The sequence below is a fragment of the Macaca nemestrina genome, chromosome 11, assembly GCF_043159975.1.
Source record: "Macaca nemestrina isolate mMacNem1 chromosome 11, mMacNem.hap1, whole genome shotgun sequence".
NCBI classification, from domain to species: domain Eukaryota; kingdom Metazoa; phylum Chordata; class Mammalia; order Primates; family Cercopithecidae; genus Macaca; species Macaca nemestrina.
In genome coordinates this window covers 73,798,320-73,942,498 of record NC_092135.1, presented here as the reverse complement: position 1 = coordinate 73,942,498, position 144,179 = coordinate 73,798,320, and the positions used below count along the sequence as shown (strand labels likewise).

The following is a 144,179-nucleotide window of genomic DNA, read 5'->3' as shown; positions in this document are numbered from 1 at the left end:
CTATCAATAGGAACATAAATTATCCTTGTCTATGACTACAAAACATTCTGTTATTTGGGTCTGGTAGACAGGAGCTTATGTATTTGCTTCAGTTCTCCTTTTGACTCCATGTATGTGGTACTTTCAGTGATATGATTTTCAGAACTTCTCTTGACGGTCTTTTGTAGTACAGTAGACACTCCCTGTGTTAGATATTTTCTTCAGAACTAAAAATCATGGTAACGTGATATTTGTTAATTTACTTATTTAATATGTTATTAACTAATACTATATACATTAAATCAGAAGTAAAAGTTTCTGTGTATCTATCCATGTATCTATCTGTCTGTCTTGGTATCAGGTAAATCAATGTGAGATTACATTTATAAGATACATGACTGAATAGTGCTTCAGTGTTAGAAACCAAGTTTACTTGGAAGATCAGTGAGGGGCATACATCCTTTTAAACTTTTCAATTTTTGAAACTATGTACCTGTATTACTGTTCCAAAAAAGAAAACAAAATAACTAACATCTTACCAAGCTAGAATGGGGGCAATAATATTCTGTTAGTTTTACCACATACGGTAAGATGCCTTATTTTAAAATGTATCTTGAAGAGTCAGAATTATAATATTACCCAATTCTCTCTCATTGCCTTTTTCTGGTAATGCTATTTGACTTTCAGCTACTATAACTTGACTATTTGTTATAAATATAACAAATCACCCATCTTATAAGAACATTATGATTAAGGTTAGGGAATCCTGAAACACATTCTTTAATGTTTTGGGAAAACACATAACATGTTAGAAAAATCCTTATTATGTGGGACTTAAGAAAATGTACTTAGGGGCCAGTTTCACAGTGGTCCTCTTAAAGAAGTTGACATTTCCCATATTGGAATGTGTAGAAAACAGGTGCATGGCTGCAGGGAAGTTTATTTTCCCATCCAACCTAATAAAACCACATATATCCACTTATGTTTTATTCATGAGAAAACACTGGAAATGTATATTATTGTTTATTTTAACTCAGGATAGTTTAAGACAAAATATAGAACCAATTATCCTGTGTTTCAGTGGAATTATAAAGGCAGAATGATATTAGCTACTTGATTTTTGTGCCAGAAGTTGAGATTTGTAAACTGGTGACATCTCAATTTTTTGAAGTGGCTGCCAGGCAGCCTTAGTAATGGCAGTCACATAATTCTTATTTGGCTATGTCTTCAAATTTATTAGTGGTTTTTAATGAAAATGTTTTATTGACTTCACTGATGAGATGATTTTGTAAGATAACTTCCCTCATCCTCCTTAGAGAATCTTGTATGGGTCTGAATGTTTAGCCAAGTATATCATAGCAATGGTTTATTTTTATTTAATGCTTACCATGTGCAAAACATTTTACATGAGTTATGTCATTCAATCCTTAAAAAATCCTTATAATGTAGGTATTAATATTATTTGTATTTTACTGGTAAGAAAACTGAGACTCAGAGAAGTGAAGAAACTTGCCCAAGGACCTGTTCATAAATGTCAGAAGTGGGATTGATTCAGGTCTGTCTGACTCGAAAATTTGACCTGTTTTTACCATGCCATTGTCAGACTGCGGATCTTACTTTTATAATTGATTAGTCAGACAATATTTTGTTAAAAATACAATAGGCCAGGCACGGTGGCTCACGCCTGTAATCCCAGCACTTTGGGAGGCCGAGATGGGCGGATCACGAGGTCAGGAGATCGAGACCACCCTGGCTAACACGGTGAAACCTCATCTCTACTAAAAATACAAAAATTAGCTGGGCGTGGTGGCGGGCGCCTGTAGTCCCAGCTACACGGGAGGCTGAGGCAGGAGAATGGCATGAACCCGAGAGGCGGAGCTTGCAGTGAGTGGAGATCACGCCACTGCACTTCAGCCTGGGCGACAGAGCCAGACTCTGTCTCAAAAAAACAAAACAAAACAAAACAATAATTTATTACAAATTAAGCACCTCTAAAGGCTTTAACATATCAGCCTTAATTCATAGCATTACCTAATAGATTACTTCTGGAGGTTAGTGTTGTTCCTGCTCATTATTAATTAAGTTTTATTATCTATAGTGTTTATTTTATTTATTTATTTATTTATTTTTTGAGATGGAGTCTTACTGTCACCTAGGCTGGAGTGCAGTGGCGTGATCTCGGCTCACTGCAGCCTCTGCCTCCCGGGTTCAAGCAATTCTCCTGCCTCAGCCTCCTGAGTAGCTAGGATTACAGGCATCTGCCACCACGCCTGGCTAATTTTTATATTTTTAGTTGAGATGGGGTTTCACTATGTTGATCAGGCTGGTCTTGAACTCCTGACCTCAGGTGACCCACCTGCCTCAGCCTCCCAAAGTGCTAGGATTACAGGCGTGAGCCACTGCACCTGGCCTCTTTTTGTATTTTTATAGTTTTATTATCTATAGTTCTTTTTCTATTTTTATAGATTGGACTGTAATCTGTACCTAAACTATATATAGTGATATTCCAGATCTTTAAAAATGACTTACATGATAAAGTGTGTCTCATTTGTAGTTTCTTGCTGCATTTTGTGAGAGCCATTGTCTTTATATCTTTTTTTTTTGTTTGGAGACGGGGTCTTACTCTGTCACCCAGGCTGGAGTGCAGTGGTGCAATCTTGGCTTACTGCAATCTCCACCTCCCAGGTTCAAGAGATTCTCCTGCCTCAGCCTCCGGATTAGCTGGGATTACAGGTGTGTGACACCACACCCGGGTAATTTTTGTATTTTTAGTGGAGACAGGGTTTGTGCTATGTTGCCCAGGCTCGCCTGGAACTCTTGACCTCGAGTGATCCACTCACCTGGCCTCCCGAAGTGCTGGGATTACAGTTGTGAGCCACTGGGCCAGGCCCCCAATTTCATCTTTATGTCTTTCTGTGGGGACGGGGGGAATGGAATGCCAGGAAATGCTTCTGTCTATAAGATACTTCTCATTTGAGAAGAATTAAAGTCTGAGTTTGTTTTCACAATAAAGTGATCAGCAATGTAGAGAAACTGCTTCTGCTGGAGGAAGTAAATGAAGACAGTAAAACACTAGCTAAGGTTTATGGCCATCATAATTTACTCTATTCTATATGCCCTGGACACTTCCATTTACATTTTCTGCTTCTTTATTTTCTACTTATTCATCTGTTGCTTTGTCACTGCTGTGTAGTTTCATGTATTCCTTTTTGTCATCTCAACAGTTTTATAATCCTTCCAGAGCAGGACGCCATCTTCAAGTTTTGTTTTGTTTAAATATGATCCTGAAGATTTCAGTATTATGAGGAAATCAGCACTCTATTAATGTTAACTGAAAGAATATTGAAATAATCATTCCTGTGCAAAGAGAAGAATTAACACAACTAATTAAAAAATAACATATTTTTAAGTCAAAGTAACAAGATAAAATACTTTTTAAATTCTAAAACCATGATGTGCTTTAAAATGTGTCCCTTCTCAAGAGAAAAAAAAAACAAAATAATTAAGCTATCAACAAACTCAGTTTTTCATGAATAAAATAATAAGAAATAAAAATATTTATTAAATTTTGTAAATATAAAGTCTCAGGCTGTGGGTAATAAGTATTTCATGAGAGTCAGATTCGGTTTTAGAGTGGAAATGAAGAGTACAGACATCTTATTGTCTTCATCCTGTGGCACAGAGCATCACAGTGGCTTCCTGAGTTGTTAGAGTGTTGGTTTGTGGGTGTGTTACTCAGGCTATTAGTCCTTCATTAGCAACCCAAGAACACTGATTTTACTATGCAGTTTGTCTGTACGTATTAGACTTATTTGTGATTATTTACAAACTATTTTTGAATCATTATTTGACTCTGAAAAATCCGGGCTAAACTTTTTTACTTGAGAGGAAACTAAGTCATTGAAAGAGTGAGTGAGGCCTGGTGCGGTGGCTCACGCCTGTAATTCCAGCACTTTGGGAGGCCGAGGTGGGTGAATCACTTGAACCCAGGAGTTAGAGACTAGCCTGACCAACATGACAAAACCCCGTCTCTACTAAAAGTACAAAAATTAGCCAAGCATGGTAGCTTGCCTCTGTAGTCCCAGCTACTTGGGAGACCAAGGTGAGAGGATTACTTGAGCCTGGGAGGTGGAGGTTGCAGTGAGCCGAGATTGTGCCACTACACTCCAGCCTGGACAACAGAACGAGACCCTGTCTAAAAGAAAAGAAAGAGTGGGTGACTTGCCTAAATCGTAGAACTGGGAGCAGAACTCTATCAGGTACAAGCTTATGTATCTCTTATTCTTTTATTATTTATATGCATTATGCTTGTAAAACATCTTCTAATGTTAATTTACAATGACTGAAAATTATCCAAGTAAGCCAAGTGTGGTGGTGCATGCCTGTAGTCCCAGCTACTCAAGAGGCTGAGGCCAGAGGATTGCTTAAGCTGAGGATTTCAAGGTCAGCCTCGGCAATATAGTGAGATCCCCATCTCTAAAACAATTTTAAAAAAAAAATTTTCCAAGTAGGAAGAAATTTGGCATTAGTACTAGATAGAAACAATTCAGGATAGAATTTCCACATGGCAGACAGATTTAAAAAATATTAACAACTGAAGGGAATTATTGTAAACAATACATAATGGTTACTCAAAATTTCCTAAAGTACAGATATAGCCTACTCTGATTTTAACAGTGAAGCTTACAAAAGGAAGTGGTGATGAATTTCTCTATAGAAGAAAGAAGATTCTGAATATGTTGGTATTCATTTTTTTCACTGAAGAAAGAAGACGAAGTAACCTGGTTGCAGGAATTTTACTTGCTCATTGAAAATATGGACATAATTATGATAATAAGATCACCATAAACATCCTTGGTCTCCTTTTTTTCCTGGAAGAGAAAATGATTCCTTACCTTAGACAATCTCTCTAGAACTTCCAGTAGCTCTTTTTCTCTGCTTAAATCTCACTGTTTCCCTCCCTGATCTTGGTTTTGGGATGCAAGATAAATTCCAGATGAAGCTAGCAATAACACACCTCTCAAGACCACAGAAAAGATGCATGGGTTCTATTGGTGGGTGTTTGATTTATAATTTAGATGTAATTTTCTGTTTTGGAAGATGACTGAAGTATAGTCTTCTGAAAAGGGCCCAGAATATTCTTGGCTCTTAGAGTGGCCTCCCACCCCATACCCCACCAAAGTACTTGCTGAGTTTCCTGAAGCTGGGATAGCAATTAGGACCATAAAAATGAAGTTCATTAATGAAAACTAATTGAAAATTAATTCACCATGACTCCAGGGAAGAACTTGCATTTAAAATGTGTTGTTAGTGAGCGAGTCTCTAATCATCAGAGCATGGCAAAATACTTCAGAATGACACACAGGTTAATGAGGTGGTGAAGCATCAGAAGAACAAAGTCTTGTACTATTAAAATAGCCACCAGGCTTAAAACTGCTATCCTGCCCCTCCCTTCTGGCTTCCCTTTCTGCCTCATTCTACCTTCCTGTTTTATTATCACTAGACAGAGCAGATGCCACTTTAGTATCCCTTCCCTCAGTAAATCCTTCCCAGAGAAGAAATTCTGCAATGATTCTCCAACTTTTTATTCCTAAATAGAAACGAACTTTGCAAATGCCAATTTATCTACTCTCCAAATCTTGAGGAATCTGCTTTTTTATCTTTTAAACTTTTTATTATGGAAAATTTTAAACATATGCAAAACAGAATGCTATAGTGAAACACTTTCACCTCACTTCAACAGTTACCTACCAGGAAAACCTATTTTAACTCATATTTTAGTAAGACCAAATATTTAGACTTGTAATATTTTCACAAGATAGATATTGTATCATGACCAGTTTGCTTTTCTTCTTTCTCATTCATCTAAAAAAATGTATTAAAGTTACTGTACATGCAAGATGGAATATAAGAGGGATGGGTCCTTTATTTTTTTAAAGTTTCACCTGTATCCCTTCTGAGAAACCATCTAGGATCCTTTTGAAGCCTCTTTATGTGCAGAGAGCTTCTAATAGTATGTTTACATGAATGGATTTAAAAACTTCTATCATTATAATTTTATTGTGTCTTTGGTCATTTCAAGCATAATTATTCTCTATAGAAATACCCATTTTCATTTTGCTTGTCATACAATTCCTAGTTATATCTGATATTACAAATATTGGTAAGGTGGTATGTGAGAGAATCTAATGAATCTCTACTTTTCCTCTTTATAGTATTATTTAATTGTTTTGAAAATAAGGAATTAAGGGAACAATTTTGATGACAAATATTTTTTCTCCATTTGGTTTCTACCAGAATCAATTTATATTTCCTTTATCATCAGTTCTTTTAGCAAATCTCATCCTTCAATTCTTCCAAAATTCACTATTCAGGAATACCATCTTCAATCTCAACTGAAAGAAGATAGTGAATAGATTATCTTTATGATTATCTTTTAGAAAGTTTTTAAAAAGCTGTTAAACATTATCAGGCTGTTCTGGAAATCTGTTCTACCTTCTTTCAAGGTGTAGAATTTAGACATACTTTCATTGTAGAGCAAGCCTCTTTGAAAATCCCTTCTCTCTTCATGTACTCCAATGTGTATGTGAGTTTCTCTCTCCAGTTCTTGTAAGTCATTTCAGAACAATTCTGCTTTAACATTTTTTCAAAAAATGTTCTCTTTTTAAGGAGTTTCTCACATATTACTCTGATTTTTTTTTCAGCTAAATTGCTGTATAAATATATACTTAGGGTATTTCTGTAATCTTATAATGTTTTGAGATGAGACATTTTAAAATGAAAAAAGAAAACCTCCAGAGTAAAAAGTTAAACAGCTGAAGGAAACACCTAGCACTCCCAGGTGAGTGAGAGATTCGTGTTCAGTTCTAAGTGTATATTTAGAAAATTAAGTCGCTAAAAAATGTTTTTGTGTAATTCAGTTTTTAAAATAAGATTTGATGTAATACTAGCATCCATAACCTTACTAGTACTGGAGCCAATTTCAAAGGAGAAATAGAGACACGAAAAAGACACATGAATTACTTTAATTTTGAGTATGTCTATTACATTTACCTGACATACTTGGTCAGATTTTTCCTCCCTTGACTGAATTTCTTCTGCACGTACAGTTACTACTGATTTTAAGAAATATTACACAGTCTATTTTGTTTTCCTCCCTTGTCCTGCTCTGGGCTATACAAGTATACCATACTTAGTAAAAAGAACAATGTGATGAGTTAACAGGAATTGGGAAACAGGAAAGGAGGTAGACTGTTTAACTGAAGAAATCCATTATGAAAGAGAAGTTCAGAATTTAGTTCAAGCAGCAGCATATAAAGTTGTCTTCTCCTTTACAGATATACGAGCATACATGCAGCACGTGTGGCATCTGAGCATTACCGAATGAAATACATGGACACAACATTTCTTGAATCTCTGCATGAGTTTTTATTTTCTAGAAGTTACACTCATTTTCTGTGCATCAAAGTCTTTGGCATTTGCCATTACTGGACATTTTAGGACATGAGCAAAATACGTGAATGACAGATTCAGAGAAAATATGGCTGTTTTTCCTTTATTATTAACAACCATTCAATTAAATATCTCTAATTTTTATTTTTAGATAACTTACAATGGAACTTATAGTTGAGACTTGATCTTGTAAAACTTTTTTTAACTGTTAAAAAAAAAAAGAATCCTTGGCTTAATTTAAGTTTGAGCATTTCAAAGCTGGTATTTGCAAACTCAGAAAAAAAGAGCTTTTCATTAATCCATGATTTTGGAAACAGTTACTTTAACCCGCAACCACATACAAATAGAAAAAATCCTAATGGGACTATTTTCTTACTAAGCCTGTAACAGTTTACATTCACCTAATGGCCTCGGGTTATGAGCAAACTACTCAATTAGAGAATTTAGGCTGGTTGCCCACATATTTTAGAGCAAATTATCCCTTCACAAATGCAGAACCCCCTATATAAAACGCCTAACCAGTATTTCCTGTAAAAAAATACTATTCCCTAAATTCCCACCTTGAACCTACTAAGAATTTCTCTTTTTGCTAGGGCAAAGATTTTATGGAAATATTTGTTTTTATATCACATACCTTACTGTTGGTCTTCCTGCTGGCTTGTGTTTTGACCTTCAAGCAGCTAAGAAATTATAATCAAAACACTTCTAATAAGATATTTCTTTTTAAAGTACTTTTGCTAAGTACTTAACCTGAGAACCTTAAGTTGGAAGGTGTAGAATCCTGCAAATTCTTTGATAACAGATCTTCTGCTTGGGGGGTTAAATGAATTTCATGGTTATCCTTAACACTTACTATTTCTTCTTAGGCCTCTTTCATTTAAAAGGGGGTCAGTGCTTCCAATCTATAAACACCCATTAAAAGTTCTCCACCCTTTTATACTTGGCTGCTGGTCTTAATTGTCTGCAGATGGGTGGATCACTGCATTTTTATTTCAAAGGTAGAGATTTGCAAAATGTAAACGAGCCTATTAAAAGTTCTAAATCAAGACTCTCAACATCCATTAAAAGGATCCATGTGTAAATAGGGACAGAACTCAATTGAAAAGTGTCTTTTTGTAACAAAAAATTTTCACTAACATCTAAGAAAAGTGTATGTCATCATCAATGCATTACAAATGTATTCAACACAAACAGTGCTTTGCTAGAGGGCTATTTAAAAATTTCATGCAAACTTTGAACTAAGAAAAAAATGTGTTTGCAAAACATTATTGTTTTATTTTATAACAGTTGATAGATAAGAGATGCAATGTAATTATCCTACATTATAAATTTTCATTGGGTTGAAAAGGAACAAAAGCTTTTGTTATATTTTACACAGCGGAATAAAAATTCAATACAATATAGACCTATAGTACTGACAAAAATATTTCATTGTATTTAACATAACATCTTACAATGTGATTATTTTCAGTTCACCTACTGAATTATTATTTTCTATGTTAGTCAAATTTCTTTTAAAAAATGAACTGCAATTCACAGGATTGCTTGCGACTAAGAACTGAACCCCAGGCTAGCTGTTCTTGGCACTGTGGTGTTCTGGTTTATCTTGCCTAAGGCACTGACAGTTTATCTCAGATTCTACAGTTTCTTCCATTCTTCTTCCACTAGCTTTTCCCCTCAGTCTCGCTTTTCATTAGCCCACCCTGATGGTTGACCACTTCTAATCCATAAATTAAGCAGACAGAAAGCACACAAAGGTGTGCTTCTTTTATCTTTGAAAATCAAACCCATCACAAAATTTAATTTGATTTTCTTGGGTCTAAAATAAAATATTCCAAGGAGCAAAAAATATTGCTAGAATCCCTGCTCTTAAAAACCAGCTTTATATACTCACCTTGCAGTGGAGGATACAAGGGAATTGCTTTGGCTTTATTCACTTTGGCTTTGAGCCCCATAATCTGTGCCCAGTAGTCAAATCAAGATTTGAACATCTGACAGCTGTATTTCCCTCATCCTTTCTCTAAATGCAATGCAGAATTAATTTAATTTTAGGGGAATGGTGTTTCCCCCTACACTCCAGTTTTAATACACAGATTATAGTGACAATATTTAAAAGCTGTTTTGATCTTTGAGATTGTATTTTCTTTCATTTTTTACTTAACTTTTCTGAGTGTGACGAAAAGGGAAGCAGAAGTTGGAAATCTAAATAGAAACAAAAAAACAATTTCAGCTATTCTCCTTGAGCTTGCAAAAATGCATTTACAAGCTCTCAACAAAATTTTACTTTTAAAAGCCATTTTAATATTTGTTATCTTTTACCAAGTAAAATAAGCTGATGCTTTTACATGTGGATCTTATTATGTGAATAGCCGTCTAAGCCTGCTATTGAACATAATCATATGAATTACGAACTGTGACTTTATTTCTTTTATAATCTTTGTAGTTCTTGCCATTACTTTTACATGTCTATGTCTGGCATTATGTAGCTTTGAAACTAGGCCAAAAATATTTATTGTCGTATATCTGGAGTTCTCATACTTTGTGGGTGAGTTTGGTTTCCAAGCTGGGCAAAACTTATTAGCAGATACAGTTTTTGGCATTCATTTGAAAAAAAATCTTAAGTAATTTTAGTACCCCCTGACGTATAACCTTTTGCACTCCTTGAAATGTGTATGGAGTTGAAATTTCAATGCTTGAGCTATCTCTTTTTCCAATTTTAAGTAATTCTTCATTTATAAAGTACAAAAAATGGAACAAAAAACAACAAAAAGAAAAAGAAAAAAATGAAATAAAAGAATGAATTTCACTGCAAACTGGAATATTTCGAAATATTCACATGGATGGTTTAGATAAAATATTTCTCTGACGTGCAAATCCCAGAGAACTGGGACAGGGTACCACTGATACAGTGCAGTGCTAGTAATTTGTGGTTGTATGAAGTAACAATAATGATGAAAAGCAAAATATGTATGCATAATTCTTTTACTAATCTCTTTGCAGCTTTACTTTTTTTTTTTTTTTTTTTTGATACAGTGTCTTGTTCTGTCTCCCAGGCTGGAGTGCAGGGGCACAAACATGGCTCACTGTAGCCTCAACCTCCAGGGCTCAAGCAATCCTCCTGCCTTAGCCTCTTGTTAGCTGGAACCACAGGCGTGTGCACCATGCTTGGCTAATTTTTAAATTTTTTGTATTTTGATTTTTTTGTAGAGACAGGATCTTACTTTGTTGCCCAGGCTGGTCTCAAACTCCTGGACTCAAGTGATCCTCCCATCCTCCCACCTTAGCCTCCCAAAGTGCTGGGGTTATAGGTATGAGCCACCAAACCTGGCCTAAATTCTAGTAAGAAGAGTGATAAAGATATTCAGTTCCTGCCATTGGTTTACATACCAGACTCCATCACTATATCGTTGTTCATTATGGTTCAGGCATAGCATAGTACTCTTCATGTAGTTCATTCTGAGTATACTTTTGTGTACATAGGGTAATAGGTTACATAGTGTAACCTATTAGCACTATTTAAGATGGTATTAAGGTATTGTTAAACTGTTAAATGTTATTTTCTAAAAGAAGGTAACATGACTGTCACACAAATATAAAACTAGCACATATCAAAAATCCTTTTTAATGCATAATTAATGAGGGAACCAGTAAGATGTTATAAGTAATTAAAAAAAGAATTCAAAGAACTACATACATAGGGGCAATAAGGAATGCTGAAAATTGATGCAAAATTGATCTATCCAGATAGCAATAATCAATTACATTATACTGGATAAAATCATTCGCATTTCTATGGACAAGAGTCATTTGTATTATCCATTTTCTATAATTTACAGGGTAGTAAGTAATAATACTTATACCACATACTTGGTAAAGATTATTTTGAGAATTAACATATGTTTTTTATGTTTAGTTATTCATTAATTTTTCTCAGCCAACAAATTCTTTCTGAATACCTACTATGTGTCAGGCACTGTATGTGCTGCTGGTGATCAAAAACAGCCCTCATAGATCTACAGTTTAGTGAGGGAGACAGACACTAATAAATGATCATAAAAATAAATGCGCAATTTTAACTGTGATTGGAGCCACAAAAAAGTCTACAGAGCTCTGAGAGAGTAAAATTTGAAAAAGGCAATCTCAATGCAAGTTAATTTTACTTTAAGTAGCATACATATTTCCTGATGTGTATGTTCATCAAAGGTGAGACTTTAAATTGGAAACCTATTTTAAAAAAATCTCTTACTGAATCAATTACTCATATAAACCAAATGATTCTGCAGCACAAAAATGAGTCTAATATTTACATATTTCAATCCTACTGTAAAAATATGTAACATAAAACTCTATATTAATTTATTAGTTAGGCTCATAGAAGGGAATCACAGTTGGTTAAAATTAGTAAAGTCAAAATTAAATCAGCTAATCTTTTGCCAATTACTCCACTCCCAGACTTCATTATGGTTATGCTGCCAATACCCTTGTGCAAAACAGTTACGTGGGATATATTTGCATCCTTCAGTGTTCTAGTTTTCAGAATCCATAATGTCGTGTGTGTGTGTGTGTGTGTGTGTGTGTTTTAAGAGAGGGCCTCTCTGTCACCCAGGCTGGAGTGCAGTGGCTCCATCTCACCTCACTGCAACCTCCATCTTCCAGGCTCAAGCAGTCCTCCCACCTCAGCCTCCCAAGTAGCTGGGACTAGAGGCATGCACTACCATGCCCAGCTATTTTTTTGTATTTTTAGTAGAGAAGGGGTTTCACCATGCTGTGCAGGCTGGTCTTGAACTCCTGGACTCAAGCAGTCTGCCTGCCTCAGCCTCCCAAAGTCCTGGGATTATAGGCATGAGCCAGCAAACCTGATGTTCTGTGTTCTGTAGTGCTCTGAGTCCATGCTGGGTTATACCATGCAGAGTATTACTGAGGACTTTTGTTGCCCATCTACTCCATTCACTTAACTTCATTCTCATCATTGTCAAATATCCAATTGGAAGATACTACATTTATGAAGCCTAATTTGATAACATGAAAAGCAGTCACATTCACTTAAAAAAAAAAACACAACAGTACAAACCATAAATTTATCATGTCTTCAAGACACTACAATGAAAACTCCTATCCCAGAGAAGGGTCTTTCAGAGACCGGGAACCAAATGAGTCGTCCAGATGAGTTGCTCATTTGCCATTTTCCTAGGCAGCTGGGTTATGCTCGAATTTCTCAGGCTTCCAGTTCTCCTGTGTGTAGATGAGATAAAACACTGCAAATGGTGGCTTCATGCAAAGGAAAGGCACCTGAGTATTAATGCGCAGCCTGTTGGGGATGCCCTTGTTGAAGTAGTGTGGGGAGGCTGGTGCCTGAGGGCCACGAGCTGTAGGTAACTGCATCTTGCATCTGCCTCAGATTTCCAAACTCGTGGCCCATTGTTGCAGTGGTGCTCATTCTCCACAGCTGCAGATCCACTGCATTCACTTTTTGAGCAGGTTGTAGATAACCACATTGCAAAAGGTAAGTTCGTGTATGTGAATTGACCCTTGCAAAACAATTAAAACACATATTTTAGAGTTTTCTTTTTTCCATAGTAGTGGCAACACATATGAGCTAAATTGTGGCAGGACGAGCTGTAGACAAAACCCCTCAGACACTAGGTTAAGAAGGAAGTGGTTTTATTTGGCCGGGAGCTTTGGCAGACTTGTGTCTCAAGAACCAAGCTCTCCAAAGAAAGAGTTCCTGGCCTTTTTAAGGGCTTACAACTCTAAGGGGTCCACATGACAGGGTCATGATAGATTGAGCAACCATGGGGTACGTGACTAGGTGAGGGTGGTGAGCAAGGCAAGTATTTCTCCATACCATTGTCTATGATCTATAGATAGCACAAGCGATTAGGGTACGGGTTTATCTTTTTTTGTTTAGATGGAGTCTCACTCTGTCACCCAGGCTGGAGTGCAGTGGCACCATCTTGGCTCACTGCAAGCTCCTCCTCCCGGGTTCACACCATTCTCCTGCCTCAGCCTCCCAAGTAGCTGGGACTATAGGTGCCCACCGGGTGGGGGTTAATCTTTAGCCTACAGGCCTGGCCAGTTGTGCCAATCAGTCTGTTATTTTTCAGTTTCTATTTCCTCCTTTCCTTTGGAGACAGGAGACAGTAAGAGAAATGGCCTCCTTCCTTATAAGTCATTCATACTTGTCCAAATACTCCTTTTGATAATATGTGGGAAGCCACTAAAAATGATCCAGCACCTTCTATCACACTTTAACCCTTTATCCTGTGCCTTAGATTGGGTTTCCTAGAAGCAGACCCTTAGATGAGGATTCATGTGTGATTTATCAGGAAAGTACTCCTGGGAGAAACCAATAAGGGAATGTGGAAAGCAGGACAGGACAGAGAAGACAGTCAAACAAGGATAGGTCTCAGGCTAACCCTCTAGAGGGCTGCTTCAGCCTGTGTCTGAAGGGGAGCTCCGAAAGGTAAGTTATGCCTATATTGTCCTGACTGGAGGGCAAGGGATCTGGTCTTTCATAGTTCTGTGCCAACCAGTCCACTTGGGGGCAATGTGGCATGGGGGAAAGTAAATTCCCAGGCATGTTCTGGTGTTGGCCAAGTGGGATCCAGTGTCTTCTGTAAAACAGTCTGGGGTTTGCTGTTGGATGCAGAAACATACAAATAGGTAAAAAGGGATCTTAAGATACTGGGGAGAAATATTGACAGTGTTTGCAACCCTCTGTCTGTTCCCCCTAAATACATTCTCTACTTCCTGGGCATGTGGTTAGATTACATGCATTTCCCAGCCTCCTTGCCAAGTGTGGCCATGAAATTGTGTTCTTTCTAGTGGAATGGGGTGGTAGTGCTGTGTGCCACCTCTAAATCTAGGGTAGCCTCATCCATTCTTTCTCCTCCCTGCTGGCTAAAACTCGGGGTGAATCAGCTTATAGTATAGAGCTTATGATAATGATCTTAGGAATGGTAATGCAGCATAATAGAAGGACTGGAGTCCACAAATGACTCCATAGAGCAGTTTTTTGATGATCCAGAACATTTACCTTGGACTGTTAAGTAAGAAAAACAAACTTCTTTTTCAAACAACTGCATTATTTTTGGGTCTCTATCATAGCAGCCTAGCATTTTTCTAGTTAATACAATATATTTTATTCTTATCAGAACATTATATGGTATTGTAGATCAAATTTTATAGTTTTTATTGTTTATTTCTCCTACTAGCATATATACTATGTGGGAGCAAGAGATTTGCCTATCCTTTTCAACATACTCAATAAGTACTTGTATTGTTCTACCTAACCCTATAATAATTAAAAATAAAACACATTACAATTTAAGAAGTTACTATAATGCCACATTAGAAGTGATATATAACAAATGGAAAGAGTTTAATTAAAATTAACCCAAACGATTAAGGAGATAATATACTGATGTGTTAAAAATGGAGAGGAGATAAATTATATACTCTTGAAAAAACAAGGCCGAAGGGCACCATGGTAACTGTTTTTGTGTATTGGCAAGGTGATTATAAAGAGGTTGCTGTTCAACCATTTTCCATGTCTGCAGAGGAAAAACTAGCAGGAAAGAGCTTAAACCGACCTGACAGTAATAGTGATTAAACATTAGAAAAGGCTCCAGAGTAATATTGTAGAATCTCTGTCCCTGGTGAATTTTAAGGACAAACCATCCGTCTTAGACATTTCAGGCAGACCCCTTGCAGGAAGAAAGAGGTCTGGATTAAATGACTCCTTAAGCTAGCTCCCTTTCAATTCCAGGAGTCTGTGCCACTATACAGGGGATCTGGCAGTGACATCTTTCACTCCATTAACTAGCCTGATTGTGGCATCTCTTATCAGTACCTTGAGAGAGTTATTTCTCTGGATGAGGCTGGTAGAGAGGAGAGTAGGGAGTAGGACTAACCTCCCAAAATAATGATATTAAAAAGTATATTTTGCACCTAGAACTCTAAGATACTATGTAATTTCTACACGCTCAACACACATTAACTGGAAAAGTCTTAAGACTTTAGTGCATTTCAATTGCTATGTTTTATTTAGTAAGATTAACTGCTATAGCAATGATGAAAAGACAGTAATTTAATGTCAACAGTGAAATTCCACAGAACAAAAAAAATTAGCATTGATATTCATTTATAGTATTTATTTACATTGGTGTTGCAATACTAGTAGCAATGTAATAATGCTATTTATGAATACTGTATTAAAATTTATACTATTACTATATTATTCAAAAATAATCATGTCCAAATATCCCTAAAGACAATCTTTTATTAGATGAATGATTTCCTAAGTCTTAGAAATTTATTTTTTTATTACTAAATACTATCACAGCTATTGTTTTAAAGGTCAACATTTTTTTATTGGTATATAACTATATATATATATTGCATTTTGACATGTTGTGAAAAACAATTATGGATTTACATATTTTGGGGAATTCCAACTTTATTTTATTATTTATTTATTTATTTATTTTGAGACAGAGTCTTGTTATGTCACTTAGGTTGGAGTGCAGTGGCACAATCTTGGCTCACTGAACCTCTGCCACCTGGGTTCAAGAGATTCTCCTGCCCCAGCCTCCCAAGTAGCTGGGATTATAGGCATGTGTCACCATGCTCGGCTAATTTTTATACATTTTTAGTACAGACGGGGTTTTGCCATGCTGGCCAGGCTGGTCTCAACCTCTTGACCTCAAATGATCTGCCCGCTTTGTCAACTTTATTAATAAATAACTTTAGTGATGCTTTACATGTTTGTTACCAGACCAAAGATAAATTTTTGAATTCTTCCAGAAAAGATGAAAAAAACTCTGCTTTTATATTCTAAGATGGTGCAGTGTTTTGTTTATCTATTTATTAATGATAGATTCTAAAAATTACAACTCAGTAGGAGGTTTTCTTTTTTATTGAGGGAGAATAATCTAGTCAGACTTAGAAAGAAATCACTGACTACTCTTTAAGTAATGAATCTTGATGGTAAATATTGCTCTAAAACATATAAAGTGATGATCAGCCTCATTCATAATTAGAAAAGTACAAGTTAAAACTATAACGAGACACTATTTTTTAAATCTATCAATTGTTAAAAATAAAAATTTTAATCATATACTGTGTTGTCCATGATAGGAAAAGACGTACATTCCTGGTGGGAATGTAATTTAGTACAACCTCTATGGAGGGCAATTTGGTGAGATCTACTAAAATTTTAATTGCATACATCCTTTAACCCAGAAATCTTCCTTCTAGAAATTCTTTGCTACAGATGTACATTGACACGCAAAGAAATGGCATGTGCACAGGTTATATACTGCTGCATTGTTTGTAGTAGCAAAAGACCAGAAACAACCTAAATGTCTATCAACAGAAGAACAGTTAAAGAATGCTACATCCTTTCAATTGAATATAATGAAGCCATTAAAGTGAATGAAAATAATTATTAAGATATATGGAGAATAGTGTATAGAATGAGCTACTCTCTGTGTTAACAAACAAACAAATATATACATGTATGCAAAAAATATATCTGAAAGGCTACTCAAGAACTGGTAACACTGGTTGCCTCCAGGGAAGGGAATCATGAGTCTTGAGGATGAGGTGGGATAAAAACTTAATTTTCATTCTGTACCCTTTTGCAACTTTGGAATTTTGTGTCATGCGTATATTACCCATTCAGAAAAAAGCCAATTAAAGAAGGGAAATATTGTCAATTGAATAACAACTAATTTACTCTCCTTTGAGGATTATTTACATTTAATATAAAATTATCTTCAATTTCAAAGTATAGAATTAAGACAATTCTGAAATTTTAGACTCTGTTCATACTTTCCATGTGAGTTTATTGTGGGTTATAATTATTTAAAGTAAGAAAACACACTTCAAAACATTAAAATATTGCCCTACAGAAATATTGTAAATTACATTATTTTCTCCTTCACCTTTACAGTATGAGGTCCCTGAAGCCAGAAACCCTGTACCCTGTCACCCAGAAGGATAGAAGAGGAAAAAACTACTTTAAAAAGTATTATTTTGGGCTGGATCCGGTGACTCATGCCTGTAATCCCAGCACTTTGGGAGGCCGAGGTGGGCAGGTCACTTGAGGTCAGGAGTTCAAGACCAGCCTGACCAACATGGCCAAACCCTGTCTCTACTAAAAATAAAAAAATTAGCCGGGCGTGGTGGTAGGCGCCTGTAATCCCAGCTACCTGGGAGGCTGAAGCAGGAGAATTCTTGAACTCCTGGGAGGTGGAAGTTGCAGTGAGCCGAGATCGTGCCACTGTACTCCAGCCTGGGTGACACAGTAATACTCTGTCTCAAAGAAATAAAAAATAATAAAACTAAAAATTAAAAATAAAAGTCAACATGCCCAGGATAAATCTAAAATTGACAAATAATGAATTAGAAAAATGTGACCATTTTTCAATGGAAAAGATGATCAACATGTGCTAACCTTGAGATGCCCCAGATGATGGAATTATCAACAACTTTAAAGCAGCTGGTATAACTGTGCTCCATGAAATAAAGGTAAACAACCTTGAAGTGAATGAAAAGTTCTCAAAAGAAAAATGGAAAAATGTTTAAAGGATTTAAAACTGTTTTCTTATTTTTTATTTTTTTGTTTGTTTTTATTGAGATGGAGTCTCACTCTGTTGCCCAGGCTGGCATGCAGTAGTGTCATCTCAGCTCACTGCAACCTCTGCCTCCTGGGTTCAAGTGATTCTCCTCCTCAGCCTCCTGAGTAGCTGGGATTACAGGTGCGAGCCACCACGCCCAGCTAATTTTTATATTTTTAGTGGAGGCGGTGTTTCACCATGATGGCCAGGCTGGTCTCGAACTCCTGACCTCAAGTGATCCACCCGTTTCAGCCTCCCAAAGTGTTAGGATTACAGGCATGAACCACCACGTCCAGCCTAAAACTGTTTATTATTTTTAAATAAAATTTGTTTATTCTAATAAATAATTTTTATATTTTTAGTGGAGGCGGTGTTTCACCATGATGGCCAGGCTGGTCTCGAACTCCTGACCTCAAGTGATCCACCCGTTTCAGCCTCCCAAAGTGTTAGGATTACAGGCATGAACCACCACGTCCAGCCTAAAACTGTTTATTATTTTTAAATAAAATTTGTTTATTCTAATAAATAATTTTTATATTTTTAGTGGAGGCGGTGTTTCACCATGATGGCCAGGCTGGTCTCGAACTCCTGACCTCAAGTGATCCACCCGTTTCAGCCTCCCAAAGTGTTAGGATTACAGGCATGAACCACCACGTCCAGCCTAAAACTGTTTATTATTTTTAAATAAAATTTGTTTATTCTAATAAATAAAATCATTTGAACAAGAAAAATGGCACTCTAATTAAACTTCATTTAAGCTGCATTTGAGAGCCTGCAAGACACTTTGGGGCAGCTTGGTTTAACTCTAGATTTACCTGTCTTCCTACTCTTCTTCTTCCTTCACCAGCATGCAAGTTATCTTCCTTCCTTGCCAGCCAGACAAGCAGATGGGAGAGGCAGGTGTGGCCTTCATTGTCAGCAGTTTTCTATCGTTTGATGTGAAAAGGGCAGCATAGTACTTTAAAGGTTGATCCAACCTCTTTGCATCTTACAAAATTAAACAGCTAAAATAAATAAAATAAGAAGGCAATTCTCATTGAATGTACAGTGCATATTGGTGGCACATGCCTCCACAAGATTTGTCTGCCTCCTTCTTCTGTTCTATCATTTCTTTGGAAGGCAGTGGATTTTTCTCTTACAATTCTGCCTTCTTCTATTTTGACATAAAATTTCTTGATCTCAGCCATGTCAGGTTTGTCAGACATGATATGTCTGACATACTATGTGTCATATGATCTGTCATGGAGGAAGTGGAGTGAGGCCCAGAGTGAGCAGAATCTAGTTTGTGCAGTGGCCACCACCTAGCTAGAAATTATTTTAAAAAAACCTGAATGAAAATTTTAGACCTAAAAAATAGCATACTCAAAAATTCACTGGATGGGCTCAATAGCAAATTGCAGATGACAGAGGAAGAGTTGGTGACCTTGAAGATAGATAATAGCATCTAATGTGAGAAACACATTATAGATTGAAAAATCAATAAGCAAATCCTCAGGAACCTGTGGGACAATATCAAAAGGCATATATAAACTATACCTCAATAAAACTGTAAAAAAGGGCCAGGCGTGGTGGCTCACGCCTGTAATCCCAGCACTTTGGGAGGCCAAGGCGGTTGGATCATGAGGTCAGGAGTTCGAGACCATCCTGGCTAACACGGTGAAACCCCATCTCTACCACAAATACAAAAAATTAGCCAGGCATGGTGGCGGGCGCCTGTAGTCACAGCTACTCGGGAGGCTGAGGCAGGAGAATGGCGTGAACCTGGGAGGCGCAGCTTGCAGTAAGCCAAGATTGTGCCACTGCACTCCAGCCTGGGCAACAAAGCAAGACTCCATCTCAAAAAACAAAAACAAAAAACAAAAACAAAAACAAAACAACAGTAAAAAAGTAGATATTATAAGACTGTATAAAAAAAGACAAACTAGATACTGTTTACAAGAAACCCACTTCAAGTATAAAGATACAGGATAGGTTTAAAGTAAAAGTATGAATAAAGATATACCACGCAATCACTAATCAAAACAAAGCTGGAGTAGCTATATTAATGTTAGGCAAAAGTCTTTAGAATAAAGAATACTATCAGGAATATAAAGAAACGTCACATGATGATAAATAGTGAATTCACCAAGAAGATATAACAATATTAAATGTGTTTATACCTAACAACAGAGCTTCAAAATACATAAAGCAAAACATGTTAGCAATAAATTTACAACTACACATGAAGACTTTAACATCCCCCTCCTAGTAACTCATAGAAGTTGACAGAATGTTACAAGGATATGAAAGACTGGAACAATACTTTTGAAATCAACTATATTTAATTGACATTTATAGAGTACTCCATCCAACAACATTAGTATACACATTCTTTTCAAATGTTGTATATGGAACATTTATCTAGAAAGACAATATTCTGGCCAATAAAACAAACTATAAATTTTTTTTTTTTTTTTGACACGGAGGCTTACCCTGTCGCCTAGGCTGGAGTACAGTGGCATGATCTCGGCTCACTGCAACCTCTGCCTCCCGGGTTCAAGTGATTTTCCTGCCTCAACCTCCTGAGTAGCTGGGATTACAGGTGTGTGCCACCACACCCAGCTAATTTTTGTGTTTTTAATAGAGACGGGGTTTGGCCATGTTGGCCAGACTGGTCTCAAACTCCTGACCTCAGATGGTCTGCACCTCGGCTTCCCAAAGTGCTGGGATTACAGGCATGAGCCACCACACCAGGCCACAACAAATTTTTAAAAAATAAAATAATATAAAACGTGACGTCAGATCATAAAATAATTAAATTAGAAACAAATCACAAAAAGATATTTGGAAAATCACCATATATTTGGATAGAACACACACAACACAATTTCTAAATACAGCATGCGTAAAAGAGAAAGTCACAAGGGAAATTAGAAAACATTTTGATTGAAGGAAAATAAAAATATAACATCAAAATATGGGGATGGAGCTAAAACAGTGATTAGTAAGAAATCTGTAGCATTAATTGCTAAGATTAGAGAATAAGAATGTCTCACATCAGTGATCAAAATTTCCACTTAAAAAATGAGAGAAGAGCAAGTTAAACCCAAAGCAAACAGATAGAAGGAAATGATGAAAAGCAAAAGTCAATGAAATTACAAGTAGAAAGCCGGGCGCGGTGGCTCAAGCCTGTAATCCCAGCACTTTGGGAAGCCAAGACGGGTGGATCACGAGGTCAGGAGGTTGAGACCATCCTGGCTAACACGGTGAAACCCTGTCTCTACTAAAAAATACAAAAAACTAGCCGGGCGTGGTGGCGGGCACCTGTAGTCCCAGCTACTTGGGAGGCTGAGGCAGGAGAATGGCATAAACCCAGGAGGCGGAGCTTGCAGTGAGCTGAGATCCGGCCATTGCACTCCAGCCTGGGTGACAGAGACTCCACCTGAAAAAAAAAAAAAAAAAAAAAAAAAAAAAAAAAAAAATTACAAGTAGAAAAATAATAGAGAAAAATCAATGAAATAAAAAGCTTGTGTTTTTTTTTTTTTTTTTTTTTTTAAAGACACACCTTTAGCCAGACTGAGAAAAAGAGAGAGAGAAGATATAAATCACCAATATCAAACATGAAAGTAGCAGGGCTGGGAGTGGAGGCTCATGCCTGTAATCCCAGCACTTTGGGAGGCCGGGGCAGGCAGATCACCTGAGGTCAGGAGCTCGAGAGCAGCCTGGCCAAAATGGTGAAATCCCATTTCTACTAAAAATACAAAAATTAGCTGGGTATGGTGGCACATGCCTGTAGTCACAGCTACTCGGGGAGCTGAGGCAGGAGAATCGTTTGAACCCAGGAGGCGGAGGTTGCAGTGAGCTGAGATTGCAAGATTGCACCACTGCCCTCCAGCCTGGGCAAAAGGAGGAGACTCTTTCTCAAAAAAAAAAAAAAAAAAAAAAAAAAAAAAAAAAAAAAAAAAGACAAAAAAAGAAAGTAGGAACATCATCACTGATCCTACTGACGCGACAGATATTAAAAAGCTAATAAGGGGCCGGGTGCGGTGGCTCACGCCTGTAATCCCAGCACTTTGGGAGGCTGAGATGGGTGGATCACGAGGTCAGGAGATCGAGAGCATCCTGGTTAACACGGTGAAACCCCGTCTCTACTAAAAAATACAAAAAACTAGCGGGGCGTGGTGGCGGGTGCCTGTAGTCCCAGCTACTCGGGAGGCTGAGGCAGGAGAATGGCGTAAACCCGGGAGGCGAAGCTTGCAATGAGAGCTGAGATCCGGCCGCTGCACTCCAGCCCGGGCAACAGAGCGAGACTCCGTCTCAAAAAAAAAAAACCTAATAAGGGGCCAGGCATGGTGGCTCATGCCTGTAATCCAGTACTTTGGGAGGCCGAGGTGGGCAGATCGCCTGAGGTAAGGAGTTCAAGACCAGTCTGGCCAACATGGCGAAACCCGTCTCTACTAAAAATACAAAAATTAGCTGGGCGTGGTGGCACACACCTGTAGTCCCAGCTACTCAGGAGGATGAGGCAGGAGGATCACTTGAACCTGGGAGGCAGAGGTTGCAGTGAGCTGAGATTGCGTCACTGCACTCCAGCCTGGGCAACAGAGGGAGACCCTGTATCAAGCAAAAAACAAAACAAAACAAAACAAACAAACAAAAGCTAATAAGGGAATATTGTGAACAACTCTATGCTAGTAAATTTGACAACTTAGATGAAAGAGATCAATTTCTTGAAATACATAAACTGTTAATGCTCACTCGAGAACTAAATCATCTGAATAGTTTTACATTTATTGAGTATTTTGAGTTTGCAGTTAAAAACTTTCCAACAATTAAACTAGTTTTGCTGGTAAGTTCTACCAAACACAAATACCAATACGTCACACTGTCTCCCAGAAAATACGAGGAGAGAACACTTTCCAACTCATTTACCAAAGACATTCCATAATAGGAAACTAGAGAGCCATATACCCATAAACATGGATGTGAAATCCTTAACAAAATACTAGTAAATTGAATCTAACAATATATAAAAAGTAGAGCATGTCATGACCACATAGAGTTTATTCCAGGAACACGAGGCTTGTTCAAGATTTGAAAGTCAATGTCATTCATTATAACAACTTAGTAAATAAGAAAAACCATATGATCTTAGTTGCAGAGAGAGCATTTGACAAGATTCAAAATCTATTCATGATAAATATTTTCCACAAACTAGAAAACCTCTTTATCCTGATAAAAAGATCTACATCTAATGTATTACAAGTGAAAGATTCAATGTTTTCTCCCTAAGACTCAGTTTAAGGCAAGGATATCTGCTTTCACCACTCCTTCTCAACATTATCCTGGAGATACTAGATAGTGCAGCAAGGCAAGAAATAAGATTTAAAAAAATACAGCTTGGAAAGGAAAAGATAAAACTCTCTGTTCAGACTATGTGATTTTAATATAAAAAACCCCAAGGAATCTATAAAAAGAGTCCTAGAATGAATTAATCATTTTAGAAAAGTAATAAAATAAAAGGTACAAAGATAAAAGTAATTTTTATTTCTAAATATTGCCAATAAATATTTGGGAATCAAAATTTAAAACAGTATAATTTATAATAGTACCAAAAATGAAATAATTAGTATAAATTTAAAATATAAAAATATGCAGGATCTATATGCTGGAAACTATAAAATAATGATAAAGGAAATCAAAGATCTAAATAAATGGAAATATTGTATCCATGGATAAGACAACTCAATGTTGCTAATAAGCCAATTTTTCTCAAAGTGATCAAGATCAATGCAACCCCAATAAAAATCCCAGCAAGATATTTTTCTAGAAATTGAGATTTAAAAGTTCATATAGAACTAGGTAGGTTAGCCAAAACAATTTTTAACAAGAATAAAGTTGGAGGACTCATACTACTTCATTTCAACACTTACTGCGAAGGTACAGTAGCCAAGATATTGTAGCAAAGGGCAAAAATAGAGAACATGGATCAATGGAAAGAAGAGTGAGTCTAGAAATAGACTCACGAATATACAGCCAATTGATTTTCTTTTTTTCCTGGGATGGAGTCTTGCTTTGTCTCCCAGGTTGGAGTGCAGTGGTGGCAATCTTGGCTCACTGCAACCTCCACTTCCCGGGTTCAAGCGATTCTCCTGTCTCAGCCTCCTTAGTAGCTGAGATTACAGGTGCGTGACACCATGCTCGGCTAATTTTTTATTTTTTATTTTTGTATTTTTAATAGAGACAGGGTTTCCCCATGTTAGCCAAGCTGATCTCAACCTCCAGACCTCGTGATCTACCTGCCTCGGCCTCCCAAAGTGCTGGGGTTACAGGCATGAACCACCGCGCCCAGCCAGCCAATTGATTTTTGACAAAGATGCAAAGGCAATTCAATGGAAAAAGGATAGTCTTTTCAACAGATGGTCCTGAAATAGTTTGACATCCATATGCAAACAAAATGAATGTTAACCCATACCTCATACCTTTAAAAAACCAACTCAAAATAACTATAAGACCTAAAAGCAAAATATTAAGGTATAAAACCTGTAGATTAAAACATAGGATAAATATTTGTGATCTTGGGTTAGGTAAGTATCTCTTAGATATGACACCAAAATTATAAATTTGCCTCATGAAAATTAAAAATTTTTACTGTTTGAAGACAATGTTAAATGAACAAATAGACAAACCACAGACCTGGAGAAAATATCTGAAAATTACATATCTAAAAATTAGTTAGTATTCAGAATATATAAAGAATGTTCAAAACCCTTTAATTAAGACAAATGATCCAATTTTCTTTTTTTAACTTATTTTTTAGAGACAGTGTCTTGTTCTGTTGCCCAGGCTAGACCACAGTAGTGATCACGGCTCACTGCAGCCTCAGCCTCTTGGGCTCCAGCAGTCCTCCCACCTTGGCCTCCCAAAATGTTAGGAGTACAAGCATGCACCACTGTGCCTAGCCAAATGATCCAATTAAAAATAGGCAAATTACTGGGACAGACAATTTTATGAATACAGCCTATTGGAGGAATAAAGAGAAGTCTGGTCCACAAAGGTGGAGTCTGGAGATGATACAGGCCTTGAATATACTGTACAGGAATTTGATCTTTATCTTGTAGGGAAATATTGGTTCTGATTTCAGTTTTGCTACAGCATTGGGCATTTTCTGTAATATATGTATGTATAAAGAAAACTAGTGCTTTTGAATATATCTTCTAAGGGGAAGTTACTTTCACACTATAACTCAAAAACATCAAACTTTTAAAGTTATTCACAATTCAGCAGTATACAGATCTACATGTGATTTTATTTGTATGTACATATGTTATAGACAGAATATAATACGGCTTGAACAAGAAGTTTGGTCTAGTGTCTATTATTTGAGAAAACTGTCTCTTAAGTTTTATAAGAAATGAGATGTATAGTTAGAATTTCCAGTTGTCTGTTTTCAGAGGTTTGTCAAATCAGTCCTACATTCTATAATTCATATATTGGTTCATGTCTCACAGTAGCCTGAGCCTTTTTCTCCACCTCTCCCTTCAGTTTTTCCTCTTTCATCATTCTTAGAACTCTCATTTCGCTCATCTCTTTTTCATTCTTTCTTCAAGCTTTTGCAAGATCTTTTTCCAAAAACCAGACATTTTCCTATTGTTTTTATAAGGCATCTTCTTGTACTCGGTCTTCCACTGGTGACCACTTTGTAAATCACCATGACTTAATATTTTTCCTGTTACCTACTGTCTGCACATGTTTTACTAAGCTCCTCAGGGCAGGAAATCTGTCTTCCATATTTTATGCTTTGTGAAATACCATGCACTCTTATGACTCCTATTAACAATAAATCTCAGTCTGAATTAGCTAAAGCTGTATCTTCCTTATTTTATATGTAAACTTTACATGCATACTAGGGAAGACTCAAGTTTCACCAGCTACCTGATTTGTCATGTGTATCATTTATTTTTTAGGAAGCATTAGGATGTCACCTTTTGGAGTTACTGAGCACCAAGCCAAGAATGTATATTTTTAACCTACTTAGCTAATATATATATATTTCCAGAATGAGAACTTCTTTTAATTGTAAGAAGGAAATATTCCTCTCTTTTTTGATAACTAGATTGAGCCCACATGGGGTGCTGAGACAGGTATACATGCCAGGATACCTTGTGTTCTAATTTTAAATCATGCCTTTCAGACACAAACAGTCTCTGGAATTATGCATTATTTATGACAATAGAAACCTTTAAAGTTAGACTTGAAAAATGTCAGTATCAAAATACATTCAATATTTGCAGTTACTTCACAGAGATCTAGACTTTATTTTCTCACTTTTTAAGTGGAATATGTGAACCACATTTAGCACACATTTACTTCAGGAGAGTGTGATGGATGAGTCCAAATCAGAAGTGAGCAAAGAGAGGCTGAGAAGCCATGCTGCTCATTCTGCTCTTACCCCATGCTCTTGGTTTTTGGTGTTATGTTTTTCCTCTATTTACTTCCTTCTTTTCCCAAGTACTATCTATCTTGTCTACCAAGCCCACTTTCAGGAGGTAGGTGATAGCAGCTCCAAGTGCCATCTGCCTTATATATACAGCATATGCATTTTTAGTCAAAATTCTAAAAGGTGAAACAATGTCAGCCACAGGATTTGAGTAGTGTGACCTTCATGGACTCATTCTACTTAAAGGCCTACCTGATGAGCTACCCAAAATATTTTCACCTAATAAGATATATATTCGTTTTCTTTTCCTCCCATAACATATTACTATAATTTACCAGCTTAAAATCACACTCATTTATTATCTCACAGTTCTGTAGGTCAGAAATCCAGGCACAGAGTGACTCAGCTAGCTCTCTGTGCTAGGTTTCACAAGGCTGCAATCAAGGTATTACTGCGTTCCTTTTTGGAGGCTCTAAGGGAGAATCTGTTTCCTGCTCATTAGGTGGTTGACAGAATTTAGTTCCATGCACTTGTAGGACTGAGCTCTCCATTGCTTGCTATCTGTCAGCCAGGAGCCAGGAGCCATTCTCAGCTTCTAGAAGCTACCTGCATTCCTTGGCCATTTTTTTCAAAGTCAGCAATGATGCACTAAGCCTTTCTTTTCTTTTCTTTTTTTTTTTTTTTTTTTTTGAGATGGAGTCTCGCTCTGTCACCCAGGCTGGAGTGCAGTGGTGCAATCTCAGCTCACTGCAACCTCTGCCTCCTGGGTTCAAGAGATCCTCCTGCTTCAACTTCCGAAGTTGAGACCACAGGCATGTGCCACTACGCCCAGCTGATTTTTGTATTTTTGGTGGAGACAGGGTTTCACCATGTTACCCAGTGGAGACAGGGTTTCACCATGTTACCCAGTGGAGACAGGGTTTCACCATGTTGCTGGTCTCAAACTCCTGAGCTCAAGCCATCTGCCCGCCTCAGCTTCCCAAAGTGCTGAGATTACAGGTGTGAGCCACCACGCGGTGGCATCGAGACTTTTTTATGATTTGAATGTCTATGATCTTTCTGCCTTATCTTTTCTCAGCTTTTCTTTTTTTGTCACATCTGACTGACTCCAGTTGAAGAAATTTCTCTTTTTATGAGGGCTCAAGTGGTTAGATTGGGCCAACCAGATATCCACAATAATTTCTCTACTTTAAGATCTATAACTTAATCACATCTGTACATTCTTAGCAGTTCCTAGATTAGTGTTCTACTGACTAGGGGTGGAAAACTTAGAGGGACTTTAGAATTCTGCCTCCTATAAGATACACAACCTATATAATGAAAATGATAGAATTTTTGGAAAACATATATGAGGACACTTGAACAAATGCAGACTACTGAAAGGAAAGGCTCATATAGAAGAATACTGTTTTCCCTCAAATTCATATACGAACAGAAATTTTAATAAAAATCCACATAGAGTTTTAGGGATTCTTGACAACTTGATTCCAAAAACAAGAGGAATAAATGAGTAAAAAAGACAATTGAATAGGAAAAAGAAAGTGTATTCCCCAACTCATTTTATGAAGGTAGCTAGCAAAATTTGATACCAAATTCAGAGACATTACCAAAAAGAAAAATTACAAGTCAGTCTTATTTGTGAGATCCCCTGAAATATTAAACAAAATGTTAGCATATTGAATCCAGCAATACACAAAAAAGATAATAGATCAATGAAAAGAATACCAAGGTCAGAAACAACTCCATACATATATGACTACTTGGTTCATGATCAAGATGGCACTGCAGGGTAGGGCAGAGAGGACCATCTTTCAACAAATGGTGCTAGTCTAATTTTCCACATGGAGGGGGTTAGGGAGCTATATATGCCTCCCTTTCTCCATATGTAAGAACATTAATTTCAGGTCTGCCTAAACCAAAATTTAAAAAGCAAAGCAATAACATTTTAGAAGACAATATAAAAGTCTTAATGACCTTAGGGTTGGAAAAGATTTCTTAAATAGGATACAGATATCATTAATCATAAGGGAAGAGTGATGAATTTTACTCCATTGACAACTTAGTTTCATCAAAAGACATTAAGACAGTGAAAGTACAAGCCACAAAGTGGGAACAACATTTGTAGCACATATAATCAATAAAACTTGTTTCAACATTATATAATGGATTAATAAAAAAATAAGAAAAATACGAACAACCCAATAGAAAAATGGGGAAAGACCTAAACAATTATACAATGCTCATATAAAAAGGGGCTATTCTTCATTAAAAATCAGGGAAACGCAAAATAGAGTCACAATAAAACGGCATTACACATTCATTAGAGTAATAAAAATTAAAATGTCTGACAATATCAAGTGTTGGTGAGGATGTAGTGCAACAGAAACTTTTGTATATTGTTGGTTATATAAATTGGTACAATCATTGTGGAAAATTTTGGCACGATCTTGTAAAACTGAATATATTAATATATACATTCTCTACAAACCATGAATTATATACCAAGGTAAAGGCTCCAGGGAAATCTGTGTTTATATGCTCCAGAATATATATAAATATATATATATTTACACCACACACACACGTACTTAAAGAGTACTTAAAGAGTATGTGTGTGTGTGTTTACACAAACTTTCACAGCAGCATTGCTTATAATAGCCTAAAGCTAGAAGTAGCCTATATGTCCATCAGCAGTAGAATAAATTATGATACACCAGTGCAATATAGTAACCTACAGCAATGAAAATGAATAAACTACAGCCATATCAACATGGGAAATCTTAAAGACATAGATTGATCAAAAAAGTTCATGTAAATGAAAAACTTACTCTGTGATTCCATTTACATAGAGATAAAAAATAATATTGCTTAAGGATGAGTAATTATGTAGTAAAACTAGAAAGAAAAACAAGAAAGTAAATATGGTAATAATCACGATGTGGCCATCTCTAGGCACTTGAAGGTTGTAAGGGAAGGAGCACATTGGGTCCTTTTGGAGTGTTGAATGTTCTACTTTGGCCCATATGGGTTAACATGAGTGTTTGTGTTATTGTGCTAAATAGTATACTTTAGTTTTAGAAACTTTTCTGTATGCTTGCCATCACCAACAAATCATTCTAATCATTTTTTTCTTCATACGTTCTGATTCTTCCTCTATTCAAAAACATCTACAGTGTCTCACAGAGACTTGTAATTGCTACAGCAAGACTACAAGGAGAACAAATAATTAAAGGGATTCAGAATAAGCTACCATGGCATGAAAGTTATTTTGAGCTGAAGGCACTTGAGTTCCCGAAATCCCTTATATGCCTAAAAGCAAAGTCTCCCCAAATAACTCAATTGTTATAAATCCCCTCCTGGGGAGCAACTCTTAATATTTTCTTCTCAGAGAGGAGACATCTGCACTACACCCAGACATTGCTACAAAACTATATCTTCCATCTATTCTCCTAAAAGTCCGTTTGTCTTTCCAAGAAGTGTTTTGTTTTCTCTCAATGCTTTGTCTCTCCCTCACTTCCTTTGAAGAAGTCATTTACTCTCCTAGAAAGGCCTCTCTGCCCTTCTTCGTCCCCTATTAAGATGATATATAAGCTCCAAATTCTAACCATCTAGGGTCACAGTTATTTGTGAATTTCTCTTTCTTTCTTGCTTGCTCTGTGTGTGTTTACATATGTAATTAAATGCTTTTTTTTTCTCTTGCTATCTTTGTTGTTTTAATTTGTAGGCCCCCAAAGAGGAAACATAAGAGAGCAGAGGAAAAGTTTTTCCTCCCTGACACAGCTCAGTCTTTAAAAACACTTCGAAAGTCCGTTCTCAGGAACAAAAAAGCCTTGTCAAGACTGAAACATAGCATTTGACCCAATTCCTCTCCCAACTCTGGCCACAGAGATTGGCTGAAAAACACCTAAACCAAGAGCAGAAAGACAGGGTGCTGGAAATAACATTGAAAAAGATTTGGGGGCCAGGAGGGAACAATGGGCCTTGATAGGAAAGGTGGAAAAAGAGAATATCTAAGTGGGCTGAGTCCCATTTCAGTGGACAGGGCAGGAGGCCTATTAGCTGTTATTATTACAGCTTGTGAGGGCTGCCTGCTGTCTAAATATGCATCACCCAGCAAGAGACATCCACTTTCTTCTGGGCTGCCCAGTGGGAAGCTCAGAACACCTCTGTCAAAGATGAAGGGTGAGGTTTTGGACCACTTGACATGGTACCATATTCCTTTTTCCATTCCTCACAACCCTTCTATCCCTAGAGATTTAATCTGCAGGGCCCGAGAATCTATATTTCAATAAGCACTGGGTGACTCTTATGCAGGTAGCCTCTGGCACTGGCATACCACTTCCCAGAGAAACTCAGCAATAAGAAGAATCTCCAGTGGCATTTGTTAAAAATTCACATTTCCAGGCCCCCTATACCAGACAAGTGAAATCAGAACCTCTAGGGGATGGGCCTGAGAATTTGAGTTTTTGATAAGGGACCCTGGTGACTCTCAGAGAAGTCTGGGAAACTGCTCTAGAGACTCACTTTTAAAATTCTGTTCTCAATATATTTATTTTTATTTATTTATTTATTTTTGAGACTGAGTTTTGCTCTTGTTGCCCAGGCTGGAGTGCAATGGTGCCATCTCGGCTCACTGCAACCCTCTGCCTCCTGGGTTCAAGTGCTTCTAAATATGTTTAAAAACAAAACATCTTATTTACAATAAAGATATCTGTATTTTGAAAAAATAAGTACCCTGCAGAAAATAACAAATTGCCAACGATAATATATATATTTTTTCTCCAGCCCAGTGCTGCAGACCTAAAGATCCAATGTTTACATCTTCCCTGGAAGTCACAAAAATATGTTAAACGCAACGCGTTCAAATTGAAATTACCCTCTTCCCCCAAACCTGGCTCTCTTCCAGTGTCCTCCATATCTCAATGATGGCATTATTATCCACCCACTGGGTCTGCTAGAAATTCTGAGTCATCTGACTCCTCCCTCTCCCTCAGTCCCCATCCCATCCCATGATATTTGAATCCATCACGAAGACCTCCCACTTTACTTCCTATTGTTCCATTTCCCCGACTTCTGTCCATCTCCTTGTTCCTACCCCAATCCACTTGGATGCCTACCAACACTAACACCACTCATAGATTTAATTAATCCAGTGTTGACTCTGCTTGTGTTCCCACACTGCAGCTGGAATGACCTTTTCAAAACACAGATCTGATCATGTCAAATACCCTCCCCCTCTCTTTTTAAGATTACAGTTCTTAATATGGCCAATAAGACTCTGCTTGGTCTGGTCTCCAGCTTCAAACTGGTGCACTTTCTCCCTGCAACCTACGCTCTAGCCACAATAGCCTCCTTTCAGTCCCTCAGGCTTGCAGTGTTCCCTCCTGACAAAAAGGCTTTACACATGATATTCCCTCTGTGTCCCACTCTCCCTTTTTCAGTTTCTCATCTTTCATGCTAGTGTGACTTCCTCAAAGAAGCCTTACCTAACCTCTCTGACCAGACCAATGAATGCCACTTATGTAAGTTCTCATAGCACCTAGATAAATTCAACCTATTTGTTAAACTAGACCATTTAAAACTCCATTGGTTAGAGCAATTTGTTTCCTTTCTCCAAGTATTCTCTGCTGTTCTTCTCTGTTGTTCTTTGGATTTCACTTCTTTAAACCGTATCCCAGAACAATTTCAGGGTTAGCAGGGGGTAACTCTTGACATTTGGACTCTGCTAAAGCAGCATCTTCACTGGCTTTCCCACATCCTCTCCGGCTGCTGTTTTCTTATCATTTTCCAATACTGTGAACATTAGCCTCTATCACAGCACTTATATAGTCTTAGTCTGCATTGTATTTTTTTTTTTTTTAAGGTTTCTCTCACTAGTGTCAGCTGCTTTAGGACAAATGGTTTATTTATCTCTGTATCCTCAGCACTTAACATGGGGCCTTGTCAATAAATATTTGGAACCACGCTGTAGCCTGAAGTCCAGCTACAATAGCGTGTATGTTGATTTCTCTGCTTGTAATGTCTTTCCCTCACTTTATTCGCTTGATGAACTCTTCTATAAAGGATATAAAGGAGGCAATGGTTTAGTGTTACCTTCAACAGTGTACATAATCTTTCTACATTTGTTTCCTCATTTGAAAAATGATACTATACTTAAAAGGTTGTTGGGAGGATTAAAAGAGTTAATGGTTAAATACTTATCTCCATTCTTTTGCCAGGTCAGATCTCTACTCTTGGTAGAGCAATTGCCTAGGGAATTTTATCTCAGGATTAGGTGTTTGGAATCTCGTGCATCCAACCGGCTCTTCCCTGTCCCCTCGCTACCTTTTTTTTTTTTTTTTAGAGGTGGGGTATCGCTTGGTAGCCCAGGCTGGAGTACAGACATTGATGGCTCAGTTGAAACCAGAGGACACATTATTGGCAAGTGGAAAGCCATTCTTCCCAGTCTTCTTAGGAAAGGAAATCTTTCTGAGGTGAGATGTATTTGTAAAACTGCACAGGATTTTAATACTTTGCAACAGCAAAGATTGAAAAACAAAATGGCTAAATTTCCATATCAAAACAGGTGAAATGTTTCTGTTCATTTTCTTCTACATTTGGAAAGTGCCTGATCCACAGTAACACACTAAGCTGTAGTTCCCTTCCCCTCAGCCTTTCAAGTGTACAGAACTGTAACTAAATATTTAGGCAATTAGGGCAAGCAAATTCCACAGTGAATTACGTGGTAGCCTCTAGTATAAATTTTCTTACCAACCAGACAATGTTCAGCTTCTTCTCTTGACAACCTGTTTGCATTGTCAAAGTTTAAATGTAACATATTAAAATTATTATACTCTTTAAAAATCATCGAAACTTTTTTTGTGTATGTAAATACAAAAAAATCATGAAAAATGTTTGCACATGGGGTAAAGCACATAAATGGGGTAAAGCATGATAAAAACCTTCGCTGAAGTTTCCCTGCTCACACATTACTGTGTGCACGTCTAGTATTTTTCTCATTCGGGTATCATGTTATTTGTCTTTTCCAGTTGAGAAGGAAACTTAATACCGTTTAGGCAGCGTTTCAAATCCGAGTCAAATACAGCCTGGGTGGTTTTTTGTGGGTCCACTTATCAGGACCTGTCAAGAGTGTTCTTGGGGTTAAGAGTTCTAAGATAGAAAACTCAGCTTATGCTGTTACCCGCAGGTTTTAAAGCAACATGATATGGCGTTTGAAGCTTACCTCACACCGGTGAGGTAAGCATCCAGTCATCAAATGACCCTTTTTGACGTCCATGACTGACAGGGACTCAAGCACTCCTGGGGGCCAGGCTGACTTTTCTCCACTGGCTTGGTTGGGAACTGGCTTCTTCGGAGCTGTGTACTCTTAACTTGCTCTGCTGCCGGCTGGCTGACAGCTGATGGGGGACTCCTCAGGACGGACTCCCTTCCAGATGCACCCATCTCCATCCTCAACTTCCCAACCTTTGTCCTCCCCACTCTTCGCTCGCGCGGCGGTCTGAGACCACCAGGACCAGTTTCAGTGGGTTTCCTTCTCCAGCGAGACGGCAGAACAGGCTTTAAAAGGAAAGCAGGCAGCGGAAGAGTAAGAAATAACTATATTCTAAGAGTAATAATAAATTGCAGTACATGACTGCCACACGACAACGGGCAGCCTACGCTGGCTGCGGAGGCCACAGACACAAGCTCCTAACCTCCCGCCCGACCCGCCCCAACAACTGCCAGCCCCGGGTAGGGTCACGTGACAGGGGAGTGGCGCGCGCCGGCCGCGGCGCCAATTGGCGAGCGGCGGGAGCGCGGGGTTTGATGGGAAGGAGTTGGCTGGGCCTGTCTCTCTGTCAGTGGCGGCCGCTGCTTGTTCTGGAGGCAGGCTGCGCGGTGGCGGCCGAGACTGGCGGGGGTGGACGCCCGGGCCGGGCTGCGCCCGCTTCTTGCAGGTAAAACGCTCAAGGCGAGGGCAGTTGGGGGGGCTCTGCAGTGGGGAGGCATGCTGAGCTGTGCCCCTGGGAAATAAGCTGCGGGTTCCCCGCTTGCCTCTCCTTGGTGCCCCCGCCTCCTGCCAAGTGGCCTAGAGCTCTGCGGCGGCTGCTGGTCAGGCTGCGCGATGGTGCGCGCTGACCCAGGCTCGCCGCCTTGTTCCCTGGATTTCCCAGCACACTGGCAGTGGTGGTGCTGGAGTCTCGAAAGCCTTTTTTTCCACTCTAGGGCTGGTAGTTTCTCCAGCTTGATTCTGGGAGATTCCAGGTAGTGACTGGCTTGAGCCCCAGCTCTTTGGCCCACCTGTGTCGAGCTTACCTCGACACAGGTGGGGCAAAGAGGTCAGAAGGTCCCAAACTAGCATTTCCTACGCTCAGCTATCCGCTTTGAGCGTTCTGTCCGCGTCTTCTTTTTCTGAGTTGTGTGGAGGCTCCAAGAGTTGGAAAGACCAGAAGGGACTGAAAACTGTCAGTGTCATGCTGCCGGGCTCTAGCGTGTGGGCGTGGAGTACGTGCTACTTAGAGAAGAGGCTCTCCAACCATTGTCCTTATTCCAGGGATGGTGGGCTGTGGGGCGGACGGGAAGGGCGAAGATGCATAGTATCAGAGGCGTGGCAGGAGGAGAAAAACAAATCTAAATTCCATCGGTTCATAGTTGCGGATTGAGAAAGAGTTGGAATTGGTCAACTCAGCTTTGCTGATGGTGCTCTCACAGTGCTAAGCAAGACCCGTGAGTCACTGAGTTTTCCATGTTCTGCTTTTCCCACTTGGCCTCCAGTGTGTGTTGCTTGGTGTCTACTGTTTTCTTGGGAGTCAGCATTGACAAAATGGACTCTATTCAACAACGGTTTGGTGGGTGTGAGTAAGCTTGGTTTCAGGAATATGTTCAAACTGGCAGGGAATGCTAATCTCTTTTCCTCAGCAGCCCCCAGAAGACCAAGTTGACTTTTAACACATTTTCTTAAACAGGAGTGGTGCGTTTAAAATTAAATTTTAAGGTTTTCTGTTATCTATTGAGATCAGCTCAGTAATGCTGTTAATAAACCTATATAGTGTTTATATAACATATAAACAAGAAAATACAAGAAAAGGAGGAGTTATATGGCTATTAAAAAGATATGATTTCATATAGAAATATTTATAATCAAATAGTAATTTTTTGGTGGTATTTAGTTCAGATGAAAATTGACTTACAATGAAAGCAAGCACTTAATCATTATATATTAAGAGGGTTTAATATATAATAGAGATGTACTTCTTTTCATTAATTTTTTTTTGAGGAGCAATAAATGTGGCTTGGGCTATTTCAGAATTGTCTTTTCAGTTAGAACATTTGAAAGTTAGAGTTCTAGAACAAATCACCTTTACTCTTCAATTGTATAGTACAGTATGTTATGGAGGTACTGTTGATGGTGATTAAATAGCTTATATTTAACTATGGAATTTGATAAACTTAAAACTTCCTTTGCTGTTTTCTTCAAAGGCCTACAAGATTATTTAATGGCAGAGTCTACAGAATTTTTTGCTCTATTTCTTATACTAGAGAAAATGAAAGCAATCTATTTTAGTAAAAATACAAACTGTGATATAATTTTCCAATTTTAGAATTATGAAATAAGTGCTTTCTTTATAAGAAGTTGGAAAGAAATGTGTTCCATATAAATACTAGGTGTGTTTTCTGGTAATAATAATGGCTACAATTGATTAAGCAGTTACTATGTGTTGTACACTGTGCCAAATGATACATAATTTCATTTAATTTATACAACAATTCTGTGAAGTGTAGATATTTTTACTATTTTGCAGATGCAATAACTGAGGCTTGGAGAGTTTAAGTAATCTGCCCAAGACTGCATAGCTAGTAAGTGATTGAGCCATATTTTGAATCTAGATCTATTTTATTACATTATTTTAATGTGTCTTGGAGTGAGGTGAAAATTTAAGAAAAACATTTCCCAAGATTTAAAATTCTGACACCCAAACCTGAGTGTTAATAGCCATTAGTAGAAAACATTCAAATAAGGTGGTCGACATTATTGTTCATTGAAAAACACATTTAGGTCGGATGGGGTTGCTCACGCCTGTAATCTCAGCACTTTGCGAGGCCAAGGCAGGCAGATCACTTGAGGTTATGAGTTCGAGACCAGCCAGGGCAACATGGTGAAACGCTGTCTCTACTAAAAACACAAAAATTAGCCGGGAGTGTTGGCATACACCTGTAATCCCAGCTACATGGGAGGCTGAGGCAGGAGAATCACTTGAACCCAGGTGGCAGTGGTTGCAGTGAGCTGAGATTATGCCACTGCACTCCAGCCTGGGCAACAGACAGAGTGAGACTCAGTCTCAACAAAAAGAAAAACACACTTAGATGCATCCATCTCTTAAGGTCATGACAGGTCCTGTTGTGGTATCAGACCAGAGTGGAAAGAAACGCTCTGTACATGTTCATGGGAGAGTTCTTGGAGAAAAGTCACTTGAGGTTGAACCATCTGTCCAATCCAGGACAAGTGAACTGATTTATGCCTCAGAAGGAAATGCAAGGGTTATTCGGTTCCCATATATTTTCCATGTATTTGAAAGAAAGGAGAGATGGATTAGAAAATAGCAACAACCACAGCAGTAAAAACAGTTTGTATTGAGCAATCACTGTGTGCCAAGCACTGTTGTAAATAGTTTAGAATACATTATGTCATTTAAGTCTTTCAACATTTAAGAGGGTCCTTAACTATCCTTCTTTTACTGATGAGGAAATTGAGTAGCAGATAGGTTAAGTAACTGATATGTCCAAAATTGCACAGTAAGTGGTGGGCCACAGGACTTGGAGTTAAGATACTTGCGTGGAAAGGAGAGAACCAGTGGTTGAATACAGAAGAGGTCTGAAATTAAAGGTATGGAGCAATATTTGATTTAATTGTTTACTTTTGTTATGTTTTCAGGTCTGTTAGAAAGTACCACTTATTACATGTGCATTACAGTAAATCAGTTCTTTTAATATTGGAATTTGATAGAAAAATTGCTAGTGCAGGTTGACCGTTTCTTTGATTATGAACCTGAAAGCCTGGATATGGCATTTAATGACTGTCACTCTAATATTGTTTTAGACTACAAATTTAACAGCATAATCCCTTGCTTCTGGGGTCTTAGAGGCTAAGATGTAGATTGTTTCATTAATACCAAAACAATTCTTTAAGCAAATAATTGTCAAAATTGGTATAGTGATATTATGCATGTATTTCATATTGTACTTACTTTAAAATTGATATGCAGTAAACAAGTAAAGGCTGTGCTTGCAGACTTCTAGTACCAGTTCTGTCCCTAGCTGGAGCTACATGATTTTGCAAATCATTTAACTTCTCTTTAATGCAGATTTAAACACTCAAATGTAATCAAATAAAGGAATTGGGTTACACGATACATTGTACTAATACTGTTTCGTGTGCTTATTAGACACTTTTCAAATCAATAGATTTGTTTACCAACTATTTGATAATGTCAGAGGTGCTTTCATATATTTTACATATAAATATTCCAATCTAATCTATACAAAGCAGACTTTATTTCTGATTTTGTGTTATTGGTAATAGCTGGGTGCTTAAAAAATCAAAACTAAAATACTATGTTTGGCTCTGCTGCTTACTGTCTTTGGGATATTACTTAGCACACTACTTCACTTCTCTTAGATTTCTCATTTTTAAAATGGAGGGATAGTAGTATCTAAATGCTAAAATTAATATAAAGCATTTGGGCTGGGCGTGGTGGCTCACGCCTATAATCCCCAGCACTTTGAGAGACCAAGGTGGGCAGATCACTTGAGGCCAGGAGTTGGAGACCAACCTGGCCAACAAGGTGAAATCCCTGTCTCTACCAAAAAAAAAAAAAAAATTAGCTGGTTGTGGTGGCGCGTGCCTGTAGTCCCAGCTACGCCTTTGGAGACTGAGGTGGGAGAATTGCTTTAACCCTGGAGATGGAGGTTGTAGTGAGCCAAGATCTCACCACTGCACTCCAGCCTGGGTGTCAGTGAGACTCTGTCTCAAAAAAAAAATGTATACACACACACACACACACACACACACACACAGCATTTGTTTTAGGGCCGCTAGAAATTAAGTACTTACTAAGTGTTTAACTGATACTGTTATTTGATATTGTTGTTGTCATTAGTTTCAAATATTAAAAATTCTGATCATAGTCTCAGTGTGTGATGGTTACAAACTTGACACTGAAGGATGTAATTCTACTTCAAAATATGTAGGTTGGTTGTGTACAGAACACTACTAGACACCATACACTAGTTCCAGAATAGTGGAATGATGTGTATTTTGAGAATAACAAGTGATTCATATGAATCTACTCCCTCCACCCACCTTTTTGGTAATTATTTTTAGCATCTCAAGAGGGTTTTTAGATTTACTTACTGTCATGATTCAGATAGAAATTTATAGTTTAATTCATGAAAGTTCCTGGATTTTCTACAACCACATTTTAGAAAATACTAAATGATTAATAACATTTAGCTTGCAACTTAAATATGACTTGAAACATTCATTATAGTTATAAACTTTAGAGTTTTTCAGGACAGATTATAGGTGTTTCTGTCCTTAAAAATTACTTTGTGAGTAAAAGTATTTTACGGTTAAGCTCTTTGTTACTTTTCTAAGAAACTCCAAGATAGCTATGCCTTATGCTAGTTATGGTATATAAATAATTTTGCGGAGTGAGTGTTCTTACTTGATACTGGTATTATTTTGTGTTTACATTTACAGTTAAAAAATGTGAGAAATACGACATAGGTAACCTTTTTGGGGGTGGAAAAGAAGTAGTTTTATACATTGGCAAGTATCTAACTGTAACCTGGTTAAAATATGTCAGTTTGAAATTATACTTTTAACTATTCAACTTAAAAGAATAAAAATTTACATAATCGTTGTCCAGTAAGTTGATTTAGAATATAATATTGTTGAGTCTGTTATAAAACATTTGAGAGTCATAGAAAAACAACTAAAAGAAGTGATTATAGAGCTAGCTGAATTGAAGGTCAACTAGCTTCAGGGACTTGTACACAATGTTAGGGAGAAATGTTTATTTGGGCATTGAACAGTAGTGTTTAGTAATAGAGGCTAGAAATCTGAAGATAAAGGGACTCTAGGCCATATTTCTTCTGAGCTATTGGACAAATCACTAAACCTCTTTTCACTTAGTTTTCTTATCAGTGAGATGGTAATACTAAAGACTATCCTATGAGAAAGTGGTGGTATTATTAACTGTAATTTAGAGAAAAGAAAATTAAGGCTCAGAATCATTAAGTGATTTGCTAAAGGTCACAGATAGCCTTGTAATCCTTATTTTCTTATTAATAACTTGGTTGCGGCTTTCTCTTATTACTTGTAAGGTTATATTCTAAACATTGTAAAACACTCCTACTCCAGATAACTAGTTTAGTTGGGAGACAGCTGGATGGTAGAAATGATTTTATTTAAGTATATAGTATGAAAGTAGTATGGTAAAACTTTGTTCCCAGAACAACATAGAGAACATATTTTAAAGAATAGAAAATAGCAAAGTGGTAAGAATATACATTTCTAAACTTCATTGTCATTTGAAAAGCTTTTCAAACTTTATTTTCACTTTTAAATCTGTTCTGGTTTTGAAGAATGGATTTTTAAAAGGTGGACTTGGCAGTGTGCGATGACTCACGCCTGTAATCCCAGCACTTTGGGAGGCCGAGGTGGGCAGATCACTTGAGGCCAGGAGTTCAAGACCAGCCTGGCCAACATAGCAAAACTCTGTCTCTATCAAGAATATAAAATTAGCCAGGTGTAGTGGTGCACACCTGTAGTCCCAGCTACTCAGGAGGCTGAGGCACAAGAATCGCTTAACCTGGGAGGCGGAAGTTGCAATGAGGTGAGATCTCGCCTCTGCACTCGAGCGTGGGCAACACAGAGAGACTCCATCTCAAAAAATAATAATAATAAAAAAAGATAGACTCTATCCCAATAACTGTCTGATATCAAATTCCATATATGTGGAGTCCAAAGAAATTAATATTTCATAACATTTTTTAGGCAGTATTGCAACATCTATAGTGGGTATGCTGTGTATTTAACTTAACATTTTAAATATTTGCTTTATTTCTAGCTGTGAATTCCTTTGGACAATTGATGATATTTATCATTGTGCCCAGTTTCTACAAATAAAAGATGGGTGGATTATTTTCTCGATGGAGGGTAAGGTACTTTTCTTTACAGCTAGTTCTTGAGTCTAATATAAAAGTGTCACATAAAGCTATTTGTGAAAGTCTCCTTTCATTATAGCCCTGAATAGTAGTTTGCTGTTTTCCTTAACTTTTTTTCTTCTCTTTTGAATTACTTTTCTATTTTTTATTTTGATACTTCCACTTGTTCTGTAGGTGTCCAATGCCTCTGTGTAACAGAATTATTTCATTTGGATGTATGAATTATTTTTATTTCTGTATTTCTGTATTTGTGTGCAAATGGCTATCTTGTTTTCTTATACTTCCTAAATTTCAAGCTTATTTGAAAGGTAGTTGAAAATAAGTACTCTAGGCCGGGTGCGGTGGCTCACGCCTGTAATCCCAACACTTTGGGAGGCCGAGGTGGGCAGATCATGAGTTCAGGAGTTTGAGACCAGCCTGGCCAACATGGTGAAACCCTGTCTCCACTAAAAATGCAAAAATTAGCTCAGCGTAGTGGTGTGAACCTATAATCTTAGCTACTCGGGAGGCTGAGGCAGGAGAATGAACCCAGGAGGCAGAGGTTGCAGTGAATCGAGATCGTGCCACTGCACTCCAGCCTGGGTGACAGAGCAAGACTCTGTCTCAAAAAAAAGAAAAAAAGTATTCTATACAATATTTGTTTCTTACACACTGTATCTTTTTACTTGAAGCTTATCATAAATATTGACTAAAGTCACACTGCATGTGCTTTTAGAATTTATAGGTTAAACAAAATTAGAAATTCAGTTTGATTTTATTGGATAAGCTTTTAGAGGAAGTATCTCAAAGTTACAGCTCGAAAATATGAATTGTATAAATTATATAACCCCGTCTCTACTAAAAATACAGAAATTAGCTGGGCGTGGTTGTGGGTGCCTGTAATCCCAGCTACTCGGGAGGCTGAGGCAGGATCGCTTGAACCCAGAAGATGAAGGTTGCAGTGAGCCGAGATTTTGCCACTGCACTCCAGCCTGGGCGACAGAGCTAGACTCTGTCTCAAATAAAAGAAAAAAAAATTATATAAATGCTTTTTTCAAATGTAAGAGGAGATAAGGTAGTCTAGGATAAACTACTTATTGTTTTTTTCTCCTTACTACCATAATAATAGAGTCTAACTATACTTGGTACATAACTTAGGTTTTGGGCTGTTGCTGGAACAGCCTTGTTTTGGATCAGCATTATATTGACCCTGTTATGACCTTTTAATAATCTGCCCAAGGATCAAATTTATCTCTTCTTGCTTTGTCTTTCATATTAGGTTGAACCATATGAAATTGCCAGTATTCAACTGCTTGGGCTTAGCAAAATGTCAATTTCATATGGTTAACTCTAATATTAACAACTCTATGGGAACTACAATGACCTGATATTCATTACCCTCTTGGATTGTTGAGTATGTAATTGGTAAATATTTTTTCAAGTGTTTTATGAGTGATTTTGGCTGATTTTTATTCTAGATGTATAAAAAATACCTTTGGCAAACAAGCTTTGCTATAATGAAGTATTCTTAGATGTCCTTTTAAAATCTGATCTTCAAAAAGTACTTTAGGAATTTAGAATGAAGATAGCCTGTTGATTTTGACCTCCAGAGTCTTAAGTGAACTTTTAGCAATAGCCAATCAGACTATTTTTAGTCTGTAAATTTTTTTAATGTGTTAATTCTTTTGAGTAATCATTCCTAAGAAATTTTTTTGGAGGAAAATGTGCGGTATTTTAATTTTTTAATTTAATTTAAAAATTTTTTTGAGATGCAGTCTTTCTCTGTCACCCAGGCTAGAGTGCAGTGGTGCGATCTCAGCTCACTGCAATGTCTGGCTCCCGGGTTCAAGCAAATCTCGTGCCTGAGCCTCCTGAGTAGCTGGGATTACAAGCGCATGCCACCACGCCCAGCTAATTTTTGGATTTTTAGTAGAGATGGCGTTTCACCATGTTGACCAGGTTGGTCTCAAACTCCTGACCCTAAGTGATCCGCTCACCTTGGCCTCCCAAAGTGCAGGCGCGAGCCACCGTACCTGGCCAAAATTTGTTTCTTTCTATAACAGTGTGTTTTATTGAGGTTAAGAATGGTAAAAATTGAGCCATCAGAATTCAAAGTCTTTCTAGGATTAAAAAAAGTTAAGTAGGGAAATGCTTATTTCTTTACTCTTACGTAGTTCTGTTTGCAATTATAATTTTTATTTAAGTAAATCTTAGTTATAAACAAGAATACATATTTGCCTGATAACATTTGAGAAAATTCAATTTTGAAATAAATGTTCTTTAATGATTATATCAAAACGTAAAAGTTTGTGATACGTTTTAATGCTGTCTCTTGTTTCTGTTTCTGTAACAGACAAAACCTTCAACTGTAGAAGTTCTAGAAAGTATAGATAAGGTATGTTCTTTGGCTGTAAGGTATTTTAATTCATTTTAGGTATTAAATAAATATTATTGTAGTATATATTATTTTGGAGACCAAATCTGGTATGGGAATTGAGAAATGATATAGAGTGAGTCTGAGAACTTTAATGTTATGTGACCTCAAAAAAATCTAAAGTCTATCAGTGACTTAAGAAGTCTGTTTCAAGTAATAGAGCCAGTTAGAATGAAATTAGATCTGTAGTGTGGTGTAAATAAATGTTACAGGTAGGACAAAATAGATGAGATACTGTATAATAGTTTTTATCAGTTTACAAAATTTTCACAGCTTTTTATATAGTATAAAAAATGATTTTCTGGGAATATGGAGAGTGATAAATAGATGGGTTACGGTTTTAATTTTTATTAATTCTTTTTCTTATTGCCAGATTTTTAAAATGCCTTTTATAGGAGGAATTATTACTTATTTGACTCAACAAATATTATTGCTGATGCCAGTTTCATTCCCTGAATCTTTGCCAATTTGATAGTTTAAAAATAGTAATTAATTTTGCATTGTAAAATTGCTTTGTTAGAATAAGCATTATAAATTTTTAACCTCAGTTTTAGTTTTCTTTTCCATATTATGTTCTGTTTTAAATGGTTAGGGTATTATGCTTTATTGAACTTTAAATAAGAGTTTTTTCTTAAATATCTTTCCTGTTAACATTTTTTAACATTTTAATTTCTTTATGAAGTTTGAAATTTACTAACGGAATAATTTTCTCTTAACAGGAAATTCAAGCATTGGAAGAATTTAGGGAAAAAAATCAGAGATTACAAAAATTATGGGTTGGAAGATTAATTCTGTATTCCTCAGTTCTCTATCTGTTTACATGCTTAATTGTATATTTGTGGTATCTTCCTGATGAATTTACAGCAAGACTTGCCATGACACTCCCATTTTTTGCTTTTCCATTGATGTAAGTAAATTATTCTTTTTGTTGATCTTTTCCTTTTCTGACTAGAGAGTCTTAATGTATATCTAGTATATATATTCAGTCTCTTTATTATTAAATGGTAATATCTGATTGAGTTTGAATTTCTTTCACAATTTGAAAAGATTTTTTAAAAATAGTAGAACAATTGTTTTAAACCTTCATTTGTAATCCAATATACCTGAGGAGTATTACCTAGTAATATGAGTAATAATTGCTCTATATGGCAATGTTTTATGATTTTCTAGTAGATGACCATGCTCCCCTAGGGGCATTGGGTGTGGAGTAGGGGGTAATGGCAAGTGGGGCAGGGTTTGTAAAACCAAAAGAATAACTGCTCAAATTATTCTGAATGTATTCCATTCACCCCAACTCTCTTTCCTTCTTTTTACTGCTGTATAGTCACTGCTATAAAGCAATTGACCCTTATTTTATAAATATTTTATAATACAGCACTGTATAGGAGGTATATCATGACTGAGAATTTTGGGAGACAATTTGATAAAAAGTTTGTTTATTCAGTCAACAAGTATTTATGGGTACCAATTGTTTAGACATTGGATTATAATGGTGTATGGTACATAAAAATACAAAACTCTCTGACTGTATATCTTAGACTGCAAACATTAAGTAATGAGTATGATGAATGTTATAAAAGAGAAGTGTAAAATGCTATGGGAGCATTTAATAGGGGCATTGCCTCAGTCTGGGTACTACTATAAAAAATGTGTTTGTTTAGTCTTTAGTGCAGGGCATATTTTCAAATTGGAACTCCTGAAGCTTGTAAAATTATAAGTTTGTATGTAGCTACAAGAGCTGAAATTGAGTGCTTTCATAATATTGCAAAATAATTGTCTCTGCTAATTTCTTTGTTTTCACGTTTTGAAATCTTTTGGAATGCTTTTATCCCAGTAGTAGTGGATTTTATAATTGTGAGCCCCTTTTCCTTGTTTCCCTTATACTTTTTTCATAAGAGGAGAGAAAAGCAATTTATAAAGTAGAATGAGATGTTTAGTTGATTTAAGTACTTTTAAACACTCAGAAATGCACTTTACATCTATTTCCATATAAAGATTAATTTTTTTGATCATAAAAGACTTGTATCTAGTTGTAACGGAATGTCTGATAGGGAACTCTACTGTGTTAATTATAATGGCTATCCAAAAACTATGATTTAGATTTGCTATTATGATTCATAAAAGTTTTTTGGGGGGCAAATAAATTATATACTAATTGTTCTTTAGAAGCAGGAAAACTTTATTTCTTTAAAAAATGTAATTTCTTCAATTCAATCTTTCTGATATTTTGGGTATGAAGCTTTCTAATCCTTACTGTGTCACTCTGATTTTTCTGCATCACCTGCATCTAGTATATCTTGGCTTGTTTAGCTTCATAGCCATTTTTCACTTTGTCTCATTGATATTTGTGACCTCGTTCTCAACTGTAGTAGCTTCTATTTTAGTGAGCTTTTCACTTTTTGAAGCAAAGACTGGTTATCCAACAAAGAATAACATTGTCCTTCTGATCGATGACAATCAAAAAAGCATGAAATAAAGCACAATTTGAAAGTGGATGTGGTAAAAAGAAAGAAGACTTAATGCAGGACATTTTCTTATGTGTGTAACGTGAATTGTTGCCTTTTGTGTGCAATGTGAGCTTATCCCTGGACTTTTTTCTTTGGGAAACAGTGTCTTAGTTTGTTAGTGTTGCTATAAAGGAATACCTGAGGCTGGGTAGTTTATAAAGAAATGAGGTTTATTTGGCTCATGGTTCTGTAGACTGTGCAAGAAGTATGGCACCAGCATCTGCATCTGGTGAGGGCCTCCGGCTGCTTCACTCCTGGCGGAAGGTAATGGGGGGACAGCATATGCAGAGATCACTTGGTGAGAGAGAAAGCAAGAGATAGGGGAGGTGCCAGTTTCTTTTTAACAACCAGCTCTCTCAGGAACTAATAGAGGGCAAACTCTCACAATGCCCTAGGGAGGACATTCATCTGTTCATGAGATCCGCCCCCGTGACCCAGACACCTCCCATTAGGCCCCACCTCCAACACTGGGGGACAAATTTCAATATGAGGTTTGGAGGATCAAATATCTAAATTATAGCAAACAGTTTTGAGGTCTGGACTCGGATTTACTTAAAGACTTAGAGGCAAAAGGGACAATAAAGTATGTTGTTTTGCTCAACACTGTCTACATTGATTATATAGTTTAGAAATCTACCTGATATCTGTAAAAAGTGACTGCTGTCTACACATTCCCGGTTTCCCAAATGCTTGTACTGGAAAGGTCATGGATCAGGACTGAGCATATATTGTATAACTATTCCAAAATTATTCTTTATGGTAGAATATCAATACTCTATATAACATCCTTTGAAATTTATTATAGTTTTACTTCAGAATGTAATATGGAGGAGTTTAGTATAATTCCACTTGTTGTTTTTCTGCCTTTCAGATTCAATAGTATATTTATCTCCCTCTGATCTTTTCAAGTATTACTGAAACTTAAATCATAATATAAGTGCTGAATTTATTTTGTAGGAGTCATTAAGACTACACACCATATTGAGGGAAGGTTTGAGTTACGTAAAGTTACAATTTTGTATTTCTGCATTATTCTGGCAAATATGCATTACCTTGGGAGTTGGTTCATTTTCTAAGTCAGCAACCATTAAGTTTTGTTTCTGTGTTAACTAATGCTACAAGCAATCTTGTAGACTTTTACTTCTGGATACCTTACTTTTATAAATTTTAACTTTCTAGACATGTCATTCTCTGTAATTTTAGAGACTGATCATCATCATGAGGTATTGACCTTCCCAAAGGAATTAGCCATAATTTTCTTGTTTGGTTTGTTTTTGCCTCTCAAAATGGGGTTGTTAGGGAAGAAATTTAAGCAAGGGAATTGAGGAAGGTGATCATATTCCTATTTCTCTTCTTGTATCTACACTTAAATTGAAAGCCATTTAAGGATAGGGATTTGTTCTTATGTAATTTTCATGCCTCCTGTCTCTCCCCACAAGTAGCACATGTTAGGTATTTCCTCAATCCAGCTAGGTTGACAAACATAATTTGTAACCTTTTGAAGAAAGTTAAATGTTTGTTTCATGATACACTAATAAGAATACAAGTGTATTTTAGCCAGGCGGGGTGGCTCACGCCTATAATCTCAGCACTTTGGGAGGCCAGGGTGGGTGGATCACGAGGTTAGGAGATCGGGACCATCCTGGCTAACACGGTAAAACCCTGTCTCTACTAAAAATACAAAAAATTAGCCCAACATGGTGGTGGGCTCCTTAGTCCCAGCTACTCAGGAGGCTGAGGCAGGAGAATGGCATGAACCTCGGGAGGGAGAGCTTACAGTGAGCCGAGGTCAAGCCACTGCACTCCAACCTGGGCGACAGGCCCAGAAATAACCTCAAAAGGAATTTTTAGATAAGGCTTTTATATATAATAAAGAAGACATTTGTAAGGAAAAATGGTGTTGAGTTATATGCCCCCCCCAAAAAAAAAACAAAAGCAAGAAGTACTCAACTCTTATTTTTTACATCAAAATAAATCATTGTTACTATTTTGCCTAAACATGAAGGTAATTTTTGCTGAAGTCTTTGGTGGTTAAATAAGCTAACAAGGAAGTCGACATAGTTATAAATATTAAGACCTGTATATCAATTCAACTTTAGCTTTTGTTTTTTTTTGTTTTGTTTTGTTTTGAGACAGAGTTTTTACTCTGTTGCCCAGGCTGGAGTGAAATGGCGAAATCTTGACTCACTACATCCTCTGCCTCCCAGGCTCAAGCTCTCGTGCCTCAGCCTCCTAAGTAGTGGGAATTATAGGCATTCACTACATTCCTGTCTAATTTTTGTGTGTTTTTTTGTTTGTTTGTTTTAGTAGAGATGGGGTGTCAACATGTTGACCAGGTTGGTCTTGAACTCTTAGCCTCAAGTGATCTGCCCATCTCGGCCTCACAAAGTGTTGGTATTACAGGCATGAGCCACCATGCTCGACTCATCGTTAGATTTATATATTGCTAAATCTCATCTAAAAACATTTTTATAAATTGGATAGGGCTTATGATACGGTTGTTTGAAAAAGAACACAAGTTTGGCAGAAAGGGCGAAAGAGGTAACAAAATAATGTTGTATAATATGAAGGTTGGTGAAAAACCACCAGGTTTATAGAATGTTAATTCTTTACCCAAAGTAAGGAAGGTTTAGTTATATTGATTGAATTGAGATATTCTGCTATATTTCAACTTTTAGCATTTTTAGTTTGAGTACAGTGAAACACTGAATATTGAGGTTTTAAAATGTTGAAGCTGTCCTCCGTGTGATTCTATTATATTGAAGTTCCAAGTATTTGCTGCTAGGATACATATTTTTTTAGTTCAAGTCATTAGATATTATTGAACAAAAATACATGCTGTAGTAATGTTCCAAGTAGCATTAATTTCATTCAGAAAAGAACAAATGCTTCGATGAATGTGAGTCAAAGAATTTTTATTTCTCAACTGATTGTATATATAAATGTAGTGATTTTCTATACCAATTTTATATTCAACTGCAATAATAGTCTTATTGTTTCTAATAATTTTTTTGGTTGATTCTTTGAGAGTTTCCAAGTATGTAGTCATATAATCTGTAAATAGCAATAATTTTACCACCTCCTTTTGTTTCTTTCATTTGATATTTTTTCTTGTTAGATATTTTTGATTTTTTTTCTCTTGGCTAATTATGTTAGCTTAACAGGACAGTGTTGTAGAGAAAATAGTGGACATACTTGATGTGTTTTTTTGGGAATTCTTCTGATGTTTCACCATTGGGCATTATTCTGACTTTTGGATTGAGACAGATACATTTGATCATGTTAAGGAATTTTCTACCTATTCTTACTGTATTTAGTTTTTTTTTTTTTTTTTAAATCAAGAAAGGTTGTTGAATGTTGTTAAATACAATTCATTATCTATGGAGATTCCATATGACTTTTCATCTTCTCTTGATACGAAGGGATTATATTAAACATTGAATCATTCTTGAATTCCGGAAAAATTTCTGCTTTCAGTATTGTGATCATTTTATAAAAGCATCCAAAAACTTTTCTTTATTTTCATTCTTTATTTGTTGAAATAATAGCACTGTACATGTGTTTGAAACTATGATACTTTCTGACCACTGCTTTAGTTTTATGCCATGGGTCTTGCTAATATAATGATTTATTTTGGTTATTTACAAGATGGGATTTTTTTAGAGGCAGTTATAATCTGTGAGTTATTTATGGATGGCAAATATGTATTTATATTTTTATTTATTGTCTTAGTTACAATTTCTAGTTTTATTGTATTGCTTTCAGAGAATTTTAAATATTTCTGATTTAAATTTATTGAGTTTTTTGGTGGAATGTTATTTGGTCAATTTTTTAAGTGTTTCATGAACATTTGAAGATATATTCTCTTTTTTCAGTTACACAGAGTTTAATATTAGCAATGAGAACTACCTTATGCTGTATAGATCTTCTATATCCTAATAAAAATGTATTTCTACTTTTCCCTGTATTTCTTTTAGTTTTGTTTTATGAATGTTGATGCTTTGCTTTTTGCATGAGTATTTCTGTTATATCTTCATTGTAAACACATCCTTTAAAAGTAATTTTTAATTTCGAAAAAATTATAGGTTTACAGGAAGTTGCAGAAAAAAATGTACAGGCAGGTTGCAAGTACCTCACCTAGCTTACCCCAATGGTAACATCTGTACAGTAGTTTTTCCTTCATCCACAGTTTTGCCCTTTGCAGTTTCAGTTAACTGTGGTCAGTTGCAGTCTGAAAATATTAGTTTTTCAAGAGAGACTACATTCATATAACTTTTATTGCAGTATAGTTATACTTGTTCTATTTTATTATTGGTTATTTTTGTTAATCTCTTACTTTGCCTAATTTATAAATTAAATCCCTATACCTACATGATATGTATGTATAGAAAAAAACTTCGTATATGTTGGGTTTGGTACTGTTCATGGTTTCAGGCATCCACTGGGGATCTTGGAACATATCACTGAGATTAAGGGAGAACTACTGTAGTAAACTTTCACACCCAGGAAATTGACATTGCTTCAATCCACGGAGCCTATTCAGATTTCATCAGTTTTATATGAATTCCTTTGAGTGGGTTTTATATTTCTATGCGATTTTATCGCCTGTAGCTTTGTGTAACCACCCCACAATTCAGATCCAGAACTGTTCCATCACCACAAGTCTCCTTTTTGCTACTCCTTTATAGCCATACATGTCTTCCTCCACTTTCCCCATTCCTAGCCCCTGCCATCCATTAATCTGTTTTCTATCTCCACAAATTTGTTATTTCAAGAATGTTACAAAATGGAATCACATAGTATGTAACCTTTTGAAATTGGCGTTTTTTGCTCAGTATATTCTTGAGATTTATCCAAGTTGTTCAATGTATCAATAGTTCCTTTCTTTCTCTGAGTAGTATTCCTTGGTGTTAATGGACCATGGTTTAACCATTCACCTACTGAACACCATTTGCATTGTTTCCAGTTCTTGCTATTACAAATAAGCCTGCAATGACTATTTTGTACAGGTTTTTATATGAACATAAGTCATTTCTCTGGGGTGTATGCCCAAGGGTGCAAATGCTGGAGTATATAGTGAGTACATGTTAGTTCTATAAGAAATTGCTAAACTTTTTTTCAGAGTAAATATACCATTTTACATTGCCACTAGGTGGGTATGAGTGATCTAGTTTCTCTACATCCTTGCCAGCATTTGGTGTTAATCACTATTTTCTGTTTTGACTGTTTTGATAGGTATGTAGCAATATCTCATTGTGGTTTTAATTTTTATTTTCCTAATGGCTGAGGATGTTTCATGTGCTTATTTGCCATTAATATGTATCTTTTTCAGCAAAATGTTTATTCATGACTTGTCCAATTTTCTAATTGGATTATTCATTTTTGTTACTCTTGAATTTTGAGAATTCTTTATATATTATAGATAAAAGTTCTGTCTGGGCGCAGTGGCTCACGCCTGTCATCCCAGCACTTTGGGAGGCTGAGGCCGGTAGATCACGAAGTCAGGAGTTCAAGACCAGCCTGACCAACATATGAAACCTCGTCTCTACAAAAAATACAAAAATTAGCCAGGCATAGTGGCGCGTGCCTGTAATCCCAGCCACTCAGGAGGCTGAGGCAGGAGAATCACTTGAACCCAGGAGGCGGAGGTTTCAGTGAATTGAGATCGCACCCCACTGCACTCCAGCCTGGGCAACAGAGCTATACTCCGTCTCAAACAAAACAAAAAAAACAAAACAAAAAAACAAAAAAGAGTTCTTTGTTGGATATATATGGTTTACAGCTTTTTTTCCCCTAGTCTTTAGATTGTCTTTTCATTCTCCCAACAGGGTCTTCTGCAGAGCAAAAGTTTTTAATTTTGATGAGGTTCAAGTTATCAGTTTTTCCCTTTGTTAATTGTGTTTTTCTTGTCAATTCTGAGACCACTTTACCTTGCTACAGGTTGTGAAGGTTTTCTCTTACGTTTTTTTCTATGCCTTAATTTTTTTTTTTTTTTTTTTACTTTTAAGTTCATAATCCATTTTGAGTTAATCAAGGTTCAGGTTGAGGTGGTTTAATTTTTGTTTTTTGTTTTTGCCTGTGGATATGCTCAGTTGCTCTAGCAACGTTTTTTGGAAAGGAATGATGTTTTTTTTTTAAAACTTTATAATGTGACCTTTTTTTAGTTTAAAGGTTTTTTAAAAAAATTTGACCATTGGGGTTTTAAGATCACAACCCTTGTTTTGTTTGCATTTGCCTGCTATACCTTTGTCTATGGTTTTATTTTCAACCTTAAAAGACTCTTAGTTTTCGATGCATCCATTTACATTATAGAGTTGGGTTTTGTCTGGTGATACAGTGTGGAGGTCTTTTTCTTTTACCTTAGTGAGTTTAGCCCACTTAATATGTGTTGATATGAAAGAAGTTGGTCTGTTTTGAAACCATTTTTTTTTTGGCTTTTGGTTTTTATAATTATTTAAAACCTTTCACTATGTGATACATTCACTTTGGGTCAGTTATTTATAGGTTGTGTTGGTATGAAGGCATATCTTCCTGTGTTCCAGGCTAACTAGAATTTTCCTTATGATTCAGGATTTTGTGTGTGAATTTGTTTAGCTGTTATCTTTTCCCAGCCAGTGGGGCTAGGCAATTGTATTTCTTTCACAATACAAAACTTCCCCCCAACCCCCTTGCCATAGGAACAGAACATTCTTTGTAAATAGTGCACTTCTGAATAATTTCTTTTTAATTTCTGCCTTCTCTGTTTTTTTATTGGAACCAAACTGAGGAGCTTCTGCCTGTAGCTGTGCATCTTGTTCTCATTGTTACAAACGTGGGTTTTAAGTTTTACACTTGGAAAAGTTTACCTTGTTACCTCTTTGTGAAATAGGCAGTTTTCTTGTTTTGCTTCCACTTTTTGGAGCCCCTGTGTAATAATCTCCATTGCTTTTGAGAGTGCCTCCACATAATCTGATGGTTGAGTTTTAGTTATATCTCTGTTTTACCAGAGAAGGAGTTTGCATTTTTATTTTTGTTCTCCTTGTTTGGATTATTTTTAAGAAGAGAAGGGGGAAGTGGAGCTTATGCCACTATTCTCTAACTAGAGGTTAGTAATAGTATCCTTAATATCTTCAATATCTTCACAAAGTATGTTGCTATATTTTAGTAAGTTATTTTTAATTATTGGGAGAGCAAAACCTTTGTTGGGATAACTAAAACAGAGTCCTGAAGTACTTTAGTTCTTTTTCTAAATTTTATTTAAAAATAGAAAAGGGCTAGGCATGATGTTTTATGCCTATAATCCCAGCACTTTGGGAGGCTGAGGCAGGAGGATCACTTGAGGCCAGGAGTTCAAGACCAGTCTGGGCAACATGGTGAGATCCTGTCTCTACAAAAATAACAAAAAATACCAAAGAACTTCATTTAATTTAGCCCTAAAGAATAATAAATTCTATGTGTTTTACCTTTTCAAGTCTTGAAGACTTGACATATGGAAATGTCTGTTGTTTGGTAGCTCATGTTATCCAGGAAGAATTCTGATAAAAACCAGAGGAAGAGTTTATTGTCCACAGAGAGGATTTAGTGAGTTTTATTTTGAAGAGAGTATATTTCAATTTTTGTAGTATTCACACTGACAATTATATATGCTTTTTGAAAAGTATCTACTCATTTAAGAAAATTTCCTACAGAATTCTAGCCACTATCTCTGCAATTCCATCTTTTTTCCCACCTGTTTTCTTTCTCTGAATGCTTTTTAAAAGTCTTCTCTTCCAGCCTGCTACTATTTCAGTGGGTTTGCACTGGAGAAGTGATATGAGACTTTTCTATTATTGTGGGATCCTTGAGGGTTATGGGCATTATGCTTAACCTATATTCTCTTATCTCCCTTCTCTTGGTAAGGACAAAGCCTGGTGTTTTTTGTACTTTTAGGTAATTAATCTGGTGCTAGTTATTTGGTGTTTTCATGTCACAAAAATAAGTCATCACAATATTAAAAAAAGTGTATTATCTATTCCTATGTAACAAATTGCCCGAAAACTTAGTAGCTTAAAACAACAAATGTTTATTATGTCTGAGCTCTTGAGGATCAGGAATGTTAAAAGCAGTTTAGCTGGGTAGTTCTGTCTCAGGATTTTTTGTTCTTAGGTAAATTGCAGTTAAGCTGTTGGTAGGGGCCACAGTCATCTCAAGGCTTAACTAAATCCACCCAATCACTGTAGATAAAGTCATTGCAGATCTTTACTCCCTCTGCTGTTATCAAATCTCCAGCTCACTGCTAGACATAGAAATAGACTGCTATTTCTTTTTGCTGTCATCAGCAATGGCATTTTCAATCCCCCTGACTTTCTTCATTCTGTTCTTGTGTTCCTTTTGCTTTTCCCTTGAGGTCTTTTTCTTTCCATATAGGCTATTTTTTGGCAAGCTTATGTTTAGTTTCCTTTTTCTTTGTATAATCCAGGAATTTATAAATCATGCCAAAGCTAATTGTCTCGCCATCACCAAAATGGGTTCTGAATTCAAATCCCAAGATATCTGGTGTGGTCTTACTCACATTGGCTGATTTTTCCCTAATCTACTTCTGAATTCACACAGGCAGCTATTAGCAGGTATCATTTCTTTGCTGAGTGTTTACCACAGCTCTTTCTTCCTCACTGCGTGGACCTTTTCCTTGACTTCTTTGACTGTTCTCATATCATGACAGCTGTCTTCTCACAGAGCAAGTAATCCAGGAGAGAGAAAGACAAGTGAAAGAGTAGGCCCAGAATGGAAGCTGCAGTCCTTTATAACTTAATATTGAAGTGATACACTATCACTTCTGCCATGCTGTTGGTCGCACAGACCAACATTGGTGAGAGAGGACTACACAATGGTGTGAATACCAAAGGACAGGGATCACTGGTGACTACTTGCAGGTTGACTCCCCAAAATAGCAATCTGTATTTCAGAGTGAAGAACTAATTTTCGTACTTATATTCTGAAGGTATTTCCAGTAAATCGATTTTTTTTTAAAAAACAATTTTTTTTTTTAAAAACAATCGATTTTTTTTTTTTTTACAAGAGATACAATGTATGTTTTAAGATGATGAATAATGTTTATATACTTCTTTCTTTTTTTTCCTTTTTTTTTTTGAGGCAGTCTTGCTCTGCCGCCCAGGCTGGAGTGCAGTGGCATGATCTTGGCTCACTGCAACCTCTGCTTCCTGGGTTCAAGTGATTCTCCTGCCTCAGCCTCCCAAGTAACTGGAACTACAGGCATGTGCCATCACGCCTGGCTAGTTTTTGTATGTTCAGTAGAGATGGGTTTTCACCATTTGGCCAGGCTGGTCTCAAACTCCTGACCTCAGGAGATCCACCTGCCTCAGCCTCCCAAAGTGCTGGGATTATAGGCATGAGCCACTGTGCCCAGCCTTATGTACTTATTTCTGCCAGGTTCTATGGAGAAGAGGTATTTTGCTACGTTTACATTGAATTTAGGAGATGACCCTGACAAATTTGTGATGAGGATTATTCATTTAGTTTCTTTTAATTCTTTCAATTCATTCAATGTCTTACTAATGCAAGGCCTAAAGAATTATCCTTATAAAATCTTTGGAAGGAGATATTTAGCTAATTTTACTTATGAAGTATTTATTTGAAGGTAAGGTTTTTGTTTATTTTTCCCCCAGCTAGCTTAATCTCTTAGAGTAGAGACTGTCCCTCTATTGTTAAATAATAGGGAAGGAGTAGCAACTTATATGTGTGTAATGCTCTTACATTTGTAAAAGCATTTTTCCTTAATGTGTGGGAATAGACAAATTAAGTTTTTGGAATTGATGCTTATTTAGTAAGGGATTCTGATATTCTCTATCTTTTGAGGGGTGCATAAATTCCTTTCAGACTGATGAAAGCAATGATCTTTCCAGAGAAATGCACTTATGCACACAGAGGTAATTTTGCAATTTGAGGGGATCATCAGAAGGTCTGTGGACTTTAGGTTGAGAACTCCTCCTTTGAAAGCACAGGTTCTGATGTTCTCTGGCAGAAATTAAATGCTTTTTAGTTTTCTATATATAAAGGGAAACAATGTACCTAACTCTAATTGGAAATATATGTTTTCATTTTACATGGCTTCTAATTTGCTTTTTCTAATGATGTTTTTTGTTTTGGAATTTTGCTTCCCCTTTAGCATCTGGAGCATAAGAACAGTACTTATTTTCTTCTTTTCCAAGAGAACAGAAAGAAATAGTAAGTTTAATTCCAATTTTTAATAAATGTTTTAAAAATACCTATCTTAGAGTGTGCTGGTAAGACAGGTTGTAAAATATGATCTTGGAATGATAATGTGGTAAGTATTGAAGAGTTGTTTATTATAAAGCATGACGAAGGTTATAAATGATCAAGATGGTTCTGTTTTTAATTCGTGTTATTTCTATCTTACTCATTTAGATTTTTTTTACACAAAACAAACTTTTTTTTTTTTGAGACAGAGTCAGGGGGATAGGAAGAGCCTGTCGCTCAAGCTGGAGTGCAATGGCATGATCTCGGCTCATTGCAATCTCCGCCTCCTGGGTCAAGCGATTCTCATGCCTCAGCCTCCAGAGTAGGTGCATGCCACCACTTCCAGCTAATGTTTTGTATTTTTATAGAGACAGGGTTTTGCCATGTTGCCCAGGCTGGTCTCGAACTCCTGAGCTCAGGCAATCCGCCTGCCTCGGCCTCCCAAAGTGCTAGGATTACAGGCTGGAGCAACGGTGCCCAACCAAAACAAACATTTTTAAATAAAGAGAATTTATATTTGTTAAATTAATCTTTATGGAAAACTTAGTTTGTTACAGAGTCTTGTTTCATTTTTACCTCAACCCATTTTTTCACCCCATATATTATTTTGAAGTATATCCCAAATGTATCTCTCCATTTTCATACCTAGAAAAGAATCTTAATATCATAAAATATTAAATATAAAAATATTAACTTTTCAGTTATCTCATAAGTATCATTTGCTTTTAAAAAATTTTTATTTGTTTGACTAAGGATCCAAATAAAGTTTGTACAAATATTAATGTATGATTTTCAAATTGCCCTCCTCACTCACAACCTCTCTTCTCTTCTGCTCACATTAGGTCCTATAATCTACCCCAATGACTATTTCCTTGCTGACGCTCTTGACCCTTTTGCTCCTCCTTCTCATCCTACTTATCTGTCAAAACCTACCCTCTTTAAATACAATTATATGCCTAATCAATGACTGGCAAAACAGTATTCTGATTAAATACATTTACAGGTTCAATCTCATCGAAGTAGCTAAACTTATTAGAGGAAAATCATACAACATACTCACCTGACCAAACTTATTTTAAATCTATGATTGCAGGTATCAAATATGTACTTAAAACTGCCTTATGGTCCTATTATAGTTCCCCAGTAAATTCACCCTTTTCTCTGTCAGCGTGATGTTTATTACTGTATTTCTCTTCAAATCACTAATACCTGCCTCCTACCAAAAACCAACAATCAAATCTAACCAAACTGAAACCAGCCAACCAACTGACCAAATAAAAAAGCCAAAAGTCACAAACACACAAACCCTGCAACATCTACCTGGTCACTCTTAACCTATAGTCTTACTTTATACAGAAAATAGATGTAAACAGATGAGAGCTACCTATACCACCAAGTGAAGCTGTTCTTCAGTATCTGTGAGGGATTGGTGCCAATACCCCCAAGAATAAAAATGGTGTAGAATTTGGATGTAACTTACACGTCCTCCTGCATACTTTAAATCATTTGTAGATTACTTGTAATCTCTAATACAATGTAAATGCTGTATAAATAGTTGCTATATTGTATTTTAAATTTGTAATTTTTATTGTATTGTTATTTTTAATTTTTTTCTGAATATTTTTGATCCATGGTTGATTTAATTCCATGAGTGCTGAACTCATCCATATGGAGGGCTGAATGTATGTAAAGTTAGCTCTGTCTATACTCAGTAGGGTCTCAACCTTCATTATATTTTGTAAGACTGGCCTTGATCTCATCTATGGCTAACCGTCATTTAAGCTCTGGATTTTAAATACTCTGGCCATCTCTAGAGCTTTGCTCTTATAGTTATCTCCTGTAGTTATCATCTCTTTTGCATCATTTTCTATTTTATTATTCCTATTGGCATATAATTCTGCCTCAGTATGACTATTTCGGGGGGAGGAAAACCTCTCCTGACCCTACATTTCCTTTAAGCTACCACCCATTTCTCTTTCTTGTTCAAAACAAAAATTTTTAAAAAAATTGTTTATAGTTGGTATCTCTTCTTTTTCCCCACCTACTCCTTCTCAGCATAATTTGTTTAGGTTTTGTTTCCACCATTTTTACTGCAGTGGCTCATTTCAAGGTCACTCATTATCTATGTCTTGTCAAAGCCAGTAATCAGCTCCCTTTTCTTATTCAGCTTGATCTCTTAATAGTATTTGAATTAATTAAGTTATTCACCCTTTTTCTGAAAACTTTTTATCTTTAAGCTTCATTGACAACACTTCACTGGTGGTTTCTTTTTAGTTTTATTTGCCTTACTTCTTCTACTAGAATTCTGTCTTTGGCTTTCTTTTTTTTCGGTAACTTGTTTGAGTCTGCGCTGTCTGATAGAACCTTCTATGATGATGAGAATAATCTGTATCTACTGTTCTATATGGTATCTGCTAGCCATTTGTGACTGTTGAGCACTTGAAATGAGGCTAGTGTAAATGAAGTACTGGATTTTAAATAGCTTAAATTTAAATAGCCCCATGTGGCTCCTGGCTATTATTTATACATTGGACAGTACATCTCTAGGTGATTTTATTCACTTCCACAGATTTAAATATTGCCTATTTGTTAATAATTCCCAAATCTAAGTCCTTAGTCCATACTCTTCCCTTCAGCTATAGACTTGTATATTTAACTGTGTAATTGACATTTCCACTTAGGAGTTTAGTAGGCATCTCATAAGTAACATGGCCAAAAGAGAATTAATATTGCTCCTCCCCTTTATTCCCACTTGTTCATATCTGCTCTTCCCTTTGTCTTCTCCATCTCAGAAATGCTTACCCTATATGACTACTAGTTAAAACTTGTATTAGTTAGGGTTCTCCAGAGAAATAGAACCAATAGGAAATATTATGAGGAATTGGCTCAAGCAATTATGGAGACTGAGAAGTCCCAAGATCTGCAGTTAGCAAGCTGGAGACCCAGGAGGGCTAATGGTTTAGTTCCAATCTATGTCCGAAGGCCTGAGAACCAAGAGAGCCGGTAAGTGTAAGTTCTTGTTTGAAAGCTAGCAGGTTCAAGACCCAGAAGGAGCTGATGTTTCAGTTTGAGTCTGAAGGCAGGAAAAGATAGAGGTCCTAGCTCCAGGGAGTCAGGCATGGGGTGTTCTCACTCTCTGGAGGGAGGAGTAAACTTTTTGTTCTATTCAGGCCTTCAGCTGATTGGCTGAGGGCCACTTCATTAGGGAGAGCAGTCTGCTTTACTCAGTCTACTGATTGAAATGCTAATCTTACCCCAAAGCAACCTCACAGACACCCAGAATAATGTTTGACCAATTATCTGGATACCTTGTGTGACCTAATCAAGTTAACACATACAATTAACCATCACGAGACCAAAAACTTGGGAGCTATTTTTGATTCTTCTTTCATATTCATTCACATTACCAGCAAGTCATAAAATCGTTACCTCCAAAATGATCTTGAATCTGACTAGTTCTCACCTTCTTTACTACTACAGTTTTAATTCATTATCATCTCTTGCTTGCACAATTGCTTCTTCACCAGTCTGTTTTTAAGGTATAAATCAGATCTTGTGTGTCTTTTGCTTAAAATTCTCTAATAGCTTCCCATTGCAACCAGAATGAAATCTGAATCCATATCCTGACTTTCTAGCTTATTCCTATTTCTCCAACCTCATCTTTCACTCTCCTTTGTTCACTTTTGCTCCAGCCACACTGGCCATCTTTTTGTACTACAAACAAGTTCCCTGAACCTTACAGTTTCTTTCTTTCTTTCTTTCTTTTTCTTTTTTTTTTGAGACGGAGTCTCACTCCGTTTCCCAGGCTGGAGTGCAGTGGCATGATCTCAGCTCACTGCAATCTCCATCTCTTGGGTTAAAGCAATTCTCCTGCCTTAGTCTCCCAAGTAGCTGGGATTACAGGCACCCGCCACCATGCCCAGCTAATTTTTTTGTATTTTTAGTGAGACAGGGTTTCACCATTTTGGCCAAGTTGGTCTCGAACTTCTGGCCTCAAGTGATCCACCTGCCTCAGCCTCCCAAAGTGCTGGGATTACAGGCATGAGCTACTGTGCCCAGCTGAACCTTACAGTTTCTTAATTTATAAAATGAGAACAGAAAAAATGAGTAAGACCTAGTATTTGATAGCACAATAGGGTGACTATAGTCAATAATAACTGTACATTTTAAAATAAAGAGTATATTGGATTGTTTACAATTCAGTGGCTAACTGCTTGAGGGGAAGGATACCGCATTCTTCATGATGTGCTTATTTCACATTGTATGCCTATATCAAAACATCTCATGCACCCCATAAATATATACGGCAACTATGTACCCAGAAAAAAATAAAATGAAAACAGAAGTATTTGTTTTGATAGGACAGTTAAAAGTAGTAAATGTTACTACATATGAAAGCATATAAAAATTGCAAAGTGTTATATAAACATGAGCTGATGGCACTGATTCTTCTTTTATTTTTCTTAAATGAGTTAGGACTCAGTACAGTATTCATTTGAAGTGGGAATAGCAGGAGTCCTTGTCTAGTTCCTGATTTTAATAGAAAAGCTTTTAATATTTTGCCATTAAGTATGATGTTTGCTGTAGTTTTAAAAATGTTGATGCTTTTTTTATCAGATTAAGGAAATTTAAGTTTCTGATATTGTTTTTGGTGATATTTAGTAATATAGCAGATGGTGGAAGAATAGGAAGAAGTTTAAAGCAAATATGCTTTCTGACTGCAAGGAATAGCAAGATAGCAAAAGAAATATAAGAAACCCTTTTCAAGAGTCCTTTGAAACACTTCTTTAAGGAAATCAAATGTATGAATATTTTTAACTTATGTAATAAATAGGCAGATCTGGACTTGATTATTAAAAGGATTTTCTTTTTGCTTTAAAATATATTTCAGAGGTTCTTTCTGTTTTTAAGTGTACTAATTCATTTGAATAGGTATTACATGTATGTTTAAAATCGACTTTGTAAAAGATTGTCTTGCAGTTGCATAGTATTTTTTTAAGCCTGAAGCTATTGGTCCTGTCCTTGTTTTTTATTCTTGATTATTTTTAGTTGTTTTGTTTTACAAGTTGGACCCTATATAAATTAAAGCAGGGATTGGTGGCTGCAGCCTGTAGGCCAAGTCCTGCCCACTGCTTTGTACAGCTCATGATTGGCTTTTATATTTTTAAATTATTACAATATTAAAATGAATATTTTGACATGTAAAATGTATATGAAATTCAAATTTCAGTTTTTATTGGAACAGAGTCATGCTGTCTTTAACTGCGTTCATCCTACAATGGCAGAATTGAGTACCTGTGACTGACTGTATGTGGTGCTCTCATCACTTCAGGCACTTGTAGGACTAATCATTTAATCATTTCACATTGTTTTTCAACCGATGCAATTATAACTTGATGGCAGTTTTTAAGTGTCATGTGTATTGTTGTACTGTGACAACTTTATTTTATTTTTATTACCTATGCATACCCATCATGTAAAAACCAGAAAAGAAAAGTGGACTTTGAATGTTGCACTTTTAGTACATAATGGAATGTGGACTATTTTGTTATCAAAATGCAAAGCATTGTATTTTTTATGCAGTGATGTTATAGCTGTGCTAAAAGAGTACAATATGTATTTGACATTAAAATACTAACTACTCATCATCATATTCCCAACTCACAGAAAGCAATGGTCATAAAAATTAGAAAATTTAAAATGGAATATATTATTGCAGAATTGCTTCATGAAACTGAAAGGGAAAAATGGAGCTTCAGCCAAAGAAAGTTTCTGAGTGGCTTGTTTGTGAAGAAAGGGAGGCTATTTACCAATGATGAGTTAATTAAATTGTGTTTGATTGCTGCAGCAGAAAAAATGTGTTCAGGGAAAATATACTTAAGACTAGTAACGTTTCAGCAAGAACAGTTGCCTAAAGAATTGAGAAAATTCAGAAAAACAAACATGAGTAGTCAATTAAAGAACAAGGCAAATTATTTCAAGTGATCTTCCTTGGCTGTGGTTGAGTTGACAGATGCTATCAGTACCACTCAATTGTAGTTTGAGTTGTCAACGCTGAGCTTGAAGTGACTGAAGAATTAGTCTCTATAAAAAGTCTTTGCAGAACAACTTTAGGTGAGAATATTTTCAATGAAGTTTAGAAAACAGCAACTTACTACAACCTGAAGTGGAATCTGCTAAGATGTACTGTAACTACTCGTGGTAAAAATATGTATGTAGCAGAAAAAGACTTAGTTGTACAAATTGTACAAAACTTTTGAAACTGTAAGGTGTTTAAATTCTATGATTATTCATTGTATTTTAGAACAACAGGTACTTTGCAGAACATATTTGAATTTGTTATTGTGTAGTGCCAAAGGGAACATCATTGCTCTCAAGGACTTAACCATTGTTAGTTATGTGAATTTTAATTATGAATAGAAGCTATCTTGACTTGCCTCACAGCAGTTTGATGGCTTAGCAGTGGTAAAGTTTTATTGTCATATTTTGAGCTCAAAACCTAGATTGAAATATTTCCAAATGAGAAGAACCAACTTCAGCCACTGTGTTTGAATACTGACTGGCTTTGGAAATTAGCTTTTGCTACAGCCTTGATAATGGTTCTTAATTATTGCAACCTAAGATTGCAAGGCAAAACAATGTATATATGCAAAACCTATAATGTGGTAAAGTCATTTAGAAAACAACATTGTAATGACAAGTAATTTTTAAAAAAATGCTATAAAAATGAAAACAAGAAACAGAATTGCCATTCCCACACAAATTTGCAGCAGATGCATTATCCAAGCTGAAATTATAGTTCCAGTAGAATTTTTCAGACCTCAAGGCAAGTGCAAAGGAAATTTCCATGTTTCTAAATCCATTTCACTGTATAATTCAAGAGCTTCAGTCTTTGGAGGTGATTAACTTCCAATGTAATAATACTCTAAAAGGGAAATGCCAAAAGAAGAATCTAATAGAATTTTGTAAATGCCTTCCAAACTAGTGAATATGCTCTATTAAAATCATATGCTTGTGGATTGGTATCAATATTTGGCAGTAACTACCTGTGTGAAAAGATATTTTAAAAAATCAGATATGTAAAATCTCATTACAGATCAGCATTAATGGATTTTCATTTGCAATCAGTTTTGATGATAGAGAACACTTAGCTTTGAACCTCAATTAAGTGAAATGTTATCCACCCCCAAAAGTATTCCATTCTTTTCACTGGTAGACTTATATTACAAAAAATTGAACTCAATTATTATATAGGTTGAATATCCCAAATCTGAAAATTCAAAATCTGAAATGCTCCTAAATCCAAAATTTTTTGAATGCCAACATTATACTCGAAATGGTCCTTGGAGCATTTTGGATTTTGGATTTTTGGATTTGGGATGCTCAGCGGGGGCGTATTCTGCAGATATTCCAAAACTAAAAAAAAAATTGAAATCTGAAACACATCTAGCACCAAGCATTTCAGATAAGAGATACTCAACCTGTATTTGAATTTAGTCAATAAAGTTTGTGGAAATTTTGTATTTCTTTCGTATTTCTTAGGCTGGGTGCAGTGGCTCATGCTGTAATCCAGCACTTTGGGAGGCCAAGGCAGGTGGATCACCTGAGTTCAGGAATTCAAGACCAGCCTGGCCAACATGGAGAAACCCTGTCTGTACTAAAAATACAAAAATTAGCTTGGTGTGGTGGTACACACCTGTAATTCCAGCTTGGGAGGCTGAGGCATGAGAATTGCTTGCACTCTGGAGGCAAAGGCTGCAGTGAGCTGAGATCATGCCACTGCACTCCAGCCTGGGTGGCAGAACAATACCCTGTCTCAAAAATCAAAAAGTACGTACTTGATTTTGCTTTTTGGTCCATAAAGCCCAAAATACTTAGTTTTTCCTTTACAGAATAAGTTTACTGACCCTTGGATTAAAGTACAGATGTTTGGCTTGGTCTTATCTAACAAAAAATTACTATTCTCTTTGAAGATGTTAGCAGATTTCTCCCCCTTTTAGTAATAGGTTAGCTAGCATATTAAAGACTGCTTAATCTATTTTGAAAAATTTTTTTATAGTAAAATCATCTTTTTATATGTTTGTGTTTCTTTGAATCTTTATATAAATGGTGTACTTTGAGTTGGGTATTCAGGTATTTGTTACCTAGAATTTCAGTGAAGAAGTAATAATTTTATTTATAAATTTAATTAAGTATTAAGAACAGTTATTTACGTTTCATTCGATAACATTTAAGCCATAAGTTCTTCTTTCCATATGGAATAGTGTGTCAATCTGTATTAAATATTTCTAGAGAAAAACTAGAAACTTAAATACATTTGTAAATCCAACATTGACATTCATAAAAGGTATCCTTTGAGATGATTCTTTCTGTTCCACCATGCCAACCTATATAAGCAGGCAAATCTTAGAAATGCTTAATTTTGAAAAGTTATTCATATTTTTTTCCATGTCCCTTCTCAGATTCAATAAGATAGATTTTCAAGGTTTTTTTAAAAAGTCATGCTTACTATCTTCAGGCTTGACTAAGTAAAATATGTACTTATTTCCTTATAAACAAAGAGAACATTTTTATTACCAGTGTATAAAAAGAGATTTGATACTAATTTTGTAAATTAATGTGGGTGAGGTGTTGAAAGGAAAAAGAAATAGTAGAAAGTAATGTTTCTGAACACATTAAAAAATGTGTGTATATATTTCAATTTAGAAAGGTGCTTTATACTATGTAAAGTCAATTTCTCCCCTAAATGGTTTGTAATATATAACACAGGCAAAAATATGAACTATATGTAGGTGAAGATGGAGATAATTTTTGTCTCTACACATCAGTTAAATTTTGAGACATCCTAAAATGAGAAAGTTTTCTTGTGTTTGCTACCGTGTGTCATTTGGCATGATGTTTTCTTGTATCTAAATATCTTAATATTTGATTTAGCTTTTATTGAAATCTTGTTTTCTAGATGAAGCATTGGATGATTTAAAATCCCAGAGGAAAAAAATAGTAAGTTAACTTTTATTTAAAATTAATTTATATTAAACTAATAAGAACTGAATAAATAATGTTTGTGTGTTGGAAGTTAATAACTCTCCAAGGAAGAAATATGCTTTTAGATAGCATTTTAATGATGAAGTGAAATTGTGAATATTTTTGCTAGTTAAAAATGATTGATAGGAAAAAGTAGTTTAGAAGGACTTTTGAGATTCTGAGAGTCTATATCAGTTGGAAGCTGAGAAGTAAGTAAATGAGTCATATTCGAGGCCTAAATGAGGCAGAGAGGGTAAAAAGGTGGGTAACCCAGATTGTTTATTAGAGGTAAATACAAAAGGACAAAATATCTCCACATGTCAGTTCTAGGTTTTCTTGACACCAAGAAAGAGAGGGAATCAAGATTAGTTGTAAGAGAAATTCAACATGAAAATACTGAAGAAGAGATGGGAGAGAGAGATATATAATTGTTTTCTTCAGAGTTTTCCACTTTCTGTCAGTAACTCTGATCACATGATATCTATTGTGGGGCTAGTTGATGCATCCCTTCAGATGTGTTGGAAAGAGGACCATGAGTAAGACAGAAGGAGCTCTAAATGTTGATAATATAGTAGTCTGTAATAAGTGAATTGAAGTTGGTGTTTGACATAGAGCTACTAATTTTTAATGTTTATTTTTGAAGTGTGAAAATGATAACTGCTGATAGTATTATGTTGTATAGAAATGTATTTAATAAAATGTAATCAGGTGCAAATGATCAATTTGATACATTTTAGTCTAGTGTGTAACAAGTAATAATTAAGAAACCAATATTGTGAAGGTTAAGACTAACGTTAAAAATTATTCTGTGAATTGATGATATTAGATACTGGTTTTAAGGGCTTTAAGTACCTGAAAAGTAAGAGGACTTTAATTTTGAAAGGATTCCTTCGCTTTATTTGTTTGCTTCTTATTGGGTGTCCTATAAAGTATTTATCAAAATTGCATTGACAATTTTGGTGGTTCTAAATTGCCAAACACAGAATTATCTTATTATTATATTTCTGCTAGTCTGAACGTTATGGAACAGCCAGAAATTCAAAGTGAGAAAATACTGATAGCATCAGTGATTTAGAAGTTGTGATATGATTGGTTTGACTTGCTGATGAGATAAAAAGAAAAGCTGGTACTGGTGATCAGAGACAAGTCCTGCTTATACCAAAATGGAGAAATATTAGTTAAAGTAGAAAAGATGAAGAGGAAGACAAAGGAGAGCAGAAAAGAAAAAAATCCTAAGTGATGAGAAGCAGCCCAATGTCTCTGGCATCACATGGCCAGAAAACAGGATCTTGAAGAATATATGATTTGGAAAATCTCTCAATAGAGTAACAGAGCCGACTTGGAAAATTGTGTGGAAGGATAAGTCAAGCTATTTACTTTTAAATAGCCTTTAAAGGAATCGCAACATAAAAGATGTTCCATTTTAAGTCTGACAACAGTTAAAAAAGTTCAGAGTTCAATAGCTCTGTATGTTTAAATGGTTCATTAGGCATCAGTATTAATAATGCAGTATGGCATTTCTCTTGCAGTATGACTAAAGAAAAATAAGTTGGCTCTAATTCACTTTATTAATTAAACACAATTTGCATTTACTTGATTATTATTGTTGGTTATAATACTGTTTGCTACTGGAACTAGTCTGTGGTCTTGACTGTTCAAGCCTTTAACAGAGCTGCTTTGTTTGAGTAGTTTTACACTTTGGTTTTTTTTTTTTGAGACAGAATTTTGCTCTTGTTGCCCAGGCTGGAGTGCAGTGGTGCAATCTTGGCTCACTGCAACCTCTGCCTCCCAGGTTCAAGTGATTCTCCTGCCTCAGCTTCCCAGGTAGCTGGGATTACAGGCATGCGCCACCACACCTGACTAATTTTGTATTTTTAGTAGAGACAGGGCTTCACTATGTTGGCCAGGCTGGTCACTACTTGATATTTTATTAAAAGTGGTTTCCTTGGGGATGCATCCCTTTAATCTGAATAGATTTGTAATGTAATTTGAAATTTGTAAAATTGTAGTTTGTAATGACAGATATGAATTATCAATTGATTAAAAAGTTAAATTAGGAAAAAGCATCTTAACAAGATTTTAAGAGCTTAATGTATTTACTTATTAATATAAAGTTAGGAAGTAATCTTTAGTTATCTAAAAAATTCCCAAGTCTAGATCTGCGTGCATTTTACCACTCACGTATTTTGTGGTCCTTTAACAAAACTTGAGTTTTTAATAATCACTGAGTAATCTGTGCAAGCAGATAATCCCTCTGCATCCATGAGCATTCCTTCAAAACAGTTCAGAAATCAAGCTCTACCAAAATACATGAGTCAAGATTACCTCTTTAAATGACTTCATGAAAATTTTGTGCTTTTTTCAGAATAGTAGTCCTATGTGGTAATTTCTAGCGTTCCTTGGGAAATCTGTGTTTTTCTGAATCCTGAGAAAAATCACTTGAGAAATTGGGAACATGAGGAAAAGTGTTATACTTCCCTGAGAATTAAAGCTTAACAATCAACTACAGATGTTACTAGTTCAAAGGAATTCACTAATGTCAGCTGAAGGCAAGAGCAAGAAATTCTGACATGCTGAGTTACAGGTTAATGTTGACATTTTTGGGAGCAGTACAGAATCATACAGAAGTGGTACAATGTAATCATTTAGTCTTGTGGGCATTTATGGCACTCTCTTATTAATGGTGAGTCATTCTTGCAAATAAAAATGTTTATATACCTACTATAATTTATATAAATGTATAAAGTATACTTTGTACAAATCCTATGCATGATATTCCATGAAATAAGTTTTGGAAGGAAAAGAAGTCCTTAAATTGGCAAATTTAGCTTTTATTCTCTATAGAGTTTTTAACCTTATTGTGGCTTCAAATGTTACATTTTTATATTACTCAGTAATATTTTCTGGCTTTTCCCAGTGTTTGAATATTCACTTTAGGCTACACAGTAACAGAAAAAATGCAAAGAAGAAAGATGTGACTATTATTGTGGAATACTCTTATATGAAAGCAGAAAATGATATAACATCTGAATTAGTAAAAACATCATCAATTTCAACAGCAAACCCCAAATCAGGGATACCAGACAGTATTTTCAGCATGATAAAATGATGAGTTTATATGGTGTAACATGCTCCTTAATACTCTGAATTGCAAAATCAATGCAAAATGAAAGAAATGAAAGAAAGTTTTCTTACATCTGGAATATTTTTCACAAATAAATGTTGGTTAAGGAAATTAATGATTTGTGTGTTTTAAAATTCTGTTTCAAGAATAATTTTAGTATGAAATATTTGTAGAATTATCTTTCAAAACTTAAAAAAATTTTTTTGACATTTATTTTTGTGCTAGTATGCACACAATAAGTTTTGTGCACTTTTTTGCTCTTGTTGCCTTTTATCTTTTAATGTTTTCTATGATGTAATGGTTGTATCAAGTAGAAATAATTTTTACATGTCATAGAAATATACAGTCTCATCACAATGTTGACTCAATATAATCATGTATTTATTATTCTTTTAAAATAAAAAAGCCCCTAAAACTTTTAGTACAACCGTATTACAGAAAAATGATTCATTCTTTACACTAACGATAGCCGATAAGCTCAAAAATAAAAAATTGCAAAAAAATGTTATAGTGTTTTAAAGTTTACGAATTTGTGTTGGGCTGCGTTCAAAGCTGTCTTGGGCCACATGTGGCTGGTGGCTAAGGGTTGGAGAAGCTTGATTTAGAGAATTCTCAAGAATTCTAGTTTCTTTTTCCTGAATCTTGAGGTTCATATGTTGAGTTTTTGGAAATAGTTTGTTTCAGGCCCATTCTGAGTAACTGAGGTGTCACTGAAAATTATGTTAATATTTTAGGCACTGTTGTGGACTCTTTCTCCTATATTACATATTTTAAAAATTGCACAGTAGTGCTATGAAGTATTAAAATATCTATGCAGAGGAGAAACTGAGGCTGACAGATGTGCTAACAGTCTTCCTAAGAATGGAAATGTGCATTGAACCCAGATCTTTTCTCACTTTGAAGTTTCAAGTTCATGTTCTTTCCACTGAACAGTGTATTTAAAACATATTATTACTTAAATGTTGTATGGATGTGTGTTAATTAAGCTATTATGTGAAAATATTTTGTTAGAAATAAATGTAAAAAATGGGAGATAGATTTGCATCTTTTAGTACTTAAAAATTATTTTATTTAAGATAAATAAAAACATAGACACACTTGAATACTTGCTGAATAATCTACCAGGAATGCAGTCATTCGATAAAGTAGCATTTCGATTTGGAGTTTTGTTTGTTGTTTTAAAGATCACATTTTAATCTTTTTAAACCTACTAGTAGTTTTAGAGTTATCTGTCCAAATCAGTATGGCTGTTTACATTTACATTATTTAAAATGAAATAAAACTACAGGCTAGGTGCAGTGGCTCACACCTGTAATCCCAGCACTTTGGGAGACTGAGGCAGGTGGATCACTTGAGGCCAAGAGTTCGAGACCAGCCTGGCCAATATGGCGAAACCTCATCTCTACTAAAAATACAAAAATTAGCCAGGTGTGGTGGCACGCATCTGTAATCCTAGCTACTTGGGAGGCTGAGGCAGAGAATCACTTGAACCTGCGAGGTGGAGGCTGCAGTGAGCCGAAACCATATCACTGCACTCCAGCCTAGGTGACAGAGTCAGACTCCATCTAAGACAAAACGAAGCGAAACAAAACAAAAGTACAAATTCAGTTCCCCTGTTGCACAAGCAACATTTTAAGTGCTCATTTATCACATAGGGCTTAGTGGCTACTATTATGCTGACATAGACCGTTTTTGTCATTGCCTAAAGTTTTACTGCACAACACTGCTAGAACATCAAAAGTCTACTGTGTAGTGATCAGGGATTTGTTTCTTTGATATTCCATGTAGATTATGTTGGTTTGGGGATGTATTTTATTATGCCCTCTTTCTACCCCCGTTCCTAGTTTCTCTTTTTTTTCTAACCCTAAAGTGATACTATAAACATCTCCTTTACATCAGAAAAATCAACTTGCCTATTTTGAGAATTTATCATAATTTTGCAATAGGAAAATATTTTAGTTTCATTAAACCAAGGTAAGGCTAATAAATCATTCATCTAAGTACCTACTTCTTAAATGTTGAATTGAGTGTTTAATGAGGAATCTGTTAACTGCTATTGTGGCAGCATATTTTTAACTCAGTAAATGTGCTCTGGGTTGCATTTTAAAATAAATGTCCTTTGGAATGAATATGACATTTAATCTAAGTGGTTATCAGTGGTCACTGAGAAAGAAAAGGTTCTTTTCCAATTTTTGCAAAAGCATTTTATCCTACACATTAGGTAATTTGTCATAACTATGACTGTCTTGTACTAAAGTTCAACCTTTTTCTGATGTTGAACTAGCCGTAACTGCTCGTGATACTTTACTAGCGATTATATTTTAAGTTAAACCCGTGTATTAAGTTATAAAGTGACTTGAGTGCATGGTAAATAAAATGCTACAATAATGAAGTGATTTAATTATAGTCCCTAGCGTGAACATAGAACTCAGTAAAATTTTTACTTAAATTCTGTGCTCAGTTTTTTCTCTAAAGTTGTTTGAGTCTAAGTAAAAAAGAGGTGAGGGTTATCTTTTAAAGTCATTTGAACAAATTCCATGGCTGTTCTCCCAGTTAGTGAGTTTTCACTGCATTTGCAGCAAGCTAATTGCTTCTGCTAATAAATAATCTAAAATCGATGCTGACAGCAGTTAATTGGCACAGAGATTTTATTTTGTAAAGCTCTTGGCTAACGACCTTCTTTAAATTAATAGCATTAAGTGCTATGAGGAAATAAATCTAAGGAATTGCCTGTCATTTGCTTGTCATGTCTAATAACTTCCAATAATGATGGCTGATAGATTTTTGCACATTCCATTATTGAAGTTGGTGCATGTAATTATTCTCCTCATTATATGTAAACAATTAGGAATATTTGGTATTTCCTCACAGTAAAGCTGTTAAGTACAAGTAACATATTAGAGGTTAGAAGCCATTTTAAAATCTGGATTTTAATTATTCGAATGTAGGAAGTCTTTCATTCTATTTGGATATGTTAAGAGTATTTAAACCTTTTTGAATAGGACTTATAAAAATAAGTAGTGTGTGTTTTGAAATGTGACAATTTATGGAAATTTTTGTTCGTAGCTTGAAGAAGTCATGGAAAAAGAAACTTACAAGACGGCTAAATTAATACTTGAAAGGTTTGATCCAGACTCAAAGAAAGCAAAGGTAAGACTGTGATATAACTACTATTTTATTATAAATTACACATTGTAATAGGTCACTGTAATAACATTATTATAATTGACAGGAGTGTGAGCCGCCATCTGCTGGAGCAGCTGTAACTGCAAGACCTGGACAAGGTAAATAGCTTTGTAGAAACTGCTGCTGCTGTTGGAAAGATCCATATTTACCCAAGTGAGTTCAAAAGTGTGTTGGAGGTGTGCAAAAACTTATGTAGAATGCTTCTATGTAGATTTATATTTGGTAATTTGGGATATGACTTAGGGTGGATAGCAATAATTTTATTTCATTTTGATTTTATGGGAATATGTTGTTAGGATATCAAATATGTGTTGAGATTAAATATATGATTGGTTTTAATCTTTTAAAATTTAAGTAATTTCATCAATATTTTGTAAATATTTCCCACTTTCAAATAATAATCTCTTGGAATATCTGTTATGAAAATCCTTACATTTTATGTTTTATTTTTGAAAAATGTTACGATTTCTGTGAAATTTTAAGTTTCTTCTAAAATAACACTTAAGAATAGAATAAAATAATTTAGAAATAAGAAAAATGAAAATTGAATTATCGCTATATTATGTTAACTCTTTATTTTTGAGGTTGTATTACCATATTATTAATGAAGTCATTGCTATTACATCATTAAATGTTACATAAAATTTTAACAGTCATTCCATTAAGTGGTTACATAAAATATTCCCAAGACTGGCATGGGAAAAGATATTCTGAGTTTGCAATGACTTTTGTCTTTGTTCTTTTCTTTAATAATATAGTTTGTAAGGGTTTTGTTGCAATATAGAATGTTACTTTTAAAAATTTAACTTCAATTTTTGCAGCCCCCCAGAATTATAACCTACTTTGTAAAGGTAGGATGACATTTAGACCTTTGAATGGAAATCTTTTTATAAGTATTCACAAATATCATGGATATTAAATAAGTCATAATAATTTTAGGTTTTCCAGTTGGCAGGGCTATATGGGAAGAATTCCCTCCACCTCCACGTTTTCCATAAGTAGGATTTTGGTTCATAGAAATATTAACATTTTTTTTTGTTTTGAAGCCTTCACTTTTGCAAAAAGTAGAAGTTCACATATGATTAAAATGAATTAGGCATATATACTTGCAATGAAACTCCTACTTTCATAACCAGTTTAAAGTTTTCTACAATGTATGTACTTTCTAGTAAATAAAAAAACATTTTTTGGCCTATAAGGCAGATTTCTATAATTTCTAAAGCATTTTGTATAACTGGAACTAATTTTTCAAGAATATCTATATCTATCTATCTATCTATCTATCTATCTATCTATCTATCTATCTATCTATCTATCTATCTATCTACAAAGTCTCGCTCTGCCCCCTAGGCTGGAGTGCAGTGGCACAATGTCAGTTCACTGCAACCTTGGCTTCCCTGGTTTAAGCCGTCCTTCCACCTCAGCCTCCCGAGTAGCTGGGATTACAAGCATGCGTCACCACACCTAGCTAATGTTTGTATTTTTAGTAGAGATGGGGTTTCACCACGTTGGCTCAGCTGGTCTTGAACTCCTGACTTCAAGTGATCTGCCCACCTTGGCCTCCCAAAGTGTTGGGATTACAGGCATGAGCCACCATGTCCAGTCAAGAATATTTTTTAGTTAAACTCGTAGAAGCAGAGAGTAGAAATATTATTTCTAGGGGTGGAGAGCAGGGATGGGAGAAATGGGGGAAATGTTAGTCAAAGGATATAAAATTTCAGTTATTTAGGTGAATAACTTCAGGAGATTTAAGTACAGCATGGTGAGAATACTAATACTGTGTTGTATACTTGAAATTTGCTAAGAAAGTAGATCTTGTGTTCTCAGCACACATACACACACACACACACACACACACACACAAAGGTAACTGAGTTTTTGGATTTGTTAGTTAGCTTGACTATAGTAATCTTTTCCCAATGTATAAAATACTTTAAAAATGACCTTAGTGAATGTATTTTTAAAATGTGATATTTTGTAGAAAGCTGTTGTTATTACTTTTTACTAATACATGTTCTGTCTTATTAAAGAACAAAATTATGATACCCTTTACTAACATTCTTCAGTATTTATTATATTTAGGCAACATAATTATTTTAAAAATCTGAATTTATATTTTCTTAGTAAAGTTTGAAACCCAAATAATTTTTTTCCTTCTGATGTCATATTGAAATTATAGAAAAATGATTGCTGATCTCTCTAGCAATCATTTTTCTATAATCCATGCTTTGGATTCCTGTGACTTTGCTTTTCGATATTCTTTTAGGAAGAATTAACATTTAGGTATAATATTGAATAACTGTTATGTGCAGACAATATGGGAATAAAGAAATAAATAACATGGTTTTTGACCTTAAGCTTATGGCCTAATTATTTTATTTTAAAAAATACTTCTTCTGGTGTACACTGTTGTAGTGTTCATTGTTCTTCCAAGTATGTAGTAATTAATTGCTGTTTGGAATTTTTTCTTAAAAAAAATTCTAAATTATATCCCAGCTTTATTCTACTTTTTGAAAATTATACTTTAGTTTTGTGTTTAATTTACTTGTTTTGAATATCTCTTAGTTCCTATCATTTCTATAGGTGACTTAGTCATTAATTTTGTTTAATTTCTGTATTTCTATGAGTTTGAAGTCAAGTCTTTATTTTTTTGCCAAACCACTGTTCTCTCTTTTTCTTATTGTTTTTAGAATTTAGCGTGTTTCTAAACTTAAACAATAGAAAGTGGAAAACAAATACTAAAAGATACATGTATGTACCTATGTGCCCTTGAAAAGATCTTTCCAAAATGAATCTGATTGTGATATTCTTATCTTAGTAACTCTCCTGCATGATTACTGAACCAGAACTTTGAGTCATGTGTACTAGGCATCTTTCTTTTTATTTTTTGTTATTAAGTTGTTCATGATGGATATTATTGATTATAAATTTTGAGGATAGTATTCTTTGATTTGCTAAGGTTTAACACTAAAAGGAGTATCATGTTTACCAATTGCTCTAAACTAACCTAGTCCCTCCACTCTCACCCCTTAATAGACTTTATTTTTTAGAATAATTTTAGATGTATACAAAAATAGCAAAGATAATATAAATACTCCCACATACTCTTGTGCTGAGTTTCTCTTATATTAACATGTGGTACATTTGTTACAGTTTGATGCTTTATTGTTAACTAAAGTCCATAGTTTATTCATGTTTCCTTAGTTTTTATCTGATGTCTTTTTAGTTCTAGGATCCCATCCAGATACAGCATTGCCTTCTGTTGTCTTGTCTTCTTAGGCTTCTTTTGGCTCTGACATTTCTCAGACTTTCCTTGTTTTTAATGACTTTGACAGTTTTGCCCCAACTCTTTTCTATAAGGAATTTTTATCTATGGGTGCTTAATCTTAGAAAATCAGGGCCATCACTTGATATGAAGGAATAACCAAACATAAAAGTAAATATATGTATATATTCACATTAAATGGCATTATTTTCTGCTTAGATGCTTAGTATTTTAGTTCTGTAGAAATTATAGACTGGGAGATGGGAAGACTTAATGTCTTTAGTAGATGAAAATGTAATAGTTTGGATGTAAATGAAAAATAGAATTTGCCACAGCATGAATTCCTGAATAGTTTCTATAGATTTCTAAAGAAATCTAGATATTTGGAGCTGGTGAAAATTAAACTTGTCTTTAAGATTTTGATTGGTATACAGAACTAAATTTCATTTTTATGCACTAGTGTCTGATTTATTCTTTTTTTTTTTTTCTTCAATGCATGTTTACTGAGTGTCTGCTATCTGCCAGGTACATTTTAGGCCCTGGTGATACAGTAGTGAACAAAACAGATAAAAACATTTCTCTCCCTTTGTTGGGAGTGAAGAGATAGCCAGTAAATTACTGTTAGGAGAAAATAAAGGATGGTGAATAGGGAGTACCTTGAGTGAGGGCAGGTTGAAATTTAAAATAGGATTGTCAGGGAACACCTCATTGATAAGGTGACATTTGATGAAAGAAATGAGAGTATGAACCTTTTAGATATCTGAGAGAAGCACATTCCAGATAGAGGAATCAGTAAGTGCAAAGACCCTGAGTGAAGAGCATGTCTGGAGTGCTGTAGAATAGCAGGGAGGCCTGTATGACTGGACTAGACTGAGCAAGGGGGAGATTAGGAAGAGTGGCAGTGAGAAAAGTAACAAGTAAAAGTAACATCTCATGTAGGGCCTTGTAGAATGTGGACCGTTGCAAAAACTTCAGTTCTCAATTACGTTTTTTTTTTTTTCTAAGAAATTTTGTTTTGTTTTGAGCAGAGTATTGACATGGTCTTAATTATGTCTTAGAAGGAAGTCTACTGTATTGAGAAGAGGCTACAGAGGGAGCAAAAGTGAAAGCAGGAAGATTAATTAGGAAGCTACTGCAGTAATGTAGGAAAGCATTTGATGATGGCTTAGACCAGGGATATCCAATCCCTAGGCTACACTGGAAGAATTGTCTTGGGCTACATATAAAATACACTAACACTAATGATAGCTGATGCTAAAAAAAAAAATAAATCTCATGGTGTTTTCAGAAAATTTGCAAATTTGTGTTTGGTTACATTCAGAGCCATCCTGGGCCACAAGCAGCCTGTGGGCCATGGGTTGGACAAGCTTGGTTTAGACCTTGGATAGTAATATTGGAAGTGGTTTTTAAAAATAATTAACTAGGCCAGGCATGGTGGCTCACGCCTGTAATCCCAGCACTTTGGGAGGCCAAGGTGGGTGTATGACTTGAGGTCAGGAGTTCAAGACCAGCCTGGCCAACATGGTGAAACCCCGTCTCTACTAAAAATATAAAAATTAGCCAAGCCTGGTGGTGGCTACCTGTAATCCCAGCTACTCGGGAGCCTGAGGCAGGAGAATCGCTCCAACCCGGGAAGTGGAGTTTGTAGTGAACCGAGATTGTGCCACTGCACTCCATCCTGGGCAACAGAGCAAGACTCTGTCTCAAAAACAAATGATTTGTTTATATTTTTTAAAACTTAATTTCCTCTTACTTTCTCTTCACCCCAGGTTAAGGTGATTTATGAAATAGTCAGATTCTGTATATATTTTTAAAACAGAATCCAAAAGATTTATTGATGCATTGGATATGGAGTCAAAGAAGGAGTAGTCAAGGATGACCTTAAAGATTTTGGCTTGAGTAACTGGAAAGATGGAGTTGCCATTTACTGAAATGGTGGAAACTGCAAGAGAAACACTTTTTGGAAGATGTGAAATAATTTTTTTTTTTTTTTAATGAAGAAAAGAGGTTTAATTGACTCACAGTTCTGCAGGCTGTACAGGGAGCATGGCTGGGAAGCCTCAGGAAACCTACAATCATGGTGGAAGGGTGAAGGGGAAGCAAGTATGTCCTACATGGAGGAGTAGGAGAGACAGCATGAAAGGGGAAGTGCTACACACTTCTAAACCAACAGTTCTCATGAGAACTCACCATCATGAGAACAGCAAGGAGGAAATCCATCCCCATGATCCAGTCACCTCCCACCAGGTCCCTCCCCAAACATTGGGAATTACAATTCGACTTGAGATTTGGGTGGGGACACAGAGCCAAGCCATATCAGGGTTTATGTTTCATTTTGTCTATCTGGCTTGATTGACCATTGTAGCAGGGATGGTATGTATATTGGAAAATGCATCAGGCAGGCGTAAGTAATTTCTATATTCTTGGGATTTTAGTAAAGTTATTAAATAGAAGACATCATGCATCACTTTAGTCTGCAATAGTATTTTTTTTTTGCTATAATTCAATTTTTTAAAATTTATTTTATTATACTTTAAGTTCTAGGGTACATGTGCACAACGTGCAGGTTTGTTGCATATGTATACATGTACTGTGTTGGTGTGCTGCACCCATTAACTCATCATTTACATTGGGTATTTCTCTTTAATGCCATCCCTCCCCTCTCCCCAGACCCCACAATAGGCCCCAGTGTGTGATGTTCCCCACCCTGTGTCCAAGTGTTCTCATTGTTCAATTCCCACCTATGAGTGAGAACATGCAATGTTTGGTTTTCTGTCCTTGTGATAGTTTGCTCAGAATGATGGTTTCTAGCTTTATTCATGTTCCTACAAAGGACATGAACTCATCCTTTTTTACGGCTGCATAGTATTCCATGGTGTATGTGTGCCACATTTTCTTAATCCAGTCTGTCATTGATGGACATTTGGGTTGGTTCCAAGTCTTTGCTATTGTGAATAGTGCCGCAATAAACATACATGTGCATGTGTCTTTATAGTAGCATGATTTATAGTCCTTTGGGTATATACCCAGTAATGGGATGGCTGGGTCAAATGGTATTTCTAGTTCTAGATCCTTGAGGAATCGCCACACTGTCTTCCACAATGGTTGAACTATTTTACAGTCCCACCAACAGTGTAAAAGTGTTCCTATTTCTCCACATCCTCTCCAGCACCTGTTGTTTCCTGACGTTTTAATGATTACCATTCTAACTGGTGTGAGATGGTATCTCATTGTGATTTTGATTTGCATTTCTCTGATGGCCAGTGATGATGAGCATTTTTTCATGTGTCTGTTGGCTGCATAAATGTCTTCTTTTGAGAAGTATCTGTTTATATCCTTTGCCCACTTTTTGATGGGGTTGTTTGGTTTTTTCTTGTAAATTTGTTTAAGTTCTTTGTAGGTTCTGGATATTAGCCCTATGTCAGATGGGTAGATTGCAAAAATTTTCTCCCATTCTGTAGGTTGCCTATTCACTCTGATGGTAGTTTCTTTTGCTGTGCAGCAGCTCTTTAGTTTAATTAGATCCCATTTGTCTATTGTGGCTTTTGTTGCCATTGCTTTTGGTGTTTTAGTCGTGAAGTCCTTGCCCATGCCTATGTCCTGAATGGTATTGCCTAGGTTTTCTTCTAGGGTTTTTATGGTTTTAGGTCTAACATTTAAATCTTTAATCCATCTTGATTTAATTTTTGTATAAGGTGTAAGGAAGGGATGCAGTTTCAGCTTCCTTCGTTTGGCTAGCCAGTTTTCCCAGCACCATTTATTAAATAGGGAATCTTTTCCCCATTTCTTGTTCTTGTCAGGTTTGTCAAAGATCAGATGGTTGTAGATGTGTGGTGTTATTTCTGAGGCCTGTGTTCTGTTCCATTGGTCTATATATCTGTTATGGTACCAGTACCATGCTGTTTTGGTTACTGTAGCCTTGTAGTATAGTTTGAAGTCAGGAAGCATGATGCCTCCAGCTTTGTTCTTTTTGCTTAGGATTGTCTTGGCAATGCGGGCTCTTTTTTGGTTCCATATAAACTTTAAAATAGTTTTTTCCAATTCTGTGAAGAAAGTCATTGGTTGCTTGATGGGGATGGCATTGAATCTATAAATTACCTTGGGCAGTATGGCCATTTTCACGATATTGATTCTTCCTATTCATGAGCATGGAATGTTCTATTTGTTTGTGTCCTCTTTTATTTCGTTGAGTAGTGGTTTGTAGTTCTCCTTGAAGAGGTCCTTTACATCCCTTGTAAGTTGGATTCCTATTTTATTCTCTTTGAAGCAATTGTAATGGGAGTTCACTCATGACTTGGCTCTCTGTCTGTTAATGCTGTATAGGAATGCTTGTGATTTTTGCACATTGATTTTGTATCCTGAGACTTTGCTGAAGTTGCTTATCAGTTTAAGGAGATTTTGGGCTGAGACGATGGGGTTTTTGAAATACACAATCATGTCATCTGCAAACGGACAATTTGACTTCCTCTTTTCCTAATTGAATACCCTTTATTTCTTTCTCCTGCCTGATTGCCCTGGCCAGAACTTCCAACACTATGTCGAATAGGAGTGGTGAGAGAGGACATCCCTGTCTTGTGCCAGTTTTCAAAGGGAATTTTTCCAGTTTTTGCCCATTCAGTATGATATTGGCTGTGGGTTTGTCATAAATAGCTCTTATTATTTTGAGACATGTCCCATCAATACCTAGTTTATTGAGAGTTTTTAGCATGAAGGGCTGTTGAATTTTGTTGAAGGCCTTTTGTGCATCTATTGAGACAATCATGTGGTTTTTGTCTTTGGTTCTGCTTATGTGATGGATTACATTTATTGATTTGCGTATGTTGAACGAGCCTTGCATCCCAGGGGTGAAGCCAACCTGATCATGGTGGATAAGCTTTTTGATGTGCTGCTGAATCCGGTTTGCCAGTATTTTATTGAGGATTTTCGCATCAATGTTCATCAGGGATATTGGTCTAAAATTCTCTTTTTTTGTTGTGTCTCTGTCAGGCTTTGGTATCAGGATGATGTTGGCCTCATAAAATGAGTTAGGGAGGATTCCCTCTTTTTCTGTTGATTGGAATAGTTTCAGAAGGAATAGTACCAGCTCCTCTTTGTACCTCTGGTAGAATTCAGCTGTGTATTCGTCTAGTCCTGGGCTTTTTTTGGTTGGTAGGCTATTATTGCCTCAATTTCAGAGCCTGTTATTGGTCTATTTAGGGATTCAGCTTCTTCCTGGTTTAGTCCTGGGAGGGTGTATGTGTCCAGGAATTTATCCATTTTTTTTAGATTTTCTAGTTTATTTGCATACAGGTGTTTATAGTATTCTCTGATGGTGGTTTGTATTTCTATGGGATCGGTGGTGATATCCCCTTCATCATTTTTTATCGTGTTTATTTGATTCTTCTCTCTCTTCTTCTTTATTAGTCTTGGTAGCGGTCTGTCTATTTTGTTGGTCTTTTCAAAAACTAGTTCCTGGATTCATCAATTTTTGAAGGGTTTTTTTGTGTCTCTATCTCTTTCAGTTCTGCTCTGATCTTAGTTATTTCTTGCCTTCTGCTAGCTTTTGAATGTGTTTGCTCTTGCTTCTCTAGTTCTTTTAATTGTGATGTTAGGGTGTCGATTTTAGATCTTTCCTGCTGTCTCTTGTGGGCATTTAATGCTATAAATTTCCTCTACACATTGCTTTAAATGTGTCCCAGAGATTCTGATATGTTGTGTCTTTGTTCTCAGTGGTTGCAAAGAACATCTTCATTTCTGCCTTCATTTTGTTATTTACCTAGTAGTCATTCAGGAGCAGGTTGTTCAGTTTCCATGTAGTTGTGTGGTTTTGAGTGAGTTTCTTAATCCTGAGTTCTAATTTGATTGCACTGTGGTCTGAGAAACAGTTTATTGTGATTTTTGTTCTTTTACATTTGATGAGGAGTGCTTTACTTTCAACTATATGGTCCATTTTGGAGTAAGTGCAATGTGGTGCTGAGTAGAATGTACATTCTGTTGATTTGTGGTGGAGAGTTCTGTAGATGTCTGTTAGGGCCTCTTGGTGCAGAGCTGAGTTCAAGTCCTGGATATCCTTGTTAACCTTCTGTCTCGTTGATCTAATATTGACAGTGGGGTGTTAAAGCCTCCCATTATTGTGTGGGAGTCTAAGTCTCTTTGTAGGTCGCCAAGGACTTGCCTTATGAGTCTGGGTGCTCCTGTATTGTGTGCATGTGTATGTAGGATAGTTAGCTCTTCTTGTTGAATTGACCCCTTTACCATTAGGTAATGGCCTTCTTTGTCTCTTTTGATCTTTGTTGGTTTAAAGTCTGTTTTATCAGAGACTAGAATTGCAACCCCTGGTGTTTTTTTGTTTTGTTTTATTTTTCATTTGCTTGGTAGATCTTCCTCCATTCTTTTATTTTGAGCCTCTATGTGCCTCTGCACGTGAGATGGGTCTCCTGAATACAGCACACTGATGGGTGTTGACTCTATCCAATTTGCCTGTCTGTATCTTTTAATTGGCACATTTAACCCATTTACACTTAAGGTTAATATTCTTATGTGTGAATTTGATCCTGTCATTATGATGTTAGTTGGTTATTTTGCTCGTTAGTTGATGCAGTTTCTTCCTAGCATCAATGGTCTTTACGATTTGGCATGTTTTTGCAGTGACTGGTACTGTTTGTTCCTTTCCATGTTTAGTGCTTCCTTCAGGAGCTCTTGTAAGGCAGGCCTGGTGGTGACAAAATCTCTCAGCATTTGCTTGTCCATAAAGGATTTTATTTCTCCTTCACTTATGAAGCTTAGTTTCGCTGGATATGAAATTCTGGGTTGAAAATTCTTTTCTTTAAGAATGTTGAATATTGGCCCCCACTCTCTTCTGGCTTGCAGAGTTTCTGCTGAGAGATCTGCTGTTAGTCTGATGGGCTTCCCTTTGTGGGTAACCCGACCTTTCTCTCTGGCTGCCCTTAACATTTTTTCCTTCATTTCAACCTTGGTGAATCTGACAATTATGTGTCTTGGGGTTCCTCTTGTCGAGGAGTATCTTTGTGATGTTCTCTGTATTTCCTGAATTTGAATGTTGGCCTGCTTGCTAGGTTGGGGAAGTTCTGCTGGATAATATCCGGAAGAGTGTTTTCCAACTTGGTTCCATTCTCCCCGTCACTTTCAGGTACACCAATCAAATGTAGATTTGGTATTTTCACATAGTCCCATATTTCTTGGAGGCTTTGTTCATTTCTTTTTGCTCTTTTTTCTCTAAACTTCTCTTCTTGCTTCATTTCATTCATTTGATCTTCAATGATACCCTTTCTTCTACTTGATCAAATCAGCTACTGAAGCTTGTGCGTGCGTCACGTAGTTCTCGTGCCATGGTTTTCAGCTCCATCACGTCATTTAAGGTCTTCTCTATGCTGTTTATTCTAGTTAGCCATTTGTCTAATCTTTTTTCAAGGTTTTCAGCTTCCTTGCAATGGATTCGAACATCCTCCTTTAGCTTGGAGAAATTTGTTATTACCGACCTTCTGAAGTCTACTTCTGTCAACTCATCAAAGTCATTCTCCATCCAGCTTTGTTCCATTGCTGACGAGGAGCTGCAATCCTTTGAAGGAGAAGAGGTGCTCTGCTTTTTAGAATTTTCAGCTTTTCTGCTCTGGTTTCTTCCCATCTTTGTGGTTTTATCTACCTTTGGTCTTTGATGATGGTGACCTACAAATGGGGTTTTGGTGTGGATTTCCTTTTTGTTGATATTGAAGCTATTCCTTTCTGTTTGTTAGTTTTCCTTCTAACGGTCAGGACCTTCAGCTGCAGGTCTGCTGCAGTTTGTTGGAGGTCCACTCCAGACCCTGTTTGCCTGGGTATCACCAGTGGAGGCTGCAGAACAGCAAATATTGCTGCCTGATCCTTTCTCTGGATGCTTCGTCTCAGAGGGGCACCCGGCTCTACGAGGTGTCAGTCGGCCCCTACTGGCAGGTGTCTCCCAGTTAGGCTACACGGTGGTCAGGTACCCACTTGAGGAGGCAGTCTGTCTGTTCTCAGAGCTCAAACTCCATGCTGGGAGAACCACTGCTCTCTTCAGAGTTGTCAGACAGGGATGTCTAAGTCTGCAGAAGCTTCTGTTGCCTTTTGTTCAGCTATGCCCCGCCCCCAGAGGTGGAGTCTACAGAGGCAGGCAGGCCTCCTTGAGCTGGAGTGGGCTCCTCCCAGTTGGAGCTTCCTGGCAGCTTTGTTTTCCTACTCAAGCTTCAGCAATGGTGGACGCCCCTCCCCCACTCCAGGCTGCTGCCTCGCAGTTCGATCTTGGACTGCTGTGCTAGCTGTGAGCAAGGGTCTGTGGGCTTAGAACCCGCCGAACCAGGTGCGGGATATAATCTCCTGGTGTGTGGTTTGCTAAGACAGTTGGAAAAGCGCAGTATTAGGGTGAGAGTGTACCGATTTTCCAGGTAGTGTCTGTGATGGCTTCCCTTGGCTTGGAAAGGGAAATCTCCCGACCCCTTGCGCTTCCCAGGTGAGGCGATGCCCTACCCTGCTTTGGCTTATCCTCTGTGGGCTGCACCCACTTTCCAACCAGTCCCAGTCAGATGAACCAGGTACCTCAGTTGGAAATCCAGAAATCACCCATCCTCTGTGTTGATAATGCTGGGAGCTGCAGACTGGAGCTGTTCCTATTTGACCATCTTGGAATGATTTGCAGTAGTATGGATGTGGAATAATTAATGATGGAGGAGAGAGTAGGGAGAATTGATTTGGAACTGTCCATGAGTAGGCAAGAGGGGATGTGATCTAGTATACAAGTGGAGAAGTTGGCTTTTGACAAGTGTGTAATAACTCATCTTTAGCAATGAGGAAAGTCTGAGAACATGGGCAGATATAGGTGGGTGGTCAGGTTCTATCTGTTTTCTTTTTCTGAGATGAAGTCTCACTGTGTCACCCAGGCTGGAGTGCAGTGGCGTGATCTCAGCTCACTGCAACCTCCACCTCCTAGGTTCTAGTGATTCTCCTGCCTCAGCTTCCTGAGTAGCTGGGATTATAGGTGCCTGCCATGCCACTCAGCTAATTTTTGTATTTTTAGTAGATATGGGATTTCACCATGTCAGCCAGGCTGGTCTCAAACTCTTGACCTCAAGTAATCTGCCCACCTCAGCCTCCCAAAGTTCTGGGATTACAGGCGTGAGCTACCGTGCCCAGCCAATTTTCTGATTGTATCTCTATTTTCTTAGTGAGGATGAGGTTGGGGGAGATAATGTTGGAGGCTTGAAGAAAAGGTATGGAATAATGCCAGGGGACTCTAAAGGCTACTTAAAATGAGTAGTCATACATTTAATGGAGGATTCTGTATGCTTTTCCAGTTACGGTCACCTGTGTAGGTGCCAGCATGGAGTAGGCAAATGGTTGGTTTTAACCAGGGTTGGGGTTTTGCCTAATGTGTTAGATAATTTGATAAGGGGGCCAGGAGCTGAAGTTGTTTGTAGGTGAGTCATTATAACAATGGATTATGGAATTTAAGATGATTGTAAGGGAAATAAAGGCATGAGTGGTAGTGATGGACAGTCAAAAGGTGTTGATAGTATTAATATAGGAATCCACAAACTGCAGCCTGCAAATGTGGGCCAAGACCTGTGTTTTATGGCTCTTTGGCGTAGAATGTTTTCACATTTTCAAAGCATTCTAAAAAATAGAGAATAAGAATATGTAACAGGACCTTGTGTGGTCTGCAAAGCCTAAAATGTTTACTAGGTGGCTCTTTCCAAAAATGTTCACTGACCTGTTAATAATTAATAATTAATAATTAATGGGTTATAGATCTCGGAGTTGGAAGAGGTAAACTGAGAGGTTAGTGTGGTTGGAGAACAGGATGCTTAAACCTGAGAGGGGATCAGTTATTTCTGGTTGCAAAGTTACAGGAATAGGTATCATCATAGGAGTGAATGATTGAAATAGGGAGAATGATCACATTTTTGGAGTATACCCTAAAAAATGAGTCTTTTTGTTTTGAAGACATGGTCTCACTCTATCACCCAGGCTGGAGTGCAGGGGTGTCTTCTTGGCTTACTGTGACCTCATCCTGGGCTCCAGCCTTCCTCCCACCTCAGCCTCCTAAGTAGCTGGGACTACAAGTATGTACCACTGTATCCAGCTAATTTTTTAACTTTTTGTAGAGATGGGGTTTCACTGTGTTGCCCAGGCTGGTCTCGAACTCCTGGGCTTAAGCGATCCGCCAGCCCCGGCCTCCCAAAGTGCTAGGATTACAGGCCTCAATCACCACACCCAGCCTAAAAACAAATCCTTAACTGACCCTCCTATTGTTTTCTAGGGGGAAACCACCTACACATTTTCTTTTGCCTTTTGTCCTCAACCCTGCACCTTTACTAATGAAATGTAACAAAAGAAAAGTCAATTGTATGTTGCCACAGCTAGATTCAGAATCAATTATTTTTGCAGAGACATTTAATGGTTTTTGGAAATAGACTACAACTTCTTATTTCAGTAGGTTTTAGAGTTTACTCACTTGTGTTCCATAGCATGTATTGAAAATTAAAGTAGAAATTATAGATTTTTTAAATCTTTATACCAAATGGAGCAATACTTTATATTTTGCTGTTTTTTGGGGATGTGTTTGATTAAGAGAATCTGAAAATGCCTTATAAAATAATAAATTCACCTGAATAAATTTGCCTTATAAGAAATTTGAGTGTTCTTTACGTAAGTATCAAATTTATACTGTTACAATTATTTAGTATATAACAAACCATCCTAAAATTCAGTGACTTAAAATAGCATTCTTTTTTCGCTCATGAAATTTGCAATTTGGCTAGGGTTTGGTGGAGACAGCTTATCTGTGTCTCACATTAGTTAGAGGTACTTTACTGAGCTAGAGGATCTACTATCAAGGTGGTTTATGCAGCTGGAAGTTGGTGCTGGCTGTTGGTTCCTCTTCAGATGGACTTCTCTCTGGGGTCACTTGAGCTTACTCTTCCCTGGTGCAGGTTCCAAGACCAAGGAGCACAGGAGACAGAAAGTCCTGGATTCCGGCACAACTTTGTTCTCTTTATCAAAATCAGAGTACGGTTTCAAGGAGAGGGTACACAGACACCCTCCGCTCCCGTTTGTTGAAAGGAGAATCAGAGGATTTTGGAGTCTTATTTTAAAACTGCCACATGTACTTTAATATGGATAACAAAGGCATATCTATCCCAATCCAGTTTTCATTGTTTATCTCAAATGCCACCATCACTGTAAACCCTTTCTTCATCCCATCTAGATGACTAATTTGTCAGTCCTCACTTCTTGTGAAGTCCTCACTTCACTCTATAGTACTTTGTTGGCTCCCATTATATGGCATTTAGCTTGTATTAGAATATTTAGTGAGTTTGTTTTTCTTGTCTTAAAGATAGCTTGCTACCTCTATATGCAACTCTGCATCCCCTTCAATGTGCTTCATTGTGCTTAGTGGTTGCTTAATAAATGAGTTGAAGAAAATAAAAGTAAACATTTATTTTGGCATTCCTGTATTTTTTTTTTTTTTTTTTTGAGATGGAGTCTCGCTCTGTCACCCAGGCTGGAGTGCAATGGTGCGACCTGGGCTCACTGCAAGCTCCGCCTCCCAGGTTCACGCCGTTCTCCTGTTCTCCTGCCTCAGCCTCCCAAGTAGCTGGGACTACAGGCACCTGCCACCATGCCCAGCTAATTTTTTGTGTTTTTACTAGAGATGGGGTTTCACTGTGTTAGCCAGGATGGTCTTGATCTCCTGACCTCATGATCCACCTGCCTTGGCCTCCCAAAGTACTGGGATTACAGACGTGAGCCACCGCGCCCGGCGGCATTCCTGTATTTTGTTTAAATATTATAAAATAGTAATTTACCAAATAGGACATTGGTGAACTGCAAGTTTCATGTGGTTTAATGTTCAGATTGCCAGAAGTTAGACCAGATCAAAAATAAATCATTAAGGTGATAAAAGAAAGTAAATGTTAAGACAAAGAACTGTAAAGCAAAATGTATTTTTAATTTGAAAAGTAGAACAAAAGAATAAACTCATCTAAAGGCTGGCAAGTGTTATGTATTATTATTGATAGCAAGCTTTCTGCTTAAAGATAGCTCTTTTGTGTGGACTCTTGAAGTTAAGCTGAGATTCTAAATGCAGCAGGCTGACTAGCAATCTTAATTCTATCTGCAATCTTTATCTGCCTTGCATGTAACATATTTACAGAATGGACATGAAGATGGGGACATTTTTGAGAGGCCATTTTCCTGTTTTTCACAGCAAATAAGTTGGGTAATAGGCAGTTGGAAATTTAGCATTGAAATGCAAGAGGAAAGTAGATTCATTTCATAGGTGTTTATTAAGCTCATACTCTGTACCAGTTACCTTTCCCACATCATGTGTCTGCAGAGATGCAGTTTCTGCTTATTAGCTTTTGATTAAAAGGGGTATACACATGTAAATAAACAGTATGCTAAGGACCAAAATGAAGGTAGGCACGAATTAGAATGCATTATAACTTTTAATAATAATTTGCTATGAGAATGGAATTGAAAACATACTCTTCAGGTAAAGAATTTACTCCATGTGCAAGGACTGGAAGAGAGAAACAACTTGGCACCTTGAGGCACTACAAATATTGCCATATCCCTGAAAAAGGAAGGTAGGATTCATATGAAGGTGAGATCAAATTATGAAGGGCTTTGTCTGCATCATTATGTAGTATAGTTCTGGAGTTCAGGACTTTATCTTATACACAACATGTAAAGTAAATGGAGGCTTTAAATTTTACATCAAGTTAGCATTTTACAAAGAATACTTTTTGTTTTGGTAACATGGAGGTTGGATTGGAGAGAATATGACTGAGCCATAGAGATCAATTAGGAATATCATCTAATATAGTTACAAGATAAAGGCCTGTACTAGATAAGGTTATAGCAATAGTGTTGAGGAAAAAGAAGAGATTTAAGAGATAATTCAGGAGTAGATTGATACAGGCAATTAGATTTGGAAAGTGGGGCGGGGTTTGGGGGTGGGAGGAAGAATCAAGATGTGACCTAGGTTTTTGGTTTGGACAACTGTTTAGATGTTAGTATGTTATGCCAGATAAAGAACATAATTGGAATACTGGTTTCTGTAGAAGATAATAAATTTACTTATGGATCTGTTGAATGGGAGTTATAGCAAGATGCTGAGGTTCATAGGTAGTTGATTATTTCATATGGAGCTCAGGAGAAAGGTTAAGGTTATGGATATACAGATTAGAAATAATTGGGAAGCATAGGTGATTATTACTGGAAATACGAGATTGAGTGAAATTGCCCAGAGAGAGAAAATAGAGTAAGAGCACCCAAGGCAGAACTACAGGGAACATTGACATTTAAGGGTAGATGAAGAAAAAGGAGCCCAGGAAAAAGAATAAATGATCAGAGTCAAAAGTAGAGCTAGACTGGTAGTAAGCAGAAGACTGAAATGAGGCCTTTGAATTTGACAGGTTGCATAACACAGAGAATATGGGCATTTTTGTCATAAAAACTAGAATTTGAATCCTGGCTCCATCTCTTATTTTACTGTGAGAATTTTAGCAAGTTACTTAGCCACTGAACTTTGGTTTCTCCTTTTGAAAACTGGGGATAGGAGTTACCCCAAAGGATTGATGTAAATAGTAGATGAAATTAGTAAATTCGTATATAGTGCCTAGTATGGTTCCTAGCAGAAAATAGGGATTTGATAAAGAGTAGCTATGATAACGCAACATTAGTAGTGGTATTATAACATTGTTGGTGACCAAAGCAATGATACTTTCAGTGGTGGGTAATACTGTGGTAGCTAAAAAGGAGCAGAAAAACCAGATTGAGTTGGGTTAAGAAGTGAAATGCAGAGAAGAATTTTTTTTGTTTTGTTTTTCAAAAAGCTTTGCCTCTATAGGAAGGAAGAGGTTATAAAGTCATTTTTTAGCAATAAAAATACATTGACCTATTGAGAGTACAATTTTGGTAGCGAAATAGAGTAGACACAATTTGGAGCAGCTTAGTATGAGTGAATGTGAAGAGAAGATGTAATGAATATGGACTTCAGAAAAATTTGGAAGTAGAAGGAAGAGATGTCTTTATTATTTTGACTATTTAAAGGAATTACATTCAAATAAATTAAAAAATACTGAACTGAAAACAATAGAAATTTACCTGAAAATATATCCCTGTGCCCTAACTATAGTACTATAGTATAAAATTATACTCTAGTATAATTTTTTCACAAGTATAAAAAGCAGAATTCACCGTAAGTCTGTTTCCACATCTGCATATGTGAATAGGCTTAAAGATTCCCTCACCCCCATTACTAAAATCCAGTTTCTGAAATTTTCTCTTGTGAGTCTTAGAACTGGACACAGTACTTCAGAAAGCCTTTGACCACTGCTAGGGAAAATATGAATATTGCCTTTATAGTTTTGCCAACACTCTCATGTTAAGGAAATTTGGAACATAGTGGGGTTTTAGTTCACGTAAGGAGCCAGAAAAAAACAAACAATCCTGTCAAAAAGTGGGCTAAGAACATGAATAGACAATTCTCAAAAGAAAATATACAAATGGCCAACAAACGTGAAAAAATACTCAACATCACTAATGATCAGGGAAATCCAAAACCAAAATGCAATACCACCTCACTCCTGCAAGAATGGCCATAATAAAAAAAAATAAAAAAATAGTAGATGTTGGTGTGGGTGTGGTGAACAGGGAACACTTTTACACTGCTGGTGGGAATGTAAACTAGTACAACCATTATGGAAAACAGTATGGAGATTTCCTTAAAAAATAAAAGTAGAACTACCATTTGATCCAGCAATCCCACTACGGGGTTTCTACCCAGAGGAAAACAAGTCATTATACGAAAAAGATACTGCACACACATGTTTATAGTAGCACAATTTACAATCACAAAAACGTGGAAGCAACCCAAATGCCGTCAACCAATGAGTAAAGAAACTGTGATATATATATGTGTATATATATAGTATTCATATATATTTTATTTTTGTATTCATATATATATATGAATGAATGATGGAATACTACTCAGCCATAAAAAGGAATGAATTAACAGCTTTCGCAGTGAACTGGATGAGATTTGGAGACTTATTATTCTAAGTGAAGTAACTCAGGAATGGAAAACCAAACATCGTATGTTCTCACTCATAAGTGAGAGCTAAGCTATGAGGGTGCAAAGGCATAAGAATGACACAGTGGACTTTGGGGACTCAGGGGAAAGAACGGGAAGGGGATGGGAATAAAAGACTACAAGTAGGGTGTAGTGTATACTGTTTGGGTGATGGGTGCACCAAAATCTTACAAATCACCACTAAAGAACTTACTCATATAACCACCTGTTCCTCAATAACCTATGGAAATAATAATAATAAAGGAACTGGTACTATTAGCTAGATGAAAATCCAGGCCTCCTCATTATTGTATGGTGTTCTTCCTACTACAGCTTGATAATAGAACAAAGACAACCTTCTAGCAGCATAAAAAAAGTGTTTTAAAAAATCTGATAATTAAGGGATGAGGATTATAAAACATCCCAATATTATTTAATAGCAAACTGAAATTTTCTACATAATTTGCATGGAAAGTAGCAAAATATAAAATGTATAAATTGTGAATTTATACATTTAAATGACTTCACAGATAACTTTAGAGAAACATTTAATGTGTAAATTAGTATCTGTATATTTTAAATAATTGCCTTAGAAATTCTAGGTTGTTTAGTTTTTGATTTATTATAATCGTTGGAACCTTTAGATGTGCACTATTTCTGCTAATAGTTATTGCCCGTTAAGTACTTCGCATGTGCTTTGGCTGAGTTCTTTGTCTTGATTTTCTCATTTAATCTTTACAACAACCATAAGAGGTAAGTATTCACATTGTGAGAAAGCTGCACTGAGTGATGTCATCAACTTGGAAAAGGTGGCATACACATCTAATAAACAGGGTGGAGCTAAAATTACTACCATTTGATCCCAGAGTCTTTGCTTTGCACAGCTATGCTGTTTTATCATTAATTTAAGCTTCTGTTTAATATAGTAGTTTAAAAAATATATCATTTGGATTCTATTTGCTTCATTTTTAATTGATATATAATTGTACATATTTTTGGGGTTACATACTTGCATACAATTTATAATGATTAAATCAAGGTAATTGAGATATCCATCACCTCAAGCATTTATCTTATGTTGAGAACATTCCAATTCTTCTCTTCTAGCTATTTTGAATGGCACATTATTGTTAATTGTAGTCACCCTACTGTACTATCAAACACTAGTTCTTATTCCTCCTATCTAACTATATTTTGTACCCACTAACCAAACTAACTTTATTCATAACTCTTAATAAATAACCTCTTTGAAAAGAGGTTGGTAATGGGTCTGTTTGCTTCATTTTGAATTTAAACCTAATATAGGCATGTCATCATCCTCAGTGAGTGTGATTTTTGTTGGGTCATTGATCATTGATGAGGGTGTTAAAACATACTCCAGTTGAGAATTAACCTTATGGCATGCTGCTTATGATTTTTTTGCCAGATTCATGTGGAATGCTTGGTGGCTCTTTTGGGGGCTTTGGGGGCTTTGTATCTTACAACTGAGGCAGGAAATGTGGAATATATCTGACTATTTTGTTGAGTACTGGAAACTTTTTAGAGTAATTAATACAAAACTTTGTGAATCACAAGTAGTTAAAAGGAGATAAATCTGAGGTATTTTAAATTGAGACTACCAGAATATTTTATAATATTTTGCCAAATATAGATTTGGTACCTTGTTGTTATTTTAAACTATTGAAGATATTGTAACTTTTGTTACTTGCTTTTCCTTTGAAAATTATGAAACTACATTTTCTCCCTTTTGTGACTCTGCTGTACATTTTCCCCCTTTGCCTAAGTTTAGATTTAGAATTATTAAGGGACGTCTCTTTTATGGAATGCTTGACATGGTGTCCTTTGTTAGCTAGTCACCTTCCAGTGGTGTACTAGTGACAGTAAAAGCATTTCAGGTAATTTTCACTGGGTAAATGTACATTTAGAGGAAGTAGTCTCAAGTCTTCATGAAGAGGAAGGATAATAGCTGCTTTTATATAGTCTAATAAATGCTAAACTTTTATTTATCTGGAAGAAAAATGCCGCTTTTTGAGTTATGCTTTACCTGAAAGTTGGCTGAAAAATGATTTACAGTATTTGATACCTTATTTTCAAATGAGCAGTTTAAATTATCAAATCCTAATATGATTTTATTGATCTCAGTACATTTTGCAGCATTTAACAGTTTTCCTAATGTGCAACCACCTATTAAGGTGCTCCTTGTGAGTAAAAAATAAAGTTAGCAGCTAATTTGCAGATGTTAGGATATGATTTGTTCAGGTGAAAGCTGAAATTTTCTACATAATTTGCATGGAAAGTAGCAAAATATAAAGATGCTTCCATTTTTGTAATGATACTATGCTTATAATTTATTATTGCCATGGCTTGGTTAAAGACTAAATTGTGAACCAATGGAAAATTAGTTGGTCCCAGTAATTTTAGCTAAAATCATTTGAAAATACTGAGTTGTGCACAAAAACTGTCATCTGAAGTAAGTATTCATTAAATGTGAGCTATCAGTTTACATACATTATCATATTTAATTCTCATAACAATTATATTACTTAATAATATTATCCTAATTTTACAGATAAAATAACGCGTTTGTCAAAGTAAAGTAACCCATCTGAAGTCATGTAGCCAGCGCCAGGATTCCAGCCAAATCTTTTTGACTTCAGGACCCCGGTTCTTAGCTAGTAGACTAGATTGGGATGAACTAAGATCTGATGCTAGACCTGTACTTTCAATTGCAATGAACTTTCATGAAAATCTTTAACTGTCAAGTAGAGTCCAAGTGTTTTGCTTCTGGACGTATGTATTTTTACTATTTATGCCAATTAAAAATAACTCATTTAGTTTCAGCTCACTAATTCAGGATTTGTGATAATTTAATGTGGTAGGTAGAATTGAAAAAGTATAAAGGCTTCTTTATGTGAAATCTTACCACTGACATTCAAGTAAAATATTGGTGGGAATGGAGAATACTAGAATTTAATTTTATGTTACTGAGTACAAGTCATGAAACTTTTTTTGTAAAGAGCCAGATAGTAAATATAGTTAAATGGCCTTGAGAGCCATGTGGTCTCTGTTGCAAGGACTCTACTCTTCTAAAGCAGTCATAGACAATATGTAAACAAAAGAACTGGCCTGTGTTCTAATAAAACTACAAAAGCAGGCGGCAGCCTGGATTTGGCATGTTTGCTGACCCCTGTTACAGAGAATCTTGTAATTTCTGTAACTATAAGCTTAAGATTTATTAATGATGAAACATTGTTTATATGGAGTAGATCTGTTGAATGTTTTGGCCAAAACAAATTTGCCAAAAGGATAGCAATACCATAAAGGAGAATGGAAATGGTACCTCCTAATAGTAAAAATACTTTTTCAGCATTTCTGTGACTACTTAGATTAATTACTTTGATAATTCCAGAATATACTTATTCACTTATCTCTTAGTTTTTAGTTTTTTTAAATCTTGAAAAACAAATCTGCAATTTGGAGTTTTCACTAATTCTGATAAACTTTCTTTCCTTTATCATAATTAGGAAGATTACTGTAAAAAGACTTGACACGTAATTAGGTTACTCTATTTTACTGAATTTGTTTTGAAAAGTGGTATCAGTAGCTACACTTAGATCACAGCTTGTTGTATAAACGTACAGTTGAACTATAAGTTCAGAAATAGAGTACTTTGTTTTCAATGTCACATATTGTAGATTTCTTATTATAAGTAATTTTGACACTACAATGCCTTTTGGGGCTGTAAAATTTTAATAAATATAAATTGTTTGTGATATTGGCTAATATGGTATATTGGAAATTAAGTCTAGTATGTACTTACTCTTCTCAGAGATTCGTCAGCGAACTGCAGCTCAAAGAAACCTTTCTCCAACACCAGCAAGCCCTAACCAGGGCCCTCCTCCACAAGTTCCAGTATCTCCTGGACCACCAAAGGACAGTTCTGCCCCTGGTGGACCCCCAGAAAGGACTGTTACTCCAGCCCTCCCATCAAATGTGTTACCAAGACATCTTGGATCCCCTGCTACTTCAGTGCCTGGAATGGGTAAACAGAGTACTTAATGTTATTTACAGTTTATATTGTTTTCTCTGGTTACCAATAAAATGGGCCATTTTCAGATGGTATGGAAATGGCTTTTCATTTGGAAATAGCAGAGCAGTTATCTGATTAAGCAGGAGTTCCATATTCAATTAGCCATAACTCTTTACAGCTGGCACCTTGCGATACTGAAACCTATTTCTCGAGCTCATTTAACTGTTATGGCTTCTTTGTTTAAATGGCAATAAAACTTTGTATTATTCTGTAGCCAACAGTACAGCATATCTTTTTATATTCAACTTTAGAATGCCTCCATATTTATATAAAATGGGGATAGAAGAAAACACTTTTGGAATGTATTGATGTTTTTTGCTAAACTCCATACATATATTTTTAAACAAGACAACATATTTCAGGAATAATACTCCTGTATTATGGTATACTTTTGTTAATGTGGGCTAGTAGATTTTTTTTAAGGCATAGAACCTTAGTATTTTCTGATAGATATTTTATAAAGCTCCAAAATGAACATATTGTCTTTATTTTATAGATTATCTCTTTTCACTGTGGTGGATCTCTAGGGGAAGATCCCATTCTGAAGTGTAATAGACTATAGTACCCTGCAGTTTCTTTTGGAGTGTGATTGGGGCATGGAAGTCCACTGCTTTAGCACAGATCACATTGTTTTACATAGATTTCCATGTCATATTGTTGTATATGATAGTAAATTATTTGTTTTAAATTATTTAATTCTAATGTAGATTAATTTGTTATTTCATGACTAATTACTAATATATAATTAATAATGATTTTGAGGCTAGGCAGTAGCTGATATCAGGTAATCAGAGTATTTGTGTAGTAAAATCATTAAAAAATGGAAATGTTACGTAGTACAGTAGATGTTTTTCCTGTTTTCCTTCACAAATGCAGCATGAGATTTTAGAAGACTAAAAAACCTCTTCATTTATTAACAAATTAAGAATACTGACTATAAATGAAATGTATAGAAATCTTAAAACTTTTAAAATAGTTATGTAAAACAATACTTTTAAATTTGACATATAATGACAGTACTTAAGGCAGCCATATATTTTATGCAATTAAGAAAAGTTAAATTGATTGAAAATTAATGTTTCTGTTGTTATCTGGTTGATTTGAGATACCCATGATTTGTAAATTAAAATTCCTGGTTGTTTAATGAAATAACATTTTTGGGTGCCAATGTATGGATTATATACCTTTGTATATCTAATTTATTTTAAGCAAAAAGTTTAGCAACATATATAGTAATAAAAACTGTATTGTACATGTAAGAATAGGGCTATAGAAGGAATAATAGCCTAGATTTTATGATCATGTAAATATAACATGTTTTACTAAAGTTTTTAATTAGTTTCTGTGTGAAAGACTGTGTTTAAATTGTACATTGCCAAAAATGTGAATGAGTTAAATAATTTATTATAAAGAAGATTAATACTTAATTTTTTCTTTATGCCATATTTGTGGAAGAGAATCAATTTAATGTGTATGACCACAGAGCTCCCATATGTTTGAAAATTAATAACCAGCAGGTACTTGATAATTTGCCAAGCTGTGTAAAAATGACCAGTATTCCTACAATGATTGCTTTTGATGTTTGTATTAATTACCATTGTCTATAACAGCATGAATATAAAGATGCATGTGCAAGAGGTTTAAGACATTTTTATGAAATCTGTTATTTCATGTATCCAGATTCTTTTGTGGATATGTTCACTTTAAATATGTAGAAGTAAAATACTCTAGCAAAATTTAAGTTGGCTTAAATGCTTTCCAAATCTAATTTGGCTTGCTTATTCAAGTTGAAAATTTGATAATGAGGGATGACCATGTCTGGATTCAAGTTTATTTTTTGATGATAATAATTGAATGTTGTTAGCACACGTAAACCAGTAACTTAGCTGATGGAATCTTTTTTTTTTTTTTTGAGACGGAGCCTTGTTCTGTCGTCCAGACTGGAGTGCAGTGTCGTGGATCTTGGCTCACTGCAACCTCTGCCTCATGGGTTCAAGCAGTTCTCCTGCCTCAGCCTGCTGAGTAGCTGGGATTACAGGCGGGCACCACCAGGCCCGGCTAATTTTTGTATTTTTAGTAGGAGTTTCGCCGTATTGGCCAGGCTGTTCTCAAACTCCTGACCTCAGGTGATCTGCCCACTTTGGCCTCCCAAAGTGCTGGGATTACAGGTGTGAGCCACTGCACCCTGCCAGTGATGGAATCTTAAAAGTGTATTTGAGAGCCGGGTGCAGTGGCTCACGCCTGTAATCCCAGCACTTTGGGAGGCCGAGACGGGCTGATCACCTGAGGTCAGGAGTTCGAGACCAGCCTGACTACCACGGTGAAACCTCATCTCTACTAAAAATACAAAAATTATCCAGGCCTTGTGGCAGGTGCCTGTAATCCCAGCTACTTGGGAGGCTGAGGCAGGAGACTCGCTGGAACCCAGGAGGTGGAGGTTGCAGTGAGCTGAGATCATGCCACTGTACTCCAGCCTGGGCGACAGAGCGAGACTCCGTCTCAAAAAAAAAAAAAAAAAAAAAAAAGTGTACTTGATTTCTAATACTAAGAACTTGGTCTGGAACCTGACTTTTATTTACTAATAGCTATAATTTTGACATCAGTTGCCCTTTTATAGATGGTAGTAGCCTTTAAGTTTGTGATTATTTACAAATCAAATTTCCTTTTTATTCCTTTAAATTATAGGAATTTAGTATAATGTATTGCTATCCTAAAGCCATCTTGAATACTTGAAAGATTTTGTCACAGCCATTTTGAAACCTTTGTATCCCTATATTGCAGGGCGTCTTCCAATAGGGTTCCATTTTGTTTCAGAGTCTTCTATGAAGTCTCCATGTAAACCTCCATTGCTGCCCACCTTATTATGTTCATTCTGTCTTGTTTTACAAAGGCAAACATCACATTTTATTTTGTCACTTTCTTCTCAGTGCCTTCTGTGTGTTGTTTCAATTCAGAGTATCTCCTGCAAATAGTTCTCTTTCAGTTTTCAGAGGTTATAGGGTTACAATTCATAACGTTTGAATGTGTAACTCTTTATTTTTATTATTTTTATATAAAATAAAAATTAACTAAATTTTATGTGTTATTCCTCCACTCCCCACTCACTATTAGTCTCTTACGATATTGTCTAATTTATTACATGAACACAGTATATTTCTTTTCACTTATTTAGGTCATTAATTTCTTTCAGCAATGTTTTGTACTGTTTGGTGTATAGATTTTGCACATTTTTTGGTTAAATTCACATCTAATTATTTCATATTTTTAATGCATTTGTAAATGGTATTGTTTTATTAACTATTTCCAATTGGTTATTGCTAGTATATAGAAATACAATTGATTTTTGTATATTGCTCTTGTATCCTATAACCTTGATAAACTAATTTATTGGCTCTAGATAGTATAACGTTTTTGTAGATTATGTAGTATTTTCTACATAGCCACATTGTCTGAATAAAGAAAATTCTACTTCTTCCTTTCTAATCTGGTTTTCTTTTATTTATTTTTCTTATCTTATTATATGAGCTATAACCTTCAGTACAGTGTTAATAGACGTGCTAGGAGTGGACATCCTTGCCTTTTTGTTGATCTTATGGGAGAAGCAATTATTCTTTCACAGTTTAGCATGATGTTAGCTCTAGGGTTTTTTGTTTTAATAAATACTCCTTATCGGCTTGAAGTGCCCATCTATTCTTAGTTAGCTGAAGGTTTTCTTTTAAATCAGTAATAGATTGTGGATTTTTTCAAATGCTGTTTCTACAGCTATTGAGATGTTTTTATTGGACTTTGTTTCTTTGTTTTAATGCCTGTTCATATAGTGAATTACATTGATTTTTAAATGTTAAACTAACTTGCTTTCCTGGAATAAATCTCACTTGATCATGATGAATTATCTTATATGCATATTGTTGGCTTTGATTTGCTAATATTTTGTTAAAAATGTTTATATCAGTACTCATTAGGAATATTGGTCTGTGGGTTTTTTTTGTTTATTTTTTCCTTGTCATATCTTTTTCTGGTTTTGGTATCAGAGTTATGTCGGTTTCATTTCATAACATTATGAATAAGTATTCCCTATTCAATTTTCTGGACAATTTGTGTAGAATTGGTATTATTTCTTCCTTAATTTAAATGTTTCCTTAATTTTAAAGATTTGACCAGTTGAAGCATCTGGGCCGGTTTTGTTTTGTTTTGTTTTTTTCCTGAGAGAAAAAGGTTTTTTTTCTTTTTTTTTAAACTAAAAATTCAATTTCTTTAAGAAAAACTATGACAAATATCACACATGAACATAGATGCAAAAATTCCTAACAAAATTTTAACAAATAATTATTTTTATCTTCTTGAGTGAACTTTAGTAGTTTGGTAGTCTTTCAAGGAATTTGTCCATTTTATCTAACCTGTAGAATTTATTGGCATTAAGTTGCTCATAATATTCCCTAATTATTCTTTTAATGTTTTTACAATCCAGAATTATGCTATTTTTCTCATTTCTGATGTTAATAGTTTGTATCTTTTTTTCCCTGATTAGTCTGGCTAGAGGTTAACAATTATATTGATCTTTCCAAAGAACCAGCTTTTCTTTATTATTTTTGTATTTTCTGTTGTATTAATTTCCTCTCTGATCTTTATTATTTCTTTTATTCTGTACTTTGGGTTTCATTTGCTCTTCTTTTATAGTTTCTTAATATGGAAGCTGAAATTATGGATTTTAGTCCTATCTTCTTTTGTAATATAGGTGTTTAATATTATAAATTTTCTTCTCATTATTGCTTTAGCTGCATATCATAAATTTCGATTTTTTTTTCCATTTTCATTCAGTTCAAAATACTTTCTAATTTTCCTTTTTTCTTTGAATCCTGGGTTATTCAAATGTATGTTATTTAGTCACCAAATATTTGGAGATTTTTCAGATGTTTATCTGCTGCTGATTTCTAATTTAATTCTATTGTTAGAAAGCATACATTGTGTTATTTGAATCTTCTTATGTGTATTGATACTTGTTTTATGTCTGAGAATGCCATGTATTGGTAAATGTTTTATATTTACTTGAAAGAACATATATTCGTGGGCGATTGGTCCCAGGATCACCCAGTGGATACTGTAATGCACAGATGCTCAAATCTCTTAAAAGAAATGGCATGGTATTTGCATATAATCTATACATAACCTTCCATATACTTTAAATCATCTCTAGATTATATATAATGCATAATAGAGTGCAGTCAGTTATCTTTTAAGGTGATTTAAATAATAAAAAGTCTTATATATTTACCCACATGATAACTGTTTTAGATTCTTTATTCCTTTGTGTAGATCTTGCTTTCCATGTGCTATCACTTTCCTTCTGCCTGAAGGACTTCTTTTTAACATTTCTTGTATTGTTGTTTTTCTAGTGATGAATTCTTTCAGTTTTGTATATCTGAAAAAGTCTTCATTTAAAAAAGATGTTCATACTGGATATAGAATTTTTGACAGTTTTTTTTCTTTCAGAATTTTACACATACTGTTTCATCGTTTTCTGACTTGAGTCTTTTCTGATGAGAAGTCTGCTGTCATTGTTATCTTTTTCTCTGTACAGAATGTATTTTTTTTGGTTGTTTTTAAGATTTCTCTCTCTCTCTCTCTCTCTCTTTTTTTTTTTTTTGAGACAGAGTCTCGCTCTGTTGCTCAGGCTGGAGTGTAGTGGCACAATCTCAGCCCACTGCACCCTCCACCTCCCAGGTTCAAGCAATTCTCCTGCCTCAGCCTCTTGAGTAGCTGGGACTACAGGCACGTGTCACCACACCCAGCTAATTTTTGTATTAGTAGAGATGGGGTTTCACCATGTTGGCCAGGATGGTTTCTGTCTCTTGACCTTGTGATCTGCCCACCTCGGCCTCCCAAAGTGCTGGGATTACAGGCATGAACCACCGTACGCGGTCAAGATTTTTCTCTTTATTATTGGTTTTAAGCAATTTGTTCATGCACTGTGTTGGAGCAAAATTATGTTTCTTGTATTTGGGATTTGTTGATATTTTTGCATCTGTGGGTTTATAGATTTAATCAAATTTGGAAAATATGCATTATTTAAATAGTTTTGTCTTTTTCTTCATTTCTCTCCTCTTCTTGATGGACTCCAGTTATATATATATATATGTATTAGGCTGCTTGAGATTGTTCTGTGGTCTTGCTGTCACCCAGGCTGGAGTGCAGTGGTACGATCATGGCTTACTGCAGCCTCCACCTCGCGGGTTCAAGCAGTCCTTCTACCTCTGCCTCCTGAGTAGCTGGGACTACAGGTGCATGCCACCACACCTAGCTAATTTTTGTATTTTTTTTGTAGAAATGGGGCTTCCTCATACTGCCCAGACTGGTCTTGAACACCTGAGCTCAAGTGATCTGTCTACCTCGACCTCTCAAAGGCTGGTCTTGAACACCTGAGCTCAAGTGATCTGTCTACCTCGACCTCTCAAAGTGCTGGAATTACAGGCATGAGCCACTGCACCTGGGTATCATTTTGTATGGTTTCTATTGCTATGTCTTAAAGTTCGCAAGTTTTTTTTGTGTACAGTGTCTAAACTGTTGTACACATAATCTCTGGATTTTTTTATACTAGACGTTGTAGTTTTTATCTGTAGAAGTTCAATTTTTTTTTAAGTTTTAAGTTTTTTTATGTCTACTTAGCATACTGAATCTTTAGATTCTCAAACATAGGAAATATAGTCATAAGAATTGTCTTAATATTTGTCTACTAATTCAGTCATTTTCATGATTTCTGGATCAATTTTGATTGATTTTTCTTATTGGTGATATTTTCCTGCTTATTGGCATGTCTAGTAATTTTTAATCTGATGCCAGAGATTGTGAATTTTACCTTATTGAATGCTGGGTTTTAAAAATTCCTATACAGTACTCTTCTGAATACTTTACCTAATGGCCTGTGTGTTAGGAGGTTTGTCCACTCTGATTGGAAATGGGCAATATTCTTGGCCCTGTATAAACGCTGTTTCTTTTCACCTTTTTGAGTAGTCTTTTTCCTCCATCCTCAGATAGTTTTCTCACGTGCATACACCAGTCAGTACTCTGCTGAATTCTCCAGTAGACCCTCTGCAGATCTTTGTTGTTGTTTCTCTGTGCCTTCTCTCCTGCTTGGTACCCTTTCTTGTGAACTCGATATGCCTTGACCTCCTCAGAATTCTGGCTTTGTCTCCTCAACTATGAGAGCCTGCTACACTTCACCTGGGTTTACTTTCACTGCCAAGTGGAAACTATAGGCAATAAGCTGGGGCAGTTGTAGGGCATGTTTTGTTTTTAGTCTTCTCAGGGAACAATAACATACATTGCTTGATATCCAGTGTCTTTAAAACTGTTACTTCATATGTTTTGCACAGTATTTTAGTTGTTTTAGGTGGGATGTTAAATCTGACTCCTGTTACTCTATTATGGCCTGAAATGGAAGTCCCCTGATTTACTATTACGTAGGCTTTTAAGAGTTGGAGCACTTAAAAAAATCAGTTTGTACAGAACTAAGCATAATTTTATTTGCTAGTAGTTATGTAGGAATCTACTATAGAATCTACTAGCAAAGGTAGTTCTAATATAGCACATATTTAAATTTATTTTTGTAGTACCGTATTATTAATGAAAACTTGAATGTTCTTCAGAGATTTATAAGAATTACTATTTTGCTATTTTGTTAAAACCTTTTAAAAGTTCTAACAAGCATGGGTAGTTCTTGGTAATGGAATTAAACTTTATGTATATTTCATGTATATAAATTTTGTATGTATTTATTTATTTAATAGGTCTTCATCCTCCAGGTCCACCTTTAGCAAGACCTATTCTCCCCCGAGAACGAGGTGCTTTGGATAGAATTGTTGAATATCTGGTTGGTGATGGTCCACAAAACAGGTAATATTTACTGGGGTGGTAGATAAATGAAAGTGAAAACAGGATGTGTGTGTGTGCACACACTAGGTGTTCTACAGTTTTGTGACACCTATTTTCTGACTTCATAGCATAATGGAATATTTTATAGCCCTGCAAAAGAGTACATATTCAATTATTTGACAGTAGAAGTTTTGACAACATAGTCTGGGCTAAATCCATTTTGAAAAAATATTAACTCTGCTATAACTTTTAGAGAAACTAGATTATTTCATTGAAACTTTTAAACTTAAAGAGCAAAAACATAATGCAACTCTGATAGGTTCTAAGAAATGGAGCTTTATAGGTATCAGTACTGGACTTGGTGATAGTAGTACTTTTAATGTTAAGAGGAATTTGCATGTATTTAGTACTTAGCAGTTCTCAAAATGCTTTTCCAATTCTTAAAATAACTCTAGGAAGATCGTATGATATGTACAGAGCAATTGTCAAAGTATAGATTTTTAAAAAATTCATAGGGTAGTAGATGTTTGACAGCTCTCCTAATTATTATTTTAAAAAAGGAATCAGAATTTAATGTTTATGTAATGAATTGTATGTTATTCAAAATAGAATGACATTTGATATAGTGAAGTATTCGTTGAGTATATCCACAGAGAACTGAGAAAGTATATAAATAGAAAATGAGGAAGATGTTTAGTGTAACTGGGAAAGGTATAAGAATCATGTATAGAAATTAATCTTTGGGTTGTACTAAACAAAATTAAATATGTCTATTTGCTGCAAAATTTCTCAGGTTTTAATAATGTTCATTGTGAATCTCTAAGAGGGTTCCAACTTTTCCAGCCTTATCACAGATTTGGAGGCTTTCATCCCCAGCACTATACTTTGGGAAACGCCAAAATTTAAGTGTTCAGTTGTCAAATATGTTTCTGCTAACTTAGTAAAGACGTATTCATTTAACTGTTGCTTAGTTTATTTTAAATTTGATGTATAAATTATATTTTTAAATGCTTGAAATTTGGGCTTTGGTTAATTTTGACTTTTGTTTAATGAATATTGTTTGTGGTTTACTAAGTCTCATATAATTTGTTATGGCATATTTAGCTGTGTTAAAATATAAATTAGTCATGCTGGCTAAATTAGTCTCTGTCATGAACTTTGTCTGCTTTTGTAATTGGTCTGTTCATTTTTCCTTACGGTGTAGGTATGCACTTATATGCCAGCAATGTTTTTCTCATAATGGCATGGCTTTGAAGGAAGAATTTGAATACATTGGTAAGAATTATTGGGCAATGAGATTTAAATAATTTACGCTTAAATATTTTATTCTATGCCATTTTCTATGCAGTGTCATTTTATTTTATATACTGTCTTTGTATACATTGGTTAGGCATATTATCCTTATTTTAGTACATAGAGCAAAGCAGGGAAGACAATTCAGGTTTTTTCCTGTGTAATGTACAGCCTCTAGGCCAGTTGTTCTCAAACCCCACTGTGCATCACAATCACCCGAAGAGCTTAAAATAATTTTGATGCCCAGGACCCATTTACAAAGAGTTTCATTTAATGGACTGAGTATGGCGTCCAGGCATCAGTATATTTTTTAAAGCTCTGCAAATGATTCTCATGTGTAGCCACTGTTAAAAACTGTGGTAAATTGAAAATACTTCTAAAATATTATGTACTACATTTTCATGGGTAAATGTGCAAGGTTCTGGATTTTAAAATACCTAATGATTCTGGTGACTAGAAATGTAATCTCACAAATTCTTTTAAGTCATTAATATTATTCTGCTATCAACCTGCTGTGTAACTTATTATATAGTTAGCCTGCTATGTAACCTATTATGCCTTTTCTGCCTTTAATTTTAAAAATTAAAATTCTAATAATTAGGAAGTATGCTTTAGTTCTGTTTAGAGCATCTACCATATTATTATTTAAATAACATGCGCAGTAACTTTTAAAAGGTTCTTTTGAATATCTGCAAAAATAATCTTAAGTGAGTTAACTAATTAGTCCTTGAACTTTGTTTGGTTTGTGGTTTTGCTTATTTTTAAAAAATTCTCTGCAGCTTTTCGATGTGCCTACTGTTTTTTCTTGAACCCTGCGAGAAAAACCAGACCTCAGGCTCCAAGACTTCCTGAGTTTAGTTTTGAGAAGAGGCAGATGGTGGAAGGTTCAAGTTCAGCTGGTCCCTTGCCATCAGGAAGTGTGCTTTCATCAGACAACCAGTTTACTGAAGGTATGAATATGTTAAACAGTTTTGCCCCTTAATAACATGTGTTGTTTAGCAATAATAAAAGCATAATGCTTTTAGATAAAGATGGATTAATTTATCAGATTTTGCTGCATGCATATGTCAACTATTGCTCTGTTACTGTAGCCTTCTGTGTGATAAGTGTGATATGTTTTACTTTTAACATGCAGATTGTATTGTGATAAGCAGCATCTAGCATCAGCTAGTTAAATACTGTTTATGGAGTGACCTTTTCTAAAAAGTGTTGGGAGATTTGATTAGTAATATTTTCATGGGTTATTTTTTTCAATTTATCTGAGTGAAACAGATTATTGAAATTATGAAACAACTATTCAAAGGATAAAATACAAAATTTGTGATTAACGTTGATAGAATAGGTTTGTATCTACCACATGAATTGGTAGAAATTACCAGAAAGCAGGAAACTTTGGAATTATAAAGTTATCCTTGCCTTTTTTTTGGATTACTGTATCAATAGGACTGGTATTTCATTGAAACAATTTATAAAGGTTCAGAAGATAAACATTGCCTTTGATGTAAAAATCAACCTTGTTTTAGAGAATTTATCAGAATTTATTGGGTTTTGGAATTTATCTTACAATTCTGTTTTAGGAATTCTTGAGGAAGTTTCATGAAAAAAAATGGAAAAGATGAGGTGGAAGATTAGACTATTGCCAACTGTTTCTTGCTACAGTGTTAATATTTGGCCAGGAGCTCTTTGTTAATCAGCTCTGAATTATGAAGATTGCCAAAATTATGAAATAGGCCATAATATTTTGTTGCTATGTGTGATATGGAAAAAAATGCATATTAGAAGTTTAGTTCACATAATTTATTTACCAGTCAGGATTAATTATTTTAATTTCTAGGAATTACCATTTACATGTATTTGATATTTTCTTCATAAAAACATTGAGTACTGTAAAAATTGCTTTAATTGAGAATATTATATGAAGTAGTGAATTTTCAGATATCAGAAATTTAGTATGGGATTTGAGTATCTATATATTTTTTTTAACTTTGAAGAGTGAACCTAAAATGCGTGTGTTGAATTGGGCTTGGCTTTTGGCTTACTAACAAATATGGAAGTGAATTTGAATACAGATAGCTATGATAGAGGCCTGTTTCTTCCAACACTGAATCAATGCATTCATCTTTTCCAAGTCTGCAGCATCAACTCCAAACAGAATGTCCATTTTTTTTCTTTTGCTTAAGTTGTGCTCTGAGCTGCATGCTGTCACATGCAAACCATCTGCCTTGCCATTGCAGCCTCTTGGAACTGAAAATTAAAGGATTGCATACAGAAGATGCCTAGAGGAAAAATTGAAGTCTTTTCCATGACTAGCCCTGCTTATAGAAGCTAAAGTGAATATCTGTAAGCTAATTATTGGAACAAAAACAAACAAAAAAGACAAGACAAGAAAAAACAGCCAACACAGTGAAAATCTTGATAATGAGTCCCATGCTTTTTATCTTCTGCTAAAGTCAAGATAGTTAGCAAACAACACCTAGCTATACCTTTCCTTCTTATCTAATCTAGGAGGAGCAATACCCTAGATGTCTCATTTTCTGTCTGAAATTCCTGGAAAGAAGTCTTACTTGCTCAAACCCAACCCCAATAAGGTAATGTTATTACATGAAGACAAAACTGGAGGCACGGTTTGATAACTCCATAATGCTAAAAACTGAAGCAAGAATTCCATTTTGTTAAGATAGTTTCTAGAATAATAACTTTCATACTTCTCTTTGGATTCATCAAAGTGGCCATGAGCATCTTTTTCTTTGGCTTTCCAGAAGATTGAAACTTTTCTCAAGACTTCTAACTCAACACTGTGGCACACAGTTATCAATTCCAAGCTGGCTTCCTTTAGTAAACAACTAGAAGTATATCTGATGAACAAATGAAGCTGCATTTGTTTTGAACACCGGTGACTTATGATTATATTGAACTATTAAGGTCATATCATCTCAATCATCTACTCTTTGCTAACAGCCAATGTTTTAGACTTCTGATTTCTAAATGATGTAGATACTTGCGGTCTGAAAAAAAAACTTTTCTGCTTTAATTCTTATATTATTAAAAGTATTGAAGTGGCTCATTCTTAGCAGCAGAAATTGTAGAGATGAAGTTATTGAAGTTACAGATGGAGCCAAAAAGTAACTTTCTTCCATCTGAACTTTTCTTTAAACAAATATCAGTAATCATTTTTATGAGCAATCAAGAATTAATAGAAGAAATATATTTTTTTCAATCTGTGATGTAAGGATTTTGAAGTTAAGTTTTGCCTGGATTCTGATTTTGGAAGATTTCTCATTTAGGATGAGGCACAAAGCTGTTAAAATTTCTGGACCACTCTTTAGAAAAACATACAGAATCTTGGAAAGTTTTCAACAAAGGAGGAGACCTAGAAGAAATTTCTCCCATTATTTTCTCACCTGAATACCTAGAGTATTTTTTTTCTGGAATTTTACATCCAGATGCTTTGGTAATAGATTATTAGAGAAATACAAGAAATTATGGATATAGATTGTCTTTTTATTTGAGGGCATACTAAATACGCCAAGGAATGAACTGCTTTTAGGCTCCTCAGTTTCTTTTATGGTTAAGTGGATAGTACCGTAACACTTGAATCTCTGCTAAGTTACATTACGGTGGTTTATCAGTTTTACCTTTTTTTAAAAAGCATTCTTTTAATGGTATGTGATAATCATTAGAGTACTAGGTTTCTACATTGTTGGTATTCTAATGCAGTGATTTTTTTGGCTAGCATGTTTAAAAAATGTTACTGTTAATATTTGTGTTTGTATTGCCCGGTTGTGTTTGTCTAGGTCTCATGCAATTATTTTAGTAGAATATAGTTTTTGTCCAATTGGAAATAACTTCCTGATAATAAAACTCATGGCATCTAATCAATACTATCAAAAATAGCAAGTGAAATTTATATAAGGTAAAATTTAACTTGATAATATGATTTTAAAGGTCCTTCCCTTTCTTTTATGCAAAATACTGTTACCATTAGGTTGCACTGAACGAGGGAAAATTCTAAGTTTAGTATTTTTGTTATGATGCTCCAGGAAATTAAAGTATTTGATAATGTAAATTTTGTTGAATTCCATGTATTTACCAGATCTATTAAATAATCTTTTTATACCTTTGTTTATATTTACTTATGTGCAGCCTTCTCAAGATGTAAACTTGCTTGCAGTATGTTTTTGCATGTTTGTTTTAGATATAGAGATCTTTTGGCCTTCTCACTCCCTTTTCTAAAACACCTTCACTTAATAGTTTAGTTTTAGATCATTGCTTAATAATTAAACTCTTGGCCAGACACGGTGGCTCACGCCTGTAATCCCAGCACTTTGGGAGGCCGAGGCGGGTGGATCACGAGGTCAGTTTGAGACCAGCTTGGCCAATATTGTGAGACCTTGTCTCTACTGAAAAATACAAAAATGATCCAGGTGTGGTGATGCGTGCCTGTAGTCCCAGCTACATGGGAGGCTGATGCAGGAGAATCACCTGAATCTGGGAGGCGGAGGTTGCAGTGAGCTGAGATTGCGCCACACTGCACTCTAGCCTGGGCGACACAGTGAGACTCTGTCTCAAAAAAAAAAAATAATGATAATTAAACTCTTAACTTGTCTAATTGATTTGTTCAGAAGTAGTAAATAATTAAATGGTATTCTGTGTGTTGATGAATACTAGCTATTATGAGTGGTTATAATTTAATTGAATTTTATTTACTGAGTTATTGAGTTGAGTTGGGGTGAAATTTATACCTTTGTTTCTTAAATATAAGTTAACCATTTTCCTTAAGGCAGGAAAATCTTGTAAAAAGTGCCTTGTTTAAAACTTGTGAGTTCAAAGACATGTTGTCAATTTTAATTTAACACAGTTCCTTTGGGTAAGTTTGTAGCTTACATATATAGTGGGCACTGATGTGTTAGCAAGGCAAAAATATATGAAGTTGTTTTGCTAGAGTATTATTTAATTTTCTTAAAAAATTATTTTTTCAAGAACTAGAGTAAAAACGTAAACATGATATTCTTTTATTATTATTATACTTTAAGTTCTAGGGTACATGTGCATAACGTGCAGGTTTGTTATATATGTATACTTGTGTCATGTTGCTATTCTTTATATGTTTTTGCATGTGTGTAGTTTATAGGTGAGGCAGTGATATTCATTATATAATTACACTGTTTTATGAGTTTCAGTTTTCTAGCTGAGTTGAGACTTTGTTCAAACAACCGGAAGCCAATTGTTACTATTTGGTAAAATAATAATAATAATAATAATAATCTCCCAAGAACATTGAGGTTGCGATGGGGTAATGGCAGGAGTGGGGAAAGAAATTGCATGGATCATTTTTTGTTTTATCACATTGTGGTATATTGTTTTCTTGGCATTATAGATGCCAGAGTTGAGTTTAAAATTTTTCTTACAGATGGAATTAGGTAATTCAGGTAATTGTTTCATATCTGAGTGGGCCATAAAGGGAAGAGTAGGGTTGTTTAATTAGTGTGAACACAAAGCCTGGTTTCTCTCATAGTATTTTATGCCCAAATATTAACATCTTCTGAAATATATTTTATTCCACCAAGCTCTTTTAAACTACAAATTCACAGCAGAAATTTGCTGTTTTTGTTAGAATGGGCAAATGATGAACTTCCATAAAAATGAAAAAAGTATGTTTGTAACACATTAAGTAATCTTATAAAGCTCTGTGGTTATTAAATGTAATTCTCTGTTAATCATTTACACTTAATTATTTAGATCTTGTTTGATGACTTCTTACAAAATGGCATTGGCATCCAAACATCAATTACCTATCTTATTTAGACTACCTGATGTCTACATCGTAGGTGTCATATCACATACCAATTTTTTGTAGTGTTACTGCTGTTAAAAAATTGCTTTTCTGCAAATTAACCCAGGAGAAGAAACTTAATCATTAATAGGCTCTTTGATTATTTTCAGTTTCCACACATTTCACCAATTTTGTAGTCTTCCACATATTCTCTGAAATACAATAGTGACTGGAAAACTTTGTGTATCTTGTTGTTTTCTGATTATGATAGCACATGGTATTTCTATGAATTCTTGTATTGCAGACATTTAAAAATTTCAGTATTGTAGTTCTCCTCCTTGTATTAACCACTTCTTTATGGCCCCAGAATTTGTACATTAAATTGGCTTTGACAAGTAAAGTCTATTTTTGAAAATAGTAACATCACAAAACTTTAATATGACAAGCCTTGAATTTTGATACCTCTCCTGTTTCAGTACAGTATTGAGGCAGTCTGTCAGATAGAATATGACAAACTATGTGGGCCTGTTTCCACTTAAACATGTTTATTGATGAGTTACATCCTGGATTCTGAGCTTTTTGTTTTTTCATTTCTTGTGGCTTTATTGGTTTGTTTCAGAAGGCTTACTAAACTATAAGAAATTGTGAAGTTCTTGCCAAGTAAATACTGCTCTGTGGCTAGAGAGTTGTGGAAAACCATGATGCTTAAAATTCGGTCTTGGATACATTCTGTGAGGGTAGAATTACAAATGATTGGTGACTCCTGAAGTTTTCCACGGATAACTTGTTTGCCCTTGTAGCAGAAATGATTTGTACATGCCTGGAGTTTCATTTGCCCTTTCTGCTTTTCCTTTCTGCTCTGGAGCATTGAAATAACAAAATTCGAGTGACTTACTGCTTTTCTAACTTGGATTTTTATAAGATTCCAAGTGTGTAGCAATGCTATTTTAAGTTCCATATTAAGATACAAATAAGATTTTAAAAAATGAAATTTGGCACAAATTAATTTATGGACATTCCTTACTTTTTGTGAGCATAGGAAGTTTTCATATAGTAAAACTATAGAATTTGGGCCTTTATTCTACGTATCAAAAGGAGGAAGGTAGTTATAACTGATTATATAAGCCAGAGTCCAAGATATCTCTTTAAAGAAATAATTATTTTTAAGTATTTTAAAAGTCTTGGCATAGAGTATGTGAGCTATAGATAATTTGTGTTTGTTAAAACTGGTATGGTAAAACCATGGATTTCTAAGACTTCCATATTAACATGTGTGCATATAACACATAATTTCTTTGCAAAACAATTCTATTTATTTTGCAAAACTGACCTTTATTATACAAGGAACTTAATTAGAACTTTTTGCTAAGGCTGGCCTTCCCTCCAGAGTTTTTGAATTAGTAACATTTGTAGTATATCTTAAGGAATCATCTATAAGAGTAGAAATATCTGCTTTTTTCCTGAACTGATATGGTTTAGCCATATTTCTCCTAGCAAAAATGTTAATTGCTGTTTTTTACATAAACAAATAAATACTTTAAAGCTATATTTTTATCTTTAACATAGAAATTGGGTGGCCCAAAAATTATCTGCTTCAGTCATTCCCTCCCCCATCCTGTTCTTTAAATTTTAAAGAATTAAAGGCAGTTTATTCAATACAATTGTTATATTATTATTAAGGGATTTGAATTAAGTAATACTTAAAAAGAGAGTTTAAAAGGAGTAAATTTTCGGTAGGGACTAGTACCCTACTTAACTTCTGCTATGGAGATGGGATTAAAAGACCCTTCTCTTTCTCTCCCTCACATGCTAGGTATATAGTACATTCTGACCCAGAGGTTAAATACAGAGGACTTATCTTGCAGAGGGATGAGGAGAGACTAGCCATGCCTTTGGAAAAGATAGAAACCTGACTTCCCGGTTTTTGGATAATAGAGATATATATCAGTGTAGGAAAGCACCATCCACCCACACCCACCCACACCCACCCACCCACAAAGTATACATTTACACATTGCTTACAGGGTTCTCTGGACACAAGGGAAACAGTTTCTTCAGGAAATGTAATCTGGACATTAATATATTTGCATTGTTTGCTGGACTATTGTATTATAGCACATAATTCTGTTGGGACTATGATTTTTGGACATTCAACTTTCAGATGTGTCTTTAGTAACTTATTTTGTATGAAAATATGGGACATTAGAAAAAGTATAATTATGGGTTTATTTCCTCTGAATTACTTTTTTTCTTCTACTATACTAACTGTAAAGGGAGTTATGTACTTATTTTAAAAGACTTTAAGGATAATGTTAGACAATTGTATGGTTTCTGTGTGTGTGTGTGTGTGTGTGTGTGTGTTTGTGCGCGTGTGTGTGTGTGTGTATTTATTTTTTGCTTGCCTTATTTAGTAGTTTTAACATTCGGGTATTCCTAAAGTTTTGAATCTTTATCTTTTCAGAATCTTTAGAGCAAGATGTTCTTGATAATAGTACAGAGCAGACAGATGACAAAATGCCAGCTACAGAACAGACACACGAAGGGATTGAAAAAGCATCTGACTCAGAGGAACCAGAGGAGAAACAAGAGACTGAGAATGAGGAAGCCTCAGTGATTGAAGCTAACTCCACAGTTCCCGGAGCTGATTCTATTCCTGATCCTGAACTAAGTGGAGAATATCTGACGGCAGAGTAGTAAATGCTTCCACGTGCCTTCAACTGCATATTTATAGTCTTGTTGATGTCAGTTATTGCTTTTTCGGTGGCACTTTCTTTTTTTGCCCCTCTAAGAGTATGCTTGTGTATCATTTGAATTCAGATTGCCTAGCTATTTGAACATCTCAAAGTTATATATACTGGGTATTAAAATTAAAAGCAAGTGATATCAGTGAAGTAAGATCCTTTTGAATGTACAAAGACCCGTGCTATTGAGACAGGTTTTAGATATTTTTTATCCATTCTAAAAGTAAACAAACATGATTGCCTTCTTGTTTTCTGTATGTATAACCTGTAAATATCCATTTTGACATAGGAAGAACTTTGGTTAAGAGTAAGTTCTCTAATTGTGTTTGTTTTAAGGAATGAAACTTGGTTAAGATTTTGACTACTTCATTATTAAAAATTGATAGAATTTTAGCTCCTGAGATATTTACAACTGGGGGAAATGTCTATTTAGGCATTTACATTAAGTGATACGAAACTTGTTATTGTTACTACATAGGCACTGGTACGAATTCTCAATAAGAATGCAATGGAACAGTTAGGTAGAACCATAACTACATAGGCACTGGTACGAATTCTCAGTGAGAATGCAATGAAACAGTGAAGTGCAGTGTTTCTTTTTGATGTCTTTTATTTTACAACTGGGCCAAAGGCACATGATGTATATAATTAGTTTATATTTACACATTAGCATATAGGAAATATTTCTGCACTTGACTGTACTTGAATTCCGAACATTATTTATACATGTAAAATGATGATATATAAGTGAATTTTGTGCTCTTGTTTGTATTTTATTAAGGAAAATAAAAATAATCTGGCATCAGTTTCATTTTGCTAAATCTCTAGTCTTCTTCAAACAGTATCTTGGTGGGTGACTTGGCTGCCTGAAAAATCTTAGGAGGAATAGCTAACAATACAATAAATCTGTAGATTCTTCTTAGAGCAAATTATGATACTTTTATTCAGACTTGTTTCCTTTCTAGTTAAGAGAAATAGTGACATTTAGAGGTTTTAATCAGAAGTTAGGTTTTTCTGATTCAGGAACGTCTTAGGCCAGGCATTTGTAATTTTTAACTTTGAGAAACAAGTTTTGTGAGAATAGGATATGGATTGCTGGTAGTTAATTGGATTTAATATTTGTATTAAGGATTAACTGGAAAAAATGTATCTCAGTGCTAATTCTTGGACCTTTAATACAGTGTGCTTATCTGTTATGGCCTCCTTTTATCTCTCTTCTCCAGTATTAAAAAAAAAATGGAAATCAAGTTATTATGCTGAAGGGAAAAATATACCTGTATAAGAATGGTGTGTCTGGCTAATGTTTCTAAGTTGCACACAGTTTATTAAAAACTGAACAAAACATTTTTATCATTTGAAAATCTATTTTTATGATTTAATATCTCATATGTGACAATTTTTTTTTTTAACTCAATCTGTTAACAGTCTGGGACATCTTGGTATAGTAACCAGAGTTTTTGAGCCTACCGTATTGGGCTTAAATTTCAGGTCTGTAGTCTTGGGCAAGTCACCTAAACTCACTGAGATTATTTTTTCACCTGTAAAATGGGAAGAATTATGTTTATTTTTGAAAGGTATTAGGATAATTAAAAATAATGTAATGTGCCTAGCACACTACCTGATAATGGTGGCGTTGGTTCTTATTAACATCTTTAAAATATGCAAGGACCGTAAGTTTTTCCTCTTGCAGATAAGGAAATTTAAAAATAATGTGAACATGTAATTCAGCTGCTCAGATTCAAGCCAATGTTTTTTGCATCAGCTTTTCTTTATTGTATGTATGTGTATAAATGCATAGATTAAGGAAATAGGAAACAAACTCTATAGAATAAAATCTTTTTAAAAATAATTGCATCATGTTTTTTGTATGTTACTTACCCATATGTAGTTTAGTAACATCTTGCTTAGTCATGTTGTTACAAAACGTTCAAATTCTGATATACATTGCTTGAAAATGAGTGAGTACCTCAGAGAAATTTGATAGACTCAAACGGATAGTATGACAAATACCTTTGAAAGAAATATGGAGGAAGGTTAAAAGAGGATTAGTAAAATTAATGCAATAGGTAACATGTTTGTAACCATATAGTATCCTTTTAGACACAAAAGCTTATTTTCTTTATTATAATAATAAACAGTTAATGGTTGAAACAGTAGTAAAATGTCCTATTTTGATTATTAAGACTAGTATAAATGAGGAAAGCCAAACTATTAAGTACCATTAGCTAGAGTGATCTTAGCTTCCTTGCTTATAATTGCTCAGTGGGTCATCATCTAAACTCTTCTATGTCCTGAGCATGATCTACAAACATGGTCTAGCTTCTGTCTCTCCATCTTCCCTCCATCATTGTGCTGTGGCCATATAGAACTCCTTTCAGTTCTCTGACCATGCCCTTTCCTGCCTCAGATTTCAGCTTAAATTTTCCCTCCTCAGAAAGATGCCTTCCCAAACTCCCCATCTAAAGCTGGCCTCTGCCTTTTACTCTCTATCATGTCGCTCTCTACTCACCATCCCTATCACAATGTGTATTTGATTTGTTTGCTAGTTTACTGTCTTCACAACATAGTGTCTGTTTGTGCAAGGGTGTTATTTTTCTTATTCACCTCTGAATCTCAAGGGTCTAGCACAATGCTTGATGCATATTGTGTGAATAAATACTTTGTTGCCAAATCCAGTGAAAACTCTCAGTTCTTGTTTCACTGCTTGGCAGTATTGACATTGTTGAATACTCTTTCTTTGAGACGCTTTTTTTCTTTTGGCTTTTCACATATCACACTACTATTCTCTTATTTCTCTGGCCTCTTGCTCTCAACCTTTAAGTGTTGGTGTTCCTTAAGTTCGACCTACTATCATCATTTCTTCATTCTGCATATTCTTTCTCTAGGCATTCTTCTCAACACCAATGGACTTACCATCTGTCTCTCTGAATCTCAGATCTCCAGCTTTGATCTGTTTCCTTTACTTTAGAGCTATATATTTGCCTGCCTACTGGCCTGTCTCTCACAATCCATATATTCAAGAATGAATACTATACTTTGCTTCAAACCTTCAGAACATTCAAACCGTTTATGTTTCTCATCTAATCAAATAGTTACCCTCTAAGCCAGAAGCTGTAAACTCATCTCCTTTCCCTTTATTCAAACTGTCAATTTTTGTCTCCTAAACATCTTCTAGTTATATTCTCATTTCTCTATTCACATCACATTAATAATGATGATAAACATTTGCATTCTTGTTCTGTGCCAGGCAACATGCTAACTGCTGTATATATATTATTTTATTTGTACTTTGGCAAGAATCCTGTGAAGATTTTTATCTTTGGACATATAGAAGAGAAAGCTGAGTTGTAGAGAGAATATGTATTTAAGTTTGTTTGAGCTACTATAACATAATACCACAGACTGGGTAACATGATGAAGAAAAATTTATTTGACTCACAGTTCTAGAAGCTGGGAAATCCAAAGGCATGATGCTATCATCTGGTGAGGGCCTTTGTGCTTTGTCATCCCATGCCAGAAGGCAGAAGGGTAAGAGAGGGCAAGAATGAGCAAGAGATAGAAGTTGCAACCTCAAGCTCTTTTATAATGAGCATTAATCCATTCATGAGGGCTTCACCCTCATGACCTAAACATCTCCATTAGGTTCCAGCTTCCAATGCAACAGTTCAGCATAGGTTTTCAACACATGTTTTTGTAGCATTCAAACCATAGCAGGAAGCAACTTGTTTAAAGTTGTATACCTGGTAAGTGGAAAACAGGGATTTAAATGTAAGTAAATGACTTCAGAGGATTTACTCTTAATTTCTGTTGTACTGCCTTCTAATTTTGGCCTCCATCATTTCAGATTACCAAAGCTGTCTCTTAACTGGTTTCTTTGTCTCCCACCTTGTGCACTTGCTATATGTTCTGTGTGCTGCAGCCTGAGTTTTTAAAAAATGGAAAATGAGGGGCCGGGCGCAGTGGCTCAAGCCTGTAATCCCAGCACTTTGGGAGGCCGAGGTGGGCGGATCACCTGAGGTCAGGAGTTTGAGACCCGCCTGACCGACGTGGAGAAACACCGTCTCTACTAAAAATACAAAATTAGCCAGGCATGGTGGTGCATGCCTGTAATCCTAGCTACTCAGGAGTCTGAGGTAGGAGAATTCCTTGAACCCAGGAGGCAGAGGTTGCAGTGAGCAGAGATTGCGCCATTGCACTCCAGGCTGGGCAACAGGAGTGAAACTCCATCTCAAAAAACAAACAAACAAACAAAAAACGGAAAATGAATCATGCCACACCATTGCTTAGATCTTTTAATGACTCTTTAGTGTTCTTGGAATGAGGTCCCAATTTACTAATAAGGCCTGCAAAGCCCTGTGTAATTTTGCTCCTAGTTATGGCTGGCATCTGCACCACAACTATGGCCACTGCCACCTCCCCCACCACACATTTTAAAAGTAACAATACTAGCGTTTTCTGTGCTTTGCATATACAAAGTCTTCTCATCTCCCAGCCTTCTTGAGCTTTTCCTCAGCCTGAGATACGCTCCCACTCACATAGACATTGGGGGCACTAAATAAAAATAGCTGTTTAATTGGATTGGAATCGTTCCACTTGGAACCCAAGTTTGGAAATTTTGCTACTTGTTAAGCTAGGCCTTTTATTTTTAGAGTTGCTATTTCTCATACAAACTCATTTTATGCATTAGACACACACAGTCACTATTGTTATGGAGAACATAATTGTATCAGGAGAGCTATAGCTTTGGATGTGGATGTGTGTGCGTCAAGGGAGCGATATTCTGATTATATGATGATTTTCATTAAATATAGTATGCTGAGTTTCTAAAAATCCTAAATGACTTAGAAATGGTGCTATATGTGGTTTGTTTGACCCCTGCAAATCTCATGTTGAAATTTGATCCCCATTGCTGGAGGTGTTTGAGTCATGGAGCGGATCTCTCATGAATGTCTTGGTGTTGTCTTTGCAGTAATGAGTTCTTGCTCTATTTGTCCCCCTCTGGAAGCTGATAGTTTAAAAGAGCCTGGTATCCTCCCTCTCTTTCTTCTTTGCTTCCTCTCTCTTGCTCTGTGATCTCTGCACACACCATCTCCCCTTTGCTTTCTGCCATGAGTGGTCTGAGGCCCTCACCAGAAGCCAAGCAGAGGCTGGCACCATGCTTCTAGTACAGCCTGCACAACTGTGAGCCAAATAAACTTCTTTCCCCCCCGCCCCCCCGCCCCCAATAAATTACCAGCCTCAGGTATTCCTTAGCAACACAAATGGGCTACAACTCAGGGGCATAGGGATAGCAGGCACCTGAGCCAAGCCAGAATGCAAGATGATTCGTATTGAACCACGAATTTTACACTGCCTCTCAATGTTGGTGTCAGCGTTTAAGGTTATTTAAAAAATATAACCTTAAGGTTATATAAAGTTTTATTTAAAAAATAAAACCTTATAAGTCTACTTTTATTTTTTTTTTATTCTGTAGGTTGTATTTTATTAAACAGATTTAATTTTACATGTAATTTTGTTAAACAGATGTAATTTCAAGCACAAAATTAAAAGGAGACCTAAATACAGCAGTGACATTCATAAAAATTAACTTTTATCAAGAGTATCTTCTTTTAAAAGTGGTTTTTGTGATTTTGTTTTATAAGAGGTTAGAAAAATAAAATAAAATGATTCTGCTCCAGTTAAGGAAAATTAACACTTGGAACTCCCACAGCAATAATTCCTTTCCCTCCCCCAACATTAAGGAACTCCAAATTTTTACCAAACAACTACAACTGCTAAAACTGTACCTACCTATATATTGATTCTATATATATTTATTTAGCATCTACTGTATGCCAGTTACTATGCTTGAAGTTGCATGTAACCTAATGTAACTTGTGGTTTAAATTTTAGAGGCAGCTATCTGTAAAACCAAAACAAAAAAAGTCTACTTTTATTTCCAGTGGATAGCAATTACTTAATTGTCTTAAAACTTTTTTCTTACAATATTACTTTACAATATTACCTGTTGGATTTATTATCTGTGTACAAATCAGTTAGTTGAAGGGCCAAAGAATAAAGATAGTTTATGAATTATGAATAGCTGTTTTGAAATGGTCATGGAGATTAGCTACTCTAGAAAATTGGGAGAAGATACTGTATTAAGTTACTATCTGGTATAACTTCAATTAATTGTGAAAATTATAGCAGAGATCTAGATATAGTTTATGAACTCCTAAAGAGACATTAAAAGGAATTCAAGTACTTATGTAAAGATGAACTAAGGTAGAGATGGTTGTGAATTGGTGATCTGCTATATGTTACAGTTATGTAATTTGACTTGTTTCAAAATTATTAAAGTTTTAAGTGTATGCATTCTACTGGTCAATAAGTAAATATATTCAGGCTCTGAATGTAGACAGATGAATATATAAATAAAGAAAAGTACATTTGTTAGAATACAAATAAGAATAAAAATTAAAATGAGTACAGAATGAAAACCTTATTAAATTGTATCATTCCATATATTATTTGTCTCATTCTAATTTCTTTCCTCCTCAGAAACTAATCTACATTTTCTACTTTAATGCTATTTTAAATGACTAAAAATTACTAAATTTATTGGGTAGTAGGTATCCTGCCCCAGTTGCCCTTTATCAGTTTGCCTGTGTATGAAACTTAGATTCCATTTAATTTTCCATTCTTGGTCCTCCAGAGCATCTATCATACTGGTTTAATTCATACTATTAATGGACTTTAGGAGAAGGAAACACCATCCAGTTATATGGTTCTATATTATTTGATGCTTTTTAAAACCTAGATTTTCTGCTTTATGCATTTTTCTCTATTTTTTTTTTTTTTTTTTTTTTTGAGACGGAGTCTCGCTCTGTCGGGGCTGGAGCACAGTGGCCGGATCTCAGCTCACTGCAAGCTCCGCCTCCCGGGTTTACGCCATTCTCCTGCCTCAGCCTCCTGTGTAGCTGGGACTACAGGCGCCCGCCACCTCGCCCGGCTAGTTTTTTGTATTTTTTTAGTAGAGACGGGGTTTCACCGTGTTCGCCAGGATGGTCTCGATCTCCTGACCTCGTGATCCGCCCGTCTCGGCCTCCCAAAGTGCTGGGATTACAGGCTTGAGCCACCGCGCCCGGCCTGCATTTTTCTCTATTTTTTAAAGTATTTATACTTTCCTTTTTGTTTGGCAGCAGAATTAATGGAAGTTGGAAGTACTCTGGAAAGATTGAAAAATGTTCTCAAAAATCTCCCTTGTAAATTAGACTTTTAAGTTTTTAGTCCAGGATTCTGTGAGAATAGGCCAGATTTTCAGCTGCCAAAGACTTTTACCAGATCCCTGGCACTTGATTTAGGACAACTGGAAAAAATCATTTATTTTCATGAAAATAAATATTTTGAAGGGTGAAGAATGTGGGAAATTAAATGTACATTGTTTGAATACCTTCTCTTGGTCAGGCACTGTATGCTCAGTACTTTCACACAGTTCTCACAACAACCGTGTGAGGAGATAGAATCCTGTCAAACAGATTAAATTCATTCCCCAAGACTATTTAGTTTATGGGCATTGCAAATGGAATCTGAACCTAGGATCTTTAAGTCCATACTCTTTTTACTACTTGTGAATCCTCTCCTTTGGCAGATGTAAAAAAATAGATTAATGCTCTTTTTGGTTTTTCATATTTTTGTGATAATTGTTACTTCTTCAGGGCAGTCTTAACCTGACACTTGCCAGACACCCTATTCAACACCTTTCCTTGAAATTCCTTCTAATGTTATCTCCCATATCAAACTATGAACTCCTTGAAGGCAGGACCATATCTGTTGTTGCTCATCATTTTATTCCCAGTGTTCAACACACGGAAGACAGTATCTGTTGAATAGGTAGTATGCACAGACAGACCACACAGAATGGGAAATATATTCTTAGTGCAGATTTTGTAGTGTGGGGAATTTTGCAAATCTTAATTGTTTGAACTATTGAGTACGGAAAGGGCCAGATAACTTGTTCTTCACAATTTAGGCAAACTCCAGTTGGTTCCTCTGTCTTTTTTTGAACCATTGTCCACAATGCTCTTGGAGCTTTCTAAGACACACATCTTTAAAAATATTCCAATATCCCTGATGAACATTGATGCAAAAATCCTCAATAAAATACTGGCAAACCGGATTCAGCAGCACATCAAAAAGCTTATCCACCATGATCAAGTGGGCTTCATCCCTGGGATGCAAGGCTGGTTCAACATTCGCAAATCAATAAACATAATCCAGCATATAAACAGAACCAAAGACAAGAACCACATGATTATCTCAATAGATGCAGAAAAGGCTTTTGACAAAATTCAACAGCACTTCATGCTAAAAACGCTCAATAAATTCGGTATTGATGGAACGTACCTCAAAATCATAAGAGCTGTTTATGACAAACCCACAGCCAATATCATACTGAATGGGCAAAAACTGGAAAAATTCCCTTTGAAAACTGGCACAAGACAGGGATGCCCTCTCTCACCACTCCTATTCAACATAGTGTTGGAAGTTCTGGCTAGGGCAATCAGGCAAGAGAAAGAAATCAAGGGTATTCAGTTAGGAAAACAAGAAGTCAAATTGTCCCTGTTTGCAGATGACATGATTGTATATTTAGAAAACCCCATTGTCTCAGCCCAAAATCCCCTTAAGCTGATAAGCAACTTCAGCAAAGTCTCAGGATACAAAATTAATGTGCAAAAATCACAAGCATTCTTATACACCAGTAACAGACAAACAGAGAGCCAAATCATGAATGAACTTCCATTCACAATTGCTTCAAAGAGAATAAAATACTTAGGAATCCAACTTACAAGGGATGTAAAGGACCTCTTCAAGGAGAACTACAAACCACTGCTCAGTGAAATAAAAGAGGACACAAACAAATGGAAGAACATACCATGCTCATGGATAGGAAGAATCAATATCGTGAAAATGGCCATACTGCCCAAGGTGATTTATAGATTTAATGCCATCCCCATCAAGCTACCAATGAGTTTCTTCACAGAATTGGAAAAAACTGCTTTAAAGTTCATATGGAACCAAAAAAGAGCCCGCATCTCCAAGACAATCCTAAGTCAAAAGAACAAAGCTGGAGGCATCACGCTACCTGACTTCAAACTATACTACAAGGCTACAGTAACCAAAACAGCATGGTACTGGTACCAAAACAGACATATAGACCAATGGAACAGAACAGAGTCCTCAGAAATAATACCACATATCTACAGCCATCTGATCTTTGACAAACCTGAGAGAAACAAGAAATGGGGAAAGGATTCCCTATTTAATAAATGGTGCTGGGAAAATTGGCTAGCCATAAGTAGAAAGCTGAAACTGGATCCTTTCCTTACTCCTTATATGAAAATTAACTCAAGATGGATTAGAGACTTAAATGTTAGACCCAATACCATAAAAACCCTGGAGGAAAACCTAGGTAGTATCATTCAGGACATAGGCATGGGCAAAGACTTCATGTCTAAAACACCAAAAGCAACGGCAACAAAAGCCAAAATTGACAAATGGGATCTCATTAAACTAAAGAGCTTCTGCACAGCAAAATAAACTACCATCAGAGTGAACAGACAACCTACAGAATGGGAGAAAATTTTTGCAATCTACTCATCTGACAAAGGGCTAATATCCAGAACCTACAAAGAACTCAAACAAATTTACAAGAAAAAAACAAACAACCCCATCAAAAAGTGGGCAAAGGAGATGAACAGACATTTCTCAAAAGAAGACATTCATACAGCCAACAGACACATGAAAAAATGCTCATCATCACTGGCCATCAGAGAAATGCAAATCAAAACCACAATGAGATACCATCTCACACCAGTTAGAATGGCGATCATTAAAAAGTCAGGAAACAACAGGTGCTGGAGAGGATGTGGAGAAATAGGAACACTTTTACACTGTTGGTGGGATTGTAAACCAGTTCAACCATTATGGAAAACATTATGGCGATTCCTCAAGGATCTAGAACTAGATGCACCATATGATCCAGCCATCCCATTACTGGGTATATACCCAAAGGATTATAAATCATGCTGTATAAAGACACATGCACACGTATGTTTATTGCGGCACTATTCACAATAGCAAAGACTTGGAATCAACCCAAATGTCCATCAGTGACAGACTGGATTAAGAAAATGTGGCACATATACACCATGGAATACTATGCAGCCATAAAAAAGGATGAGTTTGTGTCCTTTGTAGGGACATGGACGCAGCTGGAAACCATCATTCTTAGCAAACTATCACAAGAACAGAAAACCAAACACCGCATGTTCTCACTCATAGGTGGGAACTGAACAATGAGATCACTTGGACTCGGGAAGGGGAACATCACACACCGGGGCCTATCATGGGGATGGGGGAGGGGGGAGGGATTGCATTGGGAGTTATACCTGATGTAAATGTCGAGTTGATAGGTGCTGAGGAGTTGATGGGTGCAGCATAGCAACATGGCACAAGTATACATATGTAACAAACCTGCACGTTATGCACATGTACCCTAGAACTTAAAGTATAATAATAATAATAATAATAAATATTCTACGGCTCATTTGTATATTGCAACTCCTTAGGCAACTTGCATGGAAGCCCTTCAGAATCAAATATCACCTTTTCAGCCTATTTCCCAGTACTCTCCTGTATACTCCGGCCATAGATAAATATTTCGTACATCTGAGAGATGCCATGCACTTTCATATGATCTATTATTTTTAAATTCTTATTTCTTCAAGACCCAGCATTATCTGTAATCTTCTGAGTGACATCATCCTCAACTTTTCTAAGCAGCTACTTGCTTTTTTGTTCTGATTGCACTTTATACACTTTATGTAACTTGTAGTCTCCTGACCTCTTGTTATTTGTTCTGTCTACCTCGTTTGACCTAACACTGAAGATAGGCCATGTTCCTCAATTTTTATTTTCTCACCTTTGCTCTCCTCAAACAAAATAACAGGAAATAAAAACAAAACCTGGCATGGTGCCTGCTACAGGTATGTTGAGTGGGTTCATATAACTGATAGATCTGACTTTCTCAGCATTAATGGTTGGTGTGCTGCTTCTCTTGAAACTCTTACAAATCCAGGAATTGGAGCTTGAAAGTGAGAAGGACTAGCTTAAGACATAAGAATATGAAAAGTGAGCACTTTGAGGGCGGGGGGATTCACGTGTTTTGTACTCTAAAAGCCTGACACAGGAGAAGCTCTAATCATGAATGAATTGAACTGGAGATGAACTCACAGCACAGGTGTTCAGGGCGATTACAGTACAGGAGCTCATCCCTTATTCACATGAATCCATGATTTGGGTAAGGTTTCTAACTTGTACATAAAATATTTTGTGTTTGTTTAATGAGTTCCCATTGTTGAAGATCCCAATACCCCTCACCCCCTGCTCCCATAAATAGCTATAGAATGAGGTATTTAAACATATTTTTTGTTTTTATATTAATTTTTATTCATTATCTGATTTCTGACTCAGTGTTATAACTGACATTAAGTCAGAAGTGGTCTGGATAATGTTGCTGCTTTTTTGACATCTGTATCTAGTGGAGCCTGGACACTCTCACATGCATATACATCCAACATGCAAAATAATGTAAGAATATTTTCTCTTTCAGTATATAGACCATAGGAATTCAGACCTTAAAGTCAGACACATGCATCTAAAAAGTTTTAAAAGGGGCTGGGTGCAGTGGCTCACACCCATAATCCCAGTACTTTGGGAAGCTGTGGTGGGCGCATAACCTGAGGTCAGGAGTTGCTAGGCTGGCCAACATGGTGAAACCCCGTTTCTACTAAAAATACAAAAATTAGTCAGGGTGGGGAACCCTATAATCCCAGTTACTCCAGAGGCTGAGAGGAGAATTGCTTGAACCCTGGAGGCAGAGGTTGCAGTGAGCCGAGATTGTAACACTGCACTCCAGCCCAGGCGACAGAGCAAGACTCTGTCTCAAAAAAATAAAATAGGCCGGGCACAGTGTCTCATGCCTGTAATCCTAGCACTTTGGGAGGCTGAGGCAGGTGGAGTGCCTGAGCTCAGGAGTTCGAGACCAGCCTGGATAACATGGTGAAACCGTGACTCTACTAAAATACAAAAAATTAGCCAGGCTTGGCTGCGTGTGCCTGTAGTCCCAGCTACTCAGGAGGCTGAGGCAGAAGAATTGCTTGAATCCTGGAGGCAGAGGTTGCAGTGAGGCGAGATCACACCACTGCATTCTGACCTGGGTTACAGAGCGAGACTCCATCTCAAAAATAAATAAATACATAAATAAATAGCATTTAAAGGAAATGTGTTACTGTACATGGCAAGTGTAATTGAAACTTGCTCTATTTGTGGTATAATTTATGAATTAAAGCCAACCAAGTTATTAATTGTCTTTTTTTTTTTTTTTTTTTTTTTTTTTTGAGGTGGAGTTTGGCTCTTGTTGCCCAGGCTGGAATGCAATGGTGTGATCTCGACTCACTGCAACCTCCGCCTCCTGGATTCAAGGGATTCTCCTGCCTCAGCCTCCTGAGTAGCTGGGACTACAGGCGCATGCCACCACGCCCAGCTAATTTTTGTATTTTTAGTAGAGATGGGCCTTTACCACGTTGGTCAGATTTGTCTTGAACTGCTGACCTCAGGTGATCCTCTCACCTTGGCCTCCCAAAGTGTTGGCATTACAGGCGTGAGCCACCACACCCAGCCTCAATGTGTTTTTTTTGTTTTTTAAATTGTTCTTTAAGTTCTAGGGTACATGTGCACAACATGCAGGTTTGTTACCTACGTATACATGTGCCATGTTGGTGTGCTGCACCCGTTAACTCATCGTTTACATTAGGTACATCTCCTAATGCTATCTCTCCCGCCTCCTCCCACCCCATGACAGGCCCCAGTGTGTGATGTTCCCCACCCTGTGTCCAAAATGAAACTGGCTACTTGTGCCTTACTGTCTATAGCAAGAATTCTCAAGACTTTGCACAGCTGCCATGAGTTGGCTCTTGTTTTATTAAATTACAGTGGTTTGCTTTTTAAAAATATCTTTTTTAGCAGCAACAAAAACGAAAATATATTTGGAATGGACTTGTATTCTCAATTAAGAATATTCACATAGCTAAAGAATACATGAATTTTCAGAATGGGATGCTGTGAATTGTATGAAATAAGGTACAGACTGAAAGAAAATTGATATGCTTGAGACATGTGTTGGGTAGATGTTACGGGTTCTTCCCGGTCCTTTTCAGCACAGTGTTTTCCGTTTTGAAGACCGGATTCTTTTTGTATGTTTGTATGATCTTCTCTTCAATAAGGCAGTCTCCTGTCATTGGGCTTGATGAAATTAAATTATGTTTTATTTATTTCAAAATAACCACAATCATTACAGAAAAAGGAGGGAATTTTTTCTTTTCCACTGTTTCCCCCTGCACCTGAACCATCAAAGGAGAAAACCACAGCTGTTTATGTTTTAGTACATTCTGATAAGAGCAATTTATCTACCTAGCAAACAATTGTAAGCAAAAATTTGAAGCCAGAGTGAATGTCCAACAATTCTTTCAGGTCGGGATGGCACAAGACTACTAAATTGTGTGTTGGCAAAGTAGTGCTGTGTATCTGGAGTTGGAAGAAGAGAATGGGAAGCAGATGCCTTGCTTTCTAATAAAGAAGCTGAATTTGGGGCAACTGCATTCCAAATGAATAAGAAGAGGTATGGCAGCTGATACCTTCTGTTTTTAACAGTGCCTCCAATGGACATGTAAACAACTCAATTTGTGTGTTATAGGTTTTATTATCTCTAAAGAGTGATTTATATCCTTATTTCTGCATTATTGTCCACGAGGTACTGCCCTCTGTCAGGGGGCCTGCACTAACTAATTTTTTAGACCTTTGTCTTCATTAGTACAGCAATTTTAGCTTGTGATCATTGTACTAGACCTCATTGATAAGCTAAGACAGTCTGAGATTCATAGTGCTGACATCTAACCTTGCCACTGGCTTCTTGACCCTTCTGCTTCCAAAACATGGGTTCATATTTTTTTCAACCCAAAGTAGATCTATTTTTCACACACATTTTGGGTAGTTTAAAGGTTGTTCAGAATCAAATATTGTGCTTTCAAATTTGATAATGTATGAGTACAGAAGGATGACCTTTGATACATAGTCATACATCAACATGCCACCAGCAGTAAATGCACCAATTACCTTTGCTACATTGAAATGATGCTTTGGTTTTATCTTCAGAGCAATTATTGCAAAAACAAAAACAAAACAAAAATGCACTTACATTCTAGTTAGGAAATTAGCAAAATTAAGTATTTTTAAAAAGTAGTCCTAATTTATGTATTCATTTTCAATCTAAGTTGGTTTTTATAAGATACGCTAGTTGGTTAACAAAGGATGTTAATTATTCTGATAGTATTAGGCAGATTGATAGAAAGCTACTTTTTGTTTTATTAATAAGTTATTTTTCAAGAGGATTAAACACTGTTCTAGTACAAGAATTTTACCATATGTGTTTTAAAATATGTTAATGTCTGTGTCCAGTGGTCATCTAAAGGAATATTTAGTGATGACAAGGACCTTTATGTTGTGGCAACATACAGCTGCATATAGCTTCTGCCACTATGAGTGGGATTGTTGCCCCAGTGTTTTCATTTATTCACTCATTCCTCTTTTAAGGAATGCCTTCTATATGCTGTCTGTGTGCTGGAGATATAGAGGGAATGAGACATGGACCCCCCATCTCAGGGAGTTCACAGTAGATGCATTTAGTCTAATAGTTCAGTCTTGAGAAGTCCCAAGATGAAACCATAGTAAGTTCACTTTCTAAGTGCTAAGTGAGGTGTGCATCGGACTTAGAAGATCAGGTTTGTGTTTTGGCTCTGCCACTTTGCAGCAGTATGATCTTGTGGGAAAGCCACATAACCTCTCTGAACCTTAGTTTCCTTGACTATTAAAAAATATGTAGCGCACAGAGCTGCTGTGAAAAGTGAGAGGAAATGTCTAGGCCACTTCTGGCCCAGGGTGGGAAACTTCATTTTCTACTTCCCATCCTTTATTTCTTTCTCCAACTCTCAGTCTGCCAGTTTACAATTTCTCTGTAAATTCCTCTTTTTCTGGTATAGAGGTTGTTAACAGGAATTCAGGGAGTCCAAGGGCCTTTGGAAATTGAAGAATTTTGTAGGTGTGCATGCACATTTCTTCAGGAAGAGAAGATACAGCCCTTAACTGATTTTCAGAGGGGACCGTGAGTCACTAGAGGAGAAACGTAGCTCTCTTCTTGGAGAATAGCTAACTATCAAAGATATTATCATTACAGTAATATTTGGATTGATTAGGTAAAAAAATTAATTGGATCTCTAGTACCCTTTCTTCAGGCATTAAAGAATTCTTCAAAATATTCCTATGGCCAGAAGCCATACCATTAGGGAAAAAAGCAGCCATGCCACACTAGCGGCAAAATTAATATACAAATAAATTCAGTGCATGAGTCTTGAATATTTTTAGACTTCTGATAGCTTTATCAAGGATCGCTTTGAAACATAAGAATAGCTTAAAACTTGTCGGGTTAGTAACTTGTCACTTAGTAAAGGTGAATTTTGAAAGTAAGATGGGAGTATTATAAGGAATCATAAGATATCATACTGGGTTTGATATTGTAAAGATCGTATTTCTACCCTTCCCCACCCCAGCTTGTTCTTTAATTGTCCCCTTGTCTCCCCTTCCCAGGAAGCTCTTGCTTATGCAATTATGTCATAAAATTAGTTCTTTTTTTAAATGAAGGTCTGCCTATTTTTCTCTATCTCTGTTTTGAATATTGGATATCTAAAGCACAATGATAAAAGTTTTAAAAAGCTATTTTACTGCAGTCTATCATTGTAACACATTCATTGTTTTTCTTGGGTTTCCAGTGAGTCTTTAGTCCTTTTAGCTTACATGTTTATAAATGGATATGTACACAGCTGTATTCTTAAACTAAAACTGTCTGAGTGAGGTGCTTTGTGTGTGGGATCACAGTTGCTCCCTGTACCTCTGCTCATGTGAAATGCCATTATTAAACTTGGGAATCAAGTACAGACCACTTGGTATCATCTGAAGCCATGTGAACCTCTAGCCATCAGGAAGAGATTGGAACCCTTTAAGTTACTTTTTATAGGCATCAGAGCAGCTGTCAAATGGTAATGTGTTTTTTTCCCTCATACTCAGGCAGACTAGGGGCTCTGATGCCTAGTCTCACTCCTTCCCCTAGTATCTCCTCTTTATAATTTCTTCCTCAGAATGTATTTTGAGTGTGAGCTTACATTCTGTAGGCCAAAGCCTGTTGCATGGTAAAATGAAGTTCATGTCAGAATTATTAATGACAGTGGAAAAAAATAGGTGATCAGAATGTTCAGAAGTGGGAGAGGGTGTTTAAATAATGTATTTAAAATATTTTAAAGTTTTAGGCTGGGCACGGTGGCTCACACCTGTAATCCCAGCCCTTTGGGAGGCCGAGGAGCATGGATCATGAGGTCAGGAGTTCGAAACCAGCCTGACCAACATGGTGAAACCCCATCTCTACTAAAAATACAAAAATTAGCCAGGCATGGTGGCATGAACCTATAATCCCAGCTACTCAGGAGGCTGAGGTGGGAGAATCGCTTGAATCTGGGAGGTGGAGGTTGCAGTGAGCCAAGATTGTGCCATTGCACTCTAGCCTGGGTGACAGAGCGAGACTCCATCTAAAAAAAAGTATATAGTTTGAAGTTTTAATAATGTGAGAAAATGCCCGTGATTTAATATTAAGAGAAAAGTGGATATAAAGTTACACAGTATATATAGTCTGCTCTTACATGCAAGAATACATACACACATGTGTATATAAAGAATTGGAAAGAAATATAGTCATCTTTTAACTGATTATATATTGGTTATAGGATATGAGTTACTTTTTTTCCTTACCCTTTTCCCTGTATTTTCTAAATTTAATATCAAAGATGCATATTATTTTCAGAAATTCTAATTTTTAAGGTAAAAAAGTTTAAAATCTAAAATAATGATCTACAACAAATCATTTTGTTACAGAAAAATGTTTAAATTCATGTTAATAGTTATTTTCAAATTCAGAGCATTTTCATATGTGCAAAGTCTCTCAGGAAAGAGTTCGCTTACATTCAGCTTCAAAAGGGAGACAGAATCAAAGCCTGAGAAGAAGAAGAAATTTATTTGAGCAGTAAAAATATAGGGACCTCTGTTACTCTGAAAGTAGAAAAGAGGAATGAACGCTTTATGAACGATACAGGTTTAAAAGTTGGGAAGGAAGGAATCTGAGAAGCTCAGATATTTTTTCTTGCAGCAGCTTAAAGCACGCTCAGCTTGTAGAGTAGTATGAAAGCTCCCTGCATGCATTTACATATTTCCTCCCCTTCCCTTTATATGCACATATATAGACACACACATAGCTCATTAATTCCTTTAATTAAGAGAAATGAATTTCGTCTTCTAATAAGTACTTGCTGTGTCTTCTATTAAGTACTTGCTTTGTTATGCTCAATATGGCACCACAATCTTTGATCTTCCCTTAATATATTTCTTTGAAAATTTCACAACTAAGTTAATATTGAGACTGCTTCTTATGCATATCAAAATAATTTCTAAACCTAGGTTCTGACATACATTTTTAAGTGATCACAATACAGTGTGCTGTAATGCATGTCAGAGCAGTTTGGTCTAGAATTGTCTTGTGACAGCGATTATAGCTAGATCTAATTCAAGCTCCACAAATCGAGAATTCTGATAATTTGTATTAATAATAGAGGTAAGAATGAATTTCAGTATTTAAAAGATTAGAATTCAGGTAAATTTATATCAGATATAAGATTTTATAGAAATATTTACCTAAGGGGTAGTTATTTTAACTATCTAATTATGTACAGCAGTGTAAGTGAAGGCCACTCTGATGTGCTGGTTTCTTATGGGAGAAACTATAATTAACTGAATGCATAATATATACCCAGCAAGACAGCTTATATACAGTGCCATTTGGTCCCTAGAAGAATTCTTTGAAATAGATTATTTTCATCTCCATCTTGTAGATACGAAAACTGAAGCTCTAAGTTCAGTAACTCATCTAAGGTCACTTAGTAAGCTGCAGAGGCAGGCTTTGAACACTGCCTGATCTGATTACTAAGCCCATAAACATTTCAAGTATCACACAATCTCCATTCTTGTCCATTTGTTAAAGTTGGCTTTTTATCCGCAACACTCCTCTTTACCTTATATACTTTAAAGTGATTAAAATATCCTGTAAAAATGTTCCATAGTGTTTTTTTTGTTGTTGTTCAATATTTTGAAGAAATGAGGAATATCCTGAAAAATGCCTTTGGTAAAATGAGCACTCCTTAGTTTGACTTGATTTTGCCAAGCACTATTAGAGATTTTACTATTACGAAGAACCAGGATTCCCAGGCAAGATGTCCGAATAGGAACAGCTCTGGTCTGCAGCTCCCAGTGAGAGCAATGCAGAGGGCAGGTGATTTCTGCATCTTCAACTGCAGTACCCTGTTCATCTCATTGGGACTGGTTAGACAGTGGGAGCAACCTATGGAGGGTGAGCAGAAGCAGGGTGGGGCGTTGCCTCACCCGGGAAGCACAAGGGGTCAGGGAACTCCCTTCCCTAGAAAAGGGAAGCCGTGAGGGACCCTGCTGTGAGGGATGGTGCTATCTGGCCCAGATACTACGCTTTTCCCAGGGTCTTCGCAACCCGCAGACCAGGAGATTCCTTCAGGTGCCTACACCACCAGGGCCCTGGGTTTCAAGCACAAAACTGGGTGGCCATTTGGGCAGACACCGAGCTAGCTGCAAGAGTTTTTTTCATACCCCAGTGGCACCTGGAACACCAGTGAGACAGAACCGTTCACTCCCCTGGAAATGGGGCCAAGCCAGAGAGCCAAGTTGTCTTGCTCAGTGGATCCCATTCACATGGAGCCCAGCAAGCTAAGATCCACTGACTTGAAATTTTCCCTGCCAGCACAGCAGTCTGAAGTCCATCTGGGACTCTCCAGCTTGGTGGGAGAGGGGTGTCCACCATTATTGAGGCTTGAGTAGGTGGTTTTCCCTTCACAGTGTAAACAAAGTCACCAGGAAGTTCGGACTGGGCAAAGTCCACTGCAGTACCTCAAAGCCACTGTAGCCAGATTGCCTTTCTAGATTCTTCTTCTCTGGGCAGGGCATCTCTGAAAGAAAGGTAGCAGCCCCAATCAGGGGCTTACAGATAAAACCCCCATCTCCCTGGGACAGAGCACCTGGGGGAAGGGGTGGCCCTGCGCGCAGCTTCAGCTGACTTAAATGTTCCTGCCTGCCGACTCTGAAGAGAGCAGCGGATCTCCCAGCACAGCACTTGAGCTCTGCTAAGGGACAGACCGCCTCCTCAAGTGGGTCCCTGACCCCTGTGCCTCCTGACGGGGAAACACCTCCCAGCAGGTGTTGATAGACACCTCATACAGGAGAGCTTTGGCTGGCATCTGGTGGGTGCCCCTCTGAGATGAAGCTTCCAGAGTAAGAAGCAGGCAGCAACCTTTGCTGTTCTGCAGCCTCCACTGGTGATACCCAGGTAAACAGGGTCTGGAGTGGACCTCCAGCAAATGCCAGCAGACTTGCAGAAGAGGGACCTGACTGTTAAATGGAAAACAAACAGACAAAAAGCAATAGCATCAACATCAACAAGAAGGACAACCACACACAAACTCCATCCAAAGGTCACTAACATCAAAGACCAAAGATAGATAAATCCATGAAGATGAGGAAAAACCAGCACAAAAAGACTGAAAATTCCAAAAACCAGAATGCCTCTTCTCTTCCAAAGGATCACAACGCCTCGCCAGCAAGAGAACAAAACTGGAAGGAGAATGAGTTTGACGAATTGACAGAAGTAGCCGTCAGAAGGTGGATAATAATAAACTCCTCTGAGCTAAAGGAGCATATTCTAATCCAATGCAAGGAATCTAAGAACCTTGATAAAAGGTTACAGGAACTGCTAACTGGAATAACCAGTTTAGAGAAGAACATAAATGACCTGATGGAGTGAAAAACACAGCACAAGAACTTTGTGAAGCATAAAGTATCAACAGCCAAATTGATCAAACAGAAGAAAGGATGTCAGAGATTGAAGATCAATGTAATGAAATAAAGCATGAAGACAAGATTTGAGAAAAAAGAATGAAAAGGAATGAACAAAGCCTCCAAGAAATATGGGACTATGTGAAAAGACCAAATCTACGTTTGATTGGTGTACCTGAAAGTGACAGGGAGAATGGAACCAAGTTGGAAAACACTCTTCAGAATATTATCCAGGAGAACTTCCCCAACCTAGCAAGACAGACCAACATTCAAATTCAGGAAACACAGAGAACACCACAAAGATACTCCTTAAGAAGAGCACCCCCAAAACACAATTGTCAGATTCACCAAGGTTGAAATGATGGAAAAAAATGTTAAGGGCAGCCAGAGAGAAAGGTTGGGTTACCCACAAAGGGAAGCCCATCAGACTAACAGAGGATCTCTCTGAAGAAACCCTACAAGCCAAAAGAGAGTGAGGGCTAACATTTCAACATTCTTAAAGAAAAGAATTTTCAACCCAGAATTTCATATCCAGCCAGACTAACCTTCATAAGTGAAAGAGAAATAAAATCTTTTATAGACAAGCGAATCTCAGGGATTTTGTTACCACCAGGTCTACCTTATAAGAGCTCCTGAAGGAAGCACTAAATATGGAAAGGAAAAAACCAGTGCCAGCAACTGCAAAAACGTAACAAAACGTGAAGACCATTGATACTATGAAGAAACTGCAACAACTAATGGGCAAAATAACCAGCTGTCATCATAATGACAAGATCAAATTCACACATAACAATATTAACCTTAAATGTAAATGGGCTAAATGCCCCAATTAAAGGACACAGACTGGCAAATTTGATAAAGAGTCAAGACCCATCGATGTGCTGTATTCAGGAGACCCATCTCACATGCAAAGACACACATAGGCTCAAAATAAAGGGATGGAGGAAGATTTACCAAGCAAATGGAAACCATCTTTCAGGTCTTAGCATAAAGAATAGTTGTGTGGGAAAATTGACTTGGCTTATACTTACAGATATCATGAGTTTCATAGCTTATCAGATTGTCCCTCTTTACACTAGCTGCAGGAAAGTTCAGAATCAAATCAGAAATATTGTATATTGCCTCTAGTAAATATTTAGACCTCTGTTGTAAGCACCTTGAAAGGAGCCTAATTCCTGGCTCCATTTTATTTTCCCTACTTTTTCTCACTGACTTAAAAAAAATTACTTCTAGTGTTTGCTATCTTGATATATTTATGAACCAAATAATCTTATCTTACATCCTTTGTGGAACAAGCCAGCAGGATAGATAGATAGCTTGATTGATTGTTTGATTAACCAATGCACAAATGGTCTGGATAGAGGCAGTAACATCTTCCTGGAGGATCTTAAGAACAAGAAAATTTTCGTGACTCAGGAGTGGTTTAGCCAGAAAAACTAGAGCCACATTAATGGCCCAATACTCTCTAGGTCATGTGCCAGGTCTTCAGCGCTGCTCCTCGTGGCTCAACAGTTTCTAGTTATTGATTTCCCAAGTGATTCAGTTATAGTATCGGTTATGGGCCCTGTTCTCATATAGAAAAACTGTTGGTGGGAACAGGTAAAGCCACCTGGCTAAAAGTAACAAAAAGCTAACTTGTGGGGAAAAGGAGGCAGGGGTTGATACTAAAACTTCTTGATGAAAATTGGAGAAGTCCTTGAAAATTTAGGAAAAGAACAGTCATCATGAATATGAACATTATAGAGGCATCATTGCTGATACAACCTCAAAAACATGAAGACTATATACTGGGAATATAGGATTGCATTAATATTTTTACATATTATCTTCTTATTTGACATAATATAATTATAGTCAAGGCTATGCTTCACCAAATCACTAACTGCTTTAGTCAATTCATATATATCAATTAGCACACATTTGTTGAGCATTTACATATGCTAGATTGTGTTAAGGATATGAGATTGATAGATAAGTGAGACATAATTCCCACCCTCAGGGTCCCTACATTCTGACAGGAGACAGACACATTAACAGTTATAATATAGTGTCTCTAAGGGAAAATCAGAACAAGTTTCACAGAGAAGTTGAGATTTGAATTGGACCTTAGGAATAGGGAGGCACTCAATGATCAAAGCCAAAGAGGGAAAATCAGGGAGAGGGTGAGAATAGAGGCCTAGAGTCATGCAAGACATTGAGGTTCAAAGACAGCCTGGCATTTGCCATGACTGACACTTAGATAGGAATGTGGAAGCATTTTACATGCCCCTGCAATGTTTAGGGCTTTGACCTTTATCCCATATGTGGCAAAGAGCTACTAGTGAATTTTAGGCAGGCAAGTGACATAGTTAGAATTATGTTTTTAAAAGTAATAGCGATAAAGGAAATGGACAATTAGAAATACAAAATTATTGAATTGGGTGTTCTTTATGACCTTCTCGGTATGAGAAATACCAAATTTGGAGTTATCAACATGTGCGTGCACACACTATAATTAAATCTATGGGAATGGGTGAGTTCTCCAATAAAGGAGGCAAGAAGAGAACCAAAAGCAATGCCAACAACTTGGTGGGGTGGACGGAAGAAGGCAAGCTATTAAAGAAGACTGAGAAAGGATGCCAGAACTAGAAATAATCTGGATTCAAAAAAAGTGAAGTTGCACATGGACCAGGAGGAGGAGGGGCTGTCAATAGCACCTAGTAGAGTAGGGCAGTAGGGAAAGACCATTGACCAGGCGTTCAATGGACACTGGGCACTTCTGCAAGAGCAGTTGAAGAAAACAGTGGAAGCAGAAGCCAGACTCTGCAGCTGAAAAGGAGAAAGCAGGAGCTGACATATCTTTTTCAGATACTTGGCTGGAAAGAGGCAGGAACAAGGTAGGTGTTCAAGAGGCAGAGTAGAGGAAAGATTCTTTAGCAATTTTGAAAGCTTGAGTCTGTAGGCTGATGGGAAAGTATAGCGAAGCGGGGAGGGTAGAAGGGAGGAGAGGGTGAGGAAGGAATTGATAAGAGAAAAACAGATGGCACAGGTCTTGGGATGGGAGCTAGAAGACGCAAACAGATGAAAGGACAAGTTTTAGAAATCCATCTGGTAGCACTGGGATAAAAGACCAGCTTAGCAAATTATTTGACATTGAGAATACCAAAAAGAAATATGGCATGCCAGCATTTTAAAAATGTTTCAGCCTGTTCTGTTAAACTTTTGAAGACCTAGTCATGTGACCTATTCAGAAGCCAGCTAATAGAAAGAAAGAGTGGTTTAAAATATTTTGTTGTGTTTTGTTTTGTTCTGTTTTAAAGAAATAATCCTGGAAAAATTCAGCAGTGCTTGGGAGAGATCTACCCCTCCACCTTTTTTTCTTATTTAATTGTTTTGATATAACAAAACACATTGTTTTAAAATACTTAGATAAAATATCCCATGAATTAATGCTTACTACTTACGGTGTTTGTGAAAGATACTGTGGCTTCCAGGCACAACTCCCAGATCCCAAGTCTTTGGATCCTTGTCAAGACAGGTAGTATTTCCTCTGTCTTTATAGACAAGGAACTCTAGAGCTAGAACTAGAACCAATTCCAAGTTCTTCTCATCTCTATCAAATATGATGCCTCCTATTAGAAAAAGATGACCACCTGCATCATAAAAAGTACAGAGAAACAAGGACTTTTATACAATTTAAGATCAGGAATGCTTCCATCCATAACTCTTCATAATTAAGGACACCTAAGACATTGGCTATCCTCAGTTGTAATTCACATTTCCAAAATTGGCAGTTGGGCTTTTCTCATAGATTGCTCACTGTTTTAATCTGATGCCCAACACCTACTAGGAAGTTGCATAAATCATATATATTTCTTCTTTTTGGCAAATTTTCTTTTGACTTCTTAAGATTATTCGGCTTCTCTATGCTTAATAATTTGAATTAAATTAAATCTAGTAGAGTCAGGAAACAGAATTTCCAATTTATCTTATAATAGGATAAATCCTTTAATAGGCTCAATCTTTTTACCAAGAATGTAACAAATTTTAAAATTAAGTATAAGACTTTAAGAAGTAAAAGAACTCTTTGCTGGCTGTAAGGCACAGAGCTATGTTTAAAAATACATTAAAGCCGAGTGCTATGGCCTGTGCCTGTAGTCCCAGCTACTCAGGAAGCTGAAGCAGGAAGACTGCCTGAGCCCAGGAGTTCAAGTCTAGCTTGGGCTGTTAACATAGCGAGACCCTGTCTCTAAAATAATAAAATAAAATAAAATAAAATAAAATAATAAAAATACATTAAGGTGATATTTTAAAAGGCAGGATTAGTTACACATATTCTACCTAAAAGCAAAGAGAAGCATTAATTTGACTACATAAAATTTCTACAACCATAAGGATGAAACCTGTACCTCTCACTTATTTTTAGGTTAATCTACAATACAAGACCATGCCACATGTCTAGGGAGGAAAATGTGCTAAGATTGTAGAGACCAGGCTGGGTGGTCAGGGAAAGCCTAACCAAAAATGTGGCGTTTGAGCTGGGCTTTGAAGGGTTATTAGGATGTCAGTAAGATAAAGATTAAAGAAGGAATCTTGAGTATAATGGCAGAGGCGATACCAACAAGAAAAAACTGAAATGTACATGTTTTTAGTCATCCCACCAACCATTCATCTTCTCTTGTCTGCTAAATTTTGAAAATATGGAAATGAACCAGATATGGTCTAAACTCTCATAATTATCATGGTACATGGAGAGAACAGAATCAACAACCCAACAAATAGCATGTCAGTGTTTTCTTCCTTTAGGATGCTTTGAGCAACCAGAGAGTAAAGCTGGAACTGCAGCACATTTGGAGCTTTGCATATTGACGAAGCAGGAGAAGGGCCATTCCAGCATAAGGAGCAGCATATACAGACAAATAGAAGCTTCTCCTGTAGAGTTTCTTCTTATAATTATGTAACTATGGGAATAATAATAACAATTAACATGTATTGAGCTATTAACTTTTTGCCAGGTGCAGGTATTGAATCTTCATCAAATCCTCTGTCCCTCTAAGCTAGGTACTATCTCCACTTAACAGATGAGAAAACTGAGGCATAGGGTGTTAAGCAACCTGCCCAAAGTCACACAGTCAGAAGGGTAGATTTCAGTTCAGGAAGTCTGGGTCCAGAGTCCATACCCTTCACTACAATTTCATCACAAATAATTCAGGGGTGAGGTCAAGGAAATGTGGGAGATCTTCTCCTACCAATTTGATAGGCTGTAGAACTGTTATAGACTCAGCATGCTCCCTCTGCACAACTCTGCTACCTGGTTGAAGAACAGTTATATTTTTCAAGTCCTGAAAGTTATCTGGAAAGCAGTCAGTCTCAAACATGCATTGAGCATTCAGAACATTGCACTTAAGACACTACCACCTCTATTCCTGGGGCATTTGTATTTCTGTTTGGAAACTATGGTAAACTATTATCATGTTTTCTGCCCAAAACCTCCCTCCTATTGAGAACTTCTCTCCCAAACCCCCTTCCTCTTCAACCATGTGATGTCAATGAGAACTGCCAGGTTCATGCGTGACTTCTTTGGCCACAGCTGATGGATCTAGATATGTATCTGTCTGGGCTTTATTTAACTAGAACTGGGAAATGACAGTTTGGTGAATCTAGTGGCTGGAGTTGTAGCATATTAGGGTTGGCATCATTGCTGTGCATTCTCCACCATGTAAAGCAGGGGTCCCCAACTCCTGGGCCATGGACCAGTACCAGTTTGTGGCCTGTTTGGAACTGGGCCACACAGCAGGAGTGAGCAGCAGGTGAGTGAGCGAAGCTTCATCTGTATTTACAGCTGCTCTCCATCACTTGCATTACCACCAGAGCTCTGCCTCCTGTCAGATCAGCGGCAGCATTAGATTCTTACAGGAGCACAAACTCTATTGTGAATGCACATGTGAGGGATCTAGGTCACATGCTCCTTATGAGAATCTAATGCCTGATGATCTGTCACTGTCTTCCATCACCCCCAGACAGGACCATCTAGTGGCAGGAAAACAAGCTCAGGGCTCCCACTGATTCTACATTATGGTGAGTCGTTTAATTATTTCATGATATATTACAATGTAATAGTAGTAGAAATAAAGTACACAATAAATGTAATGTGGTTGAATCATCCCGAAATCATTCCCCTCAAAGGTCCATGGAAAAACTGTCTTCCACAAAACTGGTCCCTGGTGCCAAAAAGGTTGGGGACCACTGATGTAGAGGACATTGCTTTACCGCCATTGGGATTTAACCCAACAGACAAAGAGAAACACAGTTGAAAGTTGGAGAGAATGCTTAGATCCTGTTTCTGTAAGGTTTAGCCACATGCCTCCCTTGCCTGAGTTTAGGTCACGTGAGATAAGCCTGTAGCCTTCCCAAATATTTTCCTCTTTCTTAAGCTAGTTGGAGTTCTGCCCCTTGGGATAAAAAAGGGTTCTGGCCAGGCGCAGTGGTTCACGCCTGTAATCCCAGCACTTCGGGAGGCCGAGGCGGGTGGATCACGTGAGGTCAGGAGTTTGAGACCAGCCTGGTCAACATGGCAAAACCCCGTCTCTACCAAAAATACAAAAATTAGCTGGGCATGGTGGCACACACCTATAGTCCCAGAAACTCAGGAGGCTGAGGCAGTAGAATTGCTTCAACTTGGGAGGCAGAGGTTGCAGTGAGCTGAGATCATGCCATGACACTCCAGCCTGGGTGACAAAGTGAGACTCTGAAAAAAAAAAAAGGGAGAGGTGAGGCTTCTGACTAACACAAGCATAAAGGATTTATACACATAGAAAATATTCAGAAAAACCTTTATAAAATAACATGTGAACAAGAACTGCTGTATCACTATTTAGAATAACATGTAAATACATACAGACAGTTTGATCAGGGAACCCTTCCCTGAAAGTGGTGATCAGCAGCTGTCCAGTGAGTTAACATTGTCAAGTGGTTCAGTTGCATTCACAGTTCTTAGGACTGTCCCTCTTCTCTGACCCCAGAAATTTTAGGACGAGGTGATCTGATGTGCTTTAAGCCATGGCAGTTCCCCAACTGTTTCCTGAACTCTTAAAGAATCTGGAAGATATACATTCTAAATCAAAATGGTACACAAGATATAACTCCACAATAAAGCAACAGATTTTTATTTTTAAATATATATGTTAGAGTCTAAACCCCAAGTGTGCACAAAAAGACAAACACCACATGTTCTCACTTGTAAGTGAGAGCTAAACAATGTGTACACATAGACACAGAGTGTGGAATGACAGAAAATGGAGATTCAGAAGCGTGAGGGAGTTGGAGGAAGGTGGCTGATGAAAAATTACTTAATGGGTACAATTTGAGTGATAGATCTCTAAAAGTACTGACTTCACCACTAGGCAATCTGCATATGTAACAAATTTACACTTGTTCCTCATAAATTTATACAAATTTTAAAAATTTTAATAAAGCCAAAGTGCATTCTTCTCCCTTCAAAGCCAGAAGTCTAGGACTGTCCACTTAGCTCCATGAGGCTGCCATTTCTGAAAGCAACATTGGAACTCCATTTTGGGGATGACCTTTACAGCTTATCACCTATTTCTCTGAATATTCTCAGTGGTACCAAATCTTTATCATTGGAGACAAGTCTTAACTTTTGAGATGAGCCAAATATTTGAGCCAAGTTTGTTGATTAAGGTGAGCAATCAAACTCAGAAAACTATTTGGTGTCAAAAATAATATTTGAGTAGAAATATGAAGATAGATTTTTCTGTCATTATTTACAAACTGCCGTGGTTTTGCTCAGTTGTGTACTGTTATAATTTTATAATACAGTATAGTTTAACTGCAAAGTAAAATATAACATCTTATTTATATGATTTATCTAATCACATTCATAAATGAGGAGAAGGAAAACCTCTTCTCCCTAAATTCAAGATCTTATAATAAGAGCAAAAGGAGGGCCAGGTGTGGTGGCTTATACCTGTAATCCCAGCCCTTTGGGGGTCCAAGGCAGGAGGATTGCTTGAAGCCAGGAGTTTGAAACCAGGGTTGGCAATATAGTGAGACACTACCTCTACAAAAAATTTTAAAAATTAGCTGGGCATGGTGGTGTGCACCTATAGTTCAGCTACTTGGGAGGTTTAGGTGGGAGGATTGCTTGAGCACAGGTGGTCGAGGCGGCATTGAGCTATGATGATGCCATTGTACTCCAGCCTGCATGACAGAGTGAAAACCTGTCTCAAAAAGCCCCAAAATGCAATAATATGCTGCCAAAATTGATATATTATGCAAACTTGTAAAACAAATCAGGTTTGATTTTTACAGAATCTTCACTTCCAATCTCAACAACACCAAATTATCTGGACCATCATCTAGCCCAAGGGAAACATTTATTACCCAAGGGATGAGAAGTGACAATATGCAGAAATTCTTTAAATGTGCTTTTTTCTTTGAAAAACATAGTAATTAAAATATAAACAGGGTTTTTTTTGCCTTTTAATAAGTTTTCATCCTCGACATTCTTTTGCCCACCCTATGAGACCAGAGTCTACTGAAGATACTCCAAGTGCCGAGGAAATAAGGACATTGGAGGATGCTCTTAACATTTTCAGAAATGTTACCACTATAAAGAGCACTTCCAAAATCTCCTTTTCACATATTCTCTGTGAAGTTATGCAACACAAAGGCTTCAAAGCAATCTCCCAAGATTCCCAGAAAAAAATACATCTGATTTGAAAAATCTTACATCAGCAAGATTGTGCAAATATTATTTGTACCAGTTAGGTCTTAAATAAATAAATAAATAAGTAAAGTCCCAGAAAATCTTTTTAAATGTCATTTCAAACACTACAAATAGAACTGTGACATGGTGTGGCAAGGCTGGCTGTTTTACTTGTACTGTTTTACTGTTTCATATTCTGAACAAACAGAGAAGCTATTTTCCCCTCAGAGTTCAGGAGGGCATACGATTTCATTTCTTCAGAAAATTGTTTCTCTGGATTTCAATCTTCTTAGCTGGAGATGACAAAACATAATATCAGAACATTTATGCTTTTTATCTACTATATTTTCAAAGCATAAGTAAAAGCTCAGTATACATTTAAAACAGGTGGATTCCAACTTAGGGATAAATCACATACATATTGCAAAATAGTTTCATGATGTAAGAACATTTTAATTTTAAAATGTTTAAGAGAAAACCAACATAAAAATAAGCTCTTTAAAATTATTTTGCATTGTCACTCTTATTTTACTCCAGTAGCATTTAATTTTCTAAATCTTAGGGTTAATGAGACAACTGATAAAAAATTAAATTGGATTTTTAGAAAAAGGAATTCAAATGGGCACCATTCAGCTACTGCTTCCTCTTTCTCTTTCCCTGCACAGTGGTGAGCACTATTTTGGTTTTCAACCTCATTACACTTTCTATTTATAAAGCATAGTATAAAAACTTTAAACCTCAAATGTTTTAAGAATAAAACAAATCATGCATCTCCGGAAAAATGAGCATAATGGCTTTTTTTGTAGCATGTCTAGTGTGCTTCTCAACTGGTCTTGCACAGCATTAGCTGAGTAATTCCCATTAGCATTAGTATGCTCTTAAGTTTCTACTGTCCTTTCATTTAAGCAATAATTTGAGGATCAATTCAATTTCATGGGAATTTCACTATTCCAAGCTGGTTTTGTGGCTTTGCGACATAGAGAAATTTAGTTATTGAGATCACTTACGGATTTGTGGTCTTTTGTGAAGTAATGGAACACATACACACACATATGTCATTAAACTAATGTCAGGGATAAGACAAGTTACAAAATAAGGTAGCTTCTTAGGTATGGATGCCCATCACTCTCCGACCCTTCTCTCAGCTCCCAGCTTGTCTGCAGACACCACAGCAAAAAAAAAAAGGCATTCCAGCAAAATATCGGGGTTGGCCCCTTAAGGGATTTGTCCTTATTCCATTCTGGTTGCTGTCTTGCATTGAGGCATTGCCTCTAGAAGATCTCTGGTCATACACCAATTTCTGATTTGGGAGTTAGCATCGTATCTCATTAGCAGAGTTCTCCACATGTAGTAGGTGTTCGATATATGCTTATTGAGTTGAAATCGCACCCATAAGATCACGTCCATGTAACTGCTTTGCCCAATTAGCCATAAGGAGAAGTGTCTGAGGACAGAACAAGAGTCATGAGCACTGGTTGGGGGTAGGGGAGAGAGCAGGAAATAAAATCCTATCTGAAAACTCAAAATTCTTATGTAGTTGAACAAGGTTTAGAAAGGGGCTTCAGTGTGTCTGAGCAACTACATTCTTAACATCAAAAATTATTTCTAATGGTTCCAAGAAAATTCATAAAAGTCACCATTATATGCCTTAGGCAGCATTTTATAGTTTCTCATTTGTTGAAAATGGGAGAGGCCTGAGGAATAAGGGCATTGCACTAAAACTGATAAGCTGTGAGACTTCTGAACTTTCAACTAATAAACTTACAAAAATTTCAGCAAGTCTTGGGGCTGCTCTGGTAACCCACTATGCACTTTACCAATGATTCTGCTCAAATCTTAGTTTAACTTACTAGGACAAGCCCTGAAAATGGTCAGTTATAAACAGCTGCCTTAATATTCATCAGGAAATGAAATACAGACTCTTCTGCTATAAGCAGTATTTCAGAAAATACATGTACTGTGCAAAATCACAGGACTTCTAGGTAAAATAGGCTTAGGAGTAGACCATTCAGAACTTAGGCAACTTTTAAACAAAAACACCAACAAAAATAAAAAACCTAATAAAATATTCTCAGTTAAAAAAATCTATTTAACTTTCTGATTTAAAAGATACTGTGAACACAGGGGAAAAAATGAATATTTTACTACAATAAAAGAAACAGAAAGAGAGAGGCTAGCTTGATGGAAGGCATAAAATTAAGGACTGAAGTGACTTGAGGAGATAAAAGCAAAATACACCTAAATCAGAAAAAGCCACACAATAAGGACTCTGAGACAAAGTACATGGCGAAACTGTTTATGGTGTGATATTTCCCCTAACTTAGTTGGGCTATAAATTCTATATTCTATGATCTTCCATAGCTGGCTGTATTCAGCTGACAATACTTTGGAATGTAAAGCATTAATAATCTGAGAAAAATCATGTATGACCAACAAGACTTCTGAATTATGCTAGCCTCATTTTCCCATTTGCCAGTTATGTAAGAGCTAACTCACATTACAGAAACACAGAACAGACTCTACGGGGAAAGTTGTTGGCCAAAAGTAGATATGGTATTTTTTGGAAAATAGAAGATATCTCAGTGTCCTATAGTCTAATTAGTTCTTTAACAACCTAAAGGCAGATGTGTGAACCAAATAAGCCTCCAAGACCTATCGAGTGCTTCCATTTCAGGAATACTCAATTCTGAAGGCTCAAGAGCAATTTAATTTTTGTAACGATAGGTAAATGGCAATAAGTGTAGATGTTATAGATGTGGATGACAACAAATGTAGGTACTAAGTGGCAGGGAACTATTGTGTGGTACCTCAAGTAGAAGAGGAATATTCCTTAGAGAGGAATAGCCATGATTCTGAAATTCCACCACCAGGAACGGGCTCAGTCAAACAAGAGGACGGTTAATCAAGTCACCCATCAAGAATACTCATGCTTTGGAAAACTTGTGCACAAGGTCTACTAGGGCTTATAGAGCCAGGAGAGGATCTTTTCATTCATAGACCTTTGAAAGTTCATTTGTGGTAGTTAACATTTTCCACCTTTTGGGATTGTTCAATTAATGAGTGACCAACAGGCTATGTTCTACTCATGCTTTTCTACAAAAGAATACATTTTTGCAGGCCTCTTGCTTAGGCTCTTCTTGATTATAAGCAGTCAGCTTTTATAATCTATTTTATCCAGCACAAAATCTGAAACCCAAAATAGAAGCAGTGGTTGACTACCATAACTGCCTTTTGTTCTACCTTGTTGGCCCCTCTTTGCCCTATTTGAATAGTACTGAATTTCCTTCACATTCCGTTCTTAATGGGGTTATTTACCTTGCATACCCAATGAGACTGTACTTTATATAATAAATTCTCTATTCTGAGATATGTCTGAAAGGGCAGCCTTTTCAGCTATTAAAAGGTACAACCTTTTAACTGAAGGTAGTCTTAAGGCTGGACACAGTTTTCATACTGAACTTTCAATTACTTTAAGATGTCACCATAGCATACAGAGGTGTTTACATTTTACGCACACAAGTAGATCAGCCATACAAATACCCACTAACTTTGCAAAATGGCTAGTAAAAAAACTCATTTTTACTACAGGTATATTGCCCTTGCTTATGTGTGTTAATGAAAAACATGTGTGCTAGTAATGTACACAGGTAGTAAAGAACAATCATTTTTAATGCATTAGTATTGCTATCAATTATGGGTGCTAATGAAATGCATGGGACTACAATGCATATGAACTCTTCAAATTTGCTTTTAGCCAATAGTCTTTCCCTTCACACTTTTTACCAGAAGTAATCACATTGACTACCTTAATTTCATCTTATTACATTGTTTCCTGGATAGGAAACAATGACAAGCAGAGAAATGGCCAAAAGCCTACAAGCAGAAAAGGAATGAGGGAGAAGCAAATAGCCTGGATAATCCACAATTTGGACAATAAGTTTGACTTTACCTCTTTGATGCGGTGGTGATAGAGGTGAGGAGGGAGGTGGTCAATAGTTGGAGGCTAGAAATTTTTTTTTAAATTTTTTTTACTTATTTAGGCTTATATATGTCATTGTATTTGAAGGT

The 144,179-nt window shown here is 36.3% G+C and overlaps 2 protein-coding genes across 8 annotated transcripts; one reads left to right on the top strand and one right to left on the bottom strand.

Annotated features, from left to right (window-relative positions):
• Nucleotides 1–4,124: 4,124 nt before the first annotated feature.
• LOC139357152 (thymosin beta-4-like) lies at nt 4,125–21,463 on the bottom strand. The gene is given in 4 exon segments (XM_071072975.1): nt 4,125–4,174; nt 12,503–12,663; nt 18,869–19,219; nt 19,221–21,463. Coding segments are annotated over 2 exon segments (171 nt in total). The 5' UTR covers nt 19,259–21,463; the 3' UTR covers nt 4,125–4,174; nt 12,503–12,663; nt 18,869–19,086.
• Nucleotides 21,464–33,872: 12,409 nt separating this feature from the next.
• Nucleotides 33,873–112,106, top strand: LNPK (lunapark, ER junction formation factor). Of its 7 annotated transcripts, none has more exons than XM_011743899.3 (14): nt 33,873–34,057; nt 36,255–36,309; nt 40,584–40,672; nt 43,013–43,054; nt 43,813–44,000; nt 55,745–55,803; nt 64,796–64,836; nt 71,051–71,134; nt 71,217–71,268; nt 93,359–93,571; nt 101,404–101,509; nt 102,693–102,763; nt 103,561–103,731; nt 111,016–112,106. In XM_011743899.3, the coding sequence occupies exons 3-14, from the start codon at nt 40,646–40,648 to the stop codon at nt 111,246–111,248; spliced, it is 1,287 nt and encodes a 428-aa protein (XP_011742201.2). In that variant the 5' UTR covers nt 33,873–34,057; nt 36,255–36,309; nt 40,584–40,645; the 3' UTR covers nt 111,249–112,106. The 7 variants fall into 7 exon arrangements, 6 of the variants coding, with proteins under 6 accessions (XP_011742201.2, XP_011742200.2, XP_011742206.2 ...); XR_988098.2 differs by lacking the exons at nt 33,873–34,057; nt 36,255–36,309 and adding exons at nt 34,276–34,409; nt 105,287–105,369 and having other exon boundaries at nt 111,016–111,152; XM_011743898.3 differs by lacking the exon at nt 36,255–36,309.
• The last annotated feature ends 32,073 nt before the right edge of the window (nt 112,107–144,179 follow it).

What these genes read in the sequence shown, in the direction of transcription:
- LNPK (XM_011743904.3), top strand. Translation starts at nt 34,279, where the DNA reads ATGGGAAGGAGTTGGCTGGGCCTGTCTCTCTGTCAGTGGCGGCCGCTG. An exon ending in GCTGCGCCCGCTTCTTGCAG is followed by an intron (nt 34,410 to 40,583) that starts GTAAAACGCTCA and finishes CTTTATTTCTAG; the next exon opens with CTGTGAATTCCTTTGGACAA. An exon ending in TTTTTTGCTTTTCCATTGAT is followed by an intron (nt 44,001 to 55,744) that starts GTAAGTAAATTA and finishes CTTCCCCTTTAG; the next exon opens with CATCTGGAGCATAAGAACAG.